The following is a 144179-nucleotide window of genomic DNA, read 5'->3' on the forward strand; positions in this document are numbered from 1 at the left end:
CAAATTCCCATCCTTGTGTTTAGCTGCCTCACTGAAAAATGCTAGAACAATTCCAAACACACCTTACCCCCATCCCTACCTACCCAGTCTCTCAATTCATTTGACTATGGCCTCCTATGCATCGTCACCTCCCAATACCTCACCATTGGTGGCTGACCCTTCAGCTACCCAGTCCCCATATTCTAGAAGTTCTTTCCTAAACCCTTTTGCCTCTCCATATTATATCTTTCCTCATTTAAGGCGCTCCTTAAATCCCACTTCCTTGCCCCTCCTAATATTTACTCCTTTGGCTCAATGTCATACTTTTGGCTATGTTTCAGTGAAGGACTTTGGGATATTTTACCATACTGAAGGCACTAAATAAATGTTGATAATGCCTAAATGTGAGGCTTTCTTGTAAAGATCAAGATCAAGAATAATAGTTAGGGTTGGTTGAAGAGTGATGGATGCATAGTGCTTGAGTCAAACTAATTTCAGCTCAAACTAATTTCAGCTCTAGATGTCTGCTTTCTACCTGACAGTACAACTCCAGTAACATTAGTATCTACAAATGCATTCTTCTCTAACTTCACAGGAGTCTTCCATCTGAATTTCTCCCTGTACATGCATGTTCCCCCTCAATGTGGGTGGCATTCATCTGGTGTTCTGCATGGCCGACTGGCATTATCATGATGAAACTTGCAGAAGATTGGCAGTCTCCTCTTAGAGATTAAGAACAAGCATAAAGCTTTAATTTATAATGAATAGGAAGTAGCTGTCACATCACCAAGAGAAGACGATGACAAACATTGAGAATATGCAGGAGATGTTGTTCAGTGTGGAGAAATAATGACTGCCTCAAACCTTAATCCTGTGCTGAGGAGGTTTGAACAAACAAACCAACCAAGTTATTTTGTTTCCAAATAGATTTGTTGTTGCAATGAAGCATTATGTTAGGTATAAAATTAGAATAGCATTAATACTAATAGTCAACAGCAGTAGTCACTAGAGTAATCCTGACAGTGACTAATACCTGCATAATATTGCCTTCAATAATTCTGGTGGACTGTTAATACTTAATGAGCTTTCTTCCTGATCCCTGTGGGTTTCACTGAGAGTTGCTTTAAGGCAGTCAGTAATGAATTCCAAATGTATCTTTATCTTGTACTGTATTTGTAGTGGAGCCATTAAATTGTTTAATGGATAGTCAATTAGGGCAGAATTGGCAGAATGTAGAGTTTGTGCTCATATGTATTGCTTAGTAAACTTCATGGTATTGATTGTGAAATATTGCAAACATGTTGAGTAAATAAACTGCTTGAACTCAGATATCTTTACAGGTCTTTAAATAAATTTACACATTATATAAGAAGAATTGTTGATTCCAAAGAATTTGAACAGGGCAACTCTAGCTCTAAGCTTCCCTGATTGAGCTGCCATCATCAATTCCATTTTGTATGGAGCAAATGCATCATTTGAACCAGGATGTGTTGGACAAAATAAATGCCTGCTTCTAGCAGCCTGAACAGGCTGGCTGCAGACCTTTCCCAGCTGCATGCTGGTTACACTTGAACTTAACCCAGTTGTAGCCTGAGTGGGGTCAAAAAGAAATTAGTCAATTAATTGGTTGCTCTCAGCTGCTGTGTCTTCAGATTCCTCGGGTTTACAGCAATCTCAGTTTGTTATTTCCACTCTGAAATAATCTCAAAAGACCATATTGTAACTGTCTTTGCAAACAACAGAAACATAAAAGATGTTCAATATCAGTAGAATTGTAATGTTCTCTATTGAATGAAGAAGTCACTGGTGATAAATATGAATTTTTTGTTACTCTTTGTGTCTTCTTTTTGTTCCATTAGTTAAATATAAAATAGTTGACTTATTTAAAGAATACTTTCACTATGCCAGCCGTTTTAATGGACCTCTCTTCAGAACGGTTTGGTTGCTTGCTAAACACCCTGCAAGTGGAGATTTAGCTTGAACAATGTAATGATAAGCTCTGTGACTGATTTGTACTTCAAACATGTAAACCTTAAAATAATCTTGAATTGCAATAGCAATGCTGTAAATATTGACATTACTATCAATACAATCAACCACAGTGCATTGTTTTCAGTGCAGGATGAATGTTTAATAAAAGTATTTGCATTTTTCTGCAGTGGATGAATCATGGAGTTAGAAATTCTTGCTTGCTTTAAAACTACCAATGCATCTATCTTATCTTTGATGAGTGCAAGTGATAGCTGACATAATTTAACCTCAATTTCTCTGTAAAAGTCTTTTGAATATGGTGATTAAAGGACAATTAGGGTCTGTTTCCAACAGCCCACCCTCTTGTCAATGCATTTGTTCAAAAATAATTCTCAGTAATTTTGATTGTTTCTTTATATTCTGCAACTAATCATAGGTTTCAATCTGTGCAATTGGTATAATGCATATGAATTGAATTGACAACAGTGTCAAAACACACTGTTAGACCACTGAACTCTGCACCAGTCTCTATAGCTGAAGCATATTGTGACAGCATATTTGATTTTCCTGTGGTAAAATACACCTAAAATAACAAAATACAGGAGCTGGTCATGAGCATAACTTAAGTTGGTCAGATAATATTCACTGTAAGAAACCGATTTAAGGGTTTTAACTTATACATATTGTATTGAGAAGCTTTTAATGTTGTCTCATGCAACATAAATGAGATGCATGGCGTTCAGTTGATTGAAGATGTCAAACAGGTTTATTAAAGCTAACAAGTATATACAGTGCAGAGCTACCTATTTACATGACCTGCCTCTTGGTGTTACAACTGCAGAGTGTGACTGGCATAGAGTCACATGATTGCATCCTGCTACTCAGCTCATGAGCATACTAAGATCTTTAAGGGACATAACTTTGAAAGGCAATTACAAAACATCCTCCTTCTTTCCAAAGATAAGTCTCGTATGCTATAAGTAAGAAACATATAAAATTAGATAACATCAAAATTATTTACATATGGATAGAGATTGTGAAGTTTACAGATATCGAGAATCAAATGTCCATAAATCATTTTGGTGGTTTGACAACTCTCGATCAAAGAGTTTGCATCTCATCTGTTTCTGTTCTTTCTGAAGTTTCTCCCTCTCTTCATTCAGTTCCAGTTGCTCTGACTTCAGCCTACCAACATACTCTGTTGCTTTTCTCACGATGACCACTTTTGGGGCCTTGTCATTCTTAGAAATTTCCGGCATCTCATCTCGAAGAGCGATAGACGCTGCTTCAACTCATTCGTCCTCTGCCTCGTCAGGGCATTGCATGTCCTTTGCCTCTCCACATCCTCTGCGTCTGAAGGCTTGGGCTCAAGGTCGAGGACTTGTTGGGAGAGGAGTATTGGTCTCATGGAGATACCTGTCCCATTCTGGCTCGTTGTTGTGCTGGCGGTTCTCTAGAGAGCAGAAGTAAAGGCGCGGCATAGTTGTGCTGTTACTGTGTCCAGACTGCACCATTCACTGCCTCCTTTCCTACCTTCAGACAAAGCCTTACGCTCAACACCATCCAATTCTTCTCAATTAAAAATATTGGACAATCAAGTGTATAGATGTATCTCTCAATATTGTTAATGCCAGTCACAGTCACTTGGCCTACTATCAGTGAAAGGGTGTCAGTTGGTCTCAAATAAAACTACTTTCTGAATATGAAGAAGGAAAAATAACTAGCATTTGCATAATGCCTTCAAATTCTCAAAGCCATTATATTGCTTTGAAGTGAAGTCACTCTTGTTATGTAGGCAAATGTGGCAGCAAATTCCCACAAACAGCAAATGAGAGATAAACAACTCATTCATTTGTTTTTGGTGCTGTTGGTTGACACATTTATTTACCATGGGATGTAATATTTTCACATAAGTGAAATTTCAGTTCGTGTGACATTGTATTGATTTCCATGCGAACAGCGTTTAATGTTAATATATGGTGAACTAAATTATTTTGTGGTACAATATTCAAGCTGAATGTATGCTGCATGGTTGGATGAGTAGATTTAACATAACCTCCTGTCATTGCTATACAATAGGCAGCTCTGTAGCTTTGCTATCTTATCCATTGTCCAGAACTATACCCTGTTTTCTTTTGAACTGCGGTATGTAGTCTCTTAAAGGCACCTGAATAGCAGGCAGGCCTCAGCTTAACATTTCCTTCTAAATTCAATGGTGCCATATTTCATTTCTGGCACTCATTGATTCAGCGGTGGAAGGGGCATCATGGGAGGTGCAGTTGATTTTTTGTGATGTAAGTCGCTTGCCCTTTGGGAAAGTGGGAAAGGGCAGAGACTGAAGCAGGTCTGCAGCAGCACCACAAACGGAAGGCTGGAAAGATTTGGGGGAATCCCAATTTGAGCGACAAGGAGTTAAACTTAAGAGAGCCTTACAGATTTAAAAACCCCCAAATTAATGATGAATAATACAATAAGGTCATTGCCTACTGTGTTTCCAGCTGAATCCAAATGCAGCTTATGATCTTCTTCAGTAGCTTTGCAAATTTCCACCTCCTGACCTGGTTCGAGGTAGGAGGTGTGTTTTAATTTCTCTGTAATTTTTGTCCCCCTATTGGCCCATTTGGGTTGGGATACTGGGCCACATTTTTGTTGCCTATTTTAAATGTTTGATGCACTTCATTAATTCCCAGTGAATTTACTTGATCTTTGGTAGAAACATATGTAAGAGATGATTGATAGATTTGCTGTTGGAGTTTCTCGTCCCTTGATGGTCTTGCAGCATCTGTTTATTTACCAATACTGCAAGATGGAATATTTTCACATTTGTGAAATTTCACTTTGTGTGCCAATATTGTTATTTTCTGGCCTTGCATTGATTTCCATGCTAACAGCTGAACGTTGAATGTTAATATGTGGTAAACTCAATTATTTTGTGGTACAATATTCAAGCTGAATGAATGCTGCATGGTTGGCTGCATAGTTTTAACATAACCTCCTGTCATTGCTGTACAATAAACCCAGTCCAACAAGCTCAGACAGCTCTGAGGCTTCACTATCTTATCCACAGTTGCAGTTAAAGACTGATAAACAGCATTAATACCCATACAGCTAGTTACTATTAATTGGCCCAGCCTTTAATGGTGTTGCCTTCCTAGAAATTATTTGGCAAAGGAATAATTTCATTTTCGACTTATCCCCTCCTATTCAAAGGTCCCTAATGCCAGCAGCTTGAGATTTGAGTGACACACTGAAGGAAATGTTAACTTATTCTGCCTGTCAGAAAACTGATGGGATCAGGTGGAAAAAATGGTTTTGCACCCACCCCCAACCCAGATTTTACTCTCCATTGAAGTTAATGGGCATGGTTTACAAACAGCTTTCCATCTGATCCCATGAGTTTCCTGCTCATTGGGTTAAAATTACCATGTCAGAATGCTGTTCTTTAATTTCAGGAACCAAGGTTTGCATCCAACTCAAACGTGAGAATTAATCTATCTTCTTTATGATGATTGACAGGGTTCTAAGTAAATTTGAGCTTGGACAACAGCAACCCAATTTCCAGTGAATATGGTATCACAGCACAAAATTATCTATAATTTGGAACTAACTGAATAATAAGTAGTCTCATCCAGAAAGTCATAAGGATTACTGGTGCATGAAATAGAAATATCACAGAATATGGAGCAGCTGTCTTACTGAAATAAGGGTTAAAGGATCTTTAACTTACATCTGACCCAGGGTATGCAGCTTGAAAATGTTCGATACTGATGAGAAGTGAAAATTGCATCAACATCCCTACATTTCTGCACATAAAATTATCCAAAATAACTTTTTCTGTCTTTAAAATAGGCATTTATTCGCACCAGTAAAAGTCACCATCCATTCAGATGGCAATACTTAACATGGTAAAATTAGCTGTAAATTTCCAAGGCCAGGCACAGTTCCAGGTGTTATTCATTGTGCCAACTCTCAACTGGAAGATGAGATATGTAAATATCTGTGGCAGCCTTTTTTTTTAACTTTAATTTGCATGTGAACATTATTGCCCATGCACAATCCTCAAGTGATGCAACTAATTTGTAGAAATGGTCATTTAACCAAATAAGCACAGTGCAGTGTAAACCAGCAATATGCTTATTCACAGTATTGTGTCAGGTCAAGATAAGATGAAGTTAAACAAAGTACGCACATTGATTATAATCTCTAATTCCAATAAACATTAATGCTTTAATGCTTAACTTGGTTCTACACAAAGAAGGCCTGAAGGTTTGAAGTTTAAAACTCGCTGACCATTCCATTTTTCTTATCTCCACAGTTGTGGCGCTATAGAATTTCTACGTGCAATTATTTCTTCTAGAAAGCTATCAAAATTCGAACAGTATGCTGATATTTCAATTTTTGTAGCAAACCGCTGATAAGCAACAAGAATTACTTATCGCTTGCTCAAGAATAGACACATCAGTTCCCATTTTATACCTGTCCTGCAGCCTGTCACTAAACAGGAACAACTGAAATGATGTCCTCTTATCTGTGACTGTCCCACATAATTATGGGTTGGGTTATCAAGTGAATCTGTTTCTGTGAAGTTTGTACAATTTCTGCACTTTATGGGCCTTCTGAAGGTGATAATGCTCAAAACCAAATCAATCAAATTCGAGCAAAGGCAATGAGGCAGGTACACTGTGTTAATAAAAACAGGAAGTGTTGGAAATACTCAGCAGATCTGGAAGCATCTGTGGAGAGAGAAACAGAGATAACGTTTCAGGTCTGTGACCTTTCTCAGAACTCTCTGAGTATGAAATATATTTTAACTGCTGACATTACCCCACATGATTCAATTAAATAAAATAACAGATTAATTTTTAAACATTATTTGTCCAAGTTGTAAATAAGGTCCAAAGAAGCTGACAGCTTAACTGGAATGCGGGCGATGTTTGCTGATCTTGATCTAGTTAAAGTTCCACATACCAGTTTGAAAGATAGAAAGTCTTGTGCTCCATAGCAAAAGGATGGGGACACCATTTGGGGAAGTAGTTTAAACAAGCAGTTTAAATACCTTGAATAGTTTGCGATGAAAACTTGTGCCTAGAATTTCAATGTCTCATCTTAACTTGATGGGCAATTTCAGAAATATGGAACAAACAATGTAAATATTTCCACCATTTTTTCCAGGATTCCACCAAAAGTACAGCTTGAAGAAATGGAGCAGTCCCACAGAAATTCGATGCCTGAATTTCTGAAAGAAATCATATGCTGGGGCTTTTAAGATGCTTGCTTCACACTGAGGGTAGACAGCATATAGTACCCAAACTGTACGGCGCACTAATATATATTTTGCAATCATTTAAGAATGGATGTGTAGACTTACAAGCCTGGTGAACCGAAGTGGAATATCACCTTTACACCTGGAGCAAAGGAGCCAGCTTTGAGACAAACCACCATGGAACGAGAAAAATAGGAGAAAGGGTAGAAAGTAAGCTTGCATGCAACTATAAATGACTGTCTCTTTTTTCCAGACAAAGCACTTTAACTCTACGGTCTGAATTGCTTGAGTATGCTTGTAGCCTGCAGGCATTTTCATCCGCCACCTCTCAACCACTAAGATTTGAGTAAACTTCGAGACTCTTGCTCCCAGCATGGTTGTTTTTTGAGCCTATTGTCATGTTTGTGGAGATGTTGTCAAATCATGAGTGTGTTTGGATTCTGAAGAGTGTCAAGTGTCAGAATCATCTTTATAACCAGTGTAGAAGGTAAAACCATTCTCTGCAATATCCCTTCATATCCCAAGAGGAATGGAAACAAGAGTAGGAATGCAGGGCCTGACATTATTTGCTTTGATTTACTCGTGGAATCAATCGATCAAACTGTATCCTGTAAAGACAGATAGCTTGATTCAATTATTTATTATTTAGTATATAAAAATGGTTGACAAAAATAATTTAATTTTGATATGATTTCTTCTCCTGTCAGAAAGGATTCAGTGCTGTAACATTTGGGTTGCAGTTTAGAATCAACAGAAAAGATGCTCTATAATTTGGAATATATAAATAAAGATTAGATAGTCACCAATAAATCCAATAGGGAATTCAGGAGCATCTTCTTTACCCAGTGAATGGAATTTGGTACCTCATGGAATAGTTGAGGTGAATAGCATAGATGAATTTCCAGGAAAGCTTGATAAACTTGTGAGAAAGAAAGGAATAGAAGGTTATGCTGATGGGGTCAGATGAAGAGGGGCGGGAGGAGGCTCAAGTATAAACAGTTGCATGGACCAGTTGGGCTGAATGACTTGTTTCTCTGCTGTATGTCATATATAATTCTAAGAATATATATGGCAAGTGATTTCTAGCATCTAAATAGTCAGTTTTTCATATAAAATGTTCTCGTATATCACTACAGTATTTTTATTTTGATGTGACCCACTTTCCAATACTAGATTAAGATTTCACATCAACGGTCCGAATTTTGCAGTGGTAACATTGACAAAACTGTTAGCATTCGCCAGCATTGCTAACTAACAGCAACTTCTGGAGTCTTTTATTATTCTTTTCTGGGATGTGGGCATCACTGGCTAGGACAGCATTAATTGCCCATCCCTCATTGCCCTTGAGAAGGTGGTGGTGAGCTGTCTTCTTGAACTACTGCAGTCAAATGCAGAAATCCAGAAGTTGCTATCAGTGATTCTGTTTCTCCATAGGTTGTGCTGTTGAGCTCCCTGCCACCCCAGACTGCAATCAATTAGAAATCAGTGAACTGATGAGAACTTGACCTTTTGCGCTACTAGTCTTGCTGTAAAAACCCTTGAAAAAGTTATACTTTGTTGAATGAGGTGCAACTGGGTTTTTTCACAGCGTACTAAGTTCATAATTACTGCTGAACAGACTCACAGTCCTGAAAAACAAATTTTATATTTGTGGTAAGTCAAATTTCTCCATTATGATAAATGTTCCATTTTTTAAAAGATTGTTTATGGTATTTCTTCTACCTAATTCCACGTATGTGCCCCAATCATTTATTTTGTTGAAAATTTAGTTAAAAGAAAATGAAAGTCTGTGCATTTTACCTCCTGGTTTGCTGTCTGTGAGAATACTTCAATGTGATTGGCTGCTTGCTTGCTTGATGACATCACTGTTGCTGGATGCCTGGAGATCCCCTTTACTTGGCACCAGATTCAAACTATCATTAGGAAAGTGGAATCAGCGCCACAGAGATCACTAGATCTTTGCAGGCATCTTTCCTTGAGGTCAGCAGTGAGTGCCATCATTTCATTACTAACCTCAAAACCCAGGCCAATATTTGAGCTCAAAACCACTTGTTCAATAGTATTTAAACAATAGAAAATAAAATAGGAATAAAGGAGAGGAGGATGGTTGTCTCCTCCAAGACAATGCAACATCATGACAAGTAAATGCTTTACCATCATCTGATAGCTTATATTTTTAGAACATGATTTTTGCTGTAAAATAACTCTGTATTTTCACACAAAACACTTTAATTCACCTGCTCCACCCTTGTAATTCACTCCAAGCAATACCATATTTTAACATCAAGTGGAGGGAGTGGATGAGGCAACTATCAAGCAGACCACTTTGTCCTGGATTGTGTCAAGCTTCTTGAATGTTATTATAGCTGCATCCATCCAGGCATGTGCCGAGTTTGTGACAACACTGCTGACTTGTGCCTTCTAGATGGTGGAAAGAACTTGGTGAGTCGGGAGGTGATCCACTTGTTGCAGAATACCCAGCCTCTGGCTTGCTGTTGTAGCCATGGCATTTACCATGGCTGATCCAGTTGTGCTGTGTGAAATAGATGTACACAAAAAAATCATGAATTTGTTAGCTCAGCCTTTTATGCTCAAATGATCTTTCTAAATAGGGCTTGAGAAAAATATTGGGACAGAATGTTAGTTATCCATGGAGTGGGTCAGCTTCACAACATCACTCATAGTCGAATCATTAATTAATTTGGTAATTCTGCAAAGTTCAAAACGTTCTTTATACTCAAACAAAAAAATGACATAGGTCTTAGGTAATCACTAACTTCTGTAACTTTTAATGAATAGTGGATTGCTGTGGTAAAATGCTGCTGAAATATAAACTGTAAATGCTGGAAATACTCAGCAGGTCAGGAAGAGAAAGAAAGGACAGAATTTTACGCCGTCCACGCACACCCACCCCCGCTCGAGGAGAGGGCTGCAATGCGGGGGGGTGGAGAATGTGTAAAAATGAGTGGCGGGAGGGGGGTGCTATTCCCGTCACCTACCTGCCTCTGCTGCTATTTTACCAGAGGCGGGGGAGGTAGCAAACGGCCTGCCCAACCCAGGCCAATTGCAACCATTAAGTGGCCAGTTAACCCTCTTTTAAGGGCCTCCTCCCATTACCGCTGGTATATTCCACAAGGGTGGTGGAAGCGCAGACAATCACTGACTTCAAGAGGAAGATGGATGGCCACCTGAGAGAAATAGACTTCCAGGGCCATGGGGTTTGAGCCAGGTAGTGGGACTGATTGCATAGCTCCGTGGAGAGCTGGCATGGACTCGATGGGCAGACTAGACTCCTTCTGTGCTGACTCTATGACTCTTGAAGATCACCCCCACGCCCCTGCCCCACCTCGCCGGGACTGAGCCATTTGTCCCAGTTGAGGCCCGATCCCCACTTACCTTTTCTGGGTCCATCTGCATTTTTGCTGCTCCTGGCAGGGAGCAGTCTCAGCAGTGGCCACTGCTCCCAGTGGGGCTGCTGGGACTGAAGAGCTTCCGGCCCTCTGATTGGCCGGCAGCTCTTGGAGCGGCTCTTCTGCCTCAGAGGGGCGGAAGCCCCAACTGAAACCAGTCGAAAGCCTGGGCCACATAAAGTTACTATGTGGCTTGCAGGCTCGCCCTAACTTTTGAGCCAGTGGGTGGGGCCACTGCCGCAACATACCATTCCGCCAAAGTTCACATTTCAGGTCAGTGACCTTTCATCAGATCGTTGCCCTGAAATATTAACTGTTTCGCTCTGCACAGATGCTGCCTGACCTACTGAGTATTTCCAGCGTGTGCTATTTATATGTATAGCAGATTACACTACCTTTCTCTCCATTGGATGATTAACTGTCTAACTTTCCATATGGACAGTAAATTTATCAGCTTTGAAAAAATCTTTGCCATCTCACTGTCAGAAGAGAATATTTTGAAAATCAACGAGTATTATACAAATTTGATTGCTTTTTTTCCGTTCCGTTTCTTCCTTTAAATCCTTTACAAGGCATGATTATTAATGAACCTTTGCTTTTCTTGGACAGTCATAAATTCTGCAGGAAGTTTTAGATGCAAGTATTGGAAATTGGCCCTGCCTTATTACTGTTGAAGCTGTTTTTAATTTATTTCTAAAGTGAGAAATCATATACAAGCTTCTAAAATATGAAATGTGCAGGATATCAGAATTTATATAAACTTCATGACAGACATAACAATGTTATGGGAACAATAACAACAACAACTTGTGTTTATATGGCACCATTAACGTAATAAAAATCCAAAGCGCTTCAGAGGAGCAGTATCAAACAAAATTGGACACTGAGCCACATAAGGCGATGTTACACCACTGTTAACGCTATTGTTAACATATTTGAGTCTTTTCTAACCTCTTAATCTTAGATTATTTCAGCTGTAGATCACTCTTATGGGTAATTCCCAACTCCCTATACCTTCAAGAGTATCTGTCCTTGACCTGAACTCCAGGTAAGCTTTTGTTGAAATGCTGAGGCGGAAAAAAGAATTCTAATTCTGTCTGGTAATTTGTTTTAGCTATTGGATTCATCCGAAGCCTCCAATAGATCTCACACCAATCTTCTAAAGTGGAAAAGCATTGCATTTGACTGCATTTCAGTTTAAAATATCAAGTTAATCTATTTTACAAAAGATGAACTACGTTACTAACAGGCATATCTTATAATTAGTTATATATTTACAGGAGATATCCTTCTAACTAACTCCTCAAGCCAATAAAATAATAACACGATTGCAACTCCAAGAACAAAGTTAACTCTTCAAAAATAACTTAAATAATAGATGATTTATTTTCCCAGTACTCCATACCAGCATGAGAACTCAATTAATCTTTGCTGTGTATTGCAAATTCAAAGATACTTTCTGTCTTCCAGGAGTTTTAAACTGATTCCTCTGAGATTATCAAGCAGATTCTTAGATTTAAGCAGAATATATAAATAAATAGTGAAACATTGAAAATGTTGAGAATCTGAAATGAAAACAGAAAAATCTGGAAAGGTACAGGTCAGTCAGCATCTTTGGAAAGAACTGACTCTGTGAAATGAAAGGAAAAAAATCTCAAAGTGGGGAATGGGACTAATTGGATAGCTCTTTCAAAGAACCAGCAACAGGCACGATGAGCTTAATGGCCTTTATTGTGCTGTCAGTTTCTACGAAATACATAGCGCATCATTTTTAATCTGATGGGGAAGGACTGATCAAATGCTATTTTAAAAATTATTTCCAGAACTTTCTGGATCCTGAATATCTCTTCACTTCATATTTGAAATGGAACTGCTGGTCATATACAAATACAACCAATCACGGAGTACAATTATCAAACCGATCATTGTTTATGTTTGAACTATTCTTCTGTTCTCTGACCCATAATTGACAAAATTTGTAATGTTATCTTGAAATAAGCTTTGTGCAAGAATCTGCATTACAAGTGTATTTTTAAACTGCTTATGCTCTGTAAATGAATTGAAAGCCAGAGCTATTAAATGACAAACATACATTTTTTTGTCATAACCACCTATTATTCATAGCTACTGTTTTCAGGTGATGACATAAAATGCATGTAAAGTCATTGCTGTAAATTGCTAATCTTCAAAAGACAAATAAATTATGTTTTCTAATTGACAGTGCCCTTCTAATTCAATTGTTCTGTTTTATGCAGCAGTAGTCTTTTGTCTGACAGATGTCAATAAGTAAGATATTCCGATAATTTCCTTCCACTCAGCTCATATTGCACCATTGCAAAAAAAAATATTTGTGTGTTTACTTATACTTGGCAGACAAAAGGAATATACTTATTGCATCAAGCTCCAAGGACTCTTTGAACTACTGTGTAGAGTTGGAGATATATATTGCTTATGGAAATAGCTGTCTAACATGACCAATAATCTTTTCAAAAACCGATAGATACTGATTTGTGACCAGTTGGGGCCAGCCAGTTCTTACTTATTTCAGCTCCAATAAAGGGTTACGCCTGAAACGTAACCTGTCCTTTCTTCTTCAAATTCTCACCAATCTACAATGTACTTCCAGCGCGTAATGCTTTTATTTCAGATTTATAATTTTTGTGTAATGTTTCCAATTCTTATTTAGATTTGAGTCTAAAAAAAAGTTGCATCTAATTCAGGAAGCAGAAGTAACCATCATATCCCTATTTATTGTTTTAAATGTTCCAATTATCCTGCTACGTTTTCATCAATGCAGTTTTGAGTGAATAATAGTGCAAAAGTTGCCTTATAGTTTGGAAGCCTACTTTCCACACATGAGCCATGAGGCCTCTCCTCTCCAGAAACCTATCTTGCATCAGTTTGAGTTTGCCCTGAGTGCAATATGACGACATCCCAAAAAGGATTTTTCTTTTTCTCATTATCCCATCATGATCTCCCCTACACTGTGCAGCCCTTGCAGCTCAAAGGACAATGAGTTTCCATGCACTTGAAGTCCATCAAAATGGTGGTCAACAGCATTCCAGCGAAGGCTCTTCCTGAATGGAATTCACTAGCTTCCATGTGGTGGCACAGCTGCAGTCACACATTGGATCGAGGGCCATTTCACCACTTCTAAAGCAATTTGCTGTTATTGGGATGTGTTTTTGTTGTATTTTGGATCATGGGAAACACTACCTGATACTGATTGAAACAATACAGATTACAATCATAGAATCATCCAGCACAAAAGGAGACCAGTTGGCTCCTGTGCAGGTTCTCTGAATGAGTTACCAATTAGACCCTCTCCACTTTCCCCATAGCCCAGCATTTTTTTTCCTTTTTAAGTAGAGATCCAGTTACCATTTTGAAAGTTACCTGGAGTTTCTTCTGATTATGTAGAAACATATATAATTGTATAGATGTAAAAACTGGATTTCTTTCCTCCCTCTCTCCCTGAAGGTGCAAGCTATTCCATTGGTATGGTTGCAAATATGTAGGTCCCTCCCTGGTACCTCACCCAAGTGGATATTATTCCTGTCTGAATATTAAGGTGAAGGTTGCATGCTTTTTGACTTATGGTGTATCACAGCTGAGCTCAATCCTGACATCCATGTTCAGCAGCGCTCATTGGATACTGGTGTGGAGCATGATCCGTGACCAATTTATGTCTCATTAACAATTTAAAATTGAGGCAAAAAAAACCAGATGCAGTCAATTATAGCACTCCTCGCGCAACCCCAACCGAAACCAAGGATCGGACCTGAGTTCTTCATGGCCTACAGGGCTAAATTTGTCAAGCCATCAGGACAGCACTACCCCTTGAATTTTTCCTGCAGCTGGAGGTTGATTTGAGCTCCAGTCTACCACGTGCGATCCGCCTCAATAGGGAGATGCGTGTCATCTGATGCATGTTTGTGTTAAACACACAGTGCCACCATGTAGCCTATTCTAAGTTTCCTTCTTCAGCAATAACCTCCAGATACAGCAGCAATGTAGGGAATTCTATGAAAAGTTTCATGAACCTTGTATCAATTGCATCGCTTCTATATGAATAAAAATAGTAAACATAGTGGACTGGACAGTGAATTCCAACCCCCTTCTCCCCTTTATTTCGACAGAGTACTGATGGAGTGCTATCAGGATCTGGTGTTACACAGCTGCTACTTAAACCAGAGATGAAGCATTCACCTGCTTAACCAACCAGATCACTATCTGCAATATGTTGATCTGTAAAATCAGATTTCACGTTGAATAATCACACAGCTGAACTTGGCAATTTGTAAAAGGAAAGACAAATTCTTTACATAAGTAATGGCTGTTTAGTTTGGTGTTGTGAGACTGAAGCGCATTCAGTGTTGCTGACAGAATATTAATGCTAAAATGAGAATGAATTAAGCATAAAATACTGAGACGTATTAAGCAGCATGTGTTGGAATGATAAGGGGATTAAGGAATTCTACAGGGACACTTCCAAGAATATATCTTGAAATAGAGAAACGGAGGCAAGATTCTTTTGCAAATGCTTGAATTTAGGACAAATAAAGCTATTGGCTTTTAGGGAAATATGAGCAACTCTTTCACAATTCCAAATGGGTCAAAAGTATCCAAGATCACAGAATCACAGAATTATTACAGCGCAGAAGGAGGCCATTCGGCCCATCATGTCCACCCCAGCTCTCTGAAAGAGCAATTCCCTCAGTTCCATTCCCCTGCCTTCTCCCCGTAACCCTGCACATTCTTCCTTTTCATATAACTGTCTAATTCTCTTTTGAATGCTTCAATTGAATCTGCCTCCACCACGTTCTCAGGTAGCGCATTCCAGACCTTAACCACTTGCTGTGTGAAAAGGTTTTTCCTCATGTCACTTTTGCTTCTCTTACCAAATACTTGAAATCTGTGTCATCTCATTCTCGATCCTTGACGAGTGAGAAGAGTTTCTCTCTATGTACTCTGTCCAGACCCTTCATGATTTTGAATACCTCTATCAAATCACCTCTCAGCCTTCTCTTCTCCAAGGAAAACAGTCCTAACTTCTCCAATCTATCTTCAAAACTGAAATTCCTCATCCCTGGAACCATTCTCGTGAATCTTTTTTGTGCTCTTTCCAATGCCTCACGTCTATCCTCAATCTATCCAGAATTGGACATAATACTCCAGGTGAGGCCGAACTAGTGTCTTATACAAGTGCAACATAACTTCCTTGCTTTTGTACTCTGTGCCCCTATTAATAAAGCCCAGGATACTGTATGCTTTATTCACCGCTATCTCAAGCTGTCCTGCCACCTTCAATGATTTACGCACACATACACCTAGGTTCCTCTGCTCCTCCACCCCCTTTAGAAGCTATATAATGCAAAACTGGTTTACAATATTTTGGTGTTATTTTGCTGAAATCCGTGGGCTGGTATACAGTATGTGTCCTGGTACCTTACATACCCAATCCCAAATCAAGTGCTCCCCAAATCTGTACTCACGCAGAAATGAGGCCAGTGCTACCAATTCATAAGCTACCTGACACCAGTCCCAGAATGGGTCAAGGACTAGGACTGCTAATAGCAGCACCAGTATCTCTAACCCCAATATAAATTGATTCCAGTTACTCCAAAACCAGCTGAGATCCAGTGCCAGGTCTTTTTTTGTAAATCGGATAATATGAGCATTGGATCTTAGTTTCAACTTACTTACAGGTATGCAGGATAACAGTCTTATAGAGAGCTGATCTAGATATGTAGCTAATGCCAGCATCGCTAATGTGGCATAGACTGTACATATTAGACACAGGATGTGACACAACTCTAGTGTCAGCTCCAGTAGGGCATCAGTAGCAGTCATTCCGTACAAATCTGGCTCTACTGTCTCTCCTATTGGATTGTTGTGAGCATGAGACCAAGCTGAATGGGATCTCGAATGACCAGCTCCAGCAAAGATAATCTGTTTTATTCCTCGTAAAGGCACACCATTTAGGTTGAAAAGACTAGGTTAGCACCGCAGCCTCACAGCTCCAGCGGCCCGGGTTCAATTCTGGGTACTGCCTGTGAGGAGTTTGCAAGTTCTCCCTGTGTCTGCGTGGGTTTTCTCCGGGTGCTCCGGTTTCCTCTCTCAGCCAAAAGACTTGCAGGTTGGTAGGTAAATTGGCCATTATAAATTGCCCCTAGTATAGGTAGGTGGTAGGGAAATATAGGGGCAGGTGGGGATGTGGTAGAAATATGGGATTAGTGTAGGATTAGTATAAAGGGGTGGTTGATGGTCAGCACAGACTCGGTGGGCTGAAGGGCCTGTTTCAGTGCTGTATCTCTAAAACTAAAAAACTAAGAACATGAAGTGAATTAAGAAGTAAACTGATGGCAAGGGAGTGTTTTAAAAGCATGTAGAGTCTATGAGGAAGGAAGGTGTTTAGGATTTGCTTAGTTTAGAGGCATGGGTGTGGGATGGTATTTCAAAAGTGATTTTGCAACTGGGTGAAAGAGCATGTAGGACAGGAGTATATCAGTATTTCCTCGGAGAGCTCGTGACACAAACTTATCACCAGTTATCGAATTAGTCTTTATAATTGGCAATCATAGAGCCAGTGTTAAATAACCATGACTGCCAGATTGTAATATTGCACGTATAGTGATGTGAATTGCAAAGGGTTAATACGTCTATTGAAAATCCTTTAAAATATCAGCTCTTCTGGAGAACTTAGTGACGCAGGAGAGCTAATTAATTGTATCCAGGCACAAATACCTGATGCCTAAGTTGCTATGGATACTCTGCAAGGTTTTTTGCCCCCCCATAGTTCCACTCATTCACTAAGATTGGGTCATTTTGATTGCATTGCATCAGGCGTTAAGAATTTTTTTTTACAATTTGGGAAGTTTGTGGTGCTTTTACAAAGCAAAAAAACCTGGAAATGCCAGAACTCTGAAATCAAATACAGGAAATATATAGATGATTGAAAAGAGAAAAGGCACATTCATGTTGATCCTTCTTCAGAGCGGGGTAGTGGAAAACAAGTGAGCTCCTTAATGGAACTGAACAAAAGGAGAATGCGGAAGCAGGGATGTAGAGAGAAATAAATTAAAATATCAAGTCAGGGATGCTGACTCCTGGCATACTAGGGCAATTGATGGATTTTATGCCCAGATATCTGCTTGTCTGAAAAGCTGGCAAGTGGTGAAAACTGATGGATGATATACAAAGATGATCAAATGAGGTCATGGATAAACATTAAAAGAACAAATACATGTGAAGATAGCGAAATGATAATAAAAAGGTGAGGGAAATATTCACAATAAACAACTCCAAAAAGGTAAACAAAGTGGAAGATAGATGAGAGAAATGGGAATAGTAACTAAGATTTGAAGGTGTTAAATTCATTTTTCAGACCAGCAGGGTGCAGAGAGCCAGGTAGAAAGGTGGGGTATTTTACTTGAATGTAGTGTTGAGCTTAGTTGAAGCCCCGTAAGAGGCCAAAGACAGAAAAGTCTGAGTGGGAAGGGGAGGAACAGTTGAACTTGCAAGCGACAAGAGTGTTAAAGTGGTTACCCAATCTGTGTTTAGTCTCGTCATAGTGGAGGTCACTGCACCAGGAGCGCTGAATGCACCATATTGTGTTGGAGGAAGCATATTGAAATTGTTGTCTAGCACAGAAGGATTGCTTTGGGCCCTGGATGATGATGTTGGAAGAAAATTAACCAACAGATGTTGCATCTGCTACTGTTGCATAGGAAAATACCAAGGTAAGAGCATCCAGGGGCCAGGGTGATAAAAGGATCATAGGAAACGAAGTAAATCATTCAGCCCCTTAAGCCTATATCACCATTCAATTAGATCATGTCTGATCTTTACCTTTTATTCTATTTCCCTGCCTATGTTCCATATTCCTTACCCAACACAGATCTATTGATCACAATCTGGAAAATCTCGATTGATCCAGTATCCACAGGCTTTTGGCAGAAACAAGTACTAGATTTCCACAAACCTTTGTGTGAAAAAGTGCTTCCTGATTTTATTCTTAAATGGTCTAGCACCAATTTTAAGATTATGCCCTCTTAATTGAGATTTCCACACCAAGGGAAATAATTTATCTGTATCTACCCTATCAAATCCTTTTCTGGTGAGAACCCAACTCATCAAAGTAATTAACTGATTGGGCGATGGAGAAAGAATATAGACACATGCATGACTCATAGAGTTAAGATCAAAGGCAACTATTCCAATAGGACAGGTGTATGCGATAGCAATATGGTTGCAGTACAGTCCTATATGTGTATCTGAGGGATTGGGGAACTAATAGATTGGAGGCAGTGGGAGGAGATGATTGGTGACAGCCAAGACATGATGACTTAGGAGGAGGCATCAAGTAGCTGCCATTCAGGCGTAACCAGATAGAGATTCTTCTGTCATACAACAACAGCGCCAAACTTGTCAGAAAGTTTGAGAGGAGAGAAGCTAAAAGAATAGGAAAATAGGAACAGAGGAAGATAGGAGCAGGGGTAGGCCATTCAGTAATAAAGGATGACATGTCTACAAATTCAGAGGGAGATAGATTAGAATGAGTAAGGGAGTAGAGAAACTTAAATTACTAATATCATAGTAAAATTCTTAAAGGAAAAAATGAGAGAAGGTGAGAGGTATGGGTTGAGAGAGCAGGACGGTTGATGACAGGTGAATTAAGGGGATCATATTGTGATTATGATGCTGTGTTTCTAGCACACACTCTGATTATTAAGTCCAAGGGCAAATATTAGATAATCAATTCTGCATGAATTATTACACCATCATTTTTTGGTCACTCTCTTTTGATTTATGGTTTGTTCTTGTAACATTTATAAACATAAATAAAGAGATTTAGTTACTGTCCTTCAAAGCAATAATGGTTAACTATTATCACAAAGGTAACAGAAATACCCAAAACTAATGCCTGACAGGTATTATTGAAAATGTAATGCCTTTGTTGTTTAATCGGAGGGACAGTATTTTCCACTTCTAATCTAAACCTGCACTTCAGAGTTTGGTGAGAGAGTAGTAGCTTTTGCTCCATTGCCTGCTGATATTACAGGCTGAAGACTGCACTCACAGATGTAAATTAACCAAACATTGATTCTACCACTCGACTGCTTTTCAGGTGGTCATTTTAATCAAACAGCGATAGCCTTAGAGTAAGGCTTTGATACTATGAGTTGGATTTCCATTACAGAATATAGTTCTACCCATGCTGTGTCTCTTAATATCAGATCAACCTTCTAATGGCTGCCTGAGGAGAAGAATTAACAAGTGCAGAAATAGATTTTGTGCAAAGGGAAATGGCAAACTCACCACAGGTTAACCCATTAGATGATAATAATAGGCCTGATTTTGTGGTCAGCGGGGATGGTACAGCTCGCGCCTCTGATCTCAAAGAAAGCTGCCCACAAAGATTTGGCGGGCTTTCGAGTTTTGATTTCTCCTATTCCAATGTGACTTTCAATCTGGCGCCCTTTATAGAGGATCTGTGGCATCCAGAAACAGTGAAGTCATCAAGCAGGCTGAGCAGCCAATCAGATTGAAGAATTCTGATAGACAGCCAACCAGGAAGTAAAAGGTACAGATTATAATTCATTTTTAATTATTTCACAAAGAGGAACAAAGATTGGGACAGACACACGGAATTAAGGGAGAAGCTGAAATATCATGGATAAACTTAAAAATATATATTTTTTGAAAAAGTCATGAAATTTTTATCATGGAATGGAGGGAAAGATACTCCACGGTTAGAAAATTAGTTTTTCAAGAGCAGAGAGGTTGTTCAGCAGTAATTATGACTTAGTACCCTGTTAAAAATTCTGTTGCACTTCATTCAACAAGGCTTAACATTTTCAATGTTTTTTACATTTAGGAAAGTGTGTAAGAAGTTGAAGTTCATGTCAAATCATTGATTCTATGTTGATGGCGTTTGCAAAGATTGCAATAGCACACCCTGTGGAGGAGGATATCAGTGACAGCAACTTCCAGATTGCCAATTTTAAGTGCACAAGTGCGGATGCCAGAAGTTGCTTTTAGTTTTACACAGTAGTGACAGTAAATGGTGACAGTTTCACTGCCATGACAACCATAAATTTTGTGCCACAGGGCTTTGGTCTTGGGTATCAATGTTATATTCATTTTATTCTGGTTTTAGCCCCTCCTCAGTCGTAGGTTGTGAAGTGCAGTTGGAGATAACCTCAGCAAATGTTGATCTCAGTCCCCTGAAGCCAGTGGCTACTGACAGTGCAGAAAGAGTTTGCAAAATTGTTGTTTATCAATAGGCAGGTCACAGATTGCCAAGTGCTTGTTCAAACAGACCTAGGTCCGTGGCAAATCTGTATGAGAATTTCAGTAGATGAAGGGCAGAATTTCAGGTGGCAATGCAAATGAAAGTTCCACAGCTTTGCAGCAGATATTTTGTGCAAATGTTTTGGACTGTTACAAAACCTTGAGGCGCAGCTATGAATTGGGCTCGACTGGTCATAGACACTTTCAGTTCTTGCCTCAAAAAGGCCTGTCTCCAGAATTCATTTGTTTTTTTCATGGGTCTCCCAACAATAAGCAAAGACCAAAATATGCCTTCTGATCATGCTTTAGTATCAGTTGCACTGCTTTGGGTCTGGTTTCTTGGTCTGGCACTTGCTTCAAAAAAGGCTTCCCCTGTTAGTTACTAGAGGTAAGTAACCTGCCATTGCATTTTGATGTTTATCTTTTGAAATATTCTCATTGTTTCTTATTGTTGAGACCAGGCCTCACTGCTCTTATTTCCTCAGCTGCCTCAGGCTGTGGGACTTTCTAGATGCCACTCCCACTGCCAGCTCGCATCTATTGATCTTTCAGCTTGTGCTGGCAGCCTGTATCCAGTGGCCTCATGGCTTCTGCCAACTATCAAATGACACCATAAACCTGCTGAAATCTGCCCTCCAATTTGGTCCTGGCATATAGAGCAAACTCAGCTCTAGATGTCTGGTAGTTTTCATGTTGAACATATATGGAAGCAGTCCAATTTAAACTATAATCCAATCAGACCCATGCTGCTTGCCTTATGCATTTGTTTTGGGTACTATACAAATGATAATCTTGGTTTGCATGAATACAATGGATATCATAAAAATTATAGGATCGGGTATATTATCCGTAATCCACCATTGCAGAGTCACATACTGAACACTAACTATGAACTTGTAGCACAAGAGTTTTATCAAAAAGAAAGATGTAATGATTACAATCAACTGTGTGCACCAAGTACTCATGACATCATTTGAATATAAATATTGATTGGATTAGGTAAATATTCCTGTGACTGGGGCCAGGCGTTATATAGCGTGGAGTGATCAGTATCTTTTCATAACAAATTTCATTTTGTAATAACTGGATGTAATTAGCATGAATATGAAGGCCATGGTAAAATGTTAGCAACTTACGCAATTACAAGTCGTAATCTGTGAGAGAAAAAAATGATGTAGAGGGTAGATTTTGGTATGGGGTTGACAATCCTTTTCCAATCCATTGATTTGCATGGCTTCAGATTGCAATGAATTCAAAAGGGTTTATTTACGTCTGTCAAATAGGGTTACAATACTCTATCACCGGACAGAGGAAAAGCTATGCCATCTGCTGAAGCTGCTGTCAATGAGAAGGAGGGCAGTAGATTTTCACTCCTGTACCAGCTTTTCCAGTCATCCCTCTGTTTGCCTTAGTTTGCAATGTGATTACCAAGATAAGGGGACAAATATTATTAAAGAGAGGTTGATATTCTTATAAAGTAGAGATGAGAGAGAAATACCATGGTAAATCTTTCTCAGAAGAGTTATTGTGTTGGTCATCTCAGGACTGCTGATAACATGGTATCCAGTTCATATCTCTTGGCATCTTTTAATTCCACTTGTCTTTCAGATAAATAGCACAATGTTCTGCATATAGTGGCCTGAGTATCAGAACACAACATCACATTAATGTTCACCATTGATGAAAGTGGACTGAGCAGGCTTCTCTGAGAAATGCAGTAAGACGTAAATCTATTTATCGGAAGATATCCTGCTCTGAACTAATCTCATCTCAAAATGTTCCTCTTTTTTTATTCATTCATGGGATGTGGGCATCACTGGCCAGGCCAGCATTTATTGCCCATCCCTAATTCCCATTGAGAAGGTGGTGGTGAGCTGCCTTCTTGAACCACTGCAGTCCATGTGATGCAGGTACACCCACAGTGCTGTCAGGAAGGGAGTTCCAGGATTTTGACCCAGGGACAGTGAGGGAACAGTGATATGGTTCCAAGTCAGAATGGTGTGTGACTTCGATGGGAACTTGCAAGTGGTGCTGCACCCATGCATTTGCTGCCCTTGTCCTTCTAGTTGTTAGAGGTCACTGGTTTGGAAGATGCTGTCTAAGGAGCCTTGGTGAGTTGCTGCAGTGCATCTTGTAGATGGTACACTGTGTATCGGTGGTGGAGGAAGTGAATGTTTATAGATGGAGTGCCAATCAAGCGGGCTGCTTTGTCCTAGATGGTGTCAAGCTTCTTGAGCGTTGTTGGAGCTGCACTCATCCAGGCAAGTGGAGAGTATTCCATCACACTTGTGACTTGTGCCTTGTAGATGGTGGACAGGCTTCGGGGAGTCAGGAGGTGAGTTAATCGCCTCAGGATTCCTGGCCTCTCACCTGCTCTTGTAGCCACGGTATTTATATGGCTACTCCAGTTCAGTTTCTGGTCAATGGTAGCCCCTACGATGTTGATAGTGGGGGATTCAGTGAGGGTAACGCCATTGAATGTCAAGGGGAGATGGTTAGATTCTCTCTTGTTGGAAATGGTCATTGCCTGGCACTTGTGTGGCGCGAATGTTACTTGCCACATATCAGCCCAAGCCTGGATATTGTCCAAGTCTTGTTGCATTTCTACACGGACTTCTTCAGTATCTGAGGAGTCATGAATGGTGCTGAACATTGTGCAATCATCAGCGAACATCCCCACTTCTGACCTTATGATTGAAGGAAGGTCATTGATGAAGCAGCTTAAGATGTTTAGGCCTAGGACACTACCCTGAGGAACCATTGCAGTGATGTCCTGGAGCTCAGATGATTGACCTCCAACAACCACACCCATCTTCCTTTGCGCTAGGTATGACTCCAGCCAGCGGAGGGTTTTCCACCTGATTCCCTTTGACTCCAGTTTTGCTCGGGCTCCTTGATGCCATACTTGGTCAAATGCTGGCTTGATGTCAAGGGCAGTCACTCTCACCTCACCTCTTGAGTTCAGCTCTTTTGTCCACGTTTAAACCAAGGCTGTAATGAGGTCAAGAGCTGAGTGATCCTGGCAGAACCCAAACTGAGAGTCACTGTGCAGGTTATTGCTGAGCAAGTGCCGCTTGATGGCACTGTTGATGACACCTTCCGTCACTTTCATGATGATTGAGAGTAGGCTGATGGGGCAGTAATTGCCGGGTTGGACTTGTCCTGCTTTTTGTGTATAAGACATAGCTGAGCATTTTTCCACATTGCAGGGTGGATGCCAGTGTTGTAGCTGTACTGGAACAGCTTGGCTAGGGGCGCGGCAAGTTCTGGAGCACAGGTCTTCAATACTATTGCAGGAATATTGTCAGGGCCCATAGCCTTTGCAGTATCCAGTGCCTTCAGCCGTTTCTTGATATCACGCGGAGTGAATCAAATTGGCTGAAGTCTGGCATCTGTGATGCTGGGGACTTCAGGAGGAGGCCGAGATGGATCATCAACTCGGCACTTCTGGCTATATCACCGTTCCTTCACTGTCGCTGGGTCAAAATCCTGGAACTCTCTTCCTAACAGCACTGTTGGTGTACCTAACCCCCAAGGACTGAAGCGGTTCAAGAAGGCAGCTCACCACCACCTTCTCAAGGGCAATTAGGAATGGGCAATAAATGCTGGCATAACCAGTGGCGTCCACATCCCACAACTGAATAAAAAAAAATCATGAATGCCAATAATGGACCTACTTGTTGCAGCTGGAACATGGAGTACTGCAGTATTTCTGAACTACAGATCCTGGAGCTGCTGAAATGAATGCTGTGGACACTCACATCACTGTTTGTAATTTCAGCTTAACTCATTTCTAATTTTTCCTTGCTGAATATCCAGCAGTGATGAAATCTGTCAGATTACCACCTTTAGGATTTGTTTCTGATTCTGAACTCGTAATATGGTTAAGATGCTTGCAGCCTTGTTTTCTTGGCAAGAATTGCTTCAAAAGAAAGGCAATTCTATGTGTTTGGTATGACCTGATCCTACAGAGAGTGCACTTGTCCGAATGACAATTCATAGCTGGAAACAGAATTATTGTAGCTGAAGACAAGGTTGGACAAAAAGAGTGTGTTTCTCACAGGGTGACAATGTAAGTTTATTACATAATTACACATTTCTTCATTGGTTATGCCAATGAGTAATTCTGTGCAGGAAAAGTCAAGTAAAATATGTAGTGGAAAGGAGTGCAGAAAATTCCTGCACCTTTGCTAACTGTCTACAGTGTTAGACTACAAAAATTCTGAGTGAAAAACCAAATGGTAACATATTGAAATATACAAGCGGCAATCAATCCCACAACAATGTTTGATACAAGTAGCATTGGAATTGGGAGGATACAATCAGCATTTCAGTCTAGTGCCATTAAACGAGAGGAATTTATAGTCTATTAATTATTCATATATGTTCCTGTTTCGAGCATGTTGACCTTGTACTTCAGTGATAGCTCCTGCCTATTACATGTGCACTTGACTCCTCCATCATTCCTCTCTGGTAATTGTGCAAATTATCCACACTGATTGTTCCCTAGAATGCACAGGCCTCTTGATATATCTATTGAGACAATGTGAAGAATTCAAGACAGACAATTAAAAGCACTGAAGAGTGGAAGAATTTTTTTATTGAATCTAGTACATATGAAACTTTTAAACCTATCCATCAGGTGACTCGCAGGTAAAATTCCATGTCACAGTTAACGTGATATTAAGGGAAAGAAACCAATCATTTCCAGTGTATTTAGAAGCTCCCGCTGCAACAGAAAGAAGTACACAAAAAAGAAAGCCATTCAGAACTTCTAACTGACCTGAGAAGCAGCGAGAGGACAATTTGTTTCTAATTGCCAACCTAGGGCTAGTGGTAGCACTCTTGCTTCCAGTCAGTAGGTCGTGTGCCCAAGTCGCATTCTGGAGACCTGAGCACATAATCGAGGCTGATACTTCAGTGCCGTACTTAAGGAGTGCTGCGCTGTCTGAGATGCTATCTTTTAGATGAGTCATTAAACCATTGTGGTGGATGTGAAAGATCTCATGGCACTTTTCGAAGAAGAACAGGAAAGCTCTCCTGATGTCCGAGCATGCATTTATCCCACAATCAACATTACCAGAGCATATTACTTGTTCATTTTTCTTACTACTGGTGTAGGATCTTGCTGTTTGCAAATTGTCCTGGTTGTTCCATTGCAACAATGAAAACATTCCATCAGTACTTCAATGGCTGTGAAGTGCTTTATGACATAGTGAAATTATGAAAGGTACTATATAAACCAAATTGTTTGATATTTGCTAACTCTCACACAGCTGCACTTTCACAGCATGTGTATAACATGGTATGAATCTCCTCCCTTTATAAAACAACAAATACCTCAGCTTACCATGACTGAACAGCATCATTAGAGTCTGTTACACCTCTCCTTCACTTTTCACACTATGGTCCCCATTAAAACCAACAGTCTCTCTCACCCTAATTGCTTCCCCTCATATGGCCCTCATGTCTGCTTCCTTCAGTCTCCCTTCAGAACATATTTGGTAAACAAATAACCATCCATTGTGAGATTTGGTTAGATTACATAAATCACTATCAGGTCCTACTCTCCTTTGCCAAAACTACTCACTCTGCAAAGATCATCCTGGATTGCAAAAATAACAAACGGCTTCTCTTCCTGACCACAAACCGTCTTTTTAAACCACTGTCCTGTGCCTCTTCTACCCTCACCACCAATAATGAGTACAAGGAGCTCATGGGCTTTTTTGTTACAAAGTTTGAGACCATCCATTCAGCTGCCTCTGGCACTTCCAACCCACCGGGCGAAGCCGTCCCTAATATTCCTCATTGCCCAGTCCTGAACTCACATCTTTCTCTAGATTCTTTCCCATCTTCCATCGTGCCCTCTCTAAGCTTATCTTGTCCATCAGAACCTCCAGCTAACTCAAACTTATTCCCACCAAACTGTTGACCACCCAACATTTCTTCCTGGCCCCGATGTTAGCTGATGTTGTTAACAGTTCCCTCTCATCACATATTGTTCCACCACCACCCCCCCCCCCCCCCCAACCACCTTTCAAATCTTCCGTCATCACCCCTCTCCTTAAAGAAATTATCCTTCATCCCTCTGTCTCTACTAACTTCTACCAATCTTCAACCTCCCTTTCTTCTGTAGTCCTTGAACTTATTCTTGCTTCCCAAATTCATGCCCATCTTTCCACAATTCCATGTGTGATTCCCTCCAATCAAGTTTCCACCCCCACCCAAAGTACTGAAACAGCCCTTATCAAAGTCACAAATGACATTCTATGTGATTGTGACCATGGTAAATTATCTCTAGTCATCCTTCTCGATCTGTCTGCAGCCTTCATCATGGTTGACCACACTGTCTACCTTCAACACCTCTCATCTGTCATCTATCTGGATGGGACTGCGCTGACCTGGATCCATTCTTATCTATTAAATTATAGACAGAGTGTCACCTGCAATGGCTTCTCTTCCCACTCCCACTTACCTCTGGAGTATCCCAAGGATTGAGCCTTGATTCCCTTCTATTTCTCATCTACATGCTGCCCCTCGGTGACATCAGCAGAAAACACAGCATCACATTCCACATGTACGTTGAAAACACACAGCTCTATCTCACCACCACCTCTCTTGAGTCTTCCACTTTCTTAGATTTGTCATATTACTTATCCACCATCCATTACTGAATGAGCAACATCACCAGACTCCAACCCTGCTTCAGCTCATCTTCTGCTGAAACCCTCATTGGTGCCTTTGTTACCTCTAAATTTGACTATTGCAATGCTCTCCTAGCTGGCCTCTCATCTTCCACCCTATATAAACTTGTGCTCATCCAAATCTCTGCCTGTATCTTAAGTCGCACCAAGTCCTATGGTCACTAACCTACAATGGCTCATAGTCCAACAACACCCCAGCTTTAAAATTCTCTTCCCTGTTTTCAAATCTATTTATGGCCTTATCCCTTCCTATCTCTGCAATCTCATCCAGCCCTACAAGCTTTTGAGATCACTGCACTCCAATTCTGGCATCTTGTGCATCCCCGATATTAATCTATCCACCAATGACAGCTGTGGTTTCAGCCGCCTTGGCCTTAAGCTCTGGAAATACCTCTCTAAACCTCTCTGTCACTCAATTTCTCTCTCCTCCTTTAAGATGCTCCTTAAAATCTATCTCTTTGACCAAACATTTGGTCATCTGTCCTGATATCTCATTCTGTGGCTCGGTGTCAAATTTTAATTGATAGCACTCTTGTGAAACACCATGGGACATTTTGCTATGATAAAGGTGTTTTTTAAATACAAGTTGTTGTTAAGTCTGCTCATAACAAAATATAACTGAGAAAACTCACAATATAATATTCAACGTTTGATGTGATTCCGCAATTAGACAGCACTTGCTGAACAATACCCAGTATGCTAAGAATTACACTAACAACCACTTTAAGATTATCAGTTGGGTTCTCAATGTGGTTCACTTATGCTTGCTGGAAGCTACATATATTCATATGTAGGGACTTGTCCTCTGCAGACAAAAGGAATATGTCCAAGCTTTGTGCCTTTTTTTTTGAAGTAAACAAAAGCGTGAGGGACAATAGTTCCCTGGTGCATTCTCCATGGTACCGCCTTGACCAATTGGAATATACTTGCCAACCGATCAGCACCCTTTTCTCATGCAGTATAAATTGTTGCTCCCTTTGAAATTTGGCATTCTTGCATCTGTCCTGATGAGTGCAAGATGTAAAGCTTCAACAGAATGTCTTTTTTTACAGTAATACTCAAAATATAATTGCACGCTTTCCTAAGTCATACTATCTTACAAGATGAATGCAACATAACATAGCACTCTATTTGCAGACATGTACTTTCAAAGACTCATCTGAGGAGTACCACTTAATGACTGGAGGAAGGAACAATGTTGAGGAGTAGGTCAGAGTTTCCATGGTCTTGGGTAGTACTTGTTTATCACGACTGTTTACAAGAATGCTCAAGTGACTTTTCAGGGAGTTTTGTGGGTGGATGTTCTTCAGTTCTCTGATTAAGAATGAGCAGTCTGTTTAATATGGAAAGGCTGTGATGGTCGATTTTTGGCCAAATAATTTCAACGATAAAATATTTGCTGCTAAACTTGCCCAACATTCTTAACTGAAGATGTGGTGATAGATAATGTGTGCTGATTACATCATGCCATAAAGTGCATTAGTGAACTTTATAAACCATTAAGGAAGATGGTCTAAGCTGACCACAATGCCCTTATGAAGGTCATTTGAAGAAATTACATATGGGAATAAATAAAAGAAGACAACCTATGAAATACCAGCATGCAGCTAGCTGTTAAGAGAAGTTGTACTCAGTCTGTTGAAGACCTTTTGTTTTGAATCATTCAGCATGTTGTGTCTTTAGAAGGGCACGGGTTACAATTGCATCTAGAACATGATGCACTGATATTGAGCCATGCAGAAGCTGAGCATTGTTGAATGAGTTTCTGTGACTGACTGCAAGTATTTGTGCAAGAGCAGAAATGAAAAGTGGTGTGGTTAATGGATAGTCTGTGCTGTAGTGAGTGTGCATTAGTTACAGGGCTCTGCAGGAGTATTTATAGAGTGCAGCTAAAGCCAGTAAATGGATTTGGAATAAAAATGCATTTCAGAAGGCTGAAGAAAATGGTATAAAAGTGGAGAATGATAAAGTGCTTCAAATTTCACTTGCATCATCAACACAATACAATTTTTTTTAACCTTTCAATTTACAATTTAAGGAAAGCAAAATAGCTGTGCAGGATTCTAGTTGTTTGCGTAAAAACTAAATCCACAAAGTAAGAAGTGTACAAAAAGTCCCTGAATAAATGGGAAACATGTAATGAACTGCAGCCTGTGCAATATATAACCAGATCAACACAATGACCTCAAATTTTCTGGAAAATTAATGGTGAATTTAATGCACACGCCATTATTCAGGAATATAAAAACTGCAATTTATGGCAAGGAAGAGATAGCCATGAGTTGCAAATCACCACAAATTGCTGGACTGTGAAAATGGGAGCTCACCCTCAACCTCCCATGTTTCCAGAAATTGCTGCATTCGTGCTGTTAAAATGAATTAAACTCCCTGCAGAAATTTAGGTTTGGTGCTGAACACGGAAGGAATCTTTTAATTAGATTTATGTTTCTTCAATACCATTCAGTCCCAAGAGGCCCAGTAAAGGAAAAACTAAACTATGGAGTCTCAATCCTTCACATATTAAATGTTCCTAAGAACATAGGAATAGGAGGAGTCTAATTAGCCCCTTGAGACTGCTCTACCATTAAATGAGATCATAGCGAATCTACAACCTAACTCGATATAGCTACCTTTGCCCCTTATTCCTTAATACTTTTAGTTAACAAAAATCTATCAATCTCAGCTTTAAAAATTAACAATTGATCTAGTATTAATTGCCATTTACGGAAGAGAGTTTCAAACTCCCACCACCCTTTGCGTATAGTAGCATTTCCTAATTTCACTGCTGAAAGGTCTGGCCACACTTTTTAGAGTATGCCTCTTAGTCCGAGACTGCCCAACCAGCAGAAATAGTTTCTCCTTATCTATCCTATCTGTTCCCTTAATATCTTGAAAACTTTGATCAAATCACCCCTTAAACTTCTACATTTCAGAAAATACCGTTTGTATAATCTCTCCTCATAATTGTAATGTCGTGCAGTTATGACTTCACCTTTAAGAGACTGGACTTGATGCAACTGATGACATCATCATACATATCTGAGGAGGAGACACCATTATGAGAGACACACTCAACACATGGATTACAAAGAGCACACATACACCAGCAAGGAAAAGATCTGGACCTAAGTTCAAGCAATGTAGATAAGTAAGACAATAAGTAGTGTTTATGTCGAATCCAAATATAAAACCGATGTTTCGCATTTCATGAAGACTTAAGAAACCACAGCACAACAGGACATTTTCTGGCGACGAAGGAAGAAAAGAGGAAAAAAGGAAAAGACGAGGCGTAGAAGGATCCAAGGACAGAAAGCAAACACAGACAAAAAAATGTCAAGAGAAAACCTGGACTGGATCAGAGGGAAAGCATGGACTGGAATAGAGAGAAAACCTGGGCTGGAACAGAAAAAAGAGGTTTGTTCCAGATTTAAGCAAAAGCAATCACCATGTGTGCACAACAACTGCCAGTCTTTCCAGCCTTTACAGAGACCGACAGCATCCCAGGGTCACACTGGAGCAAATGACTAGCAAGATTTGAATACCTAATGGTGGCACTCTATCAATACACCCCAAAGAAAAAGAGCGTTACTCCAACACTATGCTGGACCAAAAGTCGACAATATCTTCAATACGCTCACTGATAGCGGAACTGATGATGATCCAGCGAAGAATGCTCTAACAAGATATTTTCAGCCAAGGGCAAAAGCAGAGGATAAAGACACATGCATGCAAAAGATAGTGAGATAAAAGAAGGCGACAAAGTCCCGGTTCCAGAAGAGAAAACATCAAAAAGTACCTCACCTTTTGACCCAAGAGTACTTATGGTAGTTCAGAGAAAAGGCAGAAAAATTATAGCAAAGAGAGGAAACTACATTGTGAAGAGAAATGTAACATTCTTCAAAAATGTCAATGCGAAAACAGTTCCAGAAGAAAGTGACGAAGACAACTTTAATGACTTGGCGCCTGCGCCAAATCAAGAAGCAGCTCAGCCAAATCGAACATAGCCAAGATTGATACTGCAAGATTCACAGAGAAGATCATCAAAACCTCATCAATTACCTATCCAATGTAAAAACTACGGGTGGAATTTTATGGAGATGATGGTGGCTACAGAGCCGGCGCGAGAACTGTGTTCCCTCCTTTGGGGAATATCATGAACCAATCAGGCCCTCGAGAGGCCACCGGTGGCACTTCTGTGGGATCAGGACCTCGGGGATGGGAAGTTCTGCCTGCTGAGAGCTGCTGGCCAATCAGCCTTTTTGCTTGGCAATGACATTTGGGTGGCAGTGGCTGCTGCAAGAAAGGCACCCAGCAAAGGCCAGGATTGTGTAGTGACGCAGGCCAGAGATGTGATGGCGGGAAGGGTTTAGTGGGGTGGGGGTCCCAGAGGAGGGGGGGTGTCAACAGCAAGGACAGGGAGGTAACTCTCAGCATGTCCGCCCCCTCCCCTTCCCAATGCAGGGTCCCTCAATCAGGCACCGAGTGCCTCTGAGCGAGGGACACCTGTTGGGAGACCACATGTCATGCTCCCCGCATGGCGAAAGGCCCACCTGCCGCTGGGGTAATACTAGTGGTGGCGGGAAGAAGCCCTTAATTGGGCATTAATTGGCCACTTGAGGGCCTCAATTGGCATAGGGGTGGGTAGGTCATCCACGGGCCTTCCTGCCACAGACTTAATTGAGGTGGAGGCAGGAAGGTGGTGAGGTCCTCACCCACCTCCATCCCGCCCAATTAAATGTCCTTGCTGCCTCCAAACTCACCACAGGGGAGTGTATAAAATGTCATGTATCGATGATGAAGGGAGCCAGGTGGGAAAAAAAATCTGGTATTGAGGGTGATGTGCCTGAAATCTATCCGCTCCAAGTTTTTAAATCTCAGTCCAACTGAGTTTTGTTCATTATAGTTTTATATGAGTTAGTAGCGAGAGAATAATTGTTAATTTTTAAAGAAAAGGGGTTAAACTTTAAATTTAAAAGAAGGGGGTAATGTAATGCAGTGTAGTGGTGACTTCAGCTTTAAGAAACTTTACCTTTAACAGATGAGGCCACTGACGCAATTGATGACATCATCAAACAGATATGAGGAGGAGACTTCATTTTGAGAGATACACTCAGCACATGACTTACAAATAGCACACATACACCAGCGAGGAAAAGACTTGGACCTGAGATCATGCAATGTAGATAAGTAAGACAATAAATAGTGTTTTGTGTTGAATCTGAATATGAAACCAATGTTTATCATTTAATGAAAACTTTAAAAAGGCATCACAACACTACAATAATTTAACGTTTGAGGGCCAGATATCATTCTGATAAATTTATGCTACATTCACGCCAAGGCCAATATATCCTTCCTCAGATGTGCCCAAAGCTGCTCCCAGTACTCCAGATGTGGTTTGACCAGGGTTTTGCAGAGCAAAAGTTTGACTTTAACCCCTTTGTAGTCTAGTCCTCTAGATATAAAGGCCAGAATTCCAATAGCCTTTTTGATTGTATCCTGGAAATCTTTAAAATTTTAAAGTTTCTTCTTTTATTTGTCCTTTTTGTCTCTTTTCTCTTGCTTTCTCTGTCTAATTTGCCACTAGTTCTCTGTTGTTAGTCCGTTTTTTTTTCTCTATCTTTAAATCTCTGGTTAAGGAGATAAACTGTTGGTTTCATTATTCACCAAGATCCCAGGTGTCTCATTGGCCTTGTCATGCAGTTATCACCTTGCACTCCCAGCAATTTGTGGTGCAAAACTTTATCAAGTCCAAGGGTGAAGCAAAAATCCAGTCCTCAAGGTACGCTGCAGGGTGCCCTGCTCCAGCAATTCTGGACCAATAATATGTATGTATATTCATATGGCTGAGGAAGCAGTTCTATTTCGATGTCTAGGTTGACAATCCATTCAACGGCTTCAGCTGATCTACTGTGAATGGTTGTGATGCAACCAGGAATGAAAAATCTCAGGGCAGGAGTTCAGTATGTGCACGATGGTCTGATTTGGATGGCCATAGTCATAATTTGAACTGATCCTGATGTCATAGAAACATAGAAAATAGGAGCAGGAGTAGGCCATTCGGCCCTTCGAGCCTGTTCCGCCATTCATCATGATCATGGCTGATCATCCAACTCAGTAACCTGTTCCCGCTTTTGCCACTTAGCCTTTGATCCCTTTAAACCCAAGAGCTATATCTAACTCCTTCTTGAAAACATACAATGTTCTGGCCTCAACTGCTTTCTGTGGTAGCGTATTCCACAGATTCACCACTCTCTGGGTGAAGAAATTTCTCATAGAAACATAGAAAATTTCTCACAGAAACATAGAATTATAGAAACATGTCAAATAATTATCGCCATTTATCAGAGCTGATATTAGTGAGCATTTGTGCATAATTTCTTAAAGCATTCAATTGTAATGTATGGTTTTTGATAATGTTAACTGCTTCTTGCTTTTAACTTTGTGCATTGTAGTTTGTAATTTGTTGAAATAATACACATTGGGAAATGGGCTTTGGTTTCAGTAATTTTAGTGATAATTACAAGGAAACATGAAATACTATGGAATGATGAATTTTCATGCAGTTTTACTGTTGATTATATGAAACCCTAAGCAACAAAAATTGGCCGGTGAGGTCTTACATTATGTGGAACTACTTTATGAAGACACCCACGACATCAGGGGTTCTAGTTCCTATCAAAGTTATTTTTCAATAGGTCAAAATTTCTCTGTTCTTTGAAGAACATAAAAAATACAGAATGGCTCTCTGAGCTACAGATAGTAAGCTAATTACAAATATAAAGTAGGAGAGCAGAACTGGCAAGTTGTGTTGTCCTCCGAACCCCAAGATCAGATTGCTGCCTTATAATTCTCTGGCAGCCATTGCAGGTCCTCAATTCACTTAAAGCCAAGGGTTGAATTGCTACAGCTTAGTCATTAAGTTCTTCCCTTAACTTAATTTTATTTCTCAAATCAAGTCTCCATTACCATTAATTATTATTGATAATAGTCTTTAATTCAGTGATGGCTGTTACTTGCCTGTTGAGTTAGTTATCTTCCCCTCAATAGAATAGCCAAAGTCACACAATTAACAGGAGTGATTAAGGTGTAAATATAAATGGAATAAAAAGATCAAGTACCAGAAGTACATGGCAGATATGTCAGCATCTGAGAAAAGATAAAATAATATATTGAATAGGGATCCTTTATCACAACTGAACAGGGAAGGCAGGAAACGTCTTTGTGACAGAGAGAACAGAGATAACTAGGAAAGTTCACAGGCCAAATTTTACTATAGTTCTTTAATAATTTTCCCTACTTCTATTAAACACCAATATTTATGTAGGTTTCCAGCTTTTCTTTGTTATTTTTGTATATTGAGCACATTCTTCCTTAAAAGTACAGAAATTACAGTGAATGAAGAGCCCTGCTGAAGCTAGCACGAGGGACCATATAGTTAATTGTAACATAATTTAGTCAGGATTTAATAAGTATTTATTTTAAATTAATTTATTAATTAGTGCTAGAAATGTCATTTAGAGGGGTAAAGTGCTTCACCTGTGAGATGTGGGAGGTCCGTGACGCTTCCAGCATTCCGGACGACTACGACTGCAGTTGCAGCTCCTCACAGACCGCATGGATCGGTTGGAGCGGCAACTGGATGCACATAAGAGCATGCAGGTGGCAGAAAGTGTCATAGACAGGAGTTTTAGAGAAGTGGTTACATCCAAGGTGCAGGCAGATAGATGGGTGACTGCTAGAAGGGGCAGGCAGTCAGTGCAGGAATCCCCTGTGGCTATCCCCCTCTCGAACAAGTATACCATTTTGGATACTGTTGGGGGGGATTGCCTATCAGGGGAAAACAGCAACAGCCAGAGCAGTGGCACCACGGCTGGCATTGTTGTTCAGCAGGGAGGGACAAAGCGCAGAAGAGCAATAGTTATAGGCGACTCTATAGTCAGGGGCACAGATAGGCACTTCTGTGGACGTGAAAGAGACTCCAGGATGGTATGTTGCCTCCCTGGTGCCAGGGTCAAGGATGTCTCTGAACGGACAGGGGGCATTCTGAAGGGGGAGGGTGAACAGCCAGAGGTTGTGGTAGACATCGGTACCAACGACATAGGCAGGAAGAGTGATGAGGTCCTGCAGGGGGAGTTTAGGGAGTTAGGTAGAAAGTTAAAAGACAGGACCTCGAGGGTTGTAATCTCGGGATTACTCCCTGTGCCATGTGCCAGTGAGGCTAGAAATAGGAAGATAGTGCAGCTAAACACGTGGCTGAACAGCTGATGTAGAAGGGAGGGTTTCAGATATCTGGACCATTGGGATCTCTTCAGGAACAGATGGGACCTGTACAAGAAGGACGGGTTGCATCTAAACTGGAGGCACACAAATATCCTGGCTGAGAGATTTGCGAGCGTCACTCGGGAGGGTTTAAACTAGTGTGGCAGGGGGGTGGGAACCAGAGCAGTAGGACAGCAAGTGAAGTAAATGAGGGGGAACTAGGAAATAAGGCCAGTAAGACTAAGAGGAAGAGCAGGCAGGGAGATGTTGCGGAGCACAGCAGGACTGGTGGTCTGAAGTGCATTTGTTTCAATGCAAGAAGTATAACAGGTAAGGCAGATGAACTTACAGCTTGGATTAGTACTTGGAAATATGATGTTGTTGCTATTACAGAGACTGGGCTGAGGGAAGGACAGGATTGGCAGCTAAATGTTCCAGGATTTAGAAGATTCAGGTGGGATAGAGGGGGATGTAAAAGGGGTGCGGGAGTTGCATTACTGGTGAAGGAGAATATCACAACTGTACAGCGGGAGGACACCTCGGAGGGTTTATGTAGCGAGGCAATATGGATGGAGCTCAGGAATAGGAAGGGTGCAGTCACGATGTTGGGGGCTTACTACAGGCCTCCCAACAGCCAGCGGGAGGTAGAAGAGCAGATATGTAGACAGATTTTGGAAAGATGTAAAGGTAACAGGGTTATAGTGGTGGGTGATTTTAACTTCCCCGATATTGACTGGGACTCACTTAGTGCTAGGGGCTTGGATGGGCAGAATTTGTAAGGAGCATCCAGGAGGGCTTCTTGAAACAATCCGTAGATATTCCAACTAGGGATGGGGCCGTACTGTACCTGGTATTGGGGAATGAGCCCGGTCAGGTGTTCGAAGTTTCAGTAGGGGAGCACTTCGGGAACAGTGACCATAATTCCGTAAGTTTTAAGGTACTTGTGGATAAGGATAAGAGTAGTCCTCGGGTGAAGGTGCTAAATTGGGGGAAGGCTAATTATAACAATATTAGGCAGGAACTGAAGAATTTAGATTTGGGGCGGCTGTTTGAGGGTAAATCAACATCTGACGTGGGAGTCTTTCAAACGTCAGTTGATTAGAATCCAGGACCAGCATGTTCCTGTGAGGAAGAAGGATAAGTTTGGCAAGTTTCGGGAACCTTGGATAACGTGGGATATTGTGAGCCTCGTCAAAAAGAAAAAGGAAGCATTCGTAAGTGCTGGAAGGCTAGGAACAGACGAATCCCTTGAGGAATATAAAGACAGTAGGAAGGAACGTAAGCAAGGAGTCAGGAGGGCTAAAAGGGGTTATGAGAAGTCATTGCCAAACAGGATTAAGGAAAATCCCAAGGCTTTTTATACGTATATAAAGAGCAAGAGGGTAACCAGGGAACGGTTGGCCCACTCAAGGACAGAGAAGGGAATCTATGTGTGGAGCCAGAAGAAATGGGCGAGGTACTAAATGAGTACTTTGCATCAGTAGTCACCAAGGAGAAGGACTTGGTTGATGATGGGCCTAGGGAAGGGAGTGCAGATAGTCTCAGTCATCTCATTATCAAAAAGGAGGAGGTGTTGGGTGTCTTGCAAAGCATTAAGGTAGATAAGTCCCCAGGGCCTGATGGGATCTACCCCAGAATACTGAGGGAGGCAAGGGAAGAAATTGCTGGGGCCTTGACAGAAATCTTTGCATCCTCATTGGCTACAGGTGAGGTCCCAGAGGACTGGAGAATAACCAATGTTGTTCCTTTGTTTAAGAAGGGTAGCAAGGATAATCCAGGAAATTATAGGCCGGTGAACCTTACGTCAGTGGTAGGGAAATTATTAGAGAGGATTCTTCGGGACAGGATTTACTCCCATTTGGAAACAAACAAACTTATTAGCGAGAGGCAGCATGGTTTTGTGAAGGGGAGGTCGTGTCTCACTAATTTGATTGAGTTTTTTGAGGAAGTGACAAAGATGATTGATGAAGGAAGGACATTGGATGTTATCTGCATGGACTTCAGTAAAGCTTTTGACAAGGTCCCTCATGGCAGACTGATACAAAAGGTGAAGTCACATGGGATCAGAGGGGAGCTGGCAAGATGGATACAGAACTGGTTCGGTCATTGAAGACACAGAGTAGCAGTGGAAGGGTGCTTTTCTGAATGGAGGGCTGTGACTAGTGGTGTTCCGCAGGGATCAGTGCTGGGACCTTTGCTGTTTGTAGCATATATAAATGATTTGGAGGAAAATGTAGCTGGTCTGATTAGTAAGTTTGCGGATGACACAAAGGTTGGTGAAGTTGCAGACAGTGATGAGGATTGTCAGAGCATACAGCAGGATATTGATCGGTTGGAGACTTGGGCGGAGAAATGGCAGATGGAGTTTAATCCGAACAAATGTGAGATAATGCATTTTGGAATGTCTAATGCAGGTGGGAAGTATACAGTAAATGGCAGAACCCTTAAGAGTATTGACAGGCAGAGAGATCTGGGCATACAGGTCCACAGGTCACTGAAAGTGGCAACGCAGGTGGATGAGGTAGTCAAGAAGGCATACAGCATGCTTGCCTTCTTCGGTCGGGGCATAGAGTATAAAAATTGGCAAGTCATGCTGCAGCTGTACAGAACATTAGTTAGGCCACACTTAGAATATTGCGTGCAATTCCAGTCGCCACACTACCAGAAGGACGTGGAGGCTTTGGAGAGGGGACAGAAGAAGTTTACCAGGATGTTGCCTGGTCTGGAGGGCATTAGCTATGAGGAGAGGTTGGATAAACTTGGATTGTTTTCACTGGAACAACGGAGGTGGAGGGGCGACATGATAGAGGTTTCCAAAGTTATAAGTGGCATGGACAGAGTGGATAGTCAGAAGTTTTTTCCAGGGTGGAAGAGTCAGTTACCAGGGGACATAGGTTTAAGGTGAGAGGGGCAAAGTTTAGAGGGGATGTGCGAGGCAAGTTCTTTACACAGAGGGTGGTGAGTGCCTGGAACTTGTTGCCGGGGGAGGTGGTGGAAGCAAGTACCATAGAGACGTTTAAGAGGCATCTTGACAAATACATGAATAGGATGGGAATAGAGGAATACGGACCCCGGAAGTGCAGAAGGTTTTAGTTTAGGCAGGCATCAAGATCGGTGCAGGCTTAGAGGGCCGAATGGCCTGTTCCTGTGCTGTACTCATTGTTTTTTGTTCAGTATTTGTAGTGTTAGAAAAAAAAAGTCCCCTTCTGAAAAATGTGTGAATATCAGGTGAGAACAGGGTCAAGCTCAGCTATGATGGACTCTGTGGTGAAATGGACTACAGGCACTAAATGGGGAATTTTAATTCCCTCAGCTCAGTGGAAACTGGAGAGGATTGAGGGGGTAGGGGTGCAGGTGGAGAGGGGGGCTGATAATCAAGGAGTTCTTTTTCGCCCCTCCATCAATCACATCCTGCTGTAGATTTAGACCTCATGACTAAGGCAGTAGCCTCATTAATATATACTAATCTGGTCCTCTGACTAAGCTTTAACTTTATTCTTGGGGAGCAGGATGAACAAGTGCACCACTCAGTATGCTGACTAAATATGATTGGGATCCTGTGTGAGTCTTATGTTAGTGAGGTGCCTGTTTGAGACAGCACCCGAAAACAAGTTTAAACTTGCTGTGTGGCAAAAAGGAGCAGCTAATAAAGCCGCTCGAATTTTAACTCCCACTCCGTCTGGTTAAAATGACTTTAACGTTGTTGTGGTTCAAGTTTAGGGATTCCCAAATGAGATTTACAAAGCAACCTCCTGGGTAAAGTCGCAACATGACACAAAGGAGCTCCAATGTACTGTACCACAGACTGGTAGAACATGGGTGCCTATGATCTTCCACTTAAATGTGCAGCTCAGGTACTGTGCTTTATAGAGGCAGACCTCCTTTCCACAGGAAGGAAACTCACCACTTGTTGGCTGATTTCAGAATGGTGTCGATGAGACACTTAAGAGTTGAAAGGATTGCAGAAAAGACCTGAAAGAGAGGAATAATACACACACAGTTTTTGTTCCAGTTCTGTTGCATCATTGTAAGATAATGAACTAAATATTTTCAGTTTATGGTGAAAAAAGTGGGGTTTTCAATTGCAGCTCATTTGAGTTGTCCTACCTAACTTTGAGTGAATAATTTCTGATGATAGAATGAGGCCAAACAAAGAAGTATGGCCTCCATCATCCATCATGAAAGATTTGTGTAGCTAATGGAAATGACCACTTAATTGAGAGTCACTAAATATTATGGCCGGGCAATGAAAACAATTACAAGAGAAATATAAGTCTTTTGAACTTTCAGATTAATATATGTCAGAGGAGCTTGGTGGTTCTGGATTTGCAAATGAATCAAATTCTTACCCAAGTCCTGTGGAAATTCTGGGTGATAATCAGGAACACAGATAATTAGGTTATGGAGACTGCAGGATGCTTTGAGTTCTGTTTGCTCAGGGATATCTTTGTGGCAGTTGTGAGAGGCCCAGGAAATGACATGAATTGCATCTTAGACCAATAAGTACATGATTTAGTTCTATGCTTGTAAAATCAGCGAATCCTCCAGGTTCCACATGAAAGTCTGCATTGCAATAGTCACGAACAGTAGACACCAGATCAGCGGTGAGTATCTTCTCACTGAGAGCGAAAGCTCCCCTTGAACTTTTTTCCTCTCCCCAGAACAGTCTCCACTCTCTTGCCATTTTGTTGCAGGGGTCACTAGATAGTGATTAAGGAAGGTAACTGTGGCTGTATTTACCCCCTCCTTGGCATTGGGATGCTCCCACCTTCCCCAACATCGCCTGAATTGAGGTCAGCCTTCACAGTGCTGATGACTAGCACTTTAACCTGCAACCTTGCTCAGCATATCATCACATGAAGCAACCAGGGAGCCAAGGTGCCTATTTTGTGTTTAGCTCAGGCACAGCATTCATAGCCAAAAGAGCTTGCAGATAGCTTATTCCAAGTGTTTGGATAGTGCTAAAGTGAAGCTGGCAGTCTAGAGAAGCAGTTGACTGCACTAGAAATTACCATTCCTCCTTTCCTCTGGAAAAGTTGCTTACTTATGCACCCCTCCTGTACGGATATTGGAAATCAAACAATTTTAAGAATTGAGAGTAATTTCTCATCTCACCACACTCTGATACAGTGCTTCATTGCTCCATGCAGCATACCATTTGAATCCGCAGCAGACTGTAGCATTAATATTTCTGCGGAAAACTGAACCACGGAGAGGATTATTGCACAATAGCTGCAAGAGAAAGTTCTACAAAGCCAATGTATTTCTGAGTGGATACTGGATAAGGAGCAGAAGATTCTCTTCCTGGATCATGTAAACACTTTGGGGATGTTTGGTATGATGCCAATGAAGTTACAAATTATAGAAACAAGCTACATTTGCCTGCAGTACAATAGGAATTCTTGGAGCACAGTGGATAATTAATCACTTCTTTACTTTCTTTATTTCCTTGCTAACAGATGTTCTGTGGCATTGCTCTTGGTGAGTCAGAGATTTTAGAAGCAGGAGTGTTACCTCAAGGGAACAGTAGTATCTAGAATGTTGTTTGCATGCTTTTTTATTGCAAAGTAAAATTATTTGTAGACCCATCTATTAACTAAGTAAAATATAAAGCTAATGAAATAATTGTATTTTAATGAGGTCTGCACTATGTTTGAAGTCCCTTAAGAAGTTTAATCTTGGTCTAATTGAGTCAGAAGATCATCAGTACGGTATGAGATGGAAAACATATCCAGGCTGAGAGGGAGTTTTTAACATGTGATTGTTGCAATTGAACTATAGCTTTGTGTTTGCTGTATATTTGCAGCAGATTAGTTGGAGTTCAGAAAACAGGGAACAAGGTGACAAGTAGTATGGATAGTTGAAACTATTAATTATATTACGAAAGCAAGCCTTTATCTGAGTAGTCTGAATAGACTTGTTAAACTTCAGTCCTTCTCTCTCACTCACATATCTATACATTCCAACCCCATTTCCTGGTGATTCTTTGCTGTGTGCCTGCTCCCTCATTAATTTCAGCCTTGAATCAAACCATGGTTTCTTGCCTTATGATTATAATTGCAAATGGCTTCCTTTTGAAATATGAAAAGAATGGGTTTGCTACTGCTCAAGAATATTAAATCAAGTGGTAATTTTCTTCACAAATTTGCCATCATGCAACATTCGCATTATTTGACCAGCTTTCCAAACTGTACTTTATGATGGCTGATAGGTCCAGTTAAGGACTTGCAGTCTAATTCCTTCTAATAATTAAATCTTAATTCATCAGATTGAAATAACTGACCTATCAACTCATCACTTTTCCACCGACACATAGAATGGTAATGATATTAATTTCAGAGCATGACTGTGGCCTTTTTTATTTTTATTTTATTTTATTATTTTTTAACCATGTGCCTGCCTTAAATTTGGTTTTTCATGTTTGTGCTTTTGGACAGAGCTGTTCATTATTCTGCCATGAACACTCTCTCTGGACGAATGCTTTGTCTTTCATCACAACCGTTAACACTCCCTTTGCCTTTGTCCCATGACATGTTTGTCATTTAATCTCTCCTGCCCTCTTCCCTATCACACATATTCCCTTTTTTTCTCTTCCTCCCCCAACCCCCTCACTTGCTTAAAACCTATTACATTTCTAACCTTTGCCAGTTCTGATGAAATGTCACAGACCTGAAACATTAATTCTGTTTCTCTCTCCACAGATGCTGCCAGACCTCCAGCACTTTCTGTTGTTATTTCAGATTTCCAGCATCCGTAGTATTTTGCTTTTATCTAATAGTATCCTAATTTTGCAAGAATTGTTATCCTCTTTTTGGTCCCCTTGAGCCAACTTGTCTATCAAGGTAAACTAGTGTCTACTTCCAGAATTTGCCATTCTACTTTTGGAAGCAGCTTCTGGAATTTAAAAAAAAATTCATGGGATGTGAGTGTTGCTGGCAAGGCCAACATTTGTTGCACATCCCTAATTGCTCTTGAGAAGATGGTAGTGAGCCGCCTTGAACTGCTGCAATCCATCTGGTGTAGGTACACCCACAGTGCTGTTAGGAAGGGAGTTCCAGGTTTTTGACTCCTACAGTGAAGGAATGGCGATATAGTCCTAAGTCAGTATCATGTGTGGCTTGGAAGGGAAATTGCAGGTTGTGGTGTTCCCATGCATCTGCTGCCCTTGTCCTTGTGAGTGGTAGAGGTCGCAGGTTTGGATAATGCTGTCTAAGGAGCCTTGGTGCGTTGCTGCAGTGCATCTTGTAAATGGTACACACTGCTGCCACTGTGTGCCGATGGTGGAGGGAGTGAATGTTTGTGGATGGGGTGCCAATCAAGCGGACTGCTTTGTCCTGGATGGTGTCAAGCTTCTTGAGTGTTGTTGGAGCTGCACCCATCCAGGCAAGTGGAGAATATTCTATCACACTCCTGACTTGTAGATGTTGGACAGGCTTTGGGGTGTCAAGACCACATACTGAATATGACTGGATAGAAACACAGAAAATGTATGGCACAGGTGGAGGCCATTCAGCACATCGTGTCTGTGCCAACTGAAAAAGAGCAATCCAGCCTATTACCACTTTCCAGCTTTTGGTCCAATACCCTGTCGGTTGCATCACTACAAGTACATATCTAAGTACTTTTTAAATGCGATGAGGGTTCTTATCTTTACCACCCTTTCAGGCAATGTGTTCCAGACCTCCTTAATATTCTTATGCTCAATTACTTATTTCAGTAATTATATTTCAAAGTTACCAAACAAATGTGTTCCACCCTCTGGGTAAAAACAAAATTCTCCTCAAATCCCTTCTAATCCTGTCAATTACATTAAATCTATGCCCCTGCTTATTGACCTGTCTGCTGAGGAAATCGATCCTATCCACTCTATCTAGGCCTCTCATAATTTTGTGCACCTCAATTAAATGTTCCCAGCCTTGTCTGTTCGAAGGAAGGCAGCCTCAGTAGTTTTCCTCATTGTTTATAGGAGAGTATCATGCTTCTATTTCATGGCTGCTTCAGGTCAACTAGCCTTCTCTGCACAAATATTGTACATGCAACCTGGCATCCTTTTATTCTGTGTATAGCATTAGTAGTCCAATCAGCTGCACCCACTTTTGATTTGACATGGTCATTTAGATTCTCTTCTGAGAAGTGAAGTTCAATTGTTTTGATACAAAAATGATGCTCAAAAGTATTGTGTTCCTCAGTTATTAGATTAATAAACATCTAATATAGACTGACTTAAAAATGCAATCAAACTAAGCTCGAGTTTATTCAGCATGACAAAATATTGGTTTTGGAACTATTGGATTTGCATTTAAGCAGGGAGGTCTTCATTTTTATGATAGCTTAATATTCTTATGCTCAATTACTTATTTCAATAATTATATTTCAAAGTTACCAAACAAATTAAATGGTACAAAATCTAATATGATTGCTGATATACTAATGGGAGTTTGTACATTATATCGTGTGATTGCTATCAAAGGGTTTATGTAGCATGTAGTTTTTGTGTGTTATACTTCAGCTTCTGGAACTGGAAAAGGGGAGTTTGCTTTATCCATTCATTCACATAATAACTGAAAAGACAGGAGAGATGCCTGCAGCCCCTTTGATTGGAAATCACCTCTACTCCTCAATTAAACTACAGTTTGAAAATCTACAATCTTCCCTTTCATCATTGCACATTTAAACATGATTTGATGCCAATAAAACAAAAGCATTACACACAAAAGCACCCCGACTGTGATATATCCAACACCCCAGTCACATGGCAAAGCAACTGAAAAGCTGATCTGATGCTGCAGCTCATTCTCAGCAATGAAAAATGTGATAATCCTCCTCATTCAATATTTGTCTTTTTCAAAATCCTTTATGTGCATAGGATAAACAGAAGATGGACCATTAAGGTTTTAGAACAAATGAGAATGTTTTAGTAATTTCTTCAAGTCTATGCTTTTACTGGATCACAAGTCTCTTGTGACCAGAACTTGGAATTTTGTAAGAACATGAAAGTCCTCTAGACCCAAAAAAGCTTGTTCTTTGATAAATCTTAACCCCATTTGTCTGCCTACACCTCGTGTTTCTAAATTCTTTTTTTTTCCAATTGCCTTTCAATCCATTTATACTATGTGCTTCAATTGTAGCTTTGAATTTGGTATGGTTTGTGTGAAAGTATTGGACTGAAGGTTGCAGATGAATCAATTAAATAGTTTGTGTATTGGATCAGAGATGGATATTATTTGCGTATATTCTTGAAGATAGCGATGTACACAGTTTGTATGAAAAGGTGCATGTGTTGTGTGAAGTTGTGTTTTGTTTAAACTTTGCTTGCACGTTGTTTCTGTTGAGTAGCTAAGATTGCTCGAGAGTTTTTTGTTTATCGGTTGTTTATCCTGTTGGAAGGCTTGGCTGTTGTGAATTAGTATTTAATGTTGGAGGAAATGGAGGTGCATATGCATGGTCTGAGATTAGGTTTCCATGTGGCTGGGAGGAATGTGATTGGAAATAGGATTGATGGTTGCTCACATGGAAGTAGGGCTTTTGTAGGGCTAAGTACAAAATGCGATGGATTTGGACAAGAGAGTTCTGCATATCAGAGAGTGCAGGGATATCAGATGAGAGGCTGATGTGTTGACAATTGAGTGTATTGGGTCAGTAAAATGGGGAAAGAGTTCAACAACAGCAGGAACTTTGATGGAACCTTACAATAAAATGGAGAAAACTATAGCTATGGGCTTCTGAGAGAATTTTTTAAAATGCTTTTATTACATAAGGAACGTTACAGCCAGGTGAGAAAGGTGTCTAGCGGTCTTTCTCAGCCTTATTGTAACAGGGTTTTAATTTTTAAACAGTGTTTTGAGCTCCCCCTTGGTGAATCCTTGTTCACCACTTTCCAATTATAAGTGAAAGAAATGAGCATAAACAGGTTTTCTTCGGTTTAAAGAAGAAAAGTGAAATTTTATTGAATTTAAACTTAAACTCAAATTTGGTTAACGCCTATGAATACACGCCACACCCACCCCCCCCCCCCCAACACATACGCGATACGCACATGCAAATAGAGACAGAAAAGAGCAGAAGAAAAATAGTGGAGAGATTTGAGGCAATCTCTTAAGAGGGTTTTTTTTTTACTGTGTTTTGAGCTTGCTGTAGGTCCTTGCTTCTAGATAGTCTTGGAGCCCAGTATTCTTCTTAAACCTTGTTCACTGGAGGAGACATTTCTCTCTTGGGGCTCATACGTATTCAATGGTTTCCAAAGCTGGTGAAAGTAGACAGGAAAGAGGTCTTTTCAATCCAGGAGTAAACAGCTTTCTGAGTTCAAATACTCTGTGGCAAGTTCAAATTCAAAAAACTTCAATAGCCAGTTAGTCATGTGACTAAACTGGTCTGATCACCTCTGTTTGTGCATTGGGGGAGCAGGGACTGGTTCCTTTGTTCCAACACTGTCTGCTAGTATGCAAAAAAATGCCTTTCTGGCTAGGGGCCTGGCAATTCCTTGTGCTAGGCCCTCTTTTCTTCCCAGCAACAATTTTTAGTTTAATGTCCATGTGGCAAAATTAAGGTGCTTCATTCTTGTTAGGTGGAGGCCTGCATGACAGGAAGTTATTTTGAGTCCTGGATCTTTGAGCTTTTGAGAAAGAAAATACTATCCTGACCCCTTTGCATTCTGCATGTTCAATTGAAGGTGGCTTGGAATGGGCTTGGCTGTCACGTTGTTACTTGCTGTTACATTGCCACTCAATGCCTGCACTCATAAATGAAGAGCGGTCATTTGAACTGGGAACCAGATGGCTGCCATCACCCGTGGAACCATGCCCCAGCATGAGTTTGTACATTTAGGGGAGAAAACTGTAGAAAATAACTTACTGCTTCAGACTTGCACAGTGATATATGAATGGAGTACAGAGCTCACTGCATGTCATGATAATTCAGAATGAATGAACAGTAATTGAAAATTCCACATAATGAGTGGATCCAATCAAACCATTTATATAAGAGCAACTTGACTATTTCAGCCTGAGAGCTTGCATTAAACGGGGAGGAAAAAGTTCAGAAAGACAGAACAGCAGCAGGTAGCAAGGCAGAATATAGTTATATTATGATTGCATTATTCAGTCAGTTCTGAAATAAACAGTTAAGGTTAATGTGTTTCGCTCAGTGTGACTTAGACCTAGTCAGCAACACTTAATCTGCCCTCAGTTCATCAGAATCTGATACCAAAGATCAAATTAATCCCTTGACCAAAAAAATTAGAAAAGTAGTTTTCTCCATAGGAGTCAATTATATTCAGAATGTAGCAAATGGCATGGATCTGAGATACTGGACCCTTCATTTAGATAGGCTATAAAATCGTGCACACATTCAGCAAAGCAAAATTCATCTTTATTTCACACCATATTGAAAGTCTTGCCTATATGTATAAGTTATTTGAATCTCTGTTGTGCCACTTCACACCCAAGCATTTTTTGTTTCATTTATAAACTTACATAACTTATTCCAGTTCTGAATCCCATTGGAAAAATGCAAAATATTCTACTGGAGTGATGTTACAAACACCAAACCAAGAACATGTTACATCGCTGGCATTAAAATAATCCAGTTTTTTTTTACAGGTTGATCCCAGATTTACCCATTGCTTTCTGAGTAATGTTTCATAATGCAACCACGTGAAGCATAAGATGAGTTTTTTTTTAGATGAATAGATATTTTGTAACTTTAGGAAATACCCTTCAAGCATAATTTGGAATTCTGATACAAATCTGACATCAGGGAATTAAGAACTTGAGTTCTCCAAACCCTGAATTGAAGGCTATATTAAACCAATTAAAATAGCTGCTGCTCTTATTGTAAGTGAAATTATATTTATAAGGTTACATTACAGGTTTCACAAGTACAAATGAGCAGCAATTATCGGGATTCTGTGCTCCAATCTTCTTAGAACACAACTGACTGAAATAATAGTGGTACTAGATGGACACATTGCTACTTGTCTTTCCATATGTCAATGTTCGTCATTCGTATAAGGGAGCTTCTCTAGCCTGAAAGTACCAATTATTGTGAAGGGATACACCAGAAATATAAATCTATCACTGCTTTGCTGATCAACCTGCTATTTTTGGTGTTTTTATTTCACAACTGTCATGCAGTGTAAAAGCATGTACTGGAGAGTTGAAGATGCTAATATAAAAAAGGGACATCTTTTTGAAAATGGACATTCTCCTTATTTTCAAGAGAAATAAACAGTTAAATTCCAAGTGTGCCAGTCAATTACAATAAATTCAAGTACTCTCAGTTCACCCATACTGGCTAATCCTGGTCGATTTGAAATTGGTGTCATTCCTAAACCTTATAAATATCATAAGAGAAGCATCCATCTAAAACCTGCTCTGACAAAATCAGTTACCTTTGAGACCACCTTATTCTTTAATACATTGGATCTGTTTTCATAATTACTTGATTTTGCATTACATAAATCTTTTTGAATACCATGACCAAAATCAGAGGGAGGTTAAAAATATTTTTTCAGCAGTATTAATAAATCAGAAGAAATATTTTATTCATGTGCTAATTTTATTTTTGTTATCCATTGTAATACTTTGCATTATTCTTGTCCAAATATATTGACATTCTGTCTGTGCAGACGTAAGAGTCTTTACAGCCTGCAGCTTTGATAAGACATAATTACTTGCCAGTGCAGTTTTGAAGATCAGAATCAATGGCACAAAAGGTTTGTTCAATCTATATTCGTTAGTGTACCTTGATGGTTTAATCGTGGAAGAGTTTAAAACCCACTTTACATTCTTATAACATTGCAGATTTTTTTTACTGTTCTATTCTGATAAACAACTAGTTTAAAAGCCTTTAACTCTTTCAGTAGTTGAGTTCTGCAAAAGCAGTTTGATCACTAATGAGTTAAAAAAAATTAATTGATGGATAAAACAATGTGTTTGAAGCATTTTATTTTGCTGTCACTGCATATTTTTCTCTATAGTACGATCTCACTTTTTCTATCCATCATCTCATTTTCTCCTCACTTTCTGTAAATCTTTTTCCTGATGACTTCTGTGTTCCTGCACTATACATGAGCACCTGATGGAGAGGAGAGGCAGACAGTCAGTGTCACTCTGGAGCAGGTAACTGACAGGAACACAAGTTGCTTCTCCCTCAAGTTTTCAATTCCTTTTTCAGATGGCCTGGCTTGAATGAAGCACTCACCTGTTGGAACCGCTCCAAACAGTGTTGGACTACAGGTCTTAGATCTCTCCTTTTGTTTAAACAACAGTTCGTAAAATAGGGGAGAATTTCCAGGGGTGGGTATTGACCTGCTGGTCCTCCATAACTTTGATGGAAGAGCTGTGGACATTCTGGAGAAAAGTCACGAGCTGCAATTTTGCCACTGATCTGGTGTTTCCGTGGTTCTTCCAAAGAAGAAACTCTGGGCGAATGAGAGAGCCCCCATGGAAATACCCCATCACCCCTCCCCCAATTGTGTCCTGTTTTGCATACCTTACTTTAGAAACAATGTCAGGCCACGGAGAGGTTTCAGATGGGGTTCACTAAGATGATACCAGAGATGAAAGGTTTTAGTTATGAAGAGACTTCAGAAGACCTGGAGCTCTGTTCATTCGAACAAATATAGTTAAAAGCAGAGCTGATAGAGATGTTCAAAATTGAGGAATTTTGAAAAAGTATGTTGGGGAAAAAAAAACTTTTATTAGGTTGGTAACCAGAAGGCATAAGTTTAAGATTCTTGCTAATAGAATGAATGGAGAGTTTAGGAAAGGATTATTAGGACATGCAATGCTCTACAAAAAAGTGGTGGCAGCAGAATCCATAACTGTTAAAAGTGAAATGGAATGGGATGAAGTTGCCAGCAAAGACAGAGTGCCAGCACAAGCATGACAGGCCGAATGGCCTCCTGTGCAATGAAGTTTTATGATCCTCTCATTTTCCTTCCTTTCTTTCTCTCTATCTCTCTATCTCTCTCTGTGTCTCAAACCAGTTAAATAACATATTTCACATCAAAAAGAAATGGTTTCAACTTCACATCAATGCAAACTATAGAATGTTAGTTGAGCAATGAGTAACTGAATCATACTTAGGCAAGTAGTGTGAGTCTGAAACTGCACTTGCAATATTGTGTACTTATGCCTTCATCCCCACCCTGCACTATCCCTTTTTGCATAAACTGGAAATTATTGTTGCCAACAACAGTTGCCAAACCTTTCATGTGTTTGTATGACATTCCTCTGCATAGCATTCAAAAGAATGTGTTAACCCATCAAAATAAATGGCTTAATGCCTCCATTGAAATAGCTGACAAGGGAATGTCATAGGAATGTTTTAAGCATTTGTTACAACTGTCATGATAATTGCTAGCCTCTTTGTCTCTCTCTTTTGATCCCTGTTCCCTCTCTTGACCCGCCCATCCCTCTTGAACATCTCTCAGCCACCATCTCCTTCACCACTCTCCTCTTTTTTTCTCTCAATCGTTCTTTCAACTCTGTCTCTCTCTCTCTCATTCAGATCTTCCTCTCTTAACCTCTCTCAACCCCTCTCTCTCCCTCCCTTTTTAACCCTCTCTCCAACCCATCTTTCTACCCTATGTCTTTCCACCCACCACTTATTATGTACCTCTACTACAACCTTCTATTTCAGCCCCGATTCTCTATCAACACTGCTCTCCCCCAACCTCCCCCATCCTATGCCAACCCCTCTTGTTTTAGTGCAGAAAGCCAGTTGGTGAAAGATATAAATGAAGGCAATCTTGACACAATTTTAAAATCATTTATTTACACACTTAAAGATTAGAAACAAGCAACTCCTAACCAAACAACCACAGTTTACATCAGTGTCTATTTATAGGGGCGCAAGTGAATCCCCAGTTAATGCCCACCGCCTGGCTACAATTAAACACAAGGAATATATAATGAACACCCAACTCTTCTTTCTTAAACCCCTTCTATCTCTGAACCCTGCTCACTCACCCACCTCTCTGAATCACCTTCTCTCCATCCATCTTCTCTCAACCCCCTTTGTCTTAACCACACCTCTCTCTCTTATCTCCAGAGAGGAAAGGTATTTCCTTCTGTATCACTGTCCCATCTCTCATTCTCTTGCAACCCCATCACTGGCATTGCCTCTATCTCTCTACACCCCCTTCTGTTTCAAATCCATCTTTCAATATCCCCTCTCTTTCATATTTTCTACTCTCAGCCTGCATCACTCTCTTAACCCCTCTTCTTTCAACTAACTCTCCCTCAACCCCTCTTTCAAATCCTCTGCTTTCAATCCCTCTTCTGCCTCTCAACTGTTTTGCTCTCCCTTTTGGCTTTGCAAATTTGGTGTCACTTGACACTGAGATGAGCTTCTGACTACATATCTGTGCCATCACCAAGACCCCCCTATTTCCATGTTGGAAACATTACTCGACTCAGTCCCTGCCTCAGTTTAACTGAAGCTGAAACCCACATGCATGCTTTTGTTACCTCAAGATTTGACTATTTCAACACATTCCAGTCCGGCCTCCCATTTTCTACCCTCCACAAACCTGAGATCATCCAAAACTCTTGCCTGTATCTTAACTTGCACCAAGGCCCATTCACCCATTACCCCTGTACTTGTTGACCTACATTGGCTCCTGGTTAAGCAACACCTTGCTCTTATAATTCTCATCCTTGATTTCAAATCCCTCTGTTGCTTCACCCCTCCCTATCTCTGTAATCTCCTCTAGCCCTACAATCCTTTGAGATATCTACACTCATCCAATTGAGCACCCCTGATTTTAATTGCTCCACCACTGGTCATAATCTCTGTAATTTCCTCCCTAAACCTCTCTGCTTCTCTATCTCTCTTTCTCCCTTTAAGAAGCTCTGTAAAACCTACCTCTTTGACCAAGCTTTTGGTCATCTGACCTAATATCACCATAGTGGCTCGGTGTCAAATTTTGTTTGATAACACTCCTATGAAGCACCATGGGATGTTTTACTATGTTAAAGTTGCTCTGTGAATACAAGTTATTGTTTTCAACCCTCTCAATCCTTCTTGCAACTTGTTTTCTTTTCAACCCTCGCTCCATAACCCCTACTTCTTGATCCTTTTTCCTTTTACCCCTTTTTTTTCAGAACCCCACCCCCCTACCCTTCCTCCTTCCCTCTCTCCCTTTTTTCCTCGGAGCCCTCACTCTCTCTCTACCCCCTCCCTTCCATTTCTCCCTCTCTATCCACAACTGCATTAAACCATTCTCAGCTTGCTTCTCTCTCAACCCTTCTTTCTTTCTCTAAACCTCTTCTCTGTGCCAGTCTCTCTTAATGTCTTCTCCCTGAACCTCTCCTTCTATCTCAACCTGCTTTTACCTCAATCCTCTTTTTCTATCAATTCCCTTACTCAAAATATTTTGTCACTGTCTCACCATTTCCTCACTGTCACTTACCCTCACTCAGCCCCTCTTCTCTGGATCACCCTATCTCTGTAAACCCCTCCTTCTTTTCACTGTTTCTTTCTCAATCTCTCTCTCAGCACAACAAGTAATATTGTAATAGTTTTGTGCAGCACATTGGTAAAACATGAACTTCAGATCACTGAAGCATTAAACTAGTTCCCTCAGTCTGTGCTGTCCATGTTTGCTCTCTTTCTGTTTCACAGACACCATCCCTCCTCCTTTCAAGCTTCCCTTATTTTTCTCTACATTATTTTCTCTCTCTCTTCACACTCTCAACCTAGTCCCACACTGTCACCTCCTCTCAGCCCTTCTCTCTCAACTCCATCTCCTTGTTTTTCAAAATTCTCTATCAGTCAAGCATCTTTCTATCAACCAATATAAAAGCAAAATACTGCGGATGCTGGAAATCTGAAATAAAAAACAAGAAATGCTGGAACCACTCAGCAGGTCTGGCAGCATCTGTGGAAAGAGAAGCAGAGTTAACGTTTCGGGTCAGTGACCCTTCTTTGGAACTGGCAAATATTAGAAATGTCAAAGGTTATGAGCAAGTGAGGCGGGGGTGGGGCAAGAGATAACCAAGGAGAAGGTGTAGATTGGACAAGGCCATGTAGCTGACCAAAAGGTCAAAGGCAAACAGTATGTTAATGGTCTGTTGAAAGACAAAGCATTAGTACAGATAGGGTGTTAATGGACTGAAGTTGCTGCTGTTCAATATTCAGTCCGTTAACACCTTTTCTGTACTAATGCTTTGTCTTTTAGCACACCATTAACACATTGTTTGTCTTTGCTCCATGACCTTTTGGTCAGCTATGTGGCCTTGTCCAATCTACACCTTGTCCTTTGTGATCTCTTGTCCCACCCCCACCTCACTTGCTTATAACCTTTGACATTTCTAATATTTGCCAGTTCCGAAGAAGGGTGACTGACCCGAAACGTTAACTCTCCTTCTCTTTCCACAGATGCTGCCAGACCTGCTGAGTGGTTCCAGCATTTCTGGTTTTTATTTCTATCAACCAACTCTGTCCCTCAATCCTGTGTCCCCCTCAACCCTCTTTTTTCCAACTTTCTCTCCTCTCATCTCTCTTCTACCTGTTTCTGTCAGAGGCTTACTTTGCTTTCAAAATTCATCTTAGAAACACAAATTACATGAGGAAAGAAGCTGTTTCTCTCTCTTCTAATGAGAGCCGACATTGACTCAATGGGCTTAACAGCCTCCTTCTGTGCTGTAAATGACTCTGACTCTATGACCCCTCCTCCTGCTATCTATGTCTTTGTCCACACATGGACAGGGAGTGTGTGCTGACATATGATACTTAATATGGTAAAGATATGTGCTATTCTTCAGATTCATATCAGTCATAAATTTACCTAGGGGTTAGTGAGGATGAAAATAATTCACAGATACAGTTTAGTCTTGTTAATTCTGTTCCCCAGATTGTTGACCATTTTCATTCATTCATTCCTAATTAATTCTCTCCGGCTCGGAAGTCCAGCATGACGAGTACACTCCAGTATTCTTGCGTTGTTTTGCAAGAAAAAAAATTTAACCAAGAAAACAAGAAGGCAGGATATTTGAAGTTATGAAGAAAAAAATATCCAATTAACGAGAATAAATAATTTGCACCCAAAATGCTAATAAAAAGTATGGAAATTCAAATTGCAGCATTTGTTCTAACAGTACATTACCACATATATTTCAAAAAAATCAATTTGTATTCAAGCCAAATCTTCTTTCAGCAGAAATGTCCCAATTATAAAAATAAACTTAATTTGTTTCACTTGGCTGACGCTTTATATTTACATATGACTTATATTGCAGACAGGGTAAACTGTGCAGATTCCACTAACATTTACAAATTCAGTTTTTTTTTTCCCATGCTGTTTCCATATTGACATGTAATAATAAGTTCATTGTTTGGCTTTGAATTAAGCAGAACAAAGTTTGTTGAAATGAAGGATGTATTTTATTAGTTTGTCAGCTTGCTGAAAGCGCTAATTTAATAAAATAAAATATTTAATGGAACAAAATTAAAACATTTCTCAGTCAACCATTCTCATTTTTGCAGGGGTGTATCATATTATAGTGGTTGTGTTCGTGGATTAGCAATCCAGAGGCCTGGATTTAGAACCCAGTGAACAAGAATTCAAATCCCACCTTGCCAATTTGAAAATTTGAATTCTGATTAAATAGAAAATTGGAAATAAAAAGCTTGTATCAGTAATATAAGTAATCATAAAGCTGTTGGATTGTCATAAAACCTAAGTGTTCATTAATGAATTTCAGGGAAGGAAACCTTGTGTCATTACCTGGCCTGGCCTATATATGATTCCAGTCCTACACCAGCATGATTGACTCTTCACTGTCCTCTGAAGTGGCATAGCAATAATCCTGCATACTTAACATCATGGGCAGGATTTTGAGCTCCTGCTAAGGCCGGGAATGGAAGGGAGCGGGAGCTAAAATTAGCCTCGCCAGCTAGCGTGCCGGTTCCCCGGCTGCATCCCACCTTTGGGGCATTTTTGCGGAGGCAGGGTGGGGAGGGGGAGGTGATGGGCAGCAGGACTACCAGCCCACACATGGTGAGTAGCCAACATGGCTCATTAAGAGCCTATTAAGGCCAATTAAAGGAGGCTAACTGGGATTTTCCTGTTGGCCTCAAGGTTGCCGCAGGCGGCAGGGACCAGTTTAAATGCCTGGAGGCAACCTCCTGTCTGGTCTGGCACTACAGGCAGGCGTAGAGGTCCTCCTTACCTGCCTGGGTGCAGGAACAGCCACAGGCTGTCCAATAGAAAGGTTCCACACCCACCCCGTAACCAGCCCCTGGCCCACCACAGCGGGGGCCTGGCTGTGAGATCCATTTTTTAATTTAACTTTAAAAAAAGTTGGAGAATGGGTGCCTTCATTTTGAAGTACCCTGTCCCTTACCCTCTACTGAAGCCTGCAGCTCCTTTCAATCTGGAAGGCCTCTGATTGGTCCCCCAGCTTCAAAAGCCCACTCGTCATCCTTAATTGGATGGTGAGCCCACCTTCTGGCCATTAATTGGCTCACCCCTATGAAAATCACAATAAGTGACGGTTTCCACCAAGGACGGATTCGGGACCCAGAAACAATCCCGACCTCTGTTTCCTGCCCTGGAGGGAAAATCCTGTCCTCTATCTCTGCTGTCCATCCAGTTCTCTACTTCACATTTCTCACAACTATGTGTTTCTTACTTTTTCACCATGACCACTTCCACACACTCTTCACTCCAGTTTTGCAATGACCCAACGAAGTTCAGTATTTTATTGAAAAGTGAAATAATAATTTTTACCAATATTCTTTAAGGCAGTAGGAGACCAGACTTTATGGTTGCCTAAAATGTCTTATAAATAAATGAGTTGACCTCCTGAAAGGACCAACCATCTTTCTTAGTGTTCAATGCTACTGCGGAGACTAGGATTGCTGAGGTAAGATGCCTTTGTGTCCAGATATATGCTCTCTGCCACTCTCTTGCACAGGGTAATTGACTGAGATATATTAGACTATCTAACTCCTGTTCTTGGTAATGGTCAGAGTCCAGAAAAGGATTAAACAAGGGATGATGGGTGAATTCCCATCTACAAGTAATCCTAAAAAGTATACAACTGAAAGCCACCTCAAACAACAGAAAACACTTGAAAAATGCTGTCAGTGACTTAGCATCTCTCAGTGACTAAGAGATTGTCCATTGATTACAATGTACAATCGGCTGAACAGCCTTGGGGAAGGCTAAGAGCACACAGTGCGGCTTTCTCATGTCATACCTTGAGGTATGAAATCATCATGGAAATACAGGAAAAGCATGAGTTAATAATTCTTTTAAAAAGATGCATTTTATGACAATTTTTATAAGTTTTTGCTGGAACCTTTTGGCTGAATATAAATGGATTCTTAAAAATGCCTTTAACTATTCTAAGAACAATCATAATGGTCACCAGTTGAAAGTGAGAAAATTTACTACTTCATTAAGTACAAATTTGACTCAGTTGGTCGTCTCTCACTTGAGTCAGAATGTTGTGGGTTCAAACCTACGTCTGGAATTGAACACACAGTTTAGGATATCCCTTCAGTGTAACACAGAGAGAGTGTTGCTTTGTTAGAAGTGTTTTTTTTTCCGATCTTGAAGTGTTGCTACCTCTTTTGTGTAGGTCAAATGTCGGGTTTGGGTGTAGCAGCAACCAGAGGCCAAGGGGACTTATCTTTGGTTTTGGCAACAGCTAATGGCAGTTTTCCTTCAGTAACAATTTGGAATGCATGCTCTACAGAGGGACCGCCTCATCAACACCAAAGACGGGACTGAATAAGTCCAGCATGCATCTTGTGCCCAGGCTGTCAACCACAGTTGGGCACGCTGCCATAATTGGGATATGCTGAGTTTCTCAAATGCCTTTGCGTTCTTTCATGGGAGCGGGTGCCCAATCCACTTCAGAGTAATATCTGCCTTGAGATCTTAAACTGAATACTTGACTGCCGGCTTAAGGGTAGGGGTACTAAATCCTGTGTCATTAGGAAGAGCAGGGAATTGTGCCAGCCAACATTCCCCTCTCAACCAGCATCACCAAAGAAAACTTGATTATATGATCATTAACTGTTTGAGGCACAAATTGGCCTTCAATTTGCTGACAAAACAATGGCGATTGCACGTCACAGGTGATTCATTGGTCATACTTCATTGATCAAAAATGATGTTAAGGCATTATATACATGCCAATTACTTCTTTATTCAAACTATGGCAAATTTTACAATTGCATAAAATAAAAAGCTGTGAGAAGGTAACATGTCCAAACACCACCATTTTGAAAATCCTAAGTGACACTCTATCAATATAATGGTTTTGGAAAACTTGTTCGTGAGAGACAGCTTCTAGTGTAGCTGACAAAAAAAAAGACGACATTGATTGTTTATCCAAAACATCTCTGCTAAAGCTTAGGACCTTTGCAGAATATTTCCTTCTATATCTAGCAGAAGTGCAGCATGAGATAGACTCCTGATACTCAATTGTCATTGGAGGAATAGCAATTATCCGTATTTAAAATTCATGGGATTCACAAGTTCCCACTAGAGTGTACTCTTGGAAAATTACACATACTTAAGGGCTCTCTAAGACTGGTGAAGCTGAATGCTCTCTGGTGAACTGGCATTTAGAGGTCTGACACTTTTAGGAATGTAGTGCAATAACATTTTAACAACAGCATTTAAAGTGGGAGAGCAATTATTTTGCTTTATTCCCAGAATCCTATAATCAACATGACTATTTTTATGTATTTTAATTTTTTTGTATATTCTTTTGGGCCTCCTTATCTCGAGAGACAATGGATACGCGCCTGGAGGTGGTCAGTGGTTTGTGAAGCAGCGCCTGGAGTGGCTATAAAGGCCAATTCTGGAGTGACAGGCTCTTCCACAGGTGCTGCAGAGAAATTTGTTTGTTGGGGCTGTTGCACAGTTGGCTCTCCCCTTGCGCCTCTGTCTTTTTTCCTGCCAACTACTAAGTCTCTTCGACTCGCCACAATTTAGCCCTGTCTTTATGGCTGCCCGCCAGCTCTGGCGAATGCTGGCAACTGACTCCCACGACTTGTGATCAATGTCACACGATTTCATGTCGCGTTTGCAGACGTCTTTATAACGGAGACATGGACGGCCGGTGGGTCTGATACCAGTGGCGAGCTCGCTGTACAATGTGTCTTTGGGGATCCTGCCATCTTCCATGCGGCTCACATGGCCAAGCCATCTCAAGCGCCTCTGACTCAGTAGTGTGTATAAGCTGGGGGTGTTGGCCGCTTCAAGGACTTCTGTGTTGGAGATATAGTCCTGCCACCTGATGCCAAGTATTCTCCGAAGGCAGCGAAGATGGAATGAATTGAGACGTCGCTCTTGGCTGGCATACGTTGTCCAGGCCTCGCTGCCGTAGAGCAAGGTACTGAGGACACAGGCCTGATACACTCGGACTTTTGTGTTCCGTGTCAGTGCGCCATTTTCCCACACTCTCTTGGCCAGTCTGGACATAGCAGTGGAAGCCTTACCCATGCGCTTGTTGATTTCTGCATCTAGAGACAGGTTACTGGTGATAGTTGAGCCTAGGTAGGTGAACTCTTGACCTACCTAGGCTCAACTATCATGTTTGTATATTAAACATATATATATATATATATAGTGCTCACAGTGAGTGGATATGATATTTTATGACAAAACTGTTATTCCAGGTAACACATAATGCATTATCAGGGCAATTCATTTACTGTTCTATCAACAAAACATGATGTACAAAGTGTTAAAACAAGTAAACATTGTTAATTATTGAGGGTATGTGCAATACTCAAGACTTTCAGTGTATTACTGATCTCCCACAGTATTCCTCATGATGTGTCACAGGATACACAAGTATTGGCTGCTATCATGTGACAGGAAGTAGGTGTTGCATGTACAGAAAGTTCCATTATATAAGTTTATTTTAATTTATCATGGAAATTAACTATTTTGGAATCATGAATCATAATTTGTAATATTTCTATGCCACACTTGAAAACAAAAATGAAAAAGAAAACCATTCATATCCATCTTGTGGTGAATCTTGCCCAGCAATCGAACATTGTATCTCAGAATGCAACATTCCTAACTAATGAACCTCTAATTAATTCACTAATTATTCATTAACAATTTAATTCATTATTAGCATTTTTGAGTATGCAACCCTACAGGGTATATACATGTATGGTGTTGCCTACCAATTTATCCATATTACAAGATAACTGGCAGCTTCGGCCCATTCCCCCATCACATCCAGTTATGGCAGCAATCTATTTTTCCCCATTTCAGGTCTTTACAGCTTTGTGTTACCACCAAACCTGTGGATAAGTCCCTTGATGCTTTCATCTATGGGACTCCACTAGTACCTGGCCCAACGTAGAACCACAGCCATTAATAGTGATTTTCTGTCTGAGAATGCAACGTTACCTTATCCAACCCAGAATTATCCCTTTAATCACATAATTCATGTCTTTTTTTCATCATAATGGGTATCATCAAATTTTGTTGTTCACTGGAACGTTAAAGGGGACCTAATAAATGTTTTAAAAATTATGACAGGGTAAATAACATAAGATCATTTCTGCCATTTGGTGGGTTGGTAACAAGGTAACATAGACCCAGGACGATCATAAGAATGAACGGGGACATAGGAAGATTTATTTTTTTCTGCACAAAGTTTTTAGAACATGACCTTGGGCCCTTTAAGTCAGAACAAGGATATCCATGCAAGGGATGCAAAAGTAATTGATAGTCATAGTCATTTACAGCTCAGAAGAGTCTTTTCAGCCCATTGAGTCCATGCTGACTCTCCACGGAGCAATCCAGTCAGCCCCACTTCCCTGCTTGATCCCCATATCCCTGCAAGTTTATTTCCTTCAAGTGCCCATCCAATTTCTTTTGAAATAATTGATTGTATCCATTTGCACCATCCTCATAGGCAGCGAGTTCCAGGTCATCACCATTTGCAACTTTCATCACATTAACGCCACAAACCAGAGCTAGTGAAAGTGCCAATTTGTCGTTAAGTTGATACCCATGACAATGTAACAACAGCAGGATCTTCCATCTGAAACTGGCTGGATCCTCTTCATAAATGCAAATAGCCATTTTAATCTCTGTCAGCATTATGACCACTGCTTCCAGTTGCCACCTACCAACCATTGGTGATGCAGGTAAGGAGGTAGCTAATTCGAGGGATAGTTTTCAGGAATCCAATCCTATTCTCGGGTAAACTTCTCCAGATTTGGGGGACATTTTTCTTGCATTAGTTTTTTTCACCCCTTAAACAAATTGAAAGTGTTTTCCGTTGTTGCAGAACAGTTAATGAGCATCTGGCAATGCATTTCTTTCTTCATATTGGTCATTCTGGGAATCCTACTCTGAGAAGAGGAGGAGGAAGAGCAGGATAAAAGAGCAAAGAGTGCTGCAGCCAGTGGGAGAGCAAATATCTGAATACATGCTCAGAGGAATCTTTACACTCCCAACAGAGCTTATAGACAACACACCTGCAGTTCTTAGAGGAGCAATATATATGGTTGCTTCAATTCTCTAAAGAGACGGTGACTGAGTTGGGTGGATTGTAACCAGCTGTCAGAGCTAGCACAGCATTGCCTGTTATAGTTGCGGATTCTCCAATTTTCATTGGCTCCACTTCCTTCCAGGTTGCTACAGGGAAAGTCCGCATCATCAGTCAATCTGCAGACCCAGCTTGTCTTAAGCAGGTGACTGGTTTTGCTTCAGCAAACATGGTATCCGTCAGCACTTTCCTTTTAGGCATCCAGAAGTAGGAGATTCGAGATCTGTGGTTTGCACAGATTGCAGGATTCCCCTAAGTCCAGGGCATCTAAACTGCAGCCATGTTCCCCAGCTAACTCCTGACAATCTTCACAAATTTCAAGAGCCTCCACTCCATTAATGTGCAAACGCTATGCGAGGACCAAGAATAAGTAGATCTTTACTCAGTTTTCTGGGATCTGCCATGATACTTTTATAAAAGCAAAATACTGCGGATGCTGGAAATCTGAAATAAAAACAAGAAATGCTGGAACCACTCAGTAGATCTGGCAGCATCTGTGGAAAGAGAAGGAGAGTTAACGTTTCGGGTCAGTGACCCTTCTTCGGAACTGACAAATATTAAAAATGTCACAGGTTATAAGCAAGTGAGGTGGGGGTGGGGCAAGCGATAACAAAAGGAGAAGGTGTAGATTGGACAAGGCCACATAGCTGACCAAAAGGTCATGGAGCAAAGGCAAACAATGTGTTAATGGTATGTTGAAAGACAAAGCATTAGTACAGAATAGGTGTGAATACACTGAATATTGGACAGCAGCAAGTGCAAACATGAAAAAAAAAAGTGGGTAAGCAAACTGAACAAACTAAGATGAAATGAAATAAATGCAAAAAAAGGTTGTAAAAAATGTAAAAAAGAAAAAAAGAGAAAAAAGAAAAAACAACTAAAAATGAAAGTAAAATGGGGGGCTGTCATGCTCTGAAATTATTGAACTCAATGTTCAGTTCGGCAGGCTGTAGTGTGCCTAATCGGTAGATGAGATGCTGTTCCTCGAGCTTGCGTTGATGTTCACTGGAACACTGCAGCAATCCCAGGACAGAGATGTGAGCATGAGAGCAGGGGGAAGTGTTGAAATGGCAAGCAACCGGAAGCTCAGGGTCCTGCTTGCGGACTGAGCGGAGATGTTCCGCAAAGCGGCCACACAGTCTGCGCTTGGTCTCCCCAATGTAGAGGAGACCACACTGTGAGCAGCGAATACAGTATACTACATTGAAAGAAGTACAAGTAAATTGCTGCTTCACCTGAAAGGAGTGTTTGGGGCCTGGGATAGTGAAGAGAGAGGAGGTAAATGGGCAGGTATTACACCTCCTGCGATTGCAGGGGAAGGTGCCATGGGACGGGGACGAGGTGGTGGGGGTAATGGAGGAGTGGACCAGGGTGTCGCGGAGAGAACGATCCCTTCGGAATGCTGACAGGGGAAGGGAGGGGAAGATGCGTTTGGTAGTGGCATCATGCTGGAGGTGGCGGAAATGGCGGAGGATGATCCTTTGGATATGGAGGCTGATGGGGTGGAAAGTGAGGACAAGGGGAACCCTGTCACAGTTTGGGAGGGAGGGGAAGGGTTGAGGGCAGAGGTACGGGAAATGGGCCTGACACGGTTGAGGGCCCTGTCAACAACAGTGGGGGGGAATCCTCGGTTGAGGAAAAAGGAGGTCATACCAGAAGCACCGTCATGGAAGGTAGCATCATCAGAACAGATGCGTCGAAGACGGAGAAACTGGGAGAATGGAATGGAGTCCTTACAGGACGTAGGGTGTGAAGAAGTGTAGTCGAGGTAGCTGTGGGAGTCGGTGGGCTTATAATGGATATTAGTAGACAACCTATCCCCAGAGATGGAGACAGAGAAGTCGAGGAAGGGAAGGGATGTGTCAGAGATGGACCATGTAAAGGTGAGAGAAGGGTGGAAATTGGAAGCAAAGTTGATAAAGTTTTCCAGTTCGGGGTGCGAGCAGGAAACGGCACCGATACAGTCATCAATGTACTGGAAGAAGAGTTGGGGGAGGGGGCCTGAGAAGGACTGGAACAAAGAATGCTCGACATATCCCACAAAAAGTCAGGCATAACTAGGACCCATGCGGGTACCCTTAGCAACACCTTTTACTTGAAGGAAGTGCGTGGAGTTGAAGGAGAAGTTGTTCAATGTGAGAACAAGTTCAGCCAGGCGGAGGAGGGTGGTGGTGGATGGGGACTGGTTGTGCCTCTGTTCCAGGAAGAAGCGGAGAGCCCTCAAACCATCCTGGTGGGGGATGGAGGTGTAGAGCGATTGGATGTCCATAGTGAAGAGGAGGCGGTTGGGATCAGGAAACTGGAAATTGTCAAAATGACGTAGGGCATCAGAAGAGTCACGGATGTAGGTGGGAAGAGACTGGACCAGCGGAGAAAAGATAGAGTCAAGATCGGAAGAAATAAGTTCAGTGGGGCAGGAGCAGGCTGACACAATGGGTCTGCCGGGACAGTCCCGTTTGTGGATTTTGGGAAGGAGGCTTTTATGTTCTGTCAATGCTCCATCCCCTATTCTTTGTCACAGCAAAACATGTGACAGGCTGGATGTTTGGAAACTAGGGCTATCCCTAAAACATGCAGCTTATGACACCTGTTAGGAACCCATGCTCAACTGTGGGACGTCATTACAGTCACATCTGTGATCAACTGGAGCCTTCGTCAAGCAAACTATTAGAGTCCTCAAACAAAGTTTCAGGTGCCCAAACACATCTGGTAGATTCTTGCAATTCAGCCCAGAAAGAATATTCTGTATAATTTGTATTTTTCTTTATTCTAAATAACTTTGCTCTGCAATGGGGAGAATACATAGCACCATCTTTGGAGGAAGATTTTCAGCATAAGGGAGAAGACACTGAGGAAGTATAGGAGTCTGAAAAAGTAGAAAGCCTGAAACAGTTGACTGCAACCAGAACTCTTTGTCGGCAACTAATTGAAGAGTGCTACAGTTGAACAATACGTGTCTCAATCCATTAACCGTCAACATTTCTCCCAGTTCTTTTTTTGTTTCCTTAAGCACTTGCCCCAGCCGATTTTAGTTGACCTTAACCTTGAAGTTGTCCTTTTCAAAGGTGTAGACCTGAGTATTGGTTTGGCATATCTCCAATCCTGTCAAATCTGACATGAAAACAGAAAATACTGAAAAGACTCAGTACGTCAGATAGCATCTGTAGAGAGAGAAACCAGAGTTAATGTTCTTCAGAACTGGATAAATTAGCGATATAACAGTTTATAAGCAAGTACAGAACCAGAGTAAAAGGAGTAGTGGGGGATGGGTGGGGTGAGGTGGTGTGTGCAGGAGGTGGTTGGAGAGTGAGGGGGGGAGAGGAGGGGAGGAAGGAACAAGGCCAAGGTCTGTGATAGGGTGGAGGGCAGGAGAGATTAAATGACAGAAGGGATGATGGTGCAAGACAAAAGCGACGGTAATGCTACAAGTTAAGAAACAAAGGGCTGGATGTTGTGGAGGAGGTGGGGCTCCTGGCAGGTTAAATCTTAAATCCCAGAGGTGAGGGGGAGGTGGCAAGAGGCCCTTCAGTGGCAGTTAATAGACCACTTAAGGGCCTCAATTTGCCTCTGGGTGTGGAGGCCGTCGTCAGCCTATCCCAACCCCCCCCGGGGAAAATTGCTTGGCTATGGGGCGGTGATGGGTTCCCTCCCCCCCGCCACCCATCGTGATTCAATGGGCCTCCTCCACTGCCTCTGACCCTGCTTCAGGAGGCCTATAAAATCCAGCCCAAAAGATAGGTTCAAAGGAGGTGTCATTGATACAGAAAAACCATTACTAGCACCTTCTGTCTGAGAAAATTCGAGTGGTGGTTATGATCCAAAGTTGTTAAAATCAACGTTGAGCTCAAAAGGCTGTAAAATGCCGAACTGTTAGATTAGGCGCTGTTCCTCAAACTTGCATTGAGTGTCGGCTTTTCCTTTTAGAACATAGAACATAGAAAATACAGCACTGAACAGGCCCTTCGGCCCACGATGTTGTGCCGATCCTTTGTCCTCTGTCAAGGACAATTTAATCTATACCCCATCATTCTCCTTTATCCATATACCTATCTAAAAGCCGTTTGAAAGTCCCTAAAGTTTCTGACTCAACAACTTCCCCAGGCAAGGCATTCCATGCCCCGACCACTCTCTGGGTAAAGAACCTTCCCCTGACATCCCCCTTATATCTCCCACCCTTCACCTTAAATTTATGACCCCTTGTAACGCTTTGCTCTACCCGGGGAAAAAGTTTCTGACTGTCTATCCTATCTATTCCCCTGATCATCTTATAAACCTCTATCATGTCACCCCTCATCCTTCTCCGTTCTAATGAGAAGAGGCCTAGAATGTTCAGCCTTTCCTCGTAAGACTTATTCTCCATTCCAGGCAACATCCTGGTAAATCTCCTCTGCACCCTCTCCAAGGCTTCCACATCCTTCCTAAAATGAGGCGACCAGAACTGCACACAGTACTCCAAATGAGGCCTTACCAAGGTCCTGTACAGCTGCATCATCACCTCACGGCTCTTAAATTCAATCCCTCTGCTAATGAACGCTAACACCCCATATGCCTTCTTCACAGCCCTATCCACTTGAGTTGCAACTTTCAACGATCTATGCACATAGACCCCAAGGTCTCTCTGCTCCTCCACATGCCCAAGAACCCTACCGTTAACCCAGTATTTTGCATTCGTGTTTGTCCTTCCAAAATGGACGACCTCACACTTTTCAGGGTTAAACTCCATCTGCCACTTTTCAGCCCAGCACTGCAACCTATCCAAGTCCCTTTGCAGACGACAATAGCCCTCCTCGGTATCCACAACTCCACCAACCTTTGTATCATCTGCAAATTTACTGACCCACCCTTCGACTTCCTCATCCAAGTCGTTAATAAAAATCACAAACAGGAGAGGACCCAGAACTGATCCCTGTGGCACGCCACTGGTAACTGGGCTCCAGGCTGAGTATTTACCATCTAAGACCACTCTCTGCCTTCTATCAGTTAGCCAATTCTTAATCCAACTGGCCACATTCCCCACTATCCCATGCCTCCTGACTTTCTCCATAAGTCTACCATGGGGGACCTTATCAAATGCCTTACTAAAATCCATGTACACCACATCCACTGGTTTACCCTCATCCACTTGCTTGGTCACCTGCTCAAAGAATTCAATCAGGCTTGTGAGGCAAGACCTACCCCTCACAAAACCGTGCTGACTGTCCCGAATCAAGCAGTGTCTTTCCAGATGCTCAGAAATCCTATCCTTCAGCACCTTTTCCATCAACTTGCCTACCACCGAAGTAAGACTAACTGGCCTGTAATTCCCAGGGTTGTTCCTATTCCCTTTCTTGAACAGGGGCACAACATTTGCCACCCTCCAATCACCTGGTACCACCCCCGTCAACAGAGAAGATGAAAAGATCATTGCCAGCGGCTCTGCAATTTCATCCCTTGCTTCCCATAACATCCTTGGATATACCCCGTCAGGCCCGGGAGACTTGTCTATCTTCAAGTTATTCAAAAACCCCAACACATCTTCCCTCCTAACGAGCACTTCCTCGAGCTTACCAGTCTGTTTCACACCGTCCTCTTCAGTAATACACCCCTTCTCATTCGTAAATACCGAAGAGAAGTACTCATTCAAAACCTCACTTATCTCTTCCGGCTCAACACACAATCTCCCGCTATTGTCCTTGACCGGACCTACGGTCCCCCTAGTCATCCTCATATTTCTGACATACGCGTAAAAGGCCTTGGGGTTTTCTTTTATCCTACCCGCCAAGCATTTTTCATGCCCTCTCTTAGCTCTCCTAATCCCTTTCTTCAGATCCTTCCTGGCCATCTTGTATCCCTCCAGAGCTATGCCTGTGCCCTTTTTCCTCAACCTTATATACGCATCCTTCTTCTTCCTAACAAGACTCTCAACCTCTCTTGTCAACCACGGTTCCCTCACATGACCATCCCTTCCCTGTCTGACAGGGACATGCTTATCAATGGCCCCTACTATCTGCTCCTTGAAAAAGTTCCACATTTCGACCGTGCCCTTCCCTGCCAGCATATGCTCCCAACTTATGCTCCTCAGTTCCTGCCTGACAGCATCATATCTACCCTTCCCCCAATTGTAAACCTTGCCCTGTTGCACATACCTATCCCTCTCCATTACCACAGTGAATGCTACAGAATTGTGATCACTATCTCCAAAGTGCTCGCCCACCAACAGCTCTATCACTTGCCCTGGTTCATTACCTAGTACCAAATCCAATATTGCCTCCCCTCTGGTCGGGCAGTCTACATACTGAGTCAGAAAAGCTTCCTGGACATACTGCACAAACACTACCCCATCCAAACTATTCGATCTAAAGAGTTGCCAATCAATATTTGGGAAGTTGAAATCCCCCATAATTACTACCCTGTGACTTCTGCTCCTTTCCAAAATCTGTTTCCCAATCTGCTCTTCCACCTCCCTGCTGCTATTGGGGGGCCGATAGAAAACTCCCATCAAGGTGACTGCTCCTTTCCTGTTCCTGACCTCAACCCACAGTGCCTCAGTCGGCAGATCCTCCTCGAAAATTCTTTCAGCAGTTGTTACACTATTTCTAACTAACAATGCCACCCCCCCACCTCTTTTACCACCATTCCTAATCTTATGAAAACATCTATAACCAGGTACCTCCAAGAACCATTCCTCCCCCTCACCTATCCACGTTTCAGTGATGGCCACAACATCGTAGTCCCAAGTGCCCATCCACGCCTTCAATTCACTCACCTTATTCCTGATGCTTCTTGCGTTGAAGTATACGCACTTTAACCCTTCTCCGTGCCCATCTGTCCTCTGCGACAGTGCTACCTTCCCCAATACCTCACTACACTCTTTGTCTTTCTGAGTGGACCCACTGGTCCCTGGACTACAAGTCCGGTTCCCATCCCCCTCCCAAACTAGTTTAAACCCTCCCGAACAGTACTAGCAAACCTCCCTCCCAGGATATTGGTGCCCCTCTGGTTCAGATGCAGCCCGTCCTGTTTGAACAGGTCCCATCTTCCCCAGAATGCAGTCCAATTATCCAAGAACTGGAACTTTTGTTCTTACCTTCCCTGTTTCTCCTGTCATATTCACTTGCTCTGGTTAGAGACAACTTTGGCTTTAAGAATTTATATTGGATTGATTAGAATCCCCCTTTAATACAATTCTGTTTGTGCATACAATCCTTATCTTTTCCTACCAGCCCACCTCTTTGTTTCGACCTGGTCCTATATATAAAAAAATCAATAGAATTATCTTTGGCCCCTTTAAACTCCATACTAATTGTTACCAGATCATTTAAAGAATGAGTCAACTTCTTAATTACCCATCAATGCTGTTGCTTTTCCAAGAATGTTACACTATTTGATTCCATAACCTTGACATTATAATAAGTAGTCAGCGATAGCTTTAAATAACAACTCGTAATTTATTTACTGAAGTATTTAAAGTTGTTTTTACTGTATTTTCAGTAGGAAGAATTAAATGTTTGTGCATCTGCCATGGTGACATATCTTCTCCCAAGGAACACTGACTTCCTTCTGGGAAACCATATGTGCAGTCAGAAATTAACTAGAGACATGGGGCCAGGGAATCGAAGAGAGAGCCTGCAGTTGAGTTCTATTGAAAATATCCATCAGAAGTGCTGCACTGAAATGTTTCATGCACAATTACTGTGTGTCTTCGGTAATATTTTGAGTGATGATTGCTTTTTTCCAGTGTGCTGTTTTGTCGGTTGACCATATGGGCTCAGAGGCATAGGAGACTAAAATACAAGCAATTGTTTAAACACCCCACTAAGAGAGAGTTAAATTTCCATTTTAAAAGAACATGCCATCTGTAGTTTTGTTTGAACAAGATATCTTTAACTCTTGAAGTGCCTCGCATAGAATTAGTTGCCTTGCTGAAGTTCGTATTCTGCAAGGTAAGAATTAATAATCCCCCATTGAAGAGATCAGCAAATTAAACATTTTATCTTTGTTGATCTGAGCTGCATATCATTGAGGTTATTAAGGCCCAAAGTGAGAAAAAAACAGCACTTTGAATATTATGGGTGTTTTCTATGTTCTCTACATGACTGTTCTACCAAGCATCTCTCTCTACGACTTGCTTACATTCAGTTTACCAAGGGTAATAAGTCTCTTTTGCAGCATACTCTTAATTCAAGTCAAGTCATGGCACATCATTGGGAATGTGGAAGGCTCACAGTTTACTCCTGCACTCCATTGGCACAGCTGCATCACACTAAGTTATGAGCAAACCTTATTAGGTCTTCTTATTAAACAAAAACATAGTTAAAAGTATGCAACTAGCATTAAGCAACATTTGTCAACCTTGGTCTTTTTTTCACCCACTTGGAATAGGTACAAAAGGAAGGGTAGAAAAGAACTTAAAATGGCAAAAAAAAAAATCAGAGTTTAAAGTATTCTTCTGGTGCAGTCGTGCTGTTATTGATTTTTTTTTTCTTTTTTTGGTATTAAAAAATTTCCTAATCAGGAAAGAAAGGTTTTTTTTTAAGTGCCTCAGGTATTGTATTTCATGGAATAAAAACAAGAAATGCTGGAAATACTCAGCAGATCTGGCAGCATCTGTGCAGAGAGAAGCAGAGTTAACGTTTCAGGTCAGAGACCCTTCTTCAGAACTTCTGACCTGAAACGTTAACTCTGCTACTCTCTGCACAGATGCTGCCAGACCTGCTGAGTATTTCCAGCATTTCTTGTTTTTATTTTGGATTTACAGCATCTGCAGTATTTTGCTTTTATTGTATTTCGTGGGTTGGGTAATACAACACAAACAAAGGATGCTGAGACCAGCAGGCCACAAATCCAATTGTGCAAACTTTGTTGCACCAACCTCTTGATGACCAATGATAACTGCTTCCGACTTCCGATGTTAGCCACTGACCTTTAGGCCATGGGGTCTGCATTTCCCTCAATTATTCTGCTTGCAACTCATTGCTGCAGAGGACTTCAGCAAATAAGACTTGCACTTTCACCTCCATTTTCATGGAACACCTTCGCCATGTTGCAGTTCCAGAAGTATACAAGGGTAAACAATGACTGCATTATGCTCAACTTGAAGCCCATCCAGTCAGTAAGAGATTAGCGTCATATTACAGCATTTTCCACATGAAGTCAGTGGCAGATGCAAAAGTGGCAATTGCACCATGAGTAAATACTCTGAAGTGTGATTACACACGCGATGCAATGAAAGAGGAGTAAGGTTGTTTGAGGACTTGGCCTATGGAATCTGTTGCACAGGTTGAAAGACAACATTTGATGGCATGTGATCTTGCACTATCAGCCAGGACATGATTCAGTTGAATTCTCTTATCTTTGTATTGCTTATCTTTTTTTTTCCTGTATCTGTTCCTGGGTCTTGCAGATTCAGCCGACCTGAAACCTTCTGTCAGGAATGCTGTGCTGCCATCTTCTCTTGAGGATTCCCGCTTTACATTGACCTTATGCGGCAGCATAAGCATTTATTCAACCATTAAACAGAGGGGCACTGCCATTTCCACACCTGCTCTGTTCCATGCCTTGCCATTGGATTGCTTTCAGCTGGCCACATTTTTCTTCTCCTGACACTTTTTTGGTTCCCTACGCCATGAAGCTTTTGAAACAAATGACAAATGATTTTTTTTTTCAAAAGATGCAGCATGATCATTTTTGAATTTGCCCAACAGTCTTTCAGTCTTTCTGGTCAGATCCTATAATGTGCCTCCTTCCATAATGAATTCCCAGGTTAAATGTATTTGGTGCTGGGACTATGCAGAATTTAAAAAATATTCGATGACCTGGAGTTAGATCAAGAGTTTGCTTATTTGCTTTTCTGAGCATTCACTATTCTCACTGTATCTTGTCTGTCCTTGATATTGATACTGGATGTCAAGAATAGAAAGATGTTCTATTCCCAGTGCTGACATTCCTTTCTTGATGTGCTGGCAAACAGGACACTTTCATTCCATCAATTTGGACTGGTTTCAGAGATGGACAGACACTATTTAATTCTGCCTTGCAAGCAGTTACTATTTCTCTGTCCTTTTCCTTAGAATTGTGCTTACCAGCCTTAGCCAAAAGGGAGACTCAATACTCATCTCCACAGTTTCTGCAATGGCAGTGTTTTTGAACGCTAGCAAGATGAGCAAGAATGGTTTGTATTGACTGAACTTCCTATTTTCCTGTCAGTTGCACTATTTAGGATCCATTTGGTGCTTCTCCTTAATTGTCCGGAGTTTAAGTTGACAACCATGAAGACAGAGCCATATCGTACCACACTATAACTCTGCCACTATCCATTGGAGCTCTGGTTTGCTGCCCTTGTCAGTGCTTGAGTAACTCAAATTGATTGCTTGAAGAAAGTAATATTACTTGTTCCTTTGATATTTGAGCTATTGTAAGACTCTCAGGACTACAAATAATATCCAAAGAAAATGTGGATTTTTATTATACTTTAACTAGAAAATGTTACTGTAAGAGCCACATTAAACAAATCTCACTGTCAAAAACACCACAACTGCCTGGTCATGGTTGATGCAACATCACTTCCTCCAGTGATCTTCACTTACAGCTTCTTAAGCTCATCCCACAACTGTGGCCTCAGGATCACAAATGAAGTAGCATTTTTGATCTATGTATTTATCGAAAAGTTTTACCCACCCATTATATTTTCTCTCCGGGTTGGAAACTGATGGAAATGGGGCAAGGAATTTTAGCAGATGGGTAAAAATCTAATGGTGAATTGATGGGCACTGCTTCCACACAATTCAAAACAGCTGTCCCACAGTGGTATCGACAGATGCATGAAATTCCTTGTTCTCGACCACTGGTATGTGGCAAAGATGAGCATAAAGAATGAGAGAAAGTAACTTTTAGGAATAAGAAAAACGTTTACATATATAGAAAAATTAAACACAAATTAGGGATTTCCTATCTAAATCATTTAAGAAAATGTTTTTGTGAAGTTATAAGCAAATTGAGAACTTGAAAACAATTAAATCAAGTCTACTCTGCATGCCTTAAATGGGTTGCATTGTGAAGTGAATGGGAAGTGTTTTACAGTAGTATAGATTTTGATACTCACATGGTTTGATGAAAGCAAGTTGGCCATAGTAAAGTACTGCACTTATGAGAAAAGAGATGGAAATCTTCCCTGAGAACAATTTCCAGTGGGAGAACTTGCAACGTTTCTAGTAATTGAGCAATCAGGAACCTAAGTCTAGGAGAACTGTGTGTCCAAGCACCTGAATCTGAAGTCCAATCATTCTGGTACTTTAGCTGAAGCATTATTCTGAACATGTCAGAGAGACCATGGATGAATTAATGTCACAACATTCCGTGTTGCTGCAAAGCAGTTTCTGCTTGACTACAACACAATGGTTGCAGTATTATCCAGAGTTGGCCATGATCAAACTCTAGGGAGAAACAGTATCAGACCAGTTGGGTTTGGATGCAGGACATCATTGACTGCACACACATGGCAATCCACATATCCTCAGATCCATCAGGAGTATTTGTGAAATGCAAGGGCTTCTATTCCATCAATGTGCAGCTGGTGTGCAACCACAAGAAAAGGTTTATACAGGTGGATGCCAGATTCCCAGGGAGCTGCCATGAAGTTTGCAACCTATGGTGGTCAAAGCTGCCCGACTTCTCTGGACCCACAAGCAGACTTAAGAGATGGCTGTGATGAGACTAAGAATGCCCCCTACAAAGTTAGCTGATGACACCTGTGATGAACCCCATCAATGAATCCCAAATGTGGTACCTTAACAGACATATGACCACCGGATGTGTCACTAAGCAAATGATCAACATGCTGAAGATGAATTTAAGCTGCCTGACCAGATCTGGAGGCGTCTTTCAGTATTCTCCAGCCAGGGTCCCCAGGGTGATCATGCTGCTGTGCTCTGCATAGCAGAGCAGTGCAGTAAGGCGTGGAGTTGGAGGAGAAATGAGGCTGATACGAATCCAATAAAGAGGAGGAGCATGAAGATGGTGACTCCAATGCAGCACCAGCCACTCTCATTGCTGCCTGGGATGCCAGTGATTCCTGAAAGCTGTAAGGTTCATTTAGTCACCAATATAACAATCACATCCTTGTTTTTATTATTTATTCATGGGATGTGGGTATCACTGGCAAGGCTAGCATTTATGCCCATCCGTAATTGTCCTTGACATGGTGGTAGTGAGCTGCCTTCTTAAAACGCTGAAGTCCTTGGGGTGCAGGTGCACCAACAGTGCTGTTGGGAAGGGAGTTCCAGGATTTTGACCCAGCGACAGTGAAGGAACGGTGATATCGTTCCAAGTCAGGATGGTGCGTGGCTTGAATGGGAACTTGCAGGTGGTGGTGTTCCCTTGCATCTACTGCCCTTGTCCTTCTAGGTGGGAGAGGCTGCGGGTTTGGAAGGTGCTGCCTAAGGAGCCTTGGTGAGTTGCTGCAGTGCATCTTGTAGATGGTACACACTGCTGCCATTGTGCATCGGTGGTTAAGCGAGTGAATTTTGAAGGTGGTAGATGGGGTAGATTGGTGTTTGTCCTTGATGGTGTCGAGATTCTTGAGTGTTGTTGGAGCTGCACTCATCCAGGCAAGAGGAGAGAGAGTATTCCATCACACTCCTGACTTGTGGTTGTAGATGGTGGACAGGCTTTGGGAAGACAGGAGGTGAGTTACTTGCCACAGAATTCCTAGCCTTTGTCCTGCTCTTGTAGCCACAGCATTTATGTGACTGGTCCAGTTCAGTTTCTGGTCAATGGTAACCCCCAGGATGATGTTAGTGGGGATTCAGTGATGGTAATGCCATTGAACATCAAGGGGGGGATGGTTAGATTCTTTCTGTTGGAGATGGTCATTGTCTGGCACTTGGGTGGTGCAAATGTTACTTGCCACTTCTCAGCCCAAGCCTGGATGTTGTCCAGGTCTTGCTACATCTGGACACAGGCTGCTTCAGTATCTGAGGAGTCACAAATGGTGCTGAACATTGTGCAATCATCAGCGAACATCCCCACTTCTGACCTTATGATTGAAGGAAGGTCATTGATGAAGCAGCTGAAGATGGTTGGGCCTAGGACACTACCTTGAGGAACTCCTGCATTGATGGCCCCGGACTGAGCTGATTGACCTCCAACAACCACAACCATCTTCCTTTATGCTAGGTATGCCTCTAACCGCTGGAGAGATTCACCCCTGATTCCCACTGATTCCAGTTTTGCTAGGGCTACTTGATGCCATACTCGGTCAAATGCTGCCTTGTTGTCAAGGGCACTCTCACCTCACTGCTGGAGTTCAGCTCCTTTTTCCATGTTTGAACCAAGGCTGTAATGAGGTCAGGAGCTGGGTGGCCCTGGCAGAACCCAAACTGGGTGTCAGTGAGCAGGTTATTGCTGAGTAAGTGCTGCTTGATAGCACTATTGACAACCCCTTCCATCACTTTGCTGATGATTGAGAGTAGACGGATAGGGCAGTAATTGGCCAGGTTGGATTTGTCCTGCTTTTTGTGGACAGGATATACCTGGGCAATTTTCCACATTGTTGGGTAAATGCCTGTACTGGAGCAGCTTGGCTAGGGGTGTGACTAGTTTTGGAGCACAAGTCTTCAGTACTATTGCTGGAATGTTGTCAGGACCCATAGCCTTTACAGTATGCAGTGCCTTCAGCCATTTCTTGATCTCACGTGGAGTGAATGGGATTGGCTGAAGTTTGGCATCTGTGATGCTGGGGACCACAGGAGGAGGCTGAGATGGATCATCGATGGCCACTGCTGCACCTCTCCACGCCGCACCGCCCCCATCCCCTCCCACACCCACTCCTGTCCAACCCCAATGACCTAAAGCAGTCCTGTAAGCAACCGTGCATTGCATATTCCCCTACTGATCTTCATCAATTCCTGTCTTCCCATTCATCAACAAAGAACTGTAAAGGTGAGTTGCTACACAGCAAGAATGGGCAACAAGGAAAAGTGATGCAAAGTAATGAACTTTGCTAAATCTGCTAAACAGTGGAAATTTAAGAACACAACTTTTTTTCATACCCCCATGTGCATACCTGTGTGCAACTGTAAAACTTTACCCTTCCTTTTCCGACCACTCAAGCGTGGTTTCACACCTAATACTTCAGCAGAGGTAGAGGCAGGCTGCTCAGAACTCTGCTCGGGCTGCTGAGTTGCTCTTGGTCGATGACCTCTGGGTGTTGAAGGCAGTAGGAGCCCCACAAAGACTGCTCCATCTTCACTTATGCAGGGACAGAGTCAATTATTGGGAAAGCAAGTCAGGCGCAGGCTGAGGGGCATGGTGGGGGAAGGGGTCACTTTGAGTGGAGTTCCCAATTGCAGTGCCCCCTTTTGCCACCATCCCTCTCATGAGCTAGCCACACTTCACTCATACCACTCATCTGGAAAGTATCTTGGTACAGATCATTCACAAGCTTAGGTGACTCTCACTCTATTAACAGACCAGACACATTGGGATCCAGAATCTGGGCAACTATAGTCGAGAGTTGAATGGACTCATTTGATTGCCATGATTAATGCTCCATGGAATTGGACACTATGGAAAAAAAAAATCCCGGCCATGCCCTCAGACAGCAACCCATGCTTGGCTTGTGCGAGGTTTTTCCATTCTCTCTGCAATCATGGATAGTGAGTGTGGAAGGCCTGCCAGTTGCAGATTTTCTGCTGCCCCTCAATGATTCTCATTTTAATTGATGGCTTCTGGGTTTCAGCATGTGTCCAGCTGGGTAGAGCTTGGAAAGGGCTATGCGCCCCCGACACAGACTTGCCACGGCTGTCCCTACTCCCACTATCTGCTCTTGTTCACTTGTGAACTCTGAATCACCAGGTGAAATCCCAACTAACTATCGAACTGGACCCACCGAGGTGCAGTTATAGGTGCATGGTAAGCATGACAATGCACTCTCAGAAGGAATTAGCTTCTTTCAGGACTCTGTCGATGAGCTCCACTGATACTGCTGTGTGTGTGTGTGAAGGCCCTGACAGGGAAAATAATAATTAGTGCTGGCAAGGTAAGAATGTTGCAACTTGGCATTATGAAGATAATCATATTTCACTCGCTGGTGAAGTCAAATCAACACAACTGTGCGTGGTATGACATATGGGTTCGTGATATTTAATTGTCCCAATCTCTGCTGGTCCGGATTTGGCAATGTTGGTGGTGTTGAAGGTTAGCTGATCTTTCTCTTACGATGATTAATACCTGCTTCTTATGTGGCATGACTGTTATACAAGTCTTTAGCAATACAGTCAGAATGCTGTCAGGGCCTAAATCCTTAGCTGTATTCAGTGAGCTTATTCACTTAATGTGATGGGGAAGGAAATAAATTGTCTGGAGAAGAGTATCTTTGATGGTGGGGACCTTGTGATGAGGTCAAGTGGGATCATCCATTTGACATTTTTGCCAGAAGACACTTGCAAATACTTTATTGTGTGTCTTGTGCTCACGTGCTGAGGATGAGGATGATCATGGAGTCCCTGCTTCTTTTAGTTGCTTGGGTGTCTACTGCCATTCTCAACTGAATATGGTAGAAGGTGGTTGTAGGGCTGCTCAGCTCTATCCTTTTGCCCCACCAGTGGAGGAAGAACCTTTTACAAAGCTTGGTATCATTGTTTTAACCTATTGTCTGTTTTCTAATCTCCCTCTCTGATGGTTTGGGATATTTTCTGTGTTTAATAATGCCAATGGTTCTCACCAGATCTGCAGTATCCAAATGTTGACACTTCCACATTTTGTTCGATTTCACAATGAAGATGGACAATTATTGGGTTAATTCCTAATATCTGAAGGTTCATCTATGTGATATTAATAGATGATATTGAAATTCAGTTATTGGATTAGATAATTGATGCTTTATCAATTCTCTTGGCCCTCCTGAACTGAAAAGGTACACAGGCGGGAAACCCTCCCCCTATTCAAAGGTTAACTTTGCTGCTTGCCAGTCCTGAGTCCTTAGTTACTTCAGCTTCTGACCCCTTCCTACATTTGGGAAACAAAGTCTCCCCTCAGCAGTCTCTTGCAAGCATCTCTGAAGTTAGAAACTTGTGGTGTTGGGTATTATGGCCAGAAACCCATATTCTACTGTCACTGCCAGATGGTTTATTAATAAACTGTGCTACCGTAAAGGGTTTAATTATTTCACATCAATTTTTCAATGCTTTGATTTTTTTTTTGAATTTGCATTTCTCAACCTTTCACTTTCTGGTTGGAGGAGGGGCAAACAACGTACCAGTTAATGACCTCCAAAATCAGAACAAAAATCTCAATAAGGTCACAAGAACATGTGATTGCAGGTGGTTTTGTTTTGCTTCTATTGAGTGCAAGGCTCCCAGCGCCATATGTCTTACACATATTGAGGCCCATTCAGTTTCAAATCTATCCAATTATGAGAAATCTTACATTTTATATTTACTATATGAAATTGTAGTTGGGCTAATTAATGGGATTAATTCACAGCTGTTTCCTGTGTGTGTAAAGGGAGGTGTGAATATGCAAACTTTCATGAGTGTGTATGCCAGCTTCAACGAGAGATGCATCACCTCTTGCTAGTTTGAAGACAGTTACCTATCAGGAGAAATGGTTGAATGTTTTATCCTCAAATCAATGCATATGAGTTTACCATTGCAGGAAAGAATCAGTGCAATTATTTAGAATGATAATCTAACCATTAGAGGGGTTCTGAATTTAACTAATTCTAATCTTGTTTGGTGAGATTTTTTGTTGAAGTCTGTGACCACATGCTGCAAGAAGTAAATGAAAATGGGACAGCTTTTCACTAACTACGACAAAGGCTGGAATTTTACGCCCCCAAATGAGCGGGCTGGTGGGGGGGGGGGCCTAAAATTGAGTGGGAGGCGGTGACAAGAAATGGCCTGCCCCGCCCCAGGCCAATCAAGGCCCTTAAGTGGCCAATTACCTGCCATTTACTGGCCTCCGCCCACCGCCGCGGGTATTTTACCCTTGGCTGGCAGACGGCTGAGGCCTCAAAAAGCCTGCCTGATGAAACCAGGCGGCCTTCTTGTGGTCTAGTGGGAGGCCCTCCTGATTGGGCACCCTGTGCCCTATGGAGGGCTGCCCCTGAAGCCCCAATGACCCCCAACGCACAACATTCCCCAGCCCTTCACGTCGCCCCTAACCTACGCCACGGCCCAACCGATTGTCCCCAGCGAGGACCTAAAAATGTACCTTCTTCCGGGGCCGTCCTTCATCATCTTGCGATGGCTGGGTGTAGTCCCAGCAGTGGCCACTGCTTCCAGTGGCGCTGCTGGGACTAAGAGCTGTCGGCCCGCTGATTGGCTGGCAGCTCCATTAGGCGGAATTTCTTGCCTCAAGGAGGTGGATGTCCCGGCCAAGACCAATTAAAGGCCTGGGGAGCGAAAAATCCCGGTCTTGCTCACCGCTGACTTTTCGGCTAGTAGAAGTGGCCTCCCGCCCAACAAAGAATTCTGGCCATATACTTTTTTCTGTCCTCTATTGGACTGGTTTGAACATTAAAGAGAAGAGGATCATATAATCATGGTACCCCATGAATTTAAGTTTTTCTATAATGTCTGTGCAAGTACGGACGCATGTCAAGCTAGTTTTCATCACAAACTCGTGTTTAAAAGTTAGTCGTCATCGTGCCTAACAAAACAAACTTAGTTTTGAAACAGTATAAAGTTTAGAATATTTATTGTATTCACCTCCTGACAAAATCTTCTGTATAATTTTTCTTGGTAGAATAAGCGCGAGTAATCATTTTTGGCTTGAGCCATGTGGTCTGTTAGCATGACATTTGCTGCTGATGGAGAGCTCTGGAGGACACAGGTACTATTTGCAGTGCATACCCTGTGGCAGGCTAGACTTCAAGGTCAAGTTTCAGTTCATATGTGCTTGTCTATAAAAGCCTACAATTTTGCATTTAACATGAGTAACAAGTAGTAGAGAATAGATGAATACTAACACAGTGATTTTCTCAGTAAACTGGTCAATAACTGATGACATTTCTCATCCAAAGTGGCTGGTAGATTGTACAGGCAGTAACCTAATGTTTCAATATGCTAAACATTAGAGATCTTCCATATTAATTTATTACAAAAAGTACCTGATGGACTGAAAATATTCACATTTTTCTTTTACTATTTGCTACTCTGCAATCCAGACAATACAAAGGAATGATTCTCATAAAACCACCAGAATAATTTAGCTGACTCATAACTATAAATTTTATAAATAAAACTATAAACTATAATCCATAAATTTTCAGGACAGCCGCTGGGGTGAAGGAAGGAAGGACATTTGGCACTCCTATTTTGCTGCACTTCAGTTGTACCTCCTGCAGGCACAACTCCTGCATGGAACAACATTAATAATGGCTGTGGAGAAGTCTATGGTCCATGCAGTCAAATCTACTTATTGGTGGGGGACATATACTCATAATGAACAACAAGTGGGAGCAACTGGAGAGAAAGAAAAAAGAGAGAAGAGAAAAATTAATCTTACTGAGACTGGATAGCAGAAAACACTTTCATAGTAGCTCAAAGAAGTTTCAGTATTCAATTGATGAAAGTGATTTTCAATGTCTGACTGAGCAAAGACGCTTGTTTGGAATCTGGTGGATATGAAACAGTCTATGTCGAGACATCAATAAATGTTTTTAATGAAATAAGGGTTTCTATTATTCCACTTAGTGATACTGTTATCTCTGGAACATTACACCAAATCAGATAGCTTCAAGTTGATTTTTTTTTGCATTCTTTTAGAAGCTAGTCTTGGGAATCTCTTCATGAGAGAAACTGTCAGTCTATTGCTGTATATTCATTGGAAGACTTTCTAAAGATTTATTTAAAATGCACAGCATGTACTGAGTTCTTTCTAGTATTTAATTAAGCAATAACAAGTCACAGTGGGATACCTGTGCCAGGGCATTTTAATCTGGGGTGGCTGTACAAGGCTGTATTAACAGAGTGGCAAAGTGCGGCTAACAGATAAATTTCAATCCTAAGAGCCATGTGGTCAGATATGACAGCTACTTCAAAGCAAGAGCTGATGATCAAGATGAGGCAGCGGATTGGTTTTGTGGCTGTTTGATCTCCCCTCGCTCTATCCATCTGCCTATGCCTAAAGTATAGAAGTTAAATAATGAGAAAGATATCACAGATAACCAGCAAATCTCACAGTCCAGCCACTGGACCATAAAGAACTTAAATTTGTAAAGCTAGATATATATTCTGGACTACCTTTGAGAATACACACAGAAATGCAATATAAACAAAATACTACATTATTTTGGCAAGACACAATAGCAAATAAATAAAGCCCTGGGATTGTGCCAAATAGAGCCTCTAAACTTCTACTCACTGGTCACATGCGGACTCACCCGAATATCACGACCGGAATATTACCTTGTGGCAGAAGCCCCGCCCACTGGCAAAAACGTCAAGGGCAAGCTCGCCTCCACGAGGCCTGGAAGCCAAACAGCTATATGGTGTGGCTCAGGCCCTTAAATGGAAGAGGTTGGGCCTTCTGCTCCTCTGAGGCAGGAAAACCTGCCTCCAAGAGCTGCCAGCCAATCAACAGTCTAACAGCTCCTCAGTTCCAACAGTACCACTGGGAGCAATGGCCACTGCTGGGACTACACCCAGCCAGGATCAGCAAGATGGAAGAGACCGCGGAATAGATAGAGGTAAGTGTGTGGGGCCTTGCTGGGTCTGCTAGGCCTCAGCTGTTAGGGTCTTAAGTTCTGTTAATGGATAATAAATACCTGGTAGTTCAAGGTAATAGGGTGAACAGGTGTTGGGTGTTAATTAGTTAATTATAGTCACGCGTGTGTATATATGAAAAAGAGCCAGTTAGCACTGTCTGTGGGTTAAGAGTGGAGAAGTAAGCTCTGTGGCAAGCAATAAACAGTCTCTACCTAAGCTTTCTGGTCTCAGTATCCTATTCACAAACAGGCTTTGAAGTTCTATAACATTAGCGAGAGGGTAGGGGGAGGTGTTCCAGTGGGAGTGGTTTGTGCCACGGGGCGTCCTCCATGGGGCACAGTGTGCTCGATCAGGAGGGCCCCCTCAGCATGCAAGGTGAACACCAGGTCTAATTGGGCAGCCTCCCAAGGTGACGAAGTGGCCATCCCTTACTGATAATATACCATTTGCTACCTTCCCTACCACTGGTAGAATTGCAGAGGGGTTGGGTAGGCGATGGGAACGGCACCCCACACCCCACTTTCCCTCCCCCCCTCCCCCACTTCCAGCTCCCTCCTGGGGTGGAGGGGGGCATAAAATCCAAGCCCACGTGGCAAGTAACTTTCATTTGCTGATGCCATTTGTCATGGAACATAGGGATAACCACGTTCATACACCTGAGTGAGCTATGATGCTCAGGACATTAAGTAGGTGGAGTCAAATCCATGATGGATTAGATTGGACACTGTCTGTAGAAACTAGGCAGGTTAAAAGTTGTCTTCTCAAAACTTGCTCTTTGATCTTGCAGCACTTAACAGCTCTTATTGACAAAATCCCAAAGTCAGACATTGCACATGCTAAAGAAGTATTGTTGCTTCATTGAAAATTTTTTTTTATTCGTTCATGGGATGGAGGCATTGCTGGCTATGCCAGCATTTATTGCCCATCCCTAATTGTCCTTCAGAAAGTGGTGGTGAACCGCTGCCTTGAACAGCAGCAGTCCATGTGGGGTAAGTACACCCACAGTGCTGTTAAGAAGGAAGTTCCAGGATTTTTGACCCAGCGACAGTGAAGTAACAGCGATATAGATCCAAGTCAGGATGGTGTGTGACTTGGAGGGGAACTTGCAGGTGGTGGTGTTCCCATGCATCTGCTGCCCTCGTCCTTCTCAGTGGTAGAGGTCACTGGTTTGGAAGGTGCTGTATAAGGAGCCTTGGTGTGTTGCTGCAGTGCATCTTGTAGATGGTACACACTGCTGCCCTGTGCATCGGTGGTGGAGGGAGTGAATGTTTGTGGATGGGGTGCCAATCAAGCAGGCTGCTTTGTCCTGGATGGTGTCAAACTTCTTGAGTGTTGTTGGAGCTGCACCCATCCAGACTAGTGGAGAGTATTCCATCACACTCCTGACTGGTGCCTTTTAGATGGTGGACAGGCTTTGGGGAGTCAGGAGGCGAGTTACTCGCCACAGGATTCCTAGCCTCTGACCTCTTCTTGTAGCCACTGTATTTATATGGCTACTCCAATTCTGTTACTGGTCAATGGTAACCCCCAGGATGTTGATAGTTCAGCAAATGTAATGCCATTGAATGTCAAGGGAAGATAGTTAGATTCTCTCTTTCTTTTTGGAGATGGTCATTGCCCAGCACTTATGTGGCACGAATGTTAGGGTAAGGCATTCCAGCAGCAATCAATTTTGAAGCATAAACTTGATTTTTTTCATGCAAAACCTTTTAACTTGGAATGATGTCCCAATGCACTTCACAGAAGTGTAATCAAACATTTCTCCAAGACAAGGAAGGAGATATTAAGAGGGTTGACAGAGGTGAGTTTCAAGAAGGGCCTTAAAGGAGGAGAGGGAGATGGAGAGGCAGAGGGGTTAAGGTAGTGAATTTGGATGCAAGATCTAGATGACCGAAGGCAAACATGCAGCAAAGTGGTGCTGGGATACACTGAGAGGCAGAGATCTTTGGGGAGGAGTGCAGTTGCTGAGGGACAAAAGGCGTTAGAGAGATAGGGAGGAACTAGACCATGAAGGCATTTAACCATAAAGAAGAGAATCTTAAATCTGAGTTATTTGAAAATGAGCCAATGTAGGTCAGTAAGGACAGAGATGATATGGTGGGGGTAGAATACAGGAACAGAGATTTGGAAGAGCTGAAGTTTGTGGAGGGGGAACAATGGAAATACTGATTGGGAAAGAATTGGAATAATCAAGTTTGGAAGTGACAATGGTGTGGAGGACAGTCCCCATTGCAGAGCCAAAGACTAGATGTTAGGGGTTTAGAAGTAATTAATGGAGACTACTAATTCATGCACTGTAATCAAGTGATTTTTTTTGTGTTCAACTGAAAGGACTTTTGTCTCTGATGTCCCTGTTATACTGTTATTTGTAACTGGAATATTTCAAATTTCTGTCAAGATGTAATTTTTAAATGACAGCCTAACCTTTGCACATCATCTACAACCTAATCTGCATACTGTGACACTCACACAGTGTAGCGATTGAAACTACAAGAACTCAATCTGAAGCGCTATAAAAATGAACTTTTCTTTTCAAGAAAGTAGACAATGTGCTTTTAAAAATGGCCACCAAAGGTAAAAAGACCTTGCCTTTGTATATTCAAATTGTCTGGCAAGGACAAAAGTATACATTCAAAGCTAACAGTTGGCAATTACACCCATCCTGAACCCATCAAGACATTTTTGAATTGATTGGGTTCTTCTGAAACAGAGAAGGTGTGAAGTAGCCACATCCTGGGCCATTCTCGCTCACCCCAGGGAAGTTCTATGTCTCCCAATAGAGACAAAGGTGTGAAACCATTTTTGACCTTGAAGGTAGCTCTCTGGAGAGAGAGGAGGAAAACCCAAGATAAAGCATTACCAAAGCTTGTCCAGCTGATAGCTGGAAGAAAATCTAACAAATCAAGAAGGAAGGTGCCCTGCTGTGAATTCTACATTTTCAACCTGTGCAGCAGAGAATTAGAAGTTATCCCTTGCTTCAAACTGAACGTTCAACCAGCAGAGAAATCTACAAACATCTCAAGCCTGTAACTGAGAACTTAACCTCCAAGAGAATTCAACAGGTTTACTGTAACCCCCAAAACTCTACCTCACTTCAAACCACTTACCCCTTTTCCTCTCGGTCTCATCTTGTGTTTGCGTGTGATTCTGTTTGTGTGTAGTTGTGACAATTTCAGGATATGGCATATTGCTCAATAAATAATTAATCTGTTTTAAAACTACAAGGAAACCTGTTGGTGTCTGTTTATTTGACAAATAAAACACAAAGGGGTTAAAAACATTTGCTGTGATCATGTGGGAGTTGAACAGTGGGAACCACTCACACCCCTCACCACGTGGCTGTAACAATACAAAAATCACTTGTATACATCAGGACAAACTTTAATTTTCCTAATTCAGTTCCCACCAGAAGCCAGTATTAACACATCTACTTTAGCTAACCTGAATGACTTAATGTTGAGAAATGAAAAAAGATGAAATTTCAAATGATTGGGCCTTTCTTGTTCTTTTTTGGATATCTTACTTTATATTTTGGTCTTTTTAACTTCTTTTCAAAAATTATTCAACAAAAAAATTTAATTGTAAATAGTCAATCGTCTCCAAGAGGTCATTCAGTTAGTCACCCATGTCACCATATACTGGTGATTATGAAAACCTCAAGATCGAAAGAGATGAAAAGAAAAAAAAATCAATCTGAGCAGCATATATAATGACTAAAACCCCATCATGCTTCAAAGTGAATTTAGAGCATTGCGAATTGGTTCATGATGGATGTAAGTGTTACGCCATTTCATAATAATTCTGACATGCCTATGATCAGATCCTGGCTGCACCAATAAAACATAATTCAAGGGTAGAATTGTTGGAATGCCTTAAAAAATGAGAAAAGCCAATCCAATTCTGATGCAGACGACTGAAATTAATCAAATTGTGAGACACCGTGCTACTTAGTGCAGGTTTTGGTTTGAAATGTGTTTGTGACTTTTCCACACTCATCCAATAAATATATTATTTCTTCCCTGAAGCAAAGCCAAATAATTAAAGAATTTGGGATTTTTTCTCTATTTATCCTGATTTCTTGAACTTATATGTATCTGGATTTCAAATTTCGTTTGAATAAAGCTTTGCTGGCCACAAAACATATAACAAATCTACATTACTCAACCTTAGTTGACAGTTCATGAGTTCTATGACAGCATACTTTGTCCTTTTTTTGATACTAGAATGAGTTAATTTCCTCTTTTACACCTAGCAGCAGCTTGGCACATTCAGCACGATAGACAAAGTAGTCTCCGAGTTGGCCTACATCACTGAAATGCACTACTGTCTTCAGAAAGGCTATTGGCTAGCCTTTAAGCTTATTTCCCACTGCGAAAAGTGAAATGGAAAGCTGACAGCACTCAGCCCCCAAGAAGATCGAGAAGCTGGCGTTAAAGTCTTAAGTGCTTTTATGCATGATATTGAAAGGACTATTTGGAAGTTAGTTTCAACTATAAAGTTGATCTGTAGAAGATGCTTTGGAACAGCTCAAGTCAAATTATTGTTTGGCTAATATAAGCTCCATTATAGCTGTTGAGTTCAAGTGATTTGATGATTACACAAAATAGCTAAGCTTCTTGCTGAAACAAGCAGGGACTTCAATTCAAATTTAATGAGGCATTGCTGCTGTAATTGAACTGTCTTTTATTTTCCTATACTGTTTGTTTTTTTTGTTCCTTTTCTTATGTTATCTAAATAATTTCTGACTTCATAATTTCTTTTGTCCTTACCCTTTATTGTTTTCCTCATTGTTCTTTCTCCTCCCTCCTGTTTTTGCATTTGATGAAGGGGTTGTCTTATGAGAAATTGGGCTTATACTCATTGGAGTTTTGAAGAATGAGAGGTCATTGTATTTTATCATAGGATTTTGAGGAGGCTTGGCAGGCTAGACGTTGAGAGGATATTTTCCCCTCCTGGGTAAATCTGGAATTAGGGGCATATTTTCGGAATAAGGGGCCACCCATTTAAGACTGAAATGAGGAGGAATTTCTCCTCTCAAAGGGTCATGAATTTCTGAAATTCTTTACCTGGAGAGCTATGGAGGCCGAATCATTGAATATATTCAAGGCTAAGATCGACAGATTAATGAACTATAGGGGAGTCGAGATTTATGGGGGGCAGGCAGGAAAGTGAAGTTGAGTTCAAGATCAGATCAACTTTGATCTTATCGAATGGCAGAGTAGGCTCAAGGGGCCATGGCCTACTCCTATTTCTTAAGTCCTCATGACAATTTTTCTTTCGGTTGCAAAGTAGTACTGTTAATTAGAGTTGGTGCAGTTTGGCTAGTCCAAAAATAGCAGCAGACTTGAAGAGATTCAAGGTGGTGATGATGATTGTGGGGAGGAAGTCATGATGTGAGCCCTGATGCTTGAACAAACTATAAAAGTGCACAGCGCAAAAAGAAGCCAATCCTTCTCTGGTGTCTATCAGCTTTTTGCTAGAACAATTTGTTTCTGGATGAAAATCCATTGAAAACCTTAACGATGTTTCATCAATTATTGCCACAGCACAGTATGGAGCAAAAAAACCCCACCTTTTTTTAAATAAATCAAACTTTTGAGTATCCAGTGCCCGTTATAGAAATTTAGAAATGCCAGCAGTTACTCAGAAAGTGAACTGACCTGATCTTATGGTCTCAGCCTAACCAGTAGCACTTTGATTCAAGGGCCACTGTTTCCTCTTGAACTGATATTTAATTTTGCTTTTGTTAAAAGATTGCATGTAACAATTAATGCGATCACATATATTGGAAGAATATAAAACAATAAAATTTTTAACATGGAGAATTTACTGGAAAAACATGGTGGGTTCTGCAATGCTGAACTGAGCAGTTTTGTGTGGATATTTGATTTTGATAGATCGAAAGCTATACTCCAATCTGAAAGAATAGGTGTATGTACTTTTTAGCTAGCTTTGTATTTTACTGCTCTGTCTGCATTCTGAATGTTCCATTTCACACTAAAATGACTGAGAGTGGACAGAATTATGGAAAACTGAAGTAGATTGCTGATGCTTACTCTCCTGATCAGTAGGCATTTTGCTCCCCCTGACTGAATTGCTTTGTTTTCCCCCTATATGCAACTCAGCCATCTTATTACACTTCTTTTATGTATAGACCCCAGAGATCAGTTCCCAAAGCAGATCTGGTAGCAATCAAATAGCTGTAGTAGAAGGGTTTGATCTGAACTGAGAGTTTTTTCATGTCCGTGTCAGAAAAAATTATCTTGACCTAATGTCCTTTCAGATTTCCACGCACCTGGCTGTTCTTGGGACCATAACAATCCCATCAAACTCTATTCAATAGCAATATGACATCATGTGAATATAACCTCTTGTATGGTTCCTGAGGCATCCTATACGTAAATAGATGTTCTTCACCTTCTTCATGCTAAATATTAAATACTGATATGAAATTGCATGTAAATTTGATTTTTATCCTTGTTTATTGTATATTTAGGGAAGAAATGAAACCTAAAATATGCTGGTCCATTCTTCAAATACATCTAAACTAAGACAAATTTGGAGTATTTGGACCAATTTAAACTTCAGTCTATTTTACGAACATACGAACATAGAATTCAGAGCAGAAGTAGGCCATTCGGCCTCTCAAGCCTGCTCCGCCATTCAATAAAATCATGGCTGATCTGTTTGTTTCTCAAATTCCACACTCCCATCTACCCCCAATAACCTTTGATTCCCTTGCCTAACAAGGGAATCTCTGCCTTAAAAATATTCAATGACCCTGAATCCACCACCTTCTGAGGCAGAGTTCCAAAGTCACACAACCCTCTAAGAACAAATTTCTCCTCATTTCTGCCCTAAACGGGCGACACTAGTTCTGGACTCGCCCACAAGAGGAAACATCCTTTCCACATCCATCTTGTCAAGACAGTTCAGGATCTTATATGCTTGAATCAAGTCTCCCCTCACTCTACTTAACTCCAGTGAAAATAAGCCCAGTCTGTCCAACCTTTCCTCGAAGACAACCCGTTCATTCCAGGTATCAATCTAGTAAACCTCCTCTGAACCGCCTCCAATGCACAGTGCCGCACAGGTTAGCACCGCAGCCTCACAGCTCCAGCGACCCGGGTTCAATTCTGGGTACTGCCTGTGTGGAGTTTGCAAGTTCTCCCTGTGTCTGCGTGGGTTTCCTCCGGGTGCTCCAGTTTCCTCCCACAGCCTAAAGACTTGCAAGTTGATAGGTAAATTGGCCATTATAAATTGCCCCTAGTATAGGTAGGTGGTAGGGGAGTATAGGGACAGGAGAGGATGTGGTAGAAATATGGGATTAGTGTAGGATTAGTATAAATGGGTGGTTAATGGTCGGCACAGACTCGATGGGCCGAAGGGCCTGTTTTAGTGCTGTATCTCTAAATCAAATCAAATCAAATCAAATCCTTCCTTAAATAAGGAGACCAAAACTGCACACAGTATTCGAGATGTGGTCTCACCAATGCCCTGTATAACTGAAGCATCACATCCTTACTTTTATTTTCAATTCCTCTTGTAATAAAAGGATAGCATTCCATTAGCTTTCTCTATGACTTGCTATACCTGCAAACTAACTTTCTGTGACTCATGCAGTAGAACACCTAGATCCCTCTGCACCTCGGAATTCTGCAGTCGTTCTCCGTTTAAGTAATACTCTGCTTTTATTATTATTTCTGCCAAAGTAAACAACTTCACATTTTCCCACATTATACTCCATCTGCCAGATTTTTGCCCACTCACTCAACCTATCTATATCAGTCTGCAACCTCCTTATGTCCTCATCACAACATACTTTCCTACATATCTTTGTGTCATCTGCAAATTTAGCTACTATGCCATCGCTCCCCTCATCGAAGTCATTGATATAAATTGTAAAAATATGAGTCTCCAGCACAGATCCCTGCGGGACTCCACTCGTCACATCCTGCCAATCAGAAAAGGACCCATTTATGCATTCTCTCTGTTTTCTGCCAGCCATCCAATCTTCTATCCATGCTAATATGTTGCCCCCTACACCATGAGCTCCTACTTTGTGCAATAATCTTTTATGTGGCACCTTGTCAAATGCCTTCTGGAAATCCAAGTACCGTATGTCAACGGGCTCCCCTTTATCCACTTCAAAGAATTCCAACAAATTCCAACAAATTGGTTAAACATGATTTCCCTTTCACAAAACCATGCTGACCATGCTGACTATTTCCGATTATCTTGTGTTTTTCGAAGTGCCCAGCACTTGGGTGTTTAGATTCAGTTGGTCTGTGATAACATTATCCATCCAAAGCTATCCATCTAAGCTGCCTGATGATCATCTTGCTGATGTTCCGAAAAGATCTCATGGTTCCCTGATGGTTGCATGACAGTCTCCCAAGTTTGCAATTTGTTTTGTCATTTTCTCCCCATCTCTGCAGAAGGCGTCGACTCTTGCTGCAATGCGGCACAAGTACTTCACCTTCTTCCTGTATCAACAGGGGCAATAAAATCCAACTTGATCATGTCCTCATCTGATATTCAAAGATGCACATGTCTCAGCAGGAGAAACCTGGCAGCAATCGGGTGTAAACATTCACGTTGATTGTTTTTTACTGCCTAAGTCAAGGGGCTGTTTGCACTCTGTAGCTGACCATTCACTATTGACGAAATCAGTTAGGACAACCCAAACTAAGAAACCAGATCCTGCAACCATTTTGTCCATATGGCTTGGTACCACACCTGAGAGCGCCCAATTTTAGGCCATTTGAATTTTTATGATTCAAAGCTAAGTAAATCTGAATGCTCCTTTCTGGGGGTTATTTGGAAACAATTACCCTAACCCCCCTGCTTCTACATCTCCCAAGTGTCCAGAGTTCACAAGGTTGTTTTTTTAAATAGAAAGGATGGGTTGCATTTTCCTCATTTGCAGATTTATCACTGGATGTGCACTAAAATATTCTTAGACCCATTGGTGTTATACTGCTGAGAACCCTCGCAATATTCCTCAGCGCATCTTCATTATACATTCATGGTTCACTCCAGATGTTGTAAGTACACTCAAGAGGCAGCCTGATTATGGGGAGGAGAATCCAGTACTACTATGAAAGTTGGCAATTTTTGAGGTTTGAATTTCATTGGGGTCCCAAGGTCACAGTTATGAATACTCTTCAGTTAAGTTTTTACTGTCTATAATCTGGCTTAGAAGGCTTTCAGTTCCTGAGCTAAGCTGCCCGCAAAGGACATGATCCAGACCCAAGAACAAAAGATGGACTTGGCAATCTTGATTACTTCATCCCATTAAGGAATGCTTCTACAACTGACATTATGTTCCATTTCACAGCACACTTCAGAGACTTCACTCTAAATTATTCTTAAATAGAAAACAGCCCACAAAGATACGCAACCACCACCTCAACTTGCTAAGACTCACAGATTATCAGTCCACACCTCAGAATTTCCTGCCTGTGTATGTGACGTAGGAGACTAAGACTGAAAGGATACACAAGAGAGCCTCAGTGTCCTTAAACAATTGAACGAATGTCAGATTTGTTGTCAGCGAGAGGTTTTTTGGGGGCATGCCAGAAGAATGTGTGCACAAATAAGCAGTAGAATGATCTCCAAATTGCAGCCTTGGAAGTTATTAGAATTAGAACATTACAGCGCAGTACAGGCCCTTCGGCCCTCGATGTTGCGCCGACCTGTGAAACCATCTGACCTACACTATTCCATTTTCATCCATATGTCTATCCAATGACCACTTAAATGCCCTTAAAGTTGGCGAGTCTACTACTGTTGCAGGCAGGGCGTTCCACGCCCCTACTACTCTCTGCGTAAAGAAACTACCTCTAACATCTGTCCTATATCTATCACCCCTCAACTTAAAGCTATGTCCCCTCGTGTTTGCCATCACCATCCGAGGAAAAAGACTCTCACTATCCACCCTATCTAACCCTCTGATTATCTTATATGTCTCTATTAAGTCACCTCTCCTCCTCCTTCTCTCCAACGAAAACAACCTCAAGTCCCTCAGCCTTTCCTCGTAAGACCTTCCCTCCATACCAGGCAACATCCTAGTAAATCTCCTCTGCACCCTTTCCAAAGCTTCCACATCCTTCCTATAATGCGGTGACCAGAACTGCACGCAATACTCCAGGTGCGGTCTCACCAGAGTTTTGTACAGCTGCAGCATGACCTCGTGGCTCCGAAACTCGATCCCCCTACTAATAAAAGCTAACACACCATATGCCTTCTTAACAGCCCTATTAACCTGGGTAGCAACCTTCAGGGATTTATGCACCTGGACACCAAGATCTCTCTGTTTATCTACACTACCAAGAATCTTCCCATTAGCCCAGTACTCTGCATTCCTGTTACTCCTTCCAAAGTGAATCACCTCGCACTTTTCCGCATTAAACTCCATTTGCCATCTCTCAGCCCAGCTCTGCAGCCTGTCTATGTCCCTCTGTACCCTACAACATCCTTCGGCACTATCCACAACTCCACCGACCTTAGTGTCATCCGCAAATTTACGAACCCACCTTTCTACACCCTCTTCCAGGTCATTTATAAAAATGACAAACAGCAGTGGCCCCAAAACAGATCCTTGCGGTACACCACTAGTAACTAAACTCCAGGATGAACATTTGCCATCAACCACCACCCTCTGTCTTCTTTCAGCTAGCCAATTTCTGATCCAAAGCTCTAAATCACCTTCAACCCCATACTTCCGTATTTTCTGCAATAGCCTACCATGGGGAACCTTATCAAACGCCTTACTGAAATCCATATACACCACATCCACTGCTTTACCCTCATCCACCTGTTTGGTGACCTTCTCGAAAAACTCAATAAGGTTTGTGAGGCACGACCTACCCGTCACAAAACCATGCTAACTATCGCTAATGAACTTATTCTTTTCAAGATGATTATAAATCCTGTCTCTTATAACCTTTTCCAACATTTTACCCACAACCGAAGTAAGGCGCACAGGTCGATAATTACCAGGGCTGTCTCTACTCCCCTTCTTGAACAAGGGGACAACATTTGCTATCCTCCAGTCTTCCGGCACTATTCCTGTCGACAATGACGACATAAAGATCAAGGACAAAGGCTCTGCAATCTCCTCCCTAGCTTCCCAGAGAATCCTAGGATGAATCCCATCTGGCCCAGGGGACTTATCTATTTTCACACTTTCCAAAATTGATAACACCTCCTCCTTGTGAACCTCAATCCCATCTAGCCTAGTGGCCTGAATCTCAGTATTCTCCTCTCTCCTCGACAACATTTTCTTTCTCTACTGTAAATACTGACGCAAAATATTCATTTAACACTTCCCCTACCTCCTCTGATTCCACACACAACTTCCCACTACTATCCTTGATTGGCCCTAATCTAACTCTAGTCATTCTTTTATTCCTGATATACCTATAGAAAGCCTTAGGGTTTTCCCTGATCCTATCCGCCAATGACTTCTCGTGTCCTCTCCTTGCTCTTCTTAGCTCTCCCTTTAGATCCTTCCTGGCTAGCTTGTAACTCTCAAGCGCCCTAACTGAGCCTTCACGTCTCATCCTAACATAAGCCTTCTTCTTCCTCTTGACAAGCGCTTCAACTTCTTTAGTAAACCACGGCTCCCTCGCTCGACAACTTCCTCCCTGCCTCACAGATACATACTTATCAAGGACACGCAGTAGCTGCTCCTTGAATAAGCTCCACATTTCAATTGTTCCCATCCCCTGCAGTTTCCTTCCCCATCCTACGCATCCTAAATCTTGCCTAATCGCATCATAATTTCCTTTCCCCCAGCTATAATTCTTGCCCTGCGGTATATACCTGTCCCTGCCCATCGCTAAGGTAAACCTAACCGAATTGTGATCACTATCACCAAAGTGCTCACCTACATCTAAATCTAACACCTGGCCGGGTTCATTACCCAGTACCAAATCCAATGTGGCATCGCCCCTGGTTGGCCTGTCTACATACTGTGTCAGAAAACCCTCCTGCACACACTGGACAAAAACTGACCTATCTAAAGTACTCGAACTATAGTATTTCCAGTCGATATTTGGAAAGTTAAAGTCCCCCATAATAACTACCCTGTTACTCTCGCCCCTGTCGAGAATCATCTTCGCTATCCTTTCCTCTACATCTCTGGAACTATTTGGAGGTCTATAAAAGACTCCCAACAGGGTGACCTCACCTCTCCTGTTTCTAACCTCGGCCCATACTACCTCCGTAGACGTGTCCTCAAACGTTCTTTCTGTCGCTGTAATATTCTCCTTGATTAACAATGCCACACCCCCCCCTCTTTTACCATCTTCTCTGTTCTTACTGAAACATCTAAATCCCGGAACCTGCAACATCCATTCCTGCCCCTGCTCCACCCATGTCTCCGAAATGGCCACTACATCGAGATCCCAGGTACCAACCCATGCTGCAAGCTCACCCACCTTATTCCGGATGCTCCTGGCGTTGAAGTAGACACGCTTTAAACCAGGTCCTTGCTTGCCAGTGCCCTCTTGCGTCCTTGTAACCTTATCCCTGACCTCACTACTCTCAACATCCTGTACACTGGCACTACATTTTAGGTTCCCATTCCCCTGCTGAATTAGTTTAAACCCCCCCGAAGAGCACTAGCAAATCTCCCCCCCAGGATATTGGTACCCCTCTGGTTCAGGTGAAGACCATCCTGTTTGTAGAGGTCCCACCTACCCCAGAAAGAGCCCCAATTATCCAGGAAACCAAAACCCTCCCTCCTGCACCATCCCTGCAGCCACGTGTTCAACTCCTCTCTCTCCCTATTCCTCGCTTCGCTATCACGTGGCACGGGCAACAACCCAGAGATAACAACTCTGTTTGTTCTCGCTCTAAGCTTCCACCCTAGCTCCCTGAATTTCTGTCTTAAATCCCCATCTCTCTTCCTACCTAGGTCGTTGGTGCCTATGTGGACCACGACTTGGGGCTGCACCCCCTCCCCCTCCCCCTTAAGGATCCCAAAAACACGATCCGAGACATCACGAACCCTGGCACCTGGGAGGCAACACACCAACCGTGAGTCTCTCTCGTTCCCACAGAACCTCCTATCTGTTCCCCTAACTATGGAGTCCCCAATGACTAATGCTCTGCTCCTCTTCCCCCTTCCCCTCTGAGCAACAGGGACAGACTCTGTGCCAGAGACCTGTACCCCATTGCTTACCCCTGGTAAGTCGTCCCCCGCAACAGTATCCAAAACGGTATACCTGTTGTTGAGGGAAACGGCCACAGGGGATCCCTGCACTGCCTGCTGGTTCCCTCTCCTTCCCCTGATGGTAACCCATCTACCTACTTCTTTTACCTGAGGTGTGACTACCTCCCCATAACTCCTCTCAATAACCCCCTCCGCCTCCCGAATGATCCGAAGTTCATCCAGCTCCAGTTCCCTAACGCGGTTCTCGAGGAGCTGGAGTTGGGTGCACTTCCTGCAGATGCAGTCAGCAGGGACACTCTTGGCGACCCTTACCTCCCACATTCTGCAGGAGGAACATACAACTGCAGAAGCAGAGCTCAACAGCAGGAAACAACCGAGTTATTATGCTTCTTAAAAAAACAAGAATCTTTAATTACTTCACAAGAAACTTACAGAAGCTGATTTGACAGTGGCCTCAGATCTTCGTGAATTGAAGGTATCCCCAATGGGCTGTACCCACAGCTGTCTGACAGCTGGCACAACTCCGTAACTGCTTCGCAAGGGAAGAACAACCTTCTTAAGTACTGTTTAGAGGTCACAGTGAAATAATCCACCTGGATCAACAGGTGGAGAGGTGTGGCTACCAGGGGGCAAGGGTCAAGGCTACCTCTCATGCCTGTTCAGCCGAGGACCACCACAAAGGTATGAAGGGAAGTCTTAGGGAACGGTCTCATTCATTCCTTGTTACATTAAAACTTAAGCAACATACAAAAGCTTTAAAACAACTTGAAAATAATTTCAAAATTCTCAAATATATTGTAAGTATACTTCATTAAAAATTCAAGAACCTTTAATTCAAAAGAAATTTACAGAAACTTAAAAATAAAGTAATAGAATTAATGCTATTAACAAAAAATGCACTTACTAGTGCCTTGAAGCATTCAGATATGGAGTAACTCTAGCCCGCCACAACTAGACCCCAATACCTCTTACTTTGAAGCATTCTTGACTGCAGGCAGCTTCAGGATAGTCGGAGAGAGAAACATGAAACAATGGATGAAAATCCAGCCCTATATCTTCTATAGTTTTATTCACTGAAGATCCACCATTATGTCAAAAGATAACATTTGCTGTAACAAGAGGATTTTGATTGGTTTAAAATTGGAATCCACTGGCTAAAAATAAAAAAGTTACCCTCTTGAGTGATAGCAGGAGAAAGAGGAGGCGATATCCTGGATGCTACATGTACACCCGTTCTTTGTAAATTGCTTTATGATTTGATTGCAAATTGTGCACAAGGAAATGTTCCTCACAACTTGTTTGGTGGATAATTGCACTGTCACATGTGGTCCTGAGCCATACAGAGTAGAAATCACCCAGGTTTGGTCCATTGTATATACTGGCTTGCTGATCCTGAGCAGTTGGGACATGCTGAATAGTCTCAATCCCCTAGGGCTCAGGGGAGAGAAAATTAGCTCGGGTCTCCACTGTTGATTGACATCCAACAGTGGTGTAAAATAGACATTCATGGATTTCTGATCAAGGCAGAATTGAGCTCTTTTGTGGTGCCTTGTTGTCAAATAGATTGCTGTCATCCACAGTCAGTGGTAATGCATAGAGCTTGCTCCTTTGGTTCAATTACTGGAAGGTGCTGGAATAATGGAACCCTTTGTGACCACCTAGCATAACTGACCACCTTCATAACAGGAGGGGAAAAAGTAAAATGAGTTGCAACTATTTCAACCACCTGAAAACCTTCTGTAAGGTCTAATCATCTGTGGCAAATGTTTGAAATCTTCTGACCTTACTAAATGACCATTAAGTGTTGGCAATCATTGTAACTATGGTAACATAAGCAAAAATAGACAGCAGGTTGTTTAAGTGGATTTGAAAAAAAAATCAGCTGCTTGAGGGAAAGGAGCTACATTACTTAGCTGATAGCATTTTGTTGCTTCAAGTCATTAGTGGTTTCATTTTTTGTTCTTGGGATGGGAGTGCCACTGGTAAGGCCAGCATTTATTGCCCATCCCTAATTGCCTTTGAGAAGACGGTGGTGAGCCACGTTCTTCTAACAGCTGCAGTCCATGGGGTGTAGATACTCACACAGTGCTGTTAGGGAGGGAGTTTTCCCGTGCCTAGGTCAATGCCGGGTGGTCCTTCCAGTTTTATTCTTACTCAACTTTGCTGCAGCGGTTTGTTACAACTGGATGGCTTGCTAGTCCATCTCAGAGTCAGTTAAGAGTCAACCACATTGCTTTGCATCTGGAGTCAGATGTGGGCCAGATCAGTTAAGGTCAGCAGATTGCATCCCCTGAGGACATGATTGAAACTGGATGTTGTTTTTACAAAAATCTGGTAGTTTTAAGAGTAGCATTTTATTCCAGCTGCTAAAGCCTGGCTACCCGACCCGAACCCGACTAGACCCGACTACATGTGTCGGGGTCGGGTTGGGTCGAACTTCCGAGTCCAGCATTCGGGCTCGGGTCGGGTCGGGCTGGACACTGCTTCCGGGAAGTCACAGGATCAGGCTTACCCATGATTCCCCACAACTCCAGCTGCAGGAATAGCCTGCTGCTGGAACAGATGAAGGAGATTCGTGTCGGGTCGGCGCAAAAAAAAATTAAAGGGCTAGGGCTCGGGTCAGGTTGGGTCCAGATCGAGTTTAAATTTTATACCCGAGTCAGGCTTTAATTTGAACTTGCATATCCAGGGCATTAGTCTCAATTACTAGTCCAGTAACATTACCACTACACGACAGTCCTCGTTAGTGATGTATCAAGTTGTTCTGTGGTGTTCATTTGAAGAAATTGCACTGTTCCTGTACATCAGTGCCTTTAGTTTATTTACAGTAATGGAGTAACCTAATACAGTAGATTTGTCTTTGCAGTTGTTTCACCATGTGAAAATTGCCAAACTCCCAACAGGCAGATATGATGATAGTCACGTGATCGTTTGGCATATAATCCTTTAACCTCCACATGTTTTCTGCCCAACACGACCTTTCTTGTCCCTGTTTATTTTATTGATAACAGTAGGCACACTTTTGATTTATAATTAGCTATACTCCAAATATGGCAATAAAGACACTCCTGCTCCATACACCCTTACTGTAATGAAGACAAAACTTATCATGCTACCTCCTAAACACTAATTCATTCATTTACAAGGCTTTAAGATGTACAATTTTCCTTTCATCTTACAAATTACAGACTTCGATGATATCTCCTTATCAAACAATTGCTTACTGATATACCTTAACTTCTCTCCTACCTTTTTCAACCTTGGTAATATCTAAAACTATGACCCTTCACCTAGGTTTCTCAATAAACTTGTTTTTCCAGTTGAGGAATGAAAGACATGAAGAGACCAATTCTTCCTGAGGAGTGATGAAAACATTTGCATGAAAATGGATCTAAAAAGCTATTGGAGGAGGTGGGGTAATTTTTACTTTGGACACAGGCAGGAAGCTGGCAGTTGTGGATGGGCTGTCCATTCTATCTTCTGCCTGATTGCCAGTTCTTGACTGTTTAAGATTTCTCTATTGGTTGGCTGTCAAATCATTGCAGAATATCAGTGTTAATTAGATAATTTGGTAGCGTTCATAATTACCTATATTATTCATGATGCTGACATTATTTGAGTCTGAAAAGTCACTGCAGCTTCTATTTTTCTGTACAATTGGTTCAAATCCCAGAAATACTGCTCAGGCAGCTGGAAAAACAAGGAAACCTTCATGTCACGATTTCTAGCATGAAATGGTAAGCTAAGCATTGTTTTTCCTATTGTATAAAGAATCAGTAAGTTTGTATACCTCACCACTTGAGATTTATAATTTACCCTGTGATGGGAAGGTTCAGTAACTAAATCTGTCCTAAATCAAAATTCAACCTGAATACAATTTGTTAGAATCTGGGGACCAGATTTTCAAGAGGGCTGCGGGGTCGGGAACTGGAACGGACACAATTTGAAAATCGTGACTGGAATTTTATGCCCCCCAAACGAGTGGGCTGGTAGCAGAGCGGGGGGGGGGTGGGGGTGGTGGCATAAAATTTAGTGGGAGGCTGTTCCCAACTCCCCCTTGCCGCCGTTGCCAGTTTACGCAGGGTGCGGGCGGTGAGAAACGGCCCACCCGCCCAGGCTAATCAAGGCCCTTAAGTGGCCAATTGACTGGCACTTAAGGGCCCCCACCCGCCACTATGGGTATTTTACCCTTGGCTAACGGGCAGCTGAGACTTCAGAAAGCCCGCCTGATGAAAGCAATTGGCCTTCTTGCAGGCTGGGGGGTGGGCCCTCCTGATTGGGCACCCTGTGACCCACGGACGTCTGCCCCCAAAGCCGCAACAGCCCCCCCAACCGACCACCTAGCCTCGCCAGGGCCTGACTGATTCTTGCTGGTGAGGTCCCAAAAGCTTAGCTTTTTTTTGAGGCCTTCCTTCATCTTCCAATGGCTAGGTGTAGTCCCAGCAGTGGCCATCGCTCCCAGTTGCGCTGCTGGGACTAAAAGCTGTCACCCCGCTGATTGGTCGGCAGCACCATTTGGCAGGACTTCCTACCTCAAGGAGGTGGTCGTCCCGCCCTGGACCAATTAGAGGCCTGGGGAGCAAAGAATCCTGGTCAGGCTTCCCAGTCTCGGCAGAGGCAGGCTCGCCACTGACTTTTCGGCCGGTGGATGGGGCCTTCCACCCAACAAAAAATTCTGTCCCGTGGTCCAGGAGGTCTTCTCCAGAAACCAACACCTCCGGCACAGTCTGTAATTTTCAATGTGAGGGCGGGAGAAGGGAATGGGGAAGCCACTGACCTCCAGTTAAGGGCCCATTAAACTCTTTTAGGAGCTTGTTGAGTGGTTGGAGTGTTCAGATAGGCAATTTTCAATTCTGATTTCAGTGATCCTGATCAGTCTGGTGCACTTTGGGGCACAGCTGTCAGGGTCACCATGCGGCCAAATAAACTTTATTACAAAGTGTGATGGAAATAAATTTGATCAGTCAGCTCGTGCCAGGTCGAGCTCTGTGCCTCCACTAGGCCTGCATGGCCGCTTTCCGTCCTTGCCACTCATCTGGCACTCCACGGCAAGGCAGCAGCAGGCCCCAACATGGCTGCCACGAGCCTTTGCTGCTGGCCCCAGGCAGACAGCTCCCGCCGCCTGAAGATGTTTGGTGCCTCTATTTGGGCATCAAGCACACCTCCTGCCCAATTTAGACCATTTGCATTCCAAGATCGTGTCACAAGAGCGACGCTGCTGAAGCATGTGGTTGGGACCCTGAAATGCTCCGGGCACCAGAATGAAAATCCAGCCCTGGTTCACCTGAATTTACTTTAGTGATCTAATTTTCAATCAGTTGGGTTTGAAAATCTCTCCAACTGTTGACCATACAGCTATACTATTCTGCAAATTATCAGCGCAAATCATGTGCAATATTTAAAATAGAATCTAAAGAAGCAATATCCTGAAATAATTGCAAAGTAGCCCTCATATTCATTACAAAGAAAGTATAGGGGATGTCACATACTGTTCTGGCATTAAACATTTTCATTCAAAGTCAAATCTGTCCTGGAGACTGCAGGAGACTATTTTCACTTACAGTACACCGATGAATGACTGTGTTCCTGTTGGACTCCAACCCTGCCCTGGCAAGGTCTGATAGCTCATAACAACTCAAGTAAATGTTGCTTGCTCTTGAGCTAAGGCTGTGATTTTCACCAATTTAATGCAGTTCATTGTATCCGGTCTTGAAATTCGACGCTCACAATGCAATTGCGAGCTTTTGTAGCCATTTTCTTCTATGTGGGAGTTTAATTTCTCATCCAGTGACCAGGACAATTGAATTGGTTACTAACATGACTATCATTTAGTTAATCATAAGCAACAAGAGTTTTGATGCCAATCTAATCTACTGCAGCTTTATTTTTGCAATTTATTGCTTCATGTAAAATGAATTTATGCTTGTTTAAATGTAAATTTAGTGAACAAATCTTGGAATGGAAGTTACCATGTCAATTCCAGTCCAAAAGCCAAAAACCAACAAAATTTTCCACAATCTGACGACTCGCATAGAGATTGCCATACATCTCCTTCCGAGCAATGACTCCAACTCGACACAGACTGGCAGATTTGTGCTAATGAGAGAAATATTGTGTGCGGACCCGACTACACTCGACATGTGCTTCAGATTTCTTTCTGAGCACCCTGAGTAATGGCAGGAACATACACATAAAACAGAAGCTGAGTGTCAGCGAATTAAGGTTGAATATAACTTGCACTACATGAATGAAGCAGGATTATGTAATGTATCCTAGCCAGGCCAGACAGGAAAGTATTACCGCTGTTTTTGATGGTCATGAAATTCTCTGAGATGCACCAGTGCACTCGAGCATGGATCCTGCTGGATTGTATAAAATCAGTGGGAGATCCCCCAATTTATATGGAGCAGATGGACAGAAACCTCCATCTCCAGCACATGCCTGTCCTATGACCAAAAGGTCCAATGCCTGCCCACCATTTGGGAGGGGTTCCTATGCATCCTCCCTCACCATATTCTCCTCCTTGGCCCTGTGTGTAAGAGATGATCTGTGCTTGTTTATCAATAATTTTCAGCCATTTCTTGATGGGAGTCCAGGTCAGTTCCCTGGTCTGGACCCCACCAGTAGGGCCTTAATCTACCTGGAGGCCTTTATCTCACAAACTCACTGGAGATACCAGCCTTCAGAGATACAGTGGGTTCCAGTTGAGCCAGGATAACAGGACTGCCCAGCAGAGAAAATCCCTGCCCCAGGCTCTGCCCACAGTGATATTTTCTCAGTAGTGAGCAGAAATATTTCCCATAGGATGTCGGGAACTCCAGGAATGGCAGATGTCCAATGCATCTGGGTGTCTGTTGTAATCCAGGGATTCCACTGGTCCCTCACCACAATGTGCAAACTTTGAAGCCGAACATCTCTTGGTGCCATTAACAACCTTAAGCGATCTGTTCATACACTCTCAGCCAGCTGTTGTTTAGGAGGACAATCATGATAACTGCACAGAGGTCTATTAATTAGGTATAATTTTTCATTCAGCAGCATTGCAATAATATTAGTTAAATAGCCATAACAATTAATGTCTTTCAGCAGGCCAAGTTGATGACAAATGATGTGAGCAACCCAGTGCAAAGAGGAATTTTGAACCAGCCTAATGTATCTTCATCAGACATTAAATGCAAAGGCTGATGCCAAGCTTCTTGTTGTTTTCTGACTGACCATCTTATTGTACACCTCCTTTTACAAAACTGTTTTTTTCAAGCCAGTTGCCGTGGTCATTTTTCATTTGAAAGAGGTTTGCAAGTGGCTATTTTTCCAGTTTAGTCATCTTTCTCCATATGCCAGTCAATCAGGACCTGCTCATTGCAAATTAGGGTATTTAGGTATGTTTTCCACTTGAGATTTCCACAATAGGCCCAGGTTGCAAATCTGTAACATTTTAACACAAACTGACGCTCAAACAAAAAATGTTGCATTGCTTAATGCCTGAACTGCTTCAGTTAACAATATGCCTGAAGACATTCCATGCTCGTGTTCTGCATTTCTGTATTGCCATCTGTGGGCCCTGCTGGAATTACTGCCCTCTGGAAATGAGATGGAACATTTTTAGATGACGTTTTAGCAACATGTTCTTTCCTCCTTGTCCTGAACTTTTAGTAAAATGTAAAATGTTTATATACTTGCATGGCTGAAATATTTCAGATTATTTATTTTCATTGTTATCTAATTATACAGCAAGTTCATTGGACAGAGTGATGTACTTGGTTCCCCAGAAAGTGAACTCCCTCCTTTTTACCCAGAGAGTGGTTAGAATGTGGTATTTGCTACCACATCGAGTGGTGGAATAAATCACAGATGCATTTAAGGGAAAGCTACCTAAGTACCTGAGGGATATAGGAACAGAAGGATATGCTGATGGGATGAGATGAAGCAGAGACTAGAATGGCCTGTTTCTGTGCTGTAAATTCCATGTGATTCCCAGCTTGGGCATCTGGGAATAGCCTTTAACCAATGAAAGGATAGGGTAAAGGAAAGACAAAAGGGAAATCTGTTAGTAGTATCGGAGACTTTTGGGCATAGCCTCCCAACTCCTTATATTGTTCCCACTCTAGTATATAGTGTGAGTGGGGAGTAGAGAATGTTTTAAATATTGAAATAGGGTAACAGTAAAGATTCTGAAGCCATTTCATATCATGTATGCTATCACTTTTATAGATATGTCTTAATCTGTCACCTGTCACAGTGCTGGAGGACCTAACATCTGTCAAAATAGGCACATTTTCTGATACTTTAGATTCAAGGCAAAGTGTTGTATGCCCTCATAACATTTGTATTTTGACATTCCTTTGCATTACACAAGTTTTCTTTAGTGACCAAATCCATCATTAGTGAGCTGTCACCCAGGTGGTTTAAGGAACTGATGACAGTCAAATAATGTAATGAGCTGTTGGAACACAAGATTCTGAGAAAAGGGCATTCGGCACATCCTGTCTATTCCATTTTTATCCAGACGGCTCGATTAATGATGTAGACAAACATTTATATGCTGTCTTTTCACTCTTAACACAAACATCTCTGTTCGTGCAATACTAAATTGTTTTATTCCCAACTGTGGATCAAGCCATCCTTATCTGGAGCTTTTCTTTTATCCCTCTATTCCCTTCTGTGTCAAATATCTGTCAAACTTTACAGTTTTAACTTTAATGGATTCAAATGCATTTTGATTGACTAGTGACTGACTCACTGGAGTATTGATTCAGTGTAACTAATGATGATAGTGCCTTTGTAAACCTCAAATTATTCAAATCAATATAGTTCAGCTTATTTTAAGTCATAGTAGAGCTTGCTTTATGTCATAATTGATCTGCAGTACTTAAATAGACTTGAACTGTAAGCCGGCTTAGAGGTGAATTCCCTGCCCTATGTCTCGTAGCCTTTCACTGATCTGCACTTGTACAATGCCAGTGTTTTGTGTTCCATGCCAATTACCTCTTGCCATTCTTGCCTGTTTTGCTAAAGATTGACAACCTTTTAATTCTTAGTTTTTCTGAAAGGCCATGTGCTGGAGTTGGATTTTGAAATAATTAGAATATAATCCTTTTACCTCTGGGATCTGTGTTTGGATCCATTTTAGATTTAGTATGAGATTTCCTTGTCTGTCTTCCGACATCTATCCTGAGTAGAATGTGTTTGACTGGTGCCAAACAAGTTCTCTGCAAGCATAAGTCACATCAGAAAACTATAAAAGAAAGACTTGCATTTGTATGTTGCCTTTCACAACCTCAGGATGCCCCAAGGTGTTTTCTAGTCAATGAAGTATCTTTTGAAGTGTAGTCACTGTTTTAATGTAGGGAATGCAGCACACAGGAAGGTCCCACAGACAGTAATGTGATGATGGTTGGATAATTTGCTTTAATGATGTTGGCTGAGGGATAAATATTGGTGAGGTCACCAAGGAGACCTCTCCTGCTCTTTGTCAAAATAGTGTCATGGGATCTTTTATGTCTAGCTGAGAGGGCTGATGGTGCAACATCTCAGTCAAAAGACAGCACATCCAACAGTGCAGCACTCCCTCAGCACAGGACTGGAGTATTAGGCTGGATCAAAATGTCATTTAAACCACTTTGAAGTTTTTTCTTTGTCATTTCTGCAGAGAAATCAAGTGTATTGAAACAATGGGCTTTATTCACGACCATACTTCCGAAATGATACAACTAAATTGTAGACACATTGGGGTCAAATCGGTCTTTGATAGTGTAAAATGGGCATTTTGTTATCTAGCATTACCTGCAAATGTGCCTTAAAAGATACAAGGTAACATTTTATTTTCACTATCACTGCGGGAATCTGGCAGAGTGGATTACCACTTTATTTTTAATGAAGCCTGCCCAAATTTTATTACATTGAAGTCAGTGGAATAAAAATTGGGTAGATTCTGTGATGGGCGAGCAATCTGCTTGACCAGATTCCTGGCCGGATAGTGCAAATGTAGCCCACAAGATGGAGTTAAGGTCCAGATCAGGCACGAGCAAATTGAATAGCAGAACAGGCTCAAAGGGCTGAATGGCCTAATCCTGTTCCTGAGTCTGGATTTGCTGAACTTGGCATTGCAAACAAGATGGATGACAAAAGGTCAGCTTTTCATATATAAAAAAAGAGAAACCCGACTAAAGGCCCAAGATTCATGATGTCGCACAACACAGAACATTTAAACATGACTACAGAAGGCAAAATAAATCAAGTAGCAGTCAATAAATGACAAAAGTTTGTGTTTTAACAGCCTGTAGGATATTGGGGAAATTGTATTAGTTGTAATGAGAATGAGAAACACAAAAGTCCGAGTGTATCAAGCCTGTGTCCTCAGTACCTTGCTCTATGGGAGCGAGGCCTGGACAACGTATGTCAGCCAAGAGCGACGTCTCAATTCATTCCATCTTCGCTGCCTCCGGAGAATACTTGACATCGGGTGGCAGGACCGTATCTCCAACACAGAAGTCCTCGAGGCGGCCAACATCCCCAGCTTGTACACACTACTGAGTCAGCGGCGCTTGAGATGGCTTGGCCATGTGATCCGCATGGAAGATGGCAGGATCCCCAAAGACGCGTTGTACAGCGAGCTCGCCACTGGTTTCAGACCCACCGGCCGTCCATGTCTCCGCTTTAAAGACGTCTGCAAACACGACATGAAGTCCTGTGACATTGATCACAATTCGTGGGAGTCAATTGCCAGCATTCGCCAGAGCTGGCGGACAGCCATAAAGGAGGGGCTAAAGTGTGGCGTGTCGAAGAGACTTAGCAGTTGGCAGGAAAAAAGACAGAAGCGCAAGGGGAGAGCCAACTGTGCAACTGCCCCGACAAACAAATTTCTCTGCAGCACCTGTGGAAGAGCCTGTCACTCTAGAATTGGCCTTTATAGCCACTCCAGGTGCTGCCCCACACACCACAGATCACCTCCAGGCGCTTACCCATTGTCTCTCGAGACAAGGAGGCCAAAGAAGAATCCAGCAACCACAGTTTCAGCCTGATTATATATCATATATAATATATAAATGTGTGTGAATACAGGTGAATCCCCAGTTAATGTCCACCACCTGCATACAATTATACACCCAATTAATGTACAATTAACATCAGCATTTGAATCTCTGCAAATGTCAGCACTGAATACTTATCACCATTATGTTCTATAAATGTTCTAACCCTTATTTATCAGAAAGAAATCACACAAAATTCTCCTTGGTGCAACATCCTTCTCAATCTAATAATACAGAAATTAAAAGCTGCCATCAATTTGCTGTCAACACGTTTTAGAATTAATGTTTAGACTGTGAATTTGTCAGTGAATCTTGACATATTTCCTTAGACAAATTCTAAAACCTATTGATGGCAAATCAACAGCTAGGATTTTGTAAATATAGTGTTATGTCAGTGTCTTCTTTATCTTTAAAATTATTTTGAGGACTTGTATTTTAGAATTATGGATATTGTTTTATTTGGGAAAACTGAAAAGGATTCCATGATTTTTTTTTCATTGGGGGTCTTTTAAAGGACACTGAGAGGTCTTCTTTGAGAAAAACATTTCCTGGAAGTCACCTGTTTTCAGATAAATATCCAGCAGAGGCTTTTTGACTTGAGGGAGATTTTTACAGAGAAGTGACGGGTCAAGATTTATAGGGGTCAGGAGGCTTGACTCTGGAGATAGTTTTTTGTTTTGCTTTGGACAGTGTTATGGTGTATGAACTGTTTTGAAAACAGTTGGAGAAAGCCAGCCAAGAGAGCAGTCACCATCAGTACCCTTCCATCTCTGAGAACTTCCTGAGAATCAAGTGTAAGAAATAGAGAAACTGATGCTGCATTTCTCCTGGAAAAACCTGCCAAAAACAACTGTTGCAATTCTCCTGGAAAGCCTGCTCAACTGATTTTCAACATCACCTGAAAAGAACTGTTTTAGAGAGATCCCAGTGACCGCCATCTACGCGTATTTGGGACGCCAAATCAAAAAGAGACAACTGACATCTTTAACTGACATCTTTCCATTTTTTTTTCTTTTCTTCAAGAATTAGCAACTATTTGGCCAAAATATTCTTGTATTTTTTTGCAACAGAGCTCTAAAAAGAAAATCTTTTTTTTCAGGAAACGTTTGTGTGTGTGTGTGTGTGTGTGTGTGTGTGTGTGTGTGTGTGTGTGTGTGTGTGTGTGTGTGTGTGTGTGTGTGTGTGTGTGTGGGGTGGGGGGTGCGGGAGGGGAGAAGGTGAAAGGGAACTTTCATATTTCACTCTGTGTATTAATGCTTTGCTTCGTGACTGGTTATGTCTTGTTTTATAATAAACTGGTAATTTTGTTGTTTACGAAAGAAACCTGGTTGGTGTATTTTATTCTGGGATAAAGAGTAGAGTGATGATTGACCAAATAAGTAACCGGGTAAACATTTAAATATATGTTGTGACCTGAGGAGAAGTGTAACTAGAAAAGACAGTGAACTCCTCCTGCCTCGATCGTAACAAAAGTAGTCCAGGGAAAAAACTGTAACTTGAGGTACGGGCGGAACAGTGGCGCAGTGGTCAGCACCGCAGCCTCACAGCTCCAGCGACCTGGGTTCAATTCTGGGTACTGCCTGTGTGGAGTTTGCAAGTTCTCCCTGTGTCTGTGTAGGTTTTCGCCGGGTACTCCGGTTTCCTCCCACCACCAAAAGACTTGCAGGTTGATAGGTAAATTGGCCATTATAAATTGCCCCTAGTATAGGTAGGTGGTAGGGGAATATGGGGACAGGTGGGGATGTGGTAGGAATATGGGATTAGTGTAGGATTAGTATAAATGGGTGGTTGATGGTCGGCACAGGCTCGGTGGGCCGAAGGGCCTGTTTCAGTGCTGTATCTCTAAATAAAAAATAAAAATAAAAACACTGCCCATCCTCGTGTCAGTAATACTCACTCTCATAACAAACGACTGTGAATAACGGCAGTTATGAACTTAAGGGGTTGAATTTTATTGAGCTCCCAACATCGGGCTCTGTGGCGAGGGGAAGGGGGCCCAGAAGATCATACCGGCAATGGCCTGCCACGGAGCCTGACGCCAGGATTTCTATAGGCCCGAACTTGCCAACGGCGACGAGGCTCTGTGGCGATTCTCCACCACCCGCACCCCCCCAACTCGGTGATGGGGCCCAACTATACATATTGAAATAAAGGACATGAATAAATTAACACACCATTCCCTGCGATCTTCCATGTGACGTCCGGCACTCGTGCGCCTTCACTTTCCCATCCAGGGAAAGTGCATGCCATCTAATGTGGGGAAGGGGGGGATGTGGAATTTTTAGTGTAGTGAGGGGGATCAACTCTTCATGTGTAGTGTGGGACGGAGTGGAAAGGGGTGATCGCTGCACTTTGTAAAATTGTGGGGTGGTGGGGAGGGAGGTCACCTATTCAATTTAAGTGTTTTGGAGTCGTAGGGAATGGGCTACCATTCACTTTGTGTATTGCGGGGGGGTGGAAAACAGGTCACACATTTATGTACAGTGTAGTTGGTGAGCGAGAGGGTGGTTCCAGGGTTGTACTTTGTACTTTCTGTGCAGGTCTGGCAGCCCTTTAAAAAATGGCACCAGTGCCTGGGCAGGGGCAGCTGATGCTGTTGCTGGTGTCACAGAGCCTGCTCCCGCCATGTGATTGTGGGGGGGGCGGGGGAACCGCCCTGCATATGGAAATGAGCCGCGTGCGCTAGATCGCGGCAGCATGGCGACACGTGGCCCCTGCATGCGGGCCACCAGTTTTTCACTCGCCGCCACTTACGGGGGCGGGAGAATAAGCTTCAGCCCATGGAGTGCAACCACTTAATGGAAAATACATTGGGGATGAAATAGGTTTTCAGCAATAGCACGAAATGAGTGATAGGAAATTGGCAGTCCATTTTACACCCTACCTAATTTTTCTTAATGGAACAGAAAAATTAGGTAGGGTGTAAAATGGGCTGTCAATTTCCTATCATCAAAGATGAATTTGACCTCCAATATGTCTACAATTTAGTTTTAATCAATTAGGAGATATGGTCATGATTAAACGCAATTATTTGAAAGCACTTCATTTCTGTGAAGTTATTAAGGATTTTCTATGATTGCTCATATCTGTTGGTTTTCATATGTAGAGAATAAATACTGATGTGAACTATTTCAACTTTTGACCTGATCATCTATCAAATAAAATAATTCATGATCCTGGTTCTTTTATTTTAAAGATCAGCATAAAACCAAAGAATTCGCAAAAAATAACTAAGATATCGTTGAAACATTGACTCAGATGTGATTTGGGACCGCAGGTGGCTCAAAAAAGCACCATACTTCTTTTCAATCTTCATGATCACAATGTGCCCTCTGTTACAAAACTACATTATAGTCAATCATCTGTTATCATTGCATTTGTTTCTCAGTATTTATTCGACAGCCTTGTGCTGAAACTAATAATACATTTTAAAAGTGGCGCAGCATCTTTGCTGCATCGAGCAGTTGTGATCTCTGTGTCTTTGTAATTTTTCTATAACGGTTGTGCAGACACCAACATGACCTTTTCTGGAAAAGTCACTAAACCCAGGTGCGAGAACTGTGCCTCGGTAATAGATTAATCACCAGATGCTGCTTGTCTCCAAAACCATATAAAAGGGGTCACTCATTATTCCTGTGTCAGCACTGACCACCCACGTCTGACCTTTGCCACAAATGACTACCTTTACATGTTCTTTGCAATGATGAATCTCCTGCCTGACCCAGGTAATAAGTGATTGCTTGTAGGTGGTCGTTTTGGCAATCAACTCTAAATAAGGTGCAGCGGGGAACAGCAGTTCAACCACACAGTGCAATAGATTCAGTGGACCTGATCTAATGCTATTTGATATGGTGCAAAGCTGTATGAAGCAAGTACAGATTGTTGTGGGGGGAAAAGGATCTTATTTTCCATGCTAGGAGAAAGGGACCAAGTGTCATTGGGAGGGGATGGAGTTTGGATGGGTCAGTATTCATAAGCCTGATTTAGCCAATGGTATCACTTTAACCACAGATGTGGTGGCAGATTAGTTCGTACATTTTTGTAAAATTTGTGATTGAACTTGCAAACCTAGAATGCAGTTTTACTGTAAATCTATATTTGAAATGACAGCCAAATAGGAATAATCTTGTTTAAATGCCTTGTTAAGAGAGAGTACTGTAGTCTTTTTACAATAGCATTGTGGTAAATATGTTACCAACAATGAAGACATAAGAAACATAATTAAATACAACTCAAAAATGAAAGAATATAATTGAATTAGGTTTAACACCAAGAGCTGTTTTGGCAGTGTTTGGCAGCGAGGCCTGGACAACGTATGCCAGCCAAGAGCGACGTCTCAATTCATTCCATCTTCGCTGCCTTCGGAGAATACTTGGCATCAGGTGGCAGGACTATATCTCCAACACAGAAGTCCTTGAAGCGGCCAACATCCCCAGCTTATACACACTACTGAGTCAGCGGCGCTTGAGATGGCTTGGCCATGTGAGCCGCATGGAAGATGGCAGGATCCCCAAAGACACATTGTACAGCGAGCTCGCCACTGGTATCAGACCCACCGGCCGTCCATGTCTCCGTTATAAAGACGTCTGCAAACGCGACATGAAATCGTGTGACATTGATCACAAGTCGTGGGAGTCAGTTGCCAGCATTCGCCAGAGCTGGCGGGCAGCCATAAAGACAGGGCTAAATTGTGGCGAGTCGAAGAGACTTAGTAGTTGGCAGGAAAAAAGACAGAGGCGCAAGGGGAGAGCCAACTGTGCAACAGCCCCAACAAACAAATTTCTCTGCAGCACCTGTGGAAGAGCCTGTTACTCCAGAATTGGCCTTTATAGCCACTCCAGGCGCTGCTTCACAAACCACTGACCACCTCCAGGCGCGTATCCATTGTCTCTCGAGATAAGGAGGCCCAAAAGAAAAGAAGAAAAGAAAGAAGTATTTAACTCTATAATTTTTCAATTCAATGAACACCCCAGTGTTCCAGAAAATCTTCCTGTGGTAATGAATTTGCCCGAGTTAGTGGGTTCTTTCGATTGGCTTTTCAAATCTGGACATTTAACAAGATGATACTTTTTTCAAAAATCCACCTTTGTTTCTCTTTGATTTCCTTGGGCTTTGCAATGCACCACTTGTGACTGAGATGGCAGGTGTCCTATTCCCAGGGCTCCATTAATACTGTACCCTAGGAGATACATTGGGATGATTGTCAGCATGAGAATCCCTACTTTCACTTTGGGAATGAAAGATATACCTTTACGAAAGACTTGCATTTATATAGCAAACGCCCATTTTCATTACTGTTTCCAACTCCATGGTTTCCGGGCAATCCCTTCCAGGCCAGGCTGTCATGGCCCACTCTGGCATTGAAATCGCCAAGGACGACAACTTTGCCCTTGGGAGGGGCATTCTGGATGAGTTCGCGGAGATCTGTGTAGAACTTATCTTTGTCAGCTGGGTTAGCCTTCAGGGTTGGAGCATAAACACAGATGAGGGTTGCATGCTGCTGGTCTTAGAGGGGCAGGCACAGGGACATGATGCGTTTGGAGTGGCCGATAGACAGGCTTGAACATTTAGTAGTGATAGTCTTCTTACCATGAAGCCAACACCAAAGTGGCGTTGTTCACCGTGAGGTCTACCTGACCAGTAGAGGGTGTAGCCAGCGTTGTGTTCTGTTAAGTTGCCTTGCTCTGAGAAGCAGACCTCACTCAAGGCCGCTATATCAATATCTAGTCTGGCTAGCTCATGGGCCACCAAGGCTAAGCGTCATTCGGGGCAGCTGTTGTCACCAGAGTCAAGCATTGTTCTCTCGTTCCAGCAGGTGAGTTTCAGAATTTTTCTTCTTTTCCCACCTTTTGAAGCGAGGTTAGGAGTTTGCGTTTCCTTCTCTGTCGTAGTTTGACCGCATTAAGAGATGCCCGTTGACTGCAACAAGCCAACTGGGTGGTAGGTGGACGAGCATTTGTCTAGGCCACCTTTTCTAGGCCCCACTCCAATTTCAGAGCAAGAAGTGCTGTCCTTCAAAAAGGCTGCTTGGTCACTCAAGGTTCTATCGGGTGATGTCGTCTCAAGGTCATCATCAGAACAATCAATATCCTTGGCTCCTTGCATGCAGGATTGGAACTGCAGCTGCCTGTGCCATCTTGCACCTGCCATTTTCGTCCCTTCCACGTCGCTACAGGACTTACTTGTTGAGTTATTGTTGGGGTGGATGGATTTCCTTCCTGCCTGCGCATTGGTGCTTTAAGGTGGAGTACAGTTTGCGCTGACTGACCCTAACCTTTAAGCCTGGAGCTCATCTGTTGTGGCCCAGTGAACTGGGATGGCAGCAGTGAGGTCGCCAAGCTGTAGGTTTGGATTCAGAGTTTCCCTCTCCTAGGTGGGTTGCCGACTAAGGCTTGAAGGGACCCTCCTTCCGTTGCTATTTTATCCATAGCTGGGTATACCAACAATCTTAGTCCATGCAATATGGTGTGGTATGCCTTTGTTCCAGAACATGATGGTCACTTGAGCCACTTGGAATCCTTCCACCCTGGCCATTACCTTTATCAAGAAAGACATTCGTCCAGGTGGTGTCATGTTCATCAGTTTAAAGAAAACTGAAGTCCTGTATCAGCCTGCACCCCAAGACGAATATAGACCACCAAGCATTGTCGTCGAGGGAACCGAGCTGCATGCCGTCAAGCAATTTACTTATTTGGGAGCATCATCTCATTTGATGCCACCATCGACAAGGAAGTGGACAATGGGCTCTCAAAAGCAAACAGTACATTTGGCAGACTCTACAAATGTGTGTGGAGCAACCACAGCCTCAGAGCACAGACTAAACTCAGTGTACAAAGCCATAGTCCTCACCACCCTTTGTATGGTACTGAGTCATGGGTCCTATACTGCCAGCATGTATGCCTTCTAAAGTGCTTTCATCAGCGCTGCTTCCGCAGCATCCTCAAGATCTGCTGGCAGGACCACATCTCAAACATTGAAGTCCTGGAAACCGCCAACATCACCAGCATCCAGGCCATCCTCCTGCAAAGCCAACTGCGTTGGGTGGGTCACGGCCGGATGGACGACAGTCGCCTGCCCAAGATCATGTTGTATGGAGAGCTGACCACAGGTAAAAGGAATAGAGGGGCTCCATGCAAACGTTTCAAGGACTCCCTGAAGAAGTCCCTCTCTGTGTGCCACATTGACCATCGCCAGTGGGAAGCGCAGGCCATAGATAGTGATGCCTGGAGATGCTACATCAGGAGGGCTACAAACACCTTTGAGATTGAGCGAAGAACCAGTGTGAAAGAGAGAAAGAGGAGAAGGATAGATCCAATTGTCCCCAGCAGCTACCAAACCTTCACTTGTACCCGCAGTGGCAGAATCTGCCAGTCACGGATAGACCTAATTAGCCGCTCGCGGGCCTGCAACTGATGACTACAACCTTCCCAAAATCTTCGTCCGCGAAGAAATGCAAAGAAGGAGAAGGCATTTAAATAGCACCTTTCATGACCTCAGAATATGCCAAAACAGTTTACATCTAATAAAGTACTTTTAAGTGTCGTCACTGTTGCAATGTATGAAATGTGGCAACAATTTGCATATACAACAGCAATGTGATAATGATCAGGTAATCTGCTTTTTTTGTGATGTTGATTGAGGGATAAATATTGGCCAACACACCAGGGATAACAACCCTGCTCTTTAAAATAGTGTTATGGGATCTTTTACATCCACCTGAAAGGGTAGACGGGGCCTTAGTTTAACGGCTCATCCGAAAGATGGTGCCCCCAACAGTGCAGCACTGGAGTGTCAGCTTATATTTTTGTGTTCATGTCCTGGTCTAAGATTTGAGCCCACAATCTTCTAACACCAAGGTGCTGGGGATATGGTTCGGAAGGGCCGGGGCGTGCACCAAAACCTGGGAGGAGCGAGTAGCCAAGGTACAACACAAGCTGAGAATGTGGGGGCAGTGATCTCTCTCCATTGTGGGTAAGAACCTGGTCGTCAGGTGCGAGGCGCTCACGTTGTTGCTGTACGTGGCGCAGGTCTGGCCCATACCCCACTCCTGCACTGTGGCGGTCACCCGAGCCATTTTCTGCTTCATCTGGGGATCCAAAATGGACCGGGTCTGGAGGGACACGATGTTCAAACCTCTGGATAAGGGCAGGAAAAATGTACCCAACGTGGCCCTCATCCTGATGACTACCTTCGTGTGCGGCTGCATCAAGCTGTGTGTCCAGTACGCATACTCCAAGTGTCACTATGTGCTGAGGTTCTATCTGTCCCCGGTGTTGCGAAGGATGGACCTGGTCACACTGCTGCGGAACGCTCCATCCAGTTGGACTGTGTCATACCACCTATCCTTCGTGGAGCAGTTTCTGTGGGAAAACATTTTGGACCACCGATCCTTCAGGCAGTGGTCTGCACGGAATGTCCTCAAGGCCCTACGGGAAAAGGAGACGGTGGATCCTGTCAGATGGTTCCCCGAGCAGACCGCTAAAGTCATTTGGCGGAATGCCTCATCATCAGAACTTTCAAACAAGCACCAAGATGTAGCTTGGCTGGTGGTGAGAAGAGCCCTCCCAGTCAGATCCTTCCTGCACGCCCGAAGTCTCACCCCCTCCGCACAATTCCCTTGCGGTGGCTGTGGTGGGGAAGAGATGGTTGCCCACCTCCTTCTGGAATGTGTCTTTGCAAAGCAGGTGTGGAAAGAGATGCAGTGGTTTTTGTCAAGGTTCATCCCAAGCAGCTCTGTAACACAGGAGTCTGTGCTCTACGGGCTGTTCTGAGGGACGCACACCGAGACAAACTTCAACTGTTGCTGGAGGACTATCAATCGGTGCAAGACGCCCTTTGGTCTGCCCGAAACTTGCTGGTCTTCCAGCGCAAAGAGTTGTCCACGACCGAATGTTGCAGACTGGCACATTCCAAGGTCCAGGACTACGTGCTGACGGACGCACTAAAGCTTGGGGCAGCTACAGCAAAGGCTCAATGGGGAAAGACCACAGTGTAAGGTCCCCCCACCAAGCTGAACTGAGGGGCTGGATCCATGGGAAACCCCTCAAACTGTATCGGGAAAATTTTGTCTCGTGTAAAATGTATAAAAGTATCTGGCACGACAAATGTGAAATGGAAGGGTTGTGAGGCAACTCATGATTGTTTTGAAGCAAACGGACGTCCTTTGCACTGTTTGTAATTTTTGCCTTGGTGCTGTTTGAAACTGTTTGGTAATGTATTTTTTACAGATTTTTATGAATAAAGTATATTTTGGAAATAAAAAAATAAAAAAAAACAATAAATCTTCTAACAAGATTGCTACCAGCTGAGCCACAACTGACAATATACTTCCTTTACTCAACATCTTTCCACAGCAGTGCAGCCAAGGTTCAGTTCCTGAGCAGAGTGAAGGAGTATTGTTGGCCAACATCTCTCAGAATCAAAGTTGGATTCTTGTGTATAATATGTTTGAGTCATATTGATTAAGTCTCTTAAATCCAAAGATTTAATCTAAGAGCACAATTGAGAGCAATTTTAGCACATAAAAGACTGGAAACGCAACAGCATTGGTTTAAATTAGAACATTAGTGTTAAAACGCTGTTTTCAGCCACTAAGTTGTTTTTGGCCCCTGGTTAATGTTTAGTAGAAATAGAGAGACCACTATTTTAAAAACAGAAAATGTTGAAAATGCGCTAAAGGTTAATTTGTATTTTGAAGAGAGGTAGGTGAACCTGTCGATTGCATCTTATTTTTCCCTGGCTCCTTCATTTTGATTAGTCCTTTAAGAGATTTCTGGTATAGTTGTCCCTTCTAAGACATCAATGTATATAATTTTTCAGATACCAACCAACCTACTGTGCCTCTTCAGCATCTTTGAGTTCTATTTCAGATTTCCAACATTCATGGTTTTTTGTTTTATCTCTTGCTTACGATAATATCAGTTTAAAGAAATAAATCAAACCTAGTCAGTTCACTCATTTATGATGTTATGTGTCTGAATGGATATTGCTGTCAAAATATTGTCATTTGGAGACATCTAGAGATGAGATTTGATGTCACTTCAATAGAATGCTAGCAAATGTTTGGTGTTAAAAGTTAAGTTGATGGAGTGCACTGAATAAACTGAATAAAAAGGCAAAAGAATGACATTGTGTTATTGGAGGACATAAATTCTTATGGCATCAAAAAGATCAGCTTGTATCGCACTTAGCTCCATCAAGGCTATTTGTTTTGAGGTAATAGTGTCAGAAATGGGGTGGGGTGCTAAAGGACCAAAGGTCAGCAAAACCTATTACATGTACCTCGAAGAGACAGAGTGACATATGAGGCTGAACTGAACTGAAGGATTGTGTGGATATAAACTACAAAGGTGAACTATGAGTCCTTTTGTAAATGTGACCCGAATTCACTGATTGTATCTCTAGTAACTGATATTTAGGGCTGGATTTTACCAGCCCGTTTGCGATGTGCTGAGGTGGGAGGGCTCGTGATGTGGCAGAGGAAGGCATCGGGAGGGGAGCCCGATGTCTTTCGGCTGTCATGGCATATTAGCAGCTGCAATTTCAGCGGCGCAGCCGCCCATTGGGAGGCCAATTGAGGCAATTAAGTGCCCAATTAAGGGTCACCACCTGCCCCCGCTGGCATTTTACCCATGTCAGTAGGAGCTGCTGTCACGCGGGGAGACCATCAGGTAAAACCTGGCAGCTTCCCAGAGGATTCCTGGGCGAGAGGTACCTCCATAATGGCGGCTTCATGGCCCACGGAGGGGCCCTCTGGCGGCAATGGTCCTCCCCACCCTGATTGCTGGAGCCTGCATGCCTGGCCTTAGCTGGCTGAAAAAAAGTAACTTGTCTTCAAGGGTGCCTTGGCATGGAGGCGTCCTCTTTCTTGTCCTGCATCTTCAACAGTGGCCACTGCTAGTGGTGGCACTGCCAAGCTGCTGGCACTCTGATTGGGCCGGCAGCTTTGGGAGGCGGGGAGCCTTTCTCAATTGGATAGCAATCCCAGCGGCGGCCTCTTAATTGGCCGTCATTGGCAAAATGCCACCACAGGGTCCTGCCTCCTACTTGCTTTCAGTCCCAATGGCGGGACTTCATTCCTGCTGGAAAAATTCAGACCATGGTGTGTTATTTCTAGAATAAATTGCATAAAGAATTTTTTGTTCATCTGCAACAAAAATGGCCCTCCTTGTAATGTTCTTTAACCATTGTTTCTATCTGGAAATTTCTGTGACACCTGTGAGTGCGAAATCCAAGCATCATGATGCATCACAAATTTTGTTTCTCCACTATGGATCTGGTAGCTCCCTGATTATGATATTGGACTAGTAACCTAGAGCTTCCAAATTCAAATCCCACCATGGAAAGTTTAGTTGAATTCACTGAATGGGATAAACATCTTGATAATCAGAGAAACCCAATTGGTTTACTAACATCCATCAGGGAAGGGAAACTGTGCCCTTCCCTAAACCTGGTGTAGCCTATCGGCTGAATTTTACCTCTCCCTGACATCGGAGGTTGTGGTGGAGGGCCCGGAAAATGACTCCAGGAGGCGCCCACCACGGGCCTCGATGCCGTGAAGGCCTTTTGGCAGCCCACTCTCGCGGCACAGCGATGGGACCATCATTTACAATAAAGCTAATTTTATTGAACATGTGACTGGTTAGAAGGATTTGTAAAATTGTGAAATACTAAGATAATTCACTGCAACATATCGAAAGGCAAGTGGTAGTAGATTTATCTTGCTCAAGATAAGGAGAGATTTTAGCCACTAATGCTGCTTCTGAGTCCATCTGAGATCAGAGACTATTGTTACAAAACATTGGAACCAGTATATATTTCCTGCTGGATCATCAAGTATTTTAAATTGAAAAGACTTATTAATTTGCAAAGTTTGTGTGTAACTTGTGATTTGTGACTTAGAGGTACTAGTTTTTAATTATTGGTACTTTGGGGGATCCTTTATGTTCGAGCATTGTTGTACAAACACAATGATAGCTCTTTATTACTTAATATATTACAAAGGTAATGGCAAAATCACTGAGGAAAAATCTGCATGCACTAGAAAAGTTTACGCAGAGAGAAAATTAAATTATTTAGACCAGTTTGTTACTGCCAGATGAAGGAAATAGCAGCAGTAGTGACGAACTCATTCCCTTAAGTTTCAGCTATCACACCTGCCCACGGAAATATCAAGTCAAAAATCATCTGTACACATAACCACTACTTTTTGGAACAGGCAGTCTAGGTGAGTTTCCCATTCATGGAGAAATAGAGCTATTTGTGCATGCATTAAATTTAAGTAGATATTGGGGAGAAAAAGTCCATCAGTTTCGATCCTTAACCAGAGAATGTGCCCACAATGTGCTGCACAATAATCTGACAATCTCACCATGAAAGGAGGAGCAAATATTAGATGATAAATTGTTTATCCTGGAAACAAAATCCTACCTTGCCTAAACATATTTGTTCATTCACTTTTCTTCCTTGTATCTTAATTCTTTGAAGTTACTGTAAATGAAGCCAGGGAAATAGATTTGTGCAATGAGATTTGCTCTGATGCTATTTTTTTTTTATTCGTTCATGGGATGTGGGCGTCGCTGGCCAGACCAGCATTTATTGCCCATCCCAGCATTTATTGGCCATCCCTAATTGCCCTTGAGACGGTGGTGGTGAGCTGCCTTCTTGAACCGCTGCAATCCATGTGGGGTAGGTACACCCACAGTGCTGTTCGGAAGGGAGTTTTTTTCTCATTCCTTTTTATTGACTTCGTAGTGGTTAGATACAACTGAGTGGCTTGCTAGGCCATTTCAGAGGGCATGTAAGAGTCAACCACATTGCTTTGTTTCTGGAGTCACATGTAGGCCAGACCAGGTAAGGACAGCAGATTTCCTTCCCTAAAGGACATTAGTGAACCAGATGGGTTTTTACAACAATCAACAATGGTTGCATGGCCATCATTCTTTTTAAATCCAGATTTATTAATTGAATTCAAATTCCACTTTCTGTTGTGGTGGGATTCGAACCCATGTCCCCAGAGCAATACCCTGGGTCTCTGGGTTACTAGTCCAGTGACAATACCACTGAGCCACTGCCTCCACTGCTATTTGCAGTGTTTAACACATCATTTCCCCATGTCTTCTCCTCTCTGGTCTATCTTTGTGGATAGTCTTTGTGTGGTTCCACTTCTAGTTGTGCCAATGTAGCAACCAAATCTACATCAGTGGCATTTTTTCATGTCCCCATATAATCACCGCTGGAGCTGACGAAAGACGCTTGTTTGGTCAGTTCCATTTTCCATCTACAAATTGGATCTAATATGTAGAATTTAAGCACAAGGGATCCTATTAACAAAATCAGGTCCACAAAATAAAGTAGGAAATGCAGGAAGAACTTTTCTACTAAAAGGATGTCAAGTATGTGGAACTGAAATGAAGCAAAAAACTGAATGCGTTTCAGAAAAGAATTATGCAGGTTTTCATCAACAAATGGGATTCAGTGTTTTTTTAGAAAAGCACCATGGGAATACTGTGGATAGGTGGACTAGAAGGACTGAAGGTCTTCTCCCTAAAATTGATATTCCTAAATTACCCCTCGGACATCATCCATAGGCACAGAGTCAACATCCATATGTACCCAGATACACCAACTGTCCCTCTCCAGCACTTCCTTTTATCCTTGCGCCACCTTTGTGCTGCCAGACTATCTGACATGAAGTCAAGGAAAGCCAGAACTTCCTCCAATTGAACATTGGAAAGACCAAAGCTACTATTTAAGTCTCTGGCCAAATACATCCACCATCATGACGTCGCTCTTCCTAGCTTCTCACTGAGGCAGAAAAGGGCTGTATACAACCTGTTTTTTTTAAGTCATTCAGGGATGTGTGTGTTGCTGGCTAGGCCAGCATTTATTGCCCATACCAAATTGCCCTTGAGAAGGTAGTGGTGAGCTGCCTCCTTGAGCCGCTGCAGTCCATTGGGGTCGGTACACCCACAGTGCTGTTAGGAAGGGAGTTTCAGGATTCTGACCCAGCAACAGTGAAGGAACGGCGATATAGTTCCAAGTCAGGATGGTGTGTGACTTGGAGGGGAACTTGCAGGTGGTGGTGTTCCCATGCATTTGCTGCCCTTGTCCTTCTAGTTGGTAGAGGTCGCGGGTTTGGAAGGTGCTGTCTAAGGAGCCTTGGTGCATTGCTGCAGTGCATCTTGTAGATGGTACACACTGCTGCCACTGTGCTTCGGTGGTGGAGGGAGTGAATGTTTGTAGATGGGGTGCCAATCAAATGGGCTGCTTTGTCCAGGATGGTGTCGAGCTTCTTGAGTGTTGTTGGAGCTGCACCCATCCAGGCAAGTGGAGCATATTCCATCACACTCCTGACTTGTGCCTTGTAGATGGCAGACAGGCTTTGGGGAGTCAGGAGGTGAGTTACTCGCCTCAGGATTCCTAGCCTCTGACATGATCTTGTAGCCACGGTATTTATATGGCTAATCCAGTTCAGTTTCTGGTCAATGGTAGCCCCTCGGATGTTGATAGTGGGGGATTCAGCAATGGTAATGCCGTTGAATGTCAAGGGGAGATGGATAGATTCTCTCTTGTTGGAGATGGTCATTGCCTGGCACTTGTGTGGCGCGAATGTTACTTGCCACTTATCAACCCAAGCCAGGATATTGTCAGGTTTTGCTGCATTTCTACATGGACTGCTTCAGTATCTGAGGAGTCACAAATGGTGCTGAACATTGTGCAATCATCAGCGAACATCCCCACCTTATGATTGAAGGAAGGTCATTGATGAAGTGGCTGAAGATGGTTAGGCCTAGGACACTACCCTGAGGAACTCCTGCAGTGATGTCCTGGAGCTCAGATGATTGACCTCCAACAACCACAACCATCTTCCTTTGCGCTAGATATGACACCAGCCAGCGGAGGGTTTTCCCCCGATTCCCATTGACCTCAGTTTTGCTAGGACTCCTTGATGCCATACTTGGTCAAATGCTGGCTTGATGTCAAGGGCAGTCACTCTCACCTCACCTCTTGAGATCAGCTCTTTTGTCCATGTTTGAACCAAGGCTGTAATGAGGTCAGGAGCTGAGCTCCAGATCCTGTCTAAGACACTTAATTTCCACTCTTGCACACTAGCTTACTCTACATGCGGGAATTTAAGGATGCCCCCCCACCCCATCCCCACAACCCCAGTCTAGGAGGTGGGTGGGAGGTGGGGGTGCCATGCCCGTCATCAGCCCACCTCCGCTTCTATTTTACCAGTAGGGCGGCACAGTGGCGCAGTGGTTAGCACCGCAGCCTCATCGCTCCAGCGACCCGGGTTCAATTCTGGGTACTGCTGTGTGGAGTTTGCAAGTTCACCCTGTGTCTGCGTGGGTTTCCTCCGGGTGCTCCGGTTTCCTCCCACATGCCAAAGACTTGCAGGTTGATAGGTAAATTGGCCATTATAAATTGCCCCAAGTATAGGTAGGGGTAGGTGGTAGGGAAATATAGGGACAGGTGGGGATGTAGTAGGAATATGGAATGAGTGTAGGATTAGTATAAATGGGTGGTTGATGGTCGGCACAGACTCGGTGGGCCGAAGGGCCTGTTTCAGTGCTGTATCTCTAAAACTAAAAAACTAAAAGTGGCAAATTACATTCGGCTAATTGAGGCCCTTAAGTGGCAAATTTATGCAAATTAAAAGCCTCTGCCCATCACTGCTGCTATTTTACCTGCAGTGGATGGGCATTGAGCACCTGAGGAGTTCACCCAGTACTACCTGGTGGCCTCCTTGTGGGTTGTTTGGGGACCTCCTGATTGGACACTCTGTGCCCCACAGAGGGCCTCCAGGCAGCACAGGCCACATCCCCTAGAACAACACCCCCTGCACTAGATTTGACCAGCCCTCCCACCCTGCACCTCCCCGCTGTGCCCCCCCCCACCCCACAAGCCCCTTGCAGAACCTAACTGATTGTCCCCAGTGAGGCCCAACTCCCCACAACTTTTCCATGGTGTCCTCCATCTTGCTGGTCCTGGCTAGTTGCAGTATGAGCAGTGGCCACCGCTCCCTGTGACGCTGCTGGAGCTGAAGAGTTGCCAGTCTTCTGATTTGCTGGCAGCTTTTGGAGGCAGGACTTCCTGCCTGAGAGGGGTGGACGCCTTGACTGAAGCCAGTTAAGGGCTTGAGCCATGCAAAAATAGCAGTGTGGCTTTTGGGCCCAGCGGAGGTGGGCTCGGCCCCGGCTTTAGAGTCGGTGGGCAGCATTAAATTCCGTCCCATATGTCACTGAACCCCTTATTCATACATTGTTCACCTCTGCACTTGGTTTCAACATCTTTCTTATGGTCTCCTAATAAATCCTTCAATAAATATAATTATATTCATGTTGAACAGTCTCTGGATGCATCTAAACTACAATTAAATCATTACCAATAGGTCAGTTTCTGACTAACATTGCAGAACATTTTTATGAGATGTCTGCAGTTTTTAATAAGCTCTTTATTCCTTTAATCCTTAGTGTTGCAATTGTACTGTGAGAATCAGAATACTGCTATACCAATCACTTATATCAGTGCTCAGGTAAATCTATAAAATCCTTCCCTTCATTCCCAAACCTATTTCTCAAGTCAGACTGCAGCAATGAAATCAATTGTATTGATCTCTTCAGGAGGGAAAACCTGCAAAAGTTTGTTTTGATTGATCTTGAACAAGGGCCTGGATTTTAACTGGCAGTGGTATTTGGGTATAAAACCATAGGCAGGAGTTAATTTCTCATCTTCCAGTGTCAGAGCGAGACCTGGATAATCTCAGCAGCAGACCCTAATTTAAATCTCATCAGTTTACTTCCCACCCATTGTGGAGGTCAGCAAAAAGCAGCAGAAAATACGCTGCCTGCAAACAGCAGCACAGTGGCAGAATTGTCTGCAGGCCCATACCATGGGGTCTCCTGTTTCTCCTGGCCTCAAAAGACAAGTATTTAAAAAAAAAATTACTGCTAGGTAAAAATCTCTGTCGAGTGACTCCCAATGAAGTCGATGGGACCTGGCATGCATGTGTTCTAGAGGATCCCATCGGTTTTAGGTGGGTGTCCAAACTGCCAGCTCAGGAAAGCAGGCAGAAATTGTGATCATTTGGTTCCTGGCAACTTGGGCAATTCAATGATCCACCTACCCAGTATTCCCCTGGGCAGATAGGGTGATAATTGCTTCCTCGGATTTAATGGTCCTTATTTAGTAAACATACTTCTTCATGGGAACAAAGTCTTAATGAAAGAAAATAACAGAACAACTAGTTATCACAGCTCAAAACAGCTTACTGAAAGCTCAGGAAGCACTGTTAAACTCGTAGAAACAATTAGCTTTTTATAACAGAATTATTAGTAGAAATTGGAAGAAATTAAATTTGTTCAGATTATTAATTATTGTGACCTGGTGACATGATTACAAGGCTCCTGTCCTTGATTCTCCATACCACACTTTCCAAGTGTTACTACCCCAGGTTAAGCACTCTTATTTAGTAATCTGAAAGCAACAGATCATGGTCACTGACTTTCTAAACATCGCTTTGCCAGTAATATTTTCATAGGCCTAGTAAGAAGGCATCTATTCATCATATGCCCACCTATGATATATGTATGATGGGTAGAATTTAAAATATGAAAGTTGCTTGAGGGGTGGGAGATGCAGATAATGAATTTGCGTTTTATTGCAGGTCCTGCACACCAAATATATAGCCAGATGACCTGGAATAAAATCAATTTAGTTTTACTGAGGAAACACTTGAGTTCAGTAAACTCTATGTTAAACTCGACCTCATCAAAGATTAAATTGCAAAAAAAATCACACAGTGCGAGTTTTTTTGATGAAATTATTGGTAAGAGATATGAGAGGGAAATTCTCAAGGAACGCTGGTGTAACGTTTTCAGAGATTAAACACATCCTACCAGATACTCGGTTGCAACATCACTTTAAATTATATTATTTTCCATCTTCAACTCCTTCACCTTAAGATGAGTTGCTGTAATCAGCTAGTGTGCCACCTCCTCCAATTGCAAGCCTAGACTGGCATGGAACATGACGTTTTTCAATGACTTGTTATGTAACAGGTTTCTTTTGTGATATAACAGGTCATTGTAAAAGTCCAATTGCTTTCCAACAGACCTGGTGTTCATGTAGGAGTTCACCCTGGTGAAACAGTAATCTGTTGGTAATTCTATATAAATACTGAGACACAAATGTGGTACAGCATACTTTTTGTTGCAACATGGATTGGCTGCGTTTGGTTACATTTCAATACATAAGTTGCACAAGATAGGTTATAATTAAACATTACTCAGTGTCAGCTTTTACTGTCAATGGTATTTGTTACATAGGTTGTTGACTGACGAATTCCGGAGCTGATCTCAACATAAATTATTATCTAACACCAACACTACATTATCATAAATTAGTAAACTCACATTAAAGCTTCCATTATGTACCTGGAGTTGGTTTAAGTATCCCAGTCCATCCCAAGGTAATCTGCTTCACTTTTTTGGCTGATAGATGCCTTTCAGGCAGATTGATGCATCCTACTTTTACACCAATCACTTTTAGAGGATAAATTGAAAAATGATGACTTGGGTGATAGACTGGAGAGAATTAGCCTTGGGACTATACCCAAGCAGAGGTCAATGCATTCAGGAGGGAAATTTGAAGACTGAAATCTGATGATTTTAAAACCAAGTAAACAAACTATTTATGAGAAGTGTACTGTCATTATGTTGAGAGTAAAGTTCTGTGGGACTGCTTGGATCGCTATTGTTTCTAACAAACATATAGATAACCTGGATATCAGAACAAACTTTGGGTTTGTCATTGGGTTCGTCTTGGCTGTTACCAATTGGTCACTTAACCATTATGCATCATTCCTTGTGTTAATCTGTATCTTATCTGCTTTTCACCTGAGGCCCACCCTACCTTACCTTCAATTTTTGTGTGCTCTGCCAGCACCAAAGTACTCTGCATTTTGACCAACTCCACATATTGATGTTTCCTATCCCTAAATGAAGTCTGGTAACCCATCTATTCATACATGTTCGTAAAATTGTATTTAATTAGTAATCTCAGAAGGAGAAGTTTATCTTTTTGGATGAGTTAACATTTCTGCAATCAATCAGATGTGGATTAACTATACTGTGATGGAAACATATTAATTTTGTCATATGGAATGCTGCTTGAACCCTTTTTACTGGACATTGAACATAACTATTTAAAAGGACTACAGAGCTGAACAGCTAAAACATGGTTGCACATTTGCATTCCAAGAGACAGTTGCATAGAGAGACAATGGGAGTGTTCACTGATTCAATTAGCAAGATGTGTTTTGTCAATAGTGGTGATCAAAAGACATTGAGAGCCACTAACTTTGTAAGATACAAACCTCCATCCCCACAGAGTGTAACTGGAGAACCTTTGAAATCAACAATCCTCGCAGACGATGCTGTTTCAAACAAAGAGCTGGTCACATAACAAACCTGCTGGCCAACCTGGGGAATTTTTGAATTGTGCCACACAAAGGGCAGACTGCAATTTGAAGACGAAAGAGAAGGAAGCTATCTCCCTGTCTCCCTCTCTCTCAAGCAAAGTCCCAGAGACCCATGGAACCAAATTAAGCCTCAAGACCGAGGACCTCTTCAGCATTCTGGTACCAGAGGAGCAAGTTTGGAAGTGTGCACTTGTCCCCAGCAAGAACTATAAGACCACAATTCCAACCAAAGACTTTACAACAAAACTAAAGACAGTAACTGAATCCCATATACTGCTCCAAACCCTCCCCCTTTAATTCTTTCTCCTCTATATCTATTTGTGTGTGTGTTTATTTGTATGCATGATAGCGTGGTTGAATCGTGTATTTTTAGTAATTTTAACTGTTAGAGTGTTAAGGTTAATAAACTTATACCTTTCTTGTTTAAACCTAAGAAAGCCTGTCTAATTGGTTCATTTACAATTAGAGAATAGTGAGTAAGGACTCACTGAGGTGAAGCTAAAACACTGTTTTTAAAAGTTAAACCCTGTTCAGGCCAAACCAGGGAAGGGCGAGAGGGGAGCCTGAGACCCCTTCCTCACCCGGTCGTAGCAATACAGAACATAAGAAACATGAAGGACATGGAAAAGATATTCACCCTATTAAAGCTTATCCCTCCCTATCTTTTCCACCCCAGAACCTATGTATATTCTGAAAAGCCCAATTGTTTTTCTTCTATTACACTGTGAAAGTATTCCAAACATGCAGCACTGTTTGCTGACATCATTCAAAATTATTTTTGTCCGACAGTTCTTTTTCCTTTGCTTATTTTGAAATAATAACACATGCTTACCTGAGATTGCATGACTGGTTGGTCGAAGGTGGGCGTGGTGCCTTTTTGTGCATCTGTTTCACCTTGATGGTATTGGACAGATTCAATAAACCAGCTTGTCTTTTCCAGTTTATGTTCTCACATTTTATTTTATCATTTAATATTTTATCTACTTCAACGAGGTTCCTCCATTGCCTTCCTACTAGATTGTAAAGGTTAAGCTTCTCTAATCTTTGCTCAAAACCCATTCCATATTTGGATCAGTTTTGATGCTTTTTCTACTTTTTCTAATACAGGTATATTTTTTGTAGTATGGTGAGAAAAACTCAACCAAACTATTCTTTGTGTAAATTTAAAAGAATATTGCTTCTAAACATTGCATTCTAAAGGTTTGGTAAAACGTTATGGCTTACATATCCTTGCGTTTTATCAACTTTTTCAAATTTCTTCACATCAAAATATTACACCCGAGACCCTTTCTAAGTTTCCCTTTGTGGATTTAATTTCCTTCATTGCATACATGCACATTTTTTATTACTATAATGTCATGTTTTATGTGAATAATTGACATTTACTATTTATTTGCCCATTTGAATTACTGATTTGTATCCTTTTGCAAATCTGTCTGAATCTGTCTCTAATTGTTGTGCTTTCTCCATTTTAGTATCAGCGCAAATTTTGATATCCAGATCATCTAAATATCTTAGCAATGACAGGGTTCCAAGAACTGAATCCTGTAGAACTCCACTTGAAATATACCACCACCACCGCTGCCCCCAACACCACCCACCACCCCCTCACCGTCACAGGTCTGACACTTTCCTTTTAGTTAGTACTCTGTTTACCTTGTCTTAAATGGCCAAGAGTTTAGGCATCAGCCTTGTCTCATGTGTAGCACTGTCATCTCTGATCAGAATCAAGTCCATTCCAGGGGCTTGACCACGTAATCAAGACTGACATTTCAGTGCAGTACTGAGGGAGTTAAACTAAGGCACCATCTGTCTCTGGTGGGCGTAAAAGATTCCGTGGGACTATTCAAAGAAGAGTCGGGCAGTTTTTGAGGCCTGGGAAAAATGTATCCCTCAACCAACATCACTTTAAAAAAATACAATCTGGTTATTTATCTCATTGCTTTTGTGGGACTCTGCTGTGCAAAAATTGCCTGTTGTATTTCCTCACAATTACAACAGTGAATACACTTCAACATACTCCACTGGCTGTGTAGTATTCTGGGATGTCCTGGTGTTCGGACAGGCACTATATATAAATGCAAGTTTTTTCCTTCTTCCTATCTCTCCTTAGTCCTCATCTGGGTGTGCTGACCCTTGCTAAACTATGGTTCCACGGGTCACACCATCTATTTTCTCATTCATATTTTTTACATTACATCTTAACAGGAAATATTATCTGGTTATTTCAGGTTGTAAATTATTGCCAATGACTTTGAATCCTGTCCCAGCGTCGACACACCTCTAACTGAAATTTCTGAAATATGATCAACCAATACCCCTCAAACATGTGAAGGATGCTATTAAGCAGAACATTCTGTTTGTAAATGTATCTTGGCTGTTTGTTATCTATTTTAATGTAGATGCTCATCCAGCCTAATCCTTAGAATAGATTGTTCTTTTACTTGTTTCAGATGTTCACTAATTGTCTTGTTGCCGATATCATATCTGCCACTCTTTTTAAATGAAGGCCCTACATTTGCAGACCTTCACCTCTGACCACAGCGTCCTCCACAATAATAACCAATGTCTGAATTTAATACTCTCTAAGATATTGTGTGTAACACAGAAATGAGATAGCAAGTTATTATTCTCTCCTGGGAATATTTCTAGAAAATATTAATTTAAAACTTCAATTATTCATCTTTTATTTCAAGGCCACTTTGATCTTTTAGAATTCTAACTTCTCTAACTCCTTTATACTATGATATTAAATTTACCTTTTTTTTTAAGTGTTCTGCTTGACACCATTAGCTTTGCTCATCCCGAAGGTACTGTTTGCACCCCAATATTCCTTTAAGCTGCTTCAGCAAATTGTTGTTGCTCCATCTACTCCCCCACCCCCACAGTGTTTTTAATTCATTTTAATTGACTATTATGGGAACTACTTATATTTCACATGTATGTAGTTGACATATATTTTTTATAAATGATCCATTTTTCCTCAACTGAGGTATCTTCAGCAAAATTTTCCAGTTAATTTCTTTCAGTTTTTCCCTCAGGCCATTGAAATTTGCTTTTATAAAATGATGTATTTTGCACTAGAACTCACTCGTACTGATTGCTCGACGGTGTTAAATTTAATGATGTCATGGCCACTGGCCGCTGGAGGTTCCATTACTTCTACATTATGGATGCTGTCCTGCAAACTTGTATGAACCAAATTTAGAAGCATGTCACCCCTATTGATATCCTTGACATATCACCCTGGATTTTCCAATTAGCATTATTTTATTGCCGGTAATAACCAATTTAAATTAATGTGGCTTGTTGCACCAAAGTTTTTTTTTGTGGTGACCTCATTCCTTACCTCAGTGGATGAATACATGCAATTTTGATGTGCTTTTCAACCAGATAGCTCAGGAGAGCCTCAGATTTGATTCGCAGTCTGTGGCTTTGTCATTTACTCCTCGGTGGGCAACTGAGAGACTGCTAAAATTGGCCAGGGTGTCAGTGTGCATGAGGACATGGTATCAGCAAAAGTTCCCAGTTCCAATAACCGTCCAGTGATTTTTGTAGAATAGTGAAAGAGAATGGATATGGGATACGTTAGAATGATATCAGACCCAGCTCTGACGCCTTCCCACCCTTCATTAAAGAAAACTGTAGTAGTACTCAACACATAAAATCAGATCTGAAAAACAGCTACTTGGTAAAATACGGGAGAACTGGAGAAATGTATTCCAAAGTGAATCACCACCTTCAGGAGAAGAGGGTAAAATAAATAGATTCACTGAAAATTCAGGTGATAAATAAGACAATGGTGACCTGGAGTGTACACTACAAAGACTGCAGAATAGAGCAGTATCGCATTCAGACTCATAATATGACATTCTAATAAATATTGTAATAAAAGTGACAGATTACCCCATGTTAACTTCAGGAAAGAGTTGCTTAGCACCTTACTTCAAATCATATATTATATACATAAAATACACAGTGAGGGATGTAGTTATAAAGAAATAAACCACTGAAATGGGGAAACTGAGGCAACTGTGCATTGTGTTCTAATCAGACGTAACCCAACTGTGATGTTCACTCCTTGTAACAGTGATGTGGGGACAATCTGATCTAACTTGAACCTATATGAGGTAAAACCCATCAGAGACTTGGCTTAAATAAAATGGCCAGTTGTGCTGGGAGGGGTTGGGGGGGAGGAGCAAATTGCATACTGTGGGTAATTGGAAGAGAAGGTCAGATGTTTTCCTTCAATTTAATTAGTAACTTTGGAACAAGACCAACAATTGGTCTGTGTTCCAAATAAAAATCACATATTATTCAGAAACATATATATTGTAATTCAGTGCAGGCTGCAAAGTAATATGTAGTTTTCTTCACAAAATAAACTTGTGAAATTGAGAGAAGAAAACAATTGCAGACATGAGATTATTAATCTTTTCTGTACTGATGGCTTTTAAATATTAGCATATGATATTTTTCATAATTTGAGGTCAAAATTGAAATACTAATTCTTAAGTAAGTTTAACCACTTTGCTATGTTTCATGAGAAAAACAGAAAGAATTGGAGAAATTATACTGTGTTAACAATGGCAACAGAATTTCATAGACTACTGAACGTGCCAGCAACCCTGATTCAATAAGATCAGGTAAGCTCGACATTTTACTGTCAAAGTGGTGATATCTCCAACCGCTAAAGTGTTATGAAAATTTCCTGCTGATAGACTACGGAGACTCTTTTTTGGATTGGTGTTGAATGTTGAGCCACAACTGCGACAGCTCCTGTCATCCTGCTATGGAGTTGAGTCAGGCTAATGATGTGCCCATGTGAAAAGGATCTTTGTAGTGGAAACAGCCCAGAGCACAATCTGCAGTGGAAGAAATGGGTAGCTTCATGTTCCTCTAGGCACGGAAGAGAAAGAAGAGCAGCTCCTTAGCTTCTAGTATAATAACAGAGTACTGGCTTCAGCATAGGGAACTTTGGCAATGCCATTCCACTGCAGTTTTGTAGTGCACTAGCAGCCCTGTGGAAGGTATATTCTGGTGCAGAGTACAGTACCTTCAATAAGTTCATTGCTCTGCATGGCTTTGAATAATACTGAAGCCAGGAACAAGAATTACAGAACACTGACATTGCTGATGAGTCAGTTGGGGCTAAGTTTGTTTTCCTATTAGCTTGCCCAACCATCATCTATATTTGTGTGTCCAGCATTGGCACATTGGCAGGAATTTGACTGGCACACTGTGGGTCCTGCCACTGGGACCAAATGAGGGTCCTGAGCCCATGCGGGCAAACAGCAGGACCATGCAGCAATTTTATCAGTGGCAGCCAATTAAGAAGTTGACCTGCCTCTCCAAGCTGCCAGCCCAATCAGAGAGATGGCAGCTCTGTAGCCTCGGCAACACAACCGACAGAGATGGCCACTGCTGAGGCTGCAAAGGAAAGGAGAGGTGCCTCTATATTGAGGTACCATCGCAGGGATGGCAAAAAAAGTAGTTAAGTGCTGGGGCCAGGCAGGCAGGCCCCAGTGACTGGAGGGGCGAACCCTCCACCAGTACCAGCAGGGCAGCCATTGCCACCAATAGGCCATGGAGCTTCGAGAAAGGAAGCCCCCCACCCCCCTCCACCCAGGAAGCCGTTAGGCTGCCTCATTGAAGCTAGCAATCTCCCCGTGTGGCGGGGAGCTATTACGATGCTAGTAAAGTGCCAGCTGAGTTGTAAAATGGATGTCAATGGGTCAATTAATTATTTTGATTGCTAGCCGCCTCCTGCCGGCAGATAGCCGAGCCGATGCTATTCCCACCTTCAGTAATATCCCGTGGCGGCAGTAATACATCGGGCTTCCCTCAACACCTTCCACCACCATTTTAGCACCTCCCAGCCCATCTCCAAAGAGCTGATAAAATTCCGGCCTTTGTAATTATGAACATCTGAACATTTGTAACAAATTTTCTTTTAGATCTGCCATAGTGATGAAGTAGCGATTGGTAAGCAGTATCGTGGTTCATTTCTCCCAGCTATTGATATGTGTCAGGGATCATGGAAGTTGGTCCATTTCTGCGTTTGAGACATGAAACTGAAGCTAATCAGTTTTTTAATTATTTGTCCATTATGGGTTGTTCTGATTGAGATATTGACAGGACCTCCAATTCATTATGGTTTTCATGACTACTGACACAATTGGAAGCAAGGTCTACACTCATTCGGGGTTTGACTTTGATCTCTGCATGGTGAATAGGCACCATGTTTGCTACTTTCCACTCAGACAGGACAATACTGGTTGACGACAACAATGAAATTGTTTGAGTGGGAAGGCTTTAAAAGCATCTATTCCATTGGAACCAGTACTTCAATTGAACTTCAGCTTACGTGTGCGATGACCTTTCTGTAAATACGGTGTTTAGGAAACTTAGGCATTGTAACTTCATTATTATAAAAGTAGGCATAGTTAAATCAGGGAAAGATTTTGAATGGTTTGGTCTGATATTAACTTGGAGTCAGGGAGGAGAAGGAGTGCAGCAGTTTCTATCTTTTTATAAAACACTAACTCTACTTATAGTTCGTTTTGGCTGTGAAATAAAAGACAACAAACTGATGACTCATTCAAATAGTCGTTATGCTTAGTTTATTTTGTACCCATGATTACAGATTTGAAGTGGGCACCGATTTAAAAGGCTGACAGGAAAATCAAAATGGTTATGGATTTAACAGGTTGAGAAAAGAAGATGAGAAAAGAAAATAATAAAAGCACAACAACTGCTTTGTAACCCTTACTCCCAGCGAATGATATCTAGCATCAGAATGCTCAAATATTTTACTTTACTCCCAGCAAGCAAATGCTTGGCCAATATCTACATCAAATACGTTATTAACTAATGTCATACAATCACCCGAAGTGGCCAGCTCCTGTGGTTGTAGATTCTTCTCCCAGTGATCAGTCGGGCTCTCTCCTTGAAATCTCCTTCCGACAACTCCATGGGGATCATCATCTTCCTAAAACTGCAGTAAAGGTATTCAACCCTTTATATCAGGGGATGGCAGTAGTTTACTATATTGATAAGCCATACTGTCCTATGAAGCATCTTTTAAAAGTGAAATACCCAATTATATTTCTCGCTCTCAGTTTAAACCATGATTTGAATCTGCCTAGAAAGCCGTTCATCTTTCTTTGTCTTTCTCCAGTAATGTTCCATTGTGTGAAGCCCCTTGTAGTCAATTTTCCAGAAAATGATGTTGGTGTGTTGGAACACTGTGATTCACCTTATCGAGGTCCAAGGCCTAGTCTTCATAAACTAAAGCACTAGTGTCTCTCACTGGCCTGTATTATCACAGCTGTTTCTCTCAATAGCAATTGTTTGCGTGTCTTGATCGGCTTGGCAAGTTCAGCAAGTTTAATTTTAGAACTCTGACCGACAAGCATGTTGATCCATCAGCATGGTTTGTCGCTTCCCAAGGCATGCTGGTTGAATGTCAAACTTAAAAGTTATATCAAAAGGCTTTTCTTCCTACAAGGAGGAAACTATTTTGCGGTTGGGACCCCAGAAAGATAAGTTTTCCTCAGGCCCAGCGAAATTGGCCTGATTTAAAATTTGTAGTCTCTGGTTCCTGGCCGTAGCCAGCCAGATTGAGGTGCTGGCTTCATGTTGGGCAGGAAGGCCTACAGCACCAGGCCACAGCAGGGAAGTGCATACATGGGAGAGGGAGACTGGTTTGTGGGCCATGCATGTATCAAAGGGCTGGAGACACTTGGGGGCTGTGGAGTGGGGGTGGGGGGGGGGTGCGTGGGTGGGAGTGGTGGTGGAGGTGGGGAGGGTTAGAGATCAGAAGGATCGGGAGTGGGCAGCAATTGGAGAATGGAAGGAAAATCAAAGGTGTCAGGTTGTGGGGGAGCAAGAATGTCAGAAGGGCCAGGAGGGGAGTGTTCAGTTGGGGATGAAGGCGAGGGGGGAAGCCGGTAAGCTGGATCCAGCAGCTTGTGTGTAAAGGCACCTAAAGACACTAGCTTGATCCAGCCTTCCATTAGCTGCAAGGTTTTCTGAGACCTGGGAAACCTGGCTGGCCAGTGTGGAATTGTAAACAAGGAGATTAAATCTGAAGCCCCCAGACTCTTAATATTTAAACAACCAACCCACCTCCTAGGAGAAGTTTGGTCACCTGACCCCACCATCCCACCTGAGTTAAAATCGGACGTGGGCAAGTTTGAGATTTTTAACATTTTTACATCCCATCTGACCCAAACCCACTCATTGTTAGGAGTTAAAAATCCCATCTTTGCCTCTCCACCATTGCTGTTGGAAGTGCCATCTTTCGGAATAGACGTTAAACCAAGGTCCTGTCTGTTCTCTAAGGTGGACGTAAAAGATATCATGATACATTTCGAAGAAGAGCAAGAAAGTTATCCCCAGTGTCCTAGCCAATGTTTGTCCTTCAATCACATCAGTAGAACTGGTTATCGGATCATGATCATGTTTCTGTTTGTGGGAGCTTGCTGTGCATAAATTGGCTGTTGTGTTTCCTACATTGCAACTATTACTATACTTCAAAAGTATTTCATTGGCTGTAAAGTGGTTTAGAACATCCTGGGATCATGAGAGGCCTTTAAGTGAAAGTCCTCCATTCCTTCTTACTGCTTTTTACCTGTCTAATAATTGTGTAGTCTGGAAGTAATGCTGGACATGAATGTTTGAGCTGAACATCGGATGCTTTAACAATGGAGCTTGATAAGGGGCGCTGACAGGCCACCAGCTTTTACCAGGCGGGCTTTCCCGGCTCCAGGATGCCTGCTTGCCATGTGTAAAATCCGTGTGGAGGCAGGCGAGGGCCCTTAAGTGGCCATTAATTGGCAACGTAAGGGCCTTGATCGGCCTGGGGCGGGCGGCCCGTTTCCCCACCCCCCCCCCATGTAAAGTGGGGCGGAGGCAGGAGTGGGTCAGGAAGGCCTCCTGGAGCCTCCCGGTCCATTTTATGCCACCACCATCCAGTTCGTTGGGGATGGTGTAAAATTCCGGCCATTGACCTTGTTTTTAACCAGGAGTGGACAGGGAAGAATGGTGTGCGTGAGTGTGGAAACGGGCAGCACATCTGGCCAGGCTGGGGACATGGCGGCCGAGCCAATGTTGACAGCTAGCCCTCGTAAATAAAATTTCCCAGACTCCCAGCTGGCAGGAGAAAGTGGGAATTTGGCCGTAGGATGCTACAGCTGAGTAGAAGTGGAAACAGTACACAACCATCAGTGTGACAAATCCTAAAAAATTTACTTAGCTATCAGTAAAATTGAAGGATAATCAGTGCATTGTACTGCCTGCTTTGCTGCTTGAGAATACTTGAAAGTGATTGGCTGTTTACCCTGTTGGGTGACATCACTGTTGCTGGATGCCTAGAGATCCCTTGACTTAGTGCCAGATTCAAATTAACATCAAGAAAGGTGAAATCCCTGCCATAGAGATTGCAAGATTTTTGAGGGCAACTTACTTTGAGGGAAATGATGAATGGCGTCCCTTCATTGCTGACTGCAAAACCCAAGCCATTGTTCATAAGGGATACCAGCCTGCAGCTTTGTACAAGTTCAGAATTACCACTTCAGTTGTGTTCTATCCTTATACATACAAACCAAAGATTCCATTTGCCTTTTTATACCTTTATTTACTTGTACTATCACCTCCAATTGGCTGTTCATTATAATCCATTGTCTTCAAATGAATCCAAAATCAGTTGTGTTCCATAATGGGCAGCTAACTGGATACAATGTATTTTGCACCGCTGCCCAAAATTAAAACTAGCTCCTTAATGTCTGACATTATGAGTTTACTATAAATCACAGCCAGTTTTAGGTTTACCAGCATGATAATGTCATACCAATAGTGGTAGAAACCCTTGAAAAGTCTCCACTTTTCTTCCAAAAAGGGTAGCACAGAGCAGGTTCCTCACAACAGTTCAAAACAACAAAGGCTGGTTAGAGAAAGGAATAAAAGCAGGGGCTGCATTTATACCCAAGGCAGGTCAATTTAGTTCCAATTCCCTTTAATAGGCATGCCCACAAGCTGTGATTTCCTTCCTGGCTGTGAAACATCAAAGAAAATCACTTCAAAATTGATCCTAACAACTAAATGCTCATAGATAATTCCAACCAAATACATACACGCTAACATAAAGGGAAATGATTTTGGAAAGTATGACTTGATCCATCAGGTGAACTGATCCCTGTATTCAATGATTGTACAAAGTGAAGTGGATTATACTTCACTTTCACTGGATACTTGCTTTCTGCCTAAGTTGATTGCCTCAATTCGGCTCAATAGGCAGGACAGGGTTAGGCAAGGGAGAAAATCTTTAGAAAAAAGAAAATCAATATCCTGTCTCACATTCCCAGCTACCATAATATTCAGTTCATGGATAAGGCCCCTGTTAGGAGCAGGTCGAGGCCTAATTAAGATTAATAAGGTCACAGCCCATTGACATAAATTTAAGATCAACACAAGAGAAGTGTCAGCAGCAGAAACATGATGGAAAGAGACCGCTGGCCAGAAGAGGCCACACTAAGTTTTAAAACTTTACTTCCCGTTGAACTCCTTGTGGGCCCGGAGGAGCAGGAGCCCAAAGGCGACCTCAGTCTCATTTTCCCCTCTGATCACACATCATGAATAAGGAATTCTCCAGCATTCCCAATGTTATGGTAATCCGCAGTACACGGTGTTAAATAGGCAGATATCCATTCACCAAAATGAGGAAGCCTCTGATCTATGACTGTTTTATTGTCAATTCATAGTTCAGTCCAAATATCTGTTCCCACTCTTCCCTCCTAAACAATATCTCCCTCAGTGGCCAAAAGCCCAGCCCTTAAATGAAAAAATAATATGAGCATCACCTGCTCTCTATTAACACTGAAATGAGTCCTGTTTAATTAAAGGGACCAGCACATGGGATTAAGAAAGATATGCAGATATTTTTTGATCATAATTGAGAAATCTGACATTCCAGAAATATAAAATTAGTTTTCAGGGCCAGAAAGGTGGTTCAGTAGAAGTAGAGGGGAGGTGGTGGCATAGTGGTATTGTCATTGGACTAGTTATCCAGAGACCCAGGTAATGCTCTGGGGACATGGATTTAAATCCCACTATGGCAGATGGTGGAAGTTGAATAAATTTTTTTTTAAAAAGGTATTAAAAGCTAGTCTAATGACCATGGGATAGATTTCAAATTGATCTAGCAACTCAAGACTGAACATCCGTAAGATGCTGCGGACCATCAGCAGCAGAATTGTATTCTTCCACAGTCTATAACCTCATGGCCTGGCATATTCCCCACTCTACTATTACTATTGAGCCAGGGGATCCATCCTGTTTTAATAAGAGGGCAGGACGGCATGCCAGGAGCAGCACCAGGCATACCTCAATGAGGTGTCAACCTGGTGAAGCTACAACACAGGACTACTTGTGTGCCAAACAGCGTAAGCAGCAGGTGACAGACAGAGCTAAGTGATCCCACAACCAACAGATCAGATCTGAGCTCTGCAGTCCTGCCACATCGAGTCATAAATGGTGGTGGACAATTAAACAACTAAATAGAGGAGGTGGCTCCAGAAATATACCCATCCTCCATGATGGGGGAGCCCAGCATATCAGCGTAAAAGATAACAGAAGTGACAAGTGGATGATCCATCACTGCCTCCTCTGAAGCCCCAGTCTTCAGCCAATTCGAGTCACTCCATGTGATTTCAAGAAATGGCTGAAGACACTGGATATTGCAAAGGCTCAGGGCCCTGATAATATTCCGAAAATAGTACTGAAGACCTGTGCTTCAGAACTTGCTGCGCCCCTAGCCAAGTTGTTCCAGTACAGAAACAACACTGGCATCTACCTGGCAATGTGGAAAATTGCCCAGGTATGTCCTGTACACAAAAAGCAGGACAAGTCCAACCCAGCCAATTACCGCCCCATCAGTCTACTCTTGATCATCAGTAAAGTGATGGAAGGTGTTATTGACAGTGCTATCAAGCGGCACTTGCTCAATATTAACCTACTCACTGACACTCAGTTTGGGTGCCACCAGGGTCATTCAGCACCTGACCTCATTACAGTCTTGGTCCAAACATGGACAAAAGAGCTGAACACGAGGTGAACTGCGGAGTGACTGCCCTTGACATCAAGGTTGCATTTGACAGTGTATGGCATCAAGGAGCCCTCGCAAAACTGGAGTCAATGGGAATTGGGTGGGGTGGGGAGGGGGGAAACTCTCCGCTGGTTGCAGTCATACCTAGCACAAAGGAAGATGCTTGTTCGTCAGCCCCAGGACATCACTGCAGGAGTTAGCCCAACCATCTTCAGCTGCTTCATCAATGACCTTCCTTCAATCATAAGGTCAGAAGTGGGGATGTTCGCTGATGATTGCACAATGTTCAGTACCATTCACATCTCCTCAAATACAGAGTCCAAATGCAGTAAGACCTGGACAACATCCAGGCTTGGGCTGATAAGTGGCAAGTAACATTCTCACCATATAGATGCCAGGCAATGACCATCTCAAACAAGAGAATTTAACCATGTCCCTTTGACATTCAATGCATTACCATTGCTGAAACCCCCAATATCAATATCCTGGGGGTTACCATTGACTAGAAACTGCACCAGAGTAGACCAATAAATACTGTGGCTACAAGAACAGGTCAGAGACTAGAATTCCTGAGAGTAACTCACCTGACTCCCCAAATCCTGTCCACCATCTACAAGGCACAGGTCAGGAGTGATGGAATTCTCTCCACTTGCTGGGATGTGAACAGCTCCAACAGCACACCAGAATCTTGATACCATCCAGGACAAAGAAGCCTGCTTGATTGACACCCTACTCAGCACCTTCAGCATTCACTCCCTCCACCACAAAAGCACAGTGACAGCAGTGAGTGCCATCTACAAGATTCAATGTAGCAACTCACCAAGGTTCCTTCGGCAGCACCTTCCAAACCTGCGACCTCTACCACCTAGAAGGACAAGGGTAGCAGACGCATGGGGACACCACCACCTGCAAGTTCCCCTCTAAGCCCCACACCATCCCAACTTGAAACGAGGTCGCTGTTCCTTCACTGTCACTGGATTAAAATCCTGGAACTCCCTTCCTAACAGCACTGTGGGTGTACCTACCCCACATGGACTGCAGCGGTTCAAGAAGGCGCACACCACCACCTTCTCCAGGGTAATTGGTGATGGGAAATAAATGCTGTCCTAATCAGCAACGTCAAATCCCATGAACAAACAAATTAATTATTGATTTGGTGCACAATTAAAAATCCAGTTACCCCTCATTCAACAAAGTGCAACTTTTTCAAGGGTTTTTACAATAACACTAGCGTAAAAGATCAAGTTCTTGTCAGTTCAGTGGCGCAGTGGTTAGCACCGCAGCCTCTCAGCTCCAGCGACCCGGGTTCAATTCTGGGTACTGCCTGTGTGGCGTTTGCAGTTCTCCCTGTGTCTGCTTGGGTTTCCTCCGGGTGCTCCGGTTTCCTCCCACAGCCAAAAGACTTGCAGGTTGATAGGTAAATTGGCCATTATAAATTGCCCCTAGTATAGGTAGATGGTAGGGGAATATAGGGACAGGTGAGGATGTGGTAGGAATATGGGATTAGTGTCTTCTTCTTTGGCCTCCTTATCTCGAGAGACAATGGATAAGCACCTGGAGGTGGTCAGTGGTTTGTGAAGCTGCGCCTGGAGTGGCTATAAAGGCCAATTCTAGAGTGACAGGCTCTTCCACAGGTGCTGCAGAGAAATTTGTCTGTCGGGGCTGTTACACAGTTGGCTCTCCCCTTGCGCCTCTGTCTTTTTTCCTGCCAACCACTAAGTCTCTTCGACTCGTCACACTTTAGCCCCGTCTTTATGGCTGCTCGCCAGCTCTGGCGAACGCTGGCAACTGACTCCCACGACTTGTGATCAATGTCACAGGACTTCATGTCACATTTGCAGACGTCTTTAAAGCGGAGACATGGACAGCCGGTGGGTCTGATACCAGTGGCGAGCTCGCTGTACAATGTGTCTTTGGGGATCCTGCCATCCTCCATGCGGCTCACATGGCCAAGCCATCTCAAACGCCGCTGACTCAGTAGTGTGTGTAAGCTGGGGATGTTGGCCGCCTCGAGGACTTCTGTGTTTGGATTAGTGTAGGATTAGTATAAATGGGTGGTTAATGGTTGGCACAGACTCGGTGGGCCGAAGGGCCTGTTTCAGTGCTGCATCTCTAAATCTAAAAAGAAAAAAAATCCGGCCCAGTTTTAACTCTGCAAGTGGTTGGGTTTGAATGTATTAAAATCTTGTCCATCTGTTTGATTGCAGTCTGTGGGGATTTCAACAGTGCACCCTCTGGAGAAGCAAAGAATCACCAACAGCAACATTTGGCTTTCCGTGTTTAATTGCACATGTGCAGACTGCAAAAGTTGCTGCCAGTTTCAGAGGAGTTATGATGGTGAACACTGACCGATCCCCATCATTATTACTGCAAAATCCAGGCCATTATAAAAACAATAGGAAAGGTGCAGTGCAAATTCAGTATAATGTTACCAGGGATGAGGGATTTCAGTTATGAAGTGAGAATTGAGAAGATAAGAATTTTCAGTGCAATGGAAGGGTGACAAAATTCTGAAGAGTTATCGTTGATAAAAAGTGATGCATTGTTTCTGTTCATCAGTAAAATAGTACCAGCAGGGCACAAATTAAAGCTAATTATGAAAAAATTGAAGGCAAAGTTTTTTTTTGAAAAAACAACTTTACACAGATGGTTAGAATTTGGAATTCTGTCATAAACTGTTGAAGCACATTCCATACATTCTTTTCAAATGGAATAAAATAGCTGCTTGAAAAATAGAAATATTAAAGGGATAGAAGCAAGCAGCAAAGTGGGATTAAACGACATGACACAGGGAGAAAAATATGGGGGCACACTTGATGTGACAAGTTGAGTTTGGACTGCACCATGCTATCATTCTATATAAACAACAGATAAAAGTTTCAGACTTTTACTGTACTCTTATTGAAAGCATTTTTGGCTGATATATTTATGCCATTTATTGTTAATGTATTGATTTTTCTGTGAACAGTTTTGCTTCATTTGCTTATTAGTGCAATACTGCAGTGCACAGATATTGGGATTCTGCACATCGATCAACCAATGTAGCAATTACATTGAAAGGTGGTCAAATTGATTCCTTTAATCAAGTTCTATCCTTTCTAAGATATTGCATATAAGATCTAGTTTGATTCAAAGAAGATACCAGTTTGCTAATGGAAGCTGACACTTTTTGAACAGGGTGAAAAGAATTAAGAAAGCTGAATTATTATAATGTCTTGTCTGTTCATTTAACTCAACCTTTTCAGTTATTAGTCATTGTCCTCACTGGAACCCATGGGCAGAATTATCCCAGCAATTAGATGCAGGTTTCAGTGCATACAGCGAGTTAAATCCCCCTGAAATTGGCAGAGTTGGGATCCAGCCCTTTGCTGGCTTTCCCTGGGCCAATTCTAATTCCAGTGGGGACTTCCTCTAGGTTGGGTGGGAAAGCAATTGAGCCATTCAAAAAGGCAATTAAGTGCCCTTTTAACTCCAGATTCTTTCTTTCCGAACTGTTCCACGCTGTGTCTTCATTTCGCCAGGATCTTTGAGGCAAATGCACAGCAGGAAGAGCTTCAGTAAAACTAACAATCTGGGAAGGCTTTAATCAGTTACACTTAAGTGCCCCAGCCATGGCCAGGTGTGAGACTGCTGTTCAAGCACTTCTCAGAGTGCATTCACTGATTGCCAACTTGTTGGAAGGCAAGTCATCTCTCTAGCATTTCACTTGCCTTCAGTTGCACTTCTCTGCTGCCAGCCTTCACCATGACACGGGAGCAGCTTATGCAGCTCTATCTTTCACATCTGCTGAGGGACAACAGCAGAGGCCACACCACTGCCAACAGCTCCACCAGCAGCAGCACCAGCTGCCTCTGCTCAATTGCTTTCCCTTCTGCAGGGCAGAGGAATTGGAAACTGAGATCCAGCTGGAAGGTGGCGAGATCCCCAACACAGGGCCGACAGGCAAAGGATCATCTCTTTCGACATGTCTGAGCACCAGTGCCTGAGAAGGCTCGGGCTGTCATGGCAAGTCATTGCTGACATCTGTAGCCTCCTGGGACAAGATCTCCTTCCCAGGGGAGCATGTGGGAACACATGGCCAAAAGGTGCTTGTCACTGAAGGAGTGAGTGTTGGCTGTTCAGATGGGGATGTGAAGTGCCTGGAAACAGGAGGAAGGAGTGGAGCTGCAAAGTGTGTTGGCCCGAGGAGCACTGTGCAGCAGAATTCTGAGTATGTGGGGCTTGGCATCTGAAAGTGTTATGCCACTCGCCTGTGATGCCCTCCTGAGGTCCTAAATCCACTTGGTGCACTGTCACTGTTGGAGAGATCACCCTTCTACTGTTGCTGACTTCTTTGGTCACTTCCATCCAATCCTGCTTGGTTGGAAAGGTTGTCCTCTACTTCCTGTCCTTGGGAGAGCTCACCTCACTGCAGCCCTTCGGAACCTGCAGCAGAACCTCCATTTAAGAGTGAGACACCTGGTTATGGGGGTGGGGTAGACTTCCCAGGTCTCCTCTCTATTCCTCTGCTTGCTACAATCTCAAAAATCCAACTGTTGGTCAGCCCCAGTAACTCATGTCTCGATCCCTTTTAATTAGAAATCTTTCCTTTGACAAATTGGACGCATCTACCCATCCTCCCTCCTTTAACTGGTGGGGGGAGCCCATCGGTGGGATGCTAATGTATTGCTCTGAGAGAGAGCCTCAGCAAAGCCCACCCATGAGGAAATCTGGTTCCTGATCCAAAAATGGTCCCAATGTTCTGGAAGGGAGAAGTCCACAAGACTGTGCCCTGTGTTTCCAGGAGGAAATGCAATGGTCTTGTTTTTGGTAAAAGAGGGGGGGGTGTGGCATTGTTAATCAAGGAGAGTATTACAGCGACAGAAAGGACGTTTGAGGACTCGTCTACTGAGGTAGTATGGGCCGAGGTTAGAAACAGGAGAGGTGAGGTTACCCTGTTGGGAGTCTTTTATAGACCTCCAAATAGTTCCAGAGATGTAGAGGAAAGGATAGCGAAGATGATTCTCGACAGGGGCGAGAGTAACAGGGTAGTTGTTATGGGGGACTTTAACTTTCCAAATATCGACTGGAAATACTATAGTTCGAGTACCTTAGATGGGTCAGTTTTTGTCCAGTGTGTGCAGGAGGGTTTTCCGACACAGTATGTAGACAGGCCAACCAGGGGCGATGCCACATTGGATTTGGTACTGGGAAATGAACCCGGCCAGGTGTTAGATTTAGATGTAGGTGAGCACTTTGGTGATAGTGATCACAATTCGGTTAGGTTTACCTTAGCGATGGGCAGGGACAGGTATATACCGCAGGGCAAAAATTATAGCTGGGGGAAAGGAAATTATGATGCTATTAGGCAAGATTTAGGATGCGTAGGATGGGGATGGGAACAATCAAAATGTGGAGCTTATTCAAGGAGCAGCTACTGCGTGTCCTTGATAAGTATGTACCTGTGAGGCAGGGAGGAAGTTGTCGAGTGAGGGAGCCGTGGTTTACTAAAGAAGTTGAAGCGCTTGTCAAGAGGAAGAAGAAGGCTTATGTTAGGATGAGACGTGAAGGCTCAGTTAGGGCGCTTGAGAGCTACAAGCTAGCCAGGAAGGATCTAAAGGGAGAGCTAAGAAGAGCAAGGAGAGTACACGAGAAGTCATTGGTGGATAGGATCAGGGAAAACCCTAAGGCTTTCTATAGGTATATCAGGAATAAAAGAATGACTAGAGTTAGATTAGGGCCAATCAAGGATAGTAGTGGGAAGTTGTGTGTGGAATCAGAGGAGGTAGGGGAAGTGTTAAATGAATATTTTGCGTCAGTATTTACAGTAGAGAAAGAAAATGTTGTCGAGGAGAATACTGAGATTCAGGCTACTAGGCTAGATGGGATTGAGGCTCACAAGGAGGAGGTGTTATCAATTTTGGAAAGTGTGAAAATAGATAAGTCCCCTGGGCCAGATGGGATTTACCCTAAGATTCTCTGGGAAGCCAGGGAGGAGATTGCAGAGCCTTTGTCCTTGATCTTTCTGTCGTCATTGTCGACAGGAATAGTGCCGGAAGACTGGAGGATAGCAAATGTTGTCCCCTTGTTCAAGAAGGGGAGTAGAGACAGCCCTGGTAATTATAGACCTGTGAGCCTTACTTCGGTTGTGGGTAAAATGTTGGAAAAGGTTATAAGAGACAGGATTTATAATCATCTTGAAAAGAATAAGTTCATTAGCGATAGTCAGCACGGTTTTGTGACGGGTAGGTCGTGCCTCACAAACCTTATTGAGTTTTTCGAGAAGGTGACCAAACAGGTGGATGAGGGCAAAGCAGTGGATGTGGTGTATATGGATTTCAGTAAGGCGTTTGATAAGGTTCCCCACGGTAGGCTATTGCAGAAAATACAGAAGTATGGGGTTGAAGGTGATTTAGAGCTTTGGATCAGAAATTGGCTAGCTGAAAGAAGACAGAGGGTGGTGGTTGATGGCAAATGTTCATCCTGGAGTTGAGTTACTCGTGGTGTACCGCAAGGATCTGTTTTGGGGCCACTGCTGTTTGTCATTTTTATAAATGACCTGGAAGAGGGTGTAGAAGGGTGGGTTAGTAAATTTGCAGATGACACGAAGGTCGGTGGAGTTGTGGATAGTGCCGAAGGATGTTGTAGGGTACAGAGGGACATAGATAGGCAGCAGAGCTGGGCTGAGAGATGGCAAATGGAGTTTAATGCGGAAAAGTGCGAGGTGATTCACTTTGGAAGGAGTAACAGGAATGCAGAGTACTGGGCTAATGGGAAGATTCTTGGTAGTGTAGATGAACAGAGAGATCTTGGTGTCCAGGTGCATAAATCCCTGAAGGTTGCTACCCAGGTTAATAGGGCTGTTAAGAAGGCATATGGTGTGTTAGCTTTTATTAGTAGGGGGATCGAGTTTCGGAGCCACGAGGTCATGCTGCAGCTGTACAAAACTCTGGTGAGACCGCACCTGGAGTATTGCGTGCAGTTCTGGTCACCGCATTATAGGAAGGATGTGGAAGCTATGGAAAGGGTGCAGAGGAGATTTACTGGGATGTTGCCTGGTATGGAGGGAAGGTCTTACGAGGAAAGGCTGAGGGACTTGAGGTTGTTTTCGTTGGAGAGAAGGAGGAGGAGAGGTGACTTAATAGAGACATATAGGATAATCAGGGGGTTAGATAGGGTGGATAGTGAGCGTCTTTTTCCTCAGATGGTGATGGCAAACATGAGGGGACATAGCTTCAAGTTGAGGGGTGATAGATATAGGACAGATGTCAGAGGTAGCTTCTTTACTCAGAGTAGTAGGGGCGTGGAACGCCCTGCCTGCAGCAGTAGTAGACTCGCCAACTTTAAGGGCATTTAAGTGGTCATTGGATAGACATATGGATGAAAATGGAATAGTGTAGGTCAGATGGTTTCACAGGTCGGCGCAACATCGAGGGCCGAAGGGCCTGTACTGCGCTGTAATTTTCTAATTCTAAAAAAATTCTAACCTCTGAGCTATCTTAATTGGCCTTCATTCTGCTATTGGTCCAGTTTTAGCTGTCATTCAAATTGCTCCCACTGTTATCTGAAAATTGAACTTTTCTTCATATTTGAATGGTATTGAAAGATGGTTTCATCCAACTGGGATCAACTGTATCTTTTCACTCACTAGAATTGGCCACAGTGGGACAGTAGCTTTAATACGGTTGCACAGATGAAAAATTGGATTACTTTTTTTCAGAACAGGATAATAGCAGTTGGGATCGACACAGGTTAATGACTCCCCACAGCCAACATGCTCAAGCCAGAGAGAGATTTGTTTTGAATGAAGACTAAGCATGGAACAACATTGTAGAAGTGAGGAATGTGCCAGAAATTAAATGTAAATGTATTTACATGTGAAGGATAATTTGACTTTCAAACTGATTTTCTTTACTGAGCATCAAAATAATTTATCATAAGTTTGCTTTGCATGGCATAGAATCATCTGAAATAATGTCTGTGTACAGTATATATGGACCCTGAAGCATGTTCGTGTTTGGCAACATAAAATTGTTACTCATTGAATATATAACTCAAACTTTAGGCAGATGTATGCATAGATTATTTTAACTTTGTTTACAATGGAAAGTGAGACATCAATTCATAGTATTAGAAATGCTGCCTTCGCTCCCTCAGATTGGTTGTAAATTTTGAGACAGGAATTTATATTTATTCACTTTGGTACAGAGCTGTGTGGGAATAGTGATGTCATGTTTTAGACATTTTTGAGATTGTAGCGAGCAGAGGAATAGA

Source organism: Heterodontus francisci, chromosome 22 (genome assembly GCF_036365525.1).
Source record: "Heterodontus francisci isolate sHetFra1 chromosome 22, sHetFra1.hap1, whole genome shotgun sequence".
In the NCBI taxonomy this organism is placed as follows: domain Eukaryota; kingdom Metazoa; phylum Chordata; class Chondrichthyes; order Heterodontiformes; family Heterodontidae; genus Heterodontus; species Heterodontus francisci.